The 144179-nt window shown below is 42.3% G+C and overlaps 2 protein-coding genes across 3 annotated transcripts in view; one reads left to right on the forward strand and one right to left on the reverse strand.

The window, feature by feature from the left end:
• Positions 1-40589: 40589 nt before the first annotated feature.
• Positions 40590-84096, forward strand: LOC111966182 (poly(rC)-binding protein 4-like). 2 transcript variants are annotated; one of them, XM_023990621.2, is made up of 14 exons: positions 40590-40956; positions 63070-63261; positions 63609-63632; positions 65224-65256; positions 66734-66850; positions 69059-69190; positions 69904-70032; positions 71723-71797; positions 72920-72991; positions 77699-77755; positions 78200-78281; positions 79346-79395; positions 82581-82750; positions 82996-84096. In XM_023990621.2, exons 2-14 carry the CDS (start codon positions 63154-63156, stop codon positions 83351-83353), a joined length of 1407 nt encoding a protein of 468 aa, XP_023846389.1. In that variant the 5' UTR covers positions 40590-40956; positions 63070-63153; the 3' UTR covers positions 83354-84096. The 2 variants fall into 2 exon arrangements, with proteins under 2 accessions (XP_023846389.1, XP_023846390.1); XM_023990622.1 differs by having other exon boundaries at positions 77714-77755.
• A 10809-nt stretch (positions 84097-94905) lies between these two features.
• The window catches only part of LOC111966184 (dedicator of cytokinesis protein 3), an 83521-nt gene continuing 34247 nt past the window's right edge, over positions 94906-144179 (reverse strand). Inside the window, exons 7-54 of the mRNA XM_023990623.1 lie at positions 130639-130723; positions 129311-129352; positions 128826-129004; positions 128227-128308; positions 127952-128012; positions 127686-127833; positions 125098-125186; positions 124102-124227; positions 120186-120310; positions 116915-117077; positions 116670-116776; positions 116392-116563; positions 116166-116263; positions 115938-116021; positions 115660-115760; positions 115366-115447; positions 114964-115134; positions 114024-114216; positions 113608-113735; positions 112876-113022; positions 112655-112753; positions 112483-112577; positions 112255-112330; positions 111791-111891; positions 111588-111646; positions 111332-111480; positions 111072-111157; positions 110921-110947; positions 110687-110782; positions 110504-110564; positions 108502-108595; positions 108211-108359; positions 107790-107876; positions 107375-107479; positions 107144-107285; positions 106904-107070; positions 106703-106789; positions 102286-102465; positions 102076-102159; positions 101854-101970; positions 101648-101769; positions 101421-101559; positions 101164-101245; positions 98890-99002; positions 98589-98673; positions 98341-98463; positions 98159-98241; positions 94906-98054 (exon numbers count right to left, since the gene is read on the reverse strand). Coding sequence (XP_023846391.1) covers positions 97425-98054; positions 98159-98241; positions 98341-98463; positions 98589-98673; positions 98890-99002; positions 101164-101245; positions 101421-101559; positions 101648-101769; positions 101854-101970; positions 102076-102159; positions 102286-102465; positions 106703-106789; positions 106904-107070; positions 107144-107285; positions 107375-107479; positions 107790-107876; positions 108211-108359; positions 108502-108595; positions 110504-110564; positions 110687-110782; positions 110921-110947; positions 111072-111157; positions 111332-111480; positions 111588-111646; positions 111791-111891; positions 112255-112330; positions 112483-112577; positions 112655-112753; positions 112876-113022; positions 113608-113735; positions 114024-114216; positions 114964-115134; positions 115366-115447; positions 115660-115760; positions 115938-116021; positions 116166-116263; positions 116392-116563; positions 116670-116776; positions 116915-117077; positions 120186-120310; positions 124102-124227; positions 125098-125186; positions 127686-127833; positions 127952-128012; positions 128227-128308; positions 128826-129004; positions 129311-129352; positions 130639-130723 — 5821 coding nt within the window. The 3' untranslated portion in view covers positions 94906-97424. The remainder of the gene's footprint in view (positions 98055-98158; positions 98242-98340; positions 98464-98588; positions 98674-98889; positions 99003-101163; positions 101246-101420; positions 101560-101647; positions 101770-101853; positions 101971-102075; positions 102160-102285; positions 102466-106702; positions 106790-106903; positions 107071-107143; positions 107286-107374; positions 107480-107789; positions 107877-108210; positions 108360-108501; positions 108596-110503; positions 110565-110686; positions 110783-110920; positions 110948-111071; positions 111158-111331; positions 111481-111587; positions 111647-111790; positions 111892-112254; positions 112331-112482; positions 112578-112654; positions 112754-112875; positions 113023-113607; positions 113736-114023; positions 114217-114963; positions 115135-115365; positions 115448-115659; positions 115761-115937; positions 116022-116165; positions 116264-116391; positions 116564-116669; positions 116777-116914; positions 117078-120185; positions 120311-124101; positions 124228-125097; positions 125187-127685; positions 127834-127951; positions 128013-128226; positions 128309-128825; positions 129005-129310; positions 129353-130638; positions 130724-144179) is intronic.

Below are 144179 nucleotides of genomic sequence, written 5' to 3' on the forward strand. Positions count from 1 at the left end.
ACGCTTGGTTCTCTCCTACTCTCCCCTGTTTTGCAGGCTGCTTCCCCCTTTTATCTCCAAACCCTCCCTGGCTTAACGAGTTACAGTCTTGCCTCGTTGGGGCAAGAAGTCCATATAAGGCCCGGGGATGGAGCCAACGGACTGCCAGATATCTCCCCTCAATCACCACTCCCTGCCGGCTGCCACAATATGTATATACTGTATCGTATACCATCTATTGCATCTTGCCTATGCCTCTCGGTCATCGCCCATCCATATATTTATATGTACATATTCTTATTCCATCCCTTTAGATTGGTGTGTATCAGGTAGTTGTTGTGGAATTGTTAGATTACTTGTTAGATATTACTGCACTGTCGGAACTAGAAGCACAAGCATTTTGCTACACTCGCATTAACTTCTGCTAACCATGTGTATGTGACCAATACAATTTGATTTGATTTATGATCCCAGTACTGACAAAAATCACAGTTNCCGGACCGTGGATCGTCGCCGGAGGAACCGGACCGTTGATCGTCGCGGATGCTCCGGACCGTGGATCGTCGCCAGAGGCTCCAGACCTTGGATTGTTGCCGGAGGACCCGGACCGTAGATCGTTTCCGGGGACTCCGGACCATAGATCGTCGCCGGAGGAACCGGACCGTGGATCGTCGGCGGAGAAACCGGACCGTGGATCGTCGGCGGAGGAACCGGACCGTGGATCGTCGCGGANGCTCCGGACCGTGGATCATCGCCGGAGGCTCCGGACCGTAGATCGTCGCCGGGGACTCCGGACTGTGGATCGTCGCCGGGGACTCCGGACCGTGGATTATCGCCGGAGGCTCCTGACCGTGGATCGTCCCAGAAGGCTCCGGACTGGGAACCGTCGCTGGAGGCTCCGGACAGGGAACCGTCGCTGCTGGCTCCGGACTGCCGACCGTCGCTGGAGACTCTGGACTGTAGACCGTCTAAAGGTGGAAAAATGSCTGCCTAAGTATGATCCCCAATCAGAGACAACGATAGACAGCTGCCTCTGATTGGGAACCATACCCGGCCAACAAAGAAATGGAAAAACTAGAATGCCCATCCAAATCACACCCTGACCTAACCAAATAGAGAAATAAAAAGGCTGTGACAGAGACAGAGCGAGAGAGAGAGAGAGAGAGAGAGAGAGAGAGAGAGAGAGAGAGCACAGTATCTGCTTAAATGGGAGCTAGAGAGTGTGTCTGTAAGAGAGAGAATATCTAACATTATAAAGCATTACATAACTATACTGTACTGTGCACAAATTATTAAACTGACATCATCCTTCTTTGAATGTGCATAAAGATCGGTGGTCTGTGGGTTCTTGTTCTTAATATAACAGTACCACATTCAGCTGTGCACATTACATAAGGTTACTATTTTTGTGTTTGATCTCATTGTGGGTTTTCTTAACTAATCAAAGTAATGCATGTTACTGAAATCATCTCGTCAGAAAACATGTGTCTTCCAGCCAACCTCCCTCAATACAGTGGACCAGTAAGTCACGAGTAAATTACTTCACCTGATTGCAATAAACGGATCTCCCCACACACACACGCAGACACACACACACACACACAAAACACACACACACTCCTCGCGCAGGTCTAACATAGCATGATTGCCCCACAGTCAAGGGGCTTCCATGTGATTGCACAGATCAATCTGACGCTTGATGTGTGAGCACAGAGCGAGAAGGGGAGCAGATTAGGAATCAGCTGACACCCCATGTCCTTCCAAGAGACTTAGTGGGAGGGCAAGAGAGAGTAGACTATTGGGCTAGGGGGAGTAGAAGYGGTGCTTGACTTGGACTGAAATAGGTGCCGGTACTCTTTTTGGGTGCCGGCACTGTTTATATTTAGGTGCAGGAACTCTGCAATAATGTTTATCTAGTATTCTATAAGAGGAACAGGTGCTCAAGCAGTGGAACATTTGAGGTGCCAGTACTCAGCTCCGGTGAGTTCCTGCCCAAGTCAAGCACTGAGTTGGGGTTATCTTTCACCTTTCTCTCTCTCGTTACATACACCAAAGAAACTACAAATATGTATTCAATGTTCTTTTTTATTTAAGCAACACTATAATTGTATATTGCATAAGATCTTTCAGGTTTGCATTTATTACACTAGTAGGTCATGCCAATATCTGCAAAGTTGGTTACTAGCAGTGACTATACATCGTTGTACATACTGTGACGGAATCTGCCTCCAGTTATTCATCTTAATGTGCTTGGATGTTTACTTTTCGTATCAAGACTGGACTTGGGTGAGCTGTTATTTGTTACAGGGGCGGCAGGTAGCCTAGTGGGTAGAGCGTTGGGCCAGTAACCGAAAGGTTGCTAGATTGAATCCCTGAACTGAWAAGGTGAAAATCTGTCGTTCTGCCCCTGAAMAAGGCAGTTAACCCACTGTTCCTAGGCCGCCATTGTAAATAAGAATTTGTTCTTAACTGACTTGCCTAGTTAAATGAAGGTAAAAAAAATACAGTATGTGATGCTGTAAAGGGAACAGGGGGATTTGTACTTATTATGGATCTCCTGGCAGCAGCTACTCTTCCTGGGGTCCAGCAAAAGTAAGGCAGTTTATACAATTCTAAAACATTACAATACATTCACAGATTTCACAACACACTGTGTGCCCTCAGGCCGCTACTCCATCTCTACCACATATCTACAGTACTAAATCATGCCTATGATAGTGTGTGTGTGGTGTTGTGTGTGTGTGTTGTGTGTGTGTGTGTGTGTGTGTGTGTGTGTGTGTGTGTGTGTGTGTGTTGTGTGTGGTGTGGGTGTGTGTTGTGTTGTGTGTGGTGTGTGTGTGTGTGTGTGTGTGTGTGTGTGTGTGTGTGTGTGTGGTGTGTTGCTTCACAGTCCCCGCTGTTCCATAAGATGTTTTTTTAATCTGCTTTTTAAATCAAATTTTACTGCTTGCGTCAGATACTTGATGTGGAATAGAGTTCCATGTAGTCATGGCTCTATGTAGTACTGTGTACCTCACATAGTCTGTTCTGGACTTGGGGACTGTGAAGAGACCTCTTGATGATAGTCTTGTGGGGTATGCATGGGTGTCCGAGCTGTGAGGCCAGTAGTTTAGACAGACAGCTCGGTGCATTCAACATGTCAATACCTCCCATAAATAAAAGCAGTGATGAAGTCAGATTGACATGCATATTATTAATATTAGCTCTCCGTGCTGCCCTGTTCTGAGCCAATTGCCGTTTCCATAAGTCCTTTTTTGTGGCACCTGACCCCACAACTGAACAGTAGTCAAGGTGCGACAAAACTAGGCCCTGAAGGACCTGCCTTGTTGATATTGTTGTTAAGAAGGCAGAGCATTGCTTTATTATAGACAGACTTCTCCCCATCTTAGCTACTACTGCATCAATATGTTTTGACCATGACAGTTTACAATCTAGTGTTACTCCAAGCAGTTTAGTCATCTCCACTTGCTCAATTTCCACATAATTTATTACAGGATTTAGTTGAGATTTTGGGTTTAGTGAGTGTTTTGTTCCAAATAAAATGCTTTTAGTTTTAGAAATATTTAGGGCTAACTTATTCCTTTCCACCCACTCTGAAACTAATTGCAGCACTTTGTTGAGTGTTGCATTAATTTCAGTCGCTGTAGTAGCTGACATGTATAGTGTTGAGATATCCACATACATAGAAACTCTGGCTTTACACAAAGTCAGTGGCATGTTGTTCGTAAAAATTGAAAAAAGCAAAGGGCCTAAACAGCCACCCTGGGGAATTCCTGATTCTAACTGGATTATATTTGATAGGCTTCCATTAAAGAACACACTCTGTGTTCTGTTAGATAAGTAACTCTTTATTCTTCATCCACATTTTAGCAGGGGGTGTAAAGCCATAACACATACATTTTCACATTCCAGCAGCAGACTATGATCAATAATGTCAAAAGCTGCACTGAAGTCTAATAAGGATTAGGGGGATTTCCTAGTCTCAGAGGGCCCAGAGACTGCTGTACCTGTTTGTACCTGCCCCAAGTTATTCTCTGCCTAAGTCTCTGCACAAAAATACAATTTCCCAAGAGGCACTATCATCAGTTCTTTGTGGACTTGAAAAACAGTGTGCTATTCAAACAAACCCTGAATCCGGTAAACAGCAGCAATGACATTTCCCCCCGGATCCTGGGTGTGTTTGAATAGCGTTCTAGGATACAATTTMTTTTCCTCCTATTAGCATATATTCCAGTGTAATTTAAACTCTAAATCCAAGTGCTGCTGACACAAGTTAGTGTTGCTGATTATTCGCAAATTACCATCAGAGACCCCAGAAGGCAATTACAAGAAATTGGTCATTAACAGTCCTGTGCATTGGACCAGAGGTAGAGGAGAAGGCCTCTCCATTACAGCGTAAACAACTTTCTCTCCAGGAGCCCTGTGCAATGCACATTTCCAATAACGTTAAATGGAGGTCAGTAGAAACCCCTCTAATGGGTTTTTGTGACTGAGGCAATAGTTTGTGTTATCAAAGACAAATGGGCCTTATGCTTCTAGAATCAAAAGGACATCAGCGAATGTACAGATCAGCTAAGGGGATGGCCACTGAGTGACCCCCATGAAAAACAGAGAAATCGAAGCCTTGACTAAAGCGGCAACTAAATGGGAGCTCTATAACCCCTGAATCAGCGTTGTAACTCTCTCATGGTTATATGGGAAAGACCCGTAAATGCACATAAAATCTCTCAAGACAGAGGATGATAAAGTGGATATTAAATGTGGGTATTCAACAGAGCTGAATACAGCCAACACTTCCCACAGAATGACAACTGTACTGCTCCTGTCAGCCTAGCTTCGGGGAATACTTGATGAATGCTTTATAAAGCGTTTATACGTTGTGGGTTATTTTAGTTGGACCATAATGTCTATTATTTTMCAATTATTTCTCTTGAGATCAACAGAAACAACAAATTAAGTAAATGACCTTTGCACCACTTCAAATGATTGCTCAGGTAGAAAACATKACATCATTATTCCCTTTAGTCTACTCTATTGTACAATCCTGGCATCAGGTTTTGATGCAAAGCTCGTCTCAATGGGCATACATACCTCGGAGTCCTAAATTCTGACGCTGTGTGATATACCTGTCAGGGGCAACATGAACCACTGTCCTCTCCTGTTACCTCCCAGATAGAGAGAGAAGCGGTGATCCAACCTYGTCTCTCTCTCTGTCTCTCTGTCCCTCTGTCTCTCTCTCATTCCCTCTGTCTCTCTGAATAGGGCAGGAGATGTATTAACCCCAGAGCCTGCGTAAGGTCTCAGGAATGTGCTCCAGTTTCAGCCAATGGAGTTGACTGTGAGTGGCACACACGCCTAACGTGGCAGGCAGCCCTGTCTCATTATGTCTGTGTGTGCTGACGTGTGTCCTACTATATGTATGTCTGTACACTGCCTGGGCTAGGGGATAGAGGATGGGAGCCCAGAGAGTGCACTGCCGGGTCCCTGGTGTGCATTTACCACTACCTATCAATTTCAGGCCGGGGTGAGAGAGGCTACAGCCAGATCAAATCATGACTCAGAGCTTCAGGATGCATTTCTGCCAGGCTGATTGCCTGTGCGTTCACATAGATCAAGGACAGAGTGAGATGGAATGAGTCACAGGCGAGCAGTACCCACTGCAACAAATTCATCCAGGTGATGTGTAGGAGGGAGGGAGAGTGGAAGAGGATCGAGAAGTTAGGGCACATCCCTCATTATCCCAGGTGACAATCATATTTATTGATAAAAGCTGAATAGAAAGATAGTAAAAAACAACCTTCAAGGAGAATGAATGACTGAGTCTGAAGTTCCTTCTTGGTCCAAGGCTGTCTGTCTGTGTTGCCTGGCTCCACTAGCTATAYGCTCTCAAACGGTGGTCTACACTGTAGGAGAGCAAAGAGCTCAATACATTACAGACAGAATCCATGCATTCCTGCCAAAGTCCGGGAGAGAGACCTTTGGAGACAAGTCCTTTCTTGTCGTTCTCTCACCATTCTCAACATTCCTGGAATGTGTACAGATATATGCAGACAAAGAAAGCCTTGAGGATATATTCTCATCTTCTCTCATGGCTTTATACCTTTAACCATAAAAATATTTTGATTCTAGTTTACTAATATGTAATGTGGTTATTTCATTATTTAACCTCTTCTATAATTTGTATTAGAAAGAGGCACAAGGGAATAGACCGTGAAAGAATGATCTCGTTTTCTTAGGGATTATTGGGGTGACTGTTTGCATCTGAGAATTTACAGGGAACGCTCAGTGTTCTTCTACAATGTACACAGCTGAAAAACTCCAGACTCCAATCACCATTAGTCTGGAGTTTTTCCTGAGCAAGAACAAATGCCCCTCTACTAATAGCCTATAACAGCCCTACAATTTYCCTGGTCACAAGGTCAGGAAAAGGACATCATATCATCTGTGTCACCTATGTCCACCATATGAAAAGCTACAGGGGTCACACACTTCATTCTCTTCCATTGGATGGCTTTTGTATAGGGTTTGACCCAACAATTTMTATTTGGTACCGAATGGTTTGTCTAAGATGAGCCATTGTGAAATGACTGGTTTCAGTGAACAAGGACTTCTGAAATGATGATGAATTTAGAAAATGTTATAATTACATATAACCTTCTCAAATCTCTGCATATTMAACTCAACTTTAATCCTGCTTCCTGGCTGTCTTTTCTTCTCCGCCAATGCACATCTCTGTCATGAGTACACAGGGTAGAACGACTGCCCCCTCTAATTGAAGCCACRGAAGTTCATGGCCAACCATGGTACTGCAGGCATTGTTAGCAGAAAACAGGATCCCCATTATCATGAATAGAAAAAAATTGCAATCTTTGTGTAAATAAAAAATTGGCATAGACAATCATAGTACCAATAATAGATTTTTAATACACTTAATGTATTTCCTTGAACCAATTATTTCTTTGCACACTGAAGAAGTTCTACAGATAATTGAGTTGCTAATGAGTACCCCGGTCGGCCTTCAACCTGAGTTACTCAATAACAGGGCGGAGGACTGAGCTAGCCTGCAACGTCACTTCCTGGATGGAGGAATGAATGGTGTCACGTGGTTGATGGCTTTGTTCATTCCTATATAGGCTACAGTCATTTTGAATACACCCCCTTTCCACWCTTTCCCCCTTTTATCTGATCTCATTCCTGCCTGCAGGGTATATCCAACCACAACAYAGCAACCCCCAGTCATAATGCTGCCCTGAATTGAATATGTGAGCACCTGTGGATGATAAAGCGTCTGCTGGTCTGCGCTAGACAGTCTGAAACACATAGCCTGYGGGAACACTTCCTCCCCCATCTGCCATGACCTCATCCTCTCTTATCAAAAACCGGATAAGCTGTGAAGGCCTCTGGCGCTGGACTGTGGTTTGAACCCTGTCTCAATGCTGTGGAGTTGGGATTTCTGGAGAGAGACTCAAATGTCACTTTAGCCATTTAGGGATGTATTTTGATACAAGTTGGTGTGATCTGTGTTGTTTGGGATACGATTGTTTAGGTGTAGGCCTATGTACATTATCTAACCCTTAACTTTAGTCTCTAAACTTTAGTCTGAATAAGACTTCAAGCCCTAAGTCTGACTAAACTCCATCTGTAGCTACATAGCCATGTAATAACCCAAGAACATGTCTTAGCTGACTTAGCAAGACCTCCTAAACAAATTCATGCCTTAGCCCAAACCTTAGCTTAAATGCCAGGCCTAATCCTAGCTAAACACACAGCTGGTGCCTTTGCTTTGCTGCCCGAGTTCTCTGCCAGTGACTCACACATTCATACTTAAAAATTGGTGGTTTCCTTAGATAATACATGTTTTATTCAAAGTCTCAGAGGAGCTCAATATCATGGAATGAAAGAGAACCCCAATAAAGTGCTGTATCTCTTATAACTGTAGTAGAATATACAGTAGCATTATAGAACTGGGAAGCAGCCTCCAGAAAGAGGAGAAATCTTCGTTTCCATCTCACTGTTTAAATCAAGGGGTCCTTGAGTGTTATGTGGTGTTTGGTGTCATATTGTAAATAATGGACAATATGAATGTGATTTATATGTTATGTCCCTGTACAGCAGATATCACAKGCGTTCTATTTCTGCCTTCACCATTCTACACCATCTACTTCTCACAGAACATTGGAAATCACAAAGCATTGTGGTCGATGGACACTTTTGTAACCAACTTTCAAATGTTTCTCTGTCAATGAACATAATGAACAGACGTTGGGTTGTTGTGTATTAAAGTAAACAGTTGCTGCTCAGGTTAGAGTTGTGTGTGTATTTAATATGAAAATGTTGTAGAAGTAAGACTCAATAGGGTCCAATACAACAACTGTTACAAATCGAAAATGGGAGGAAATGTATCATTTAGTCTGATGATTTGAAAGGGTATTGTTGATTTTTTTAAATCGTGAGTCACAGGAATTTGACTCATATAATAAATTAAACGAGATGATACAGCAGTTCAATTCTCTCTCTATCTCTGTACTAGTATAATTTAACTCTAGGGTCTACATGTGATTTTTCACACACTGTCCAAGCTCTTGCAGTACAGTAAATCATGATTCATTAAAAATATGATGTGAATAGATATGAAATKACTAAACCAGCAATTAGTATTCCGTCAACAATGTATTCTGTTGTTACACTGTCTTGATCCACTTCAATCATTCTCTTTCAAAAGCCAGCTTCAAAGCAGTACCTTACGTTATCAAAGAAAGACACATAATCCATATTTAAAATTCCTGTCCTCACTGTAATTATGCAGAGTTGTTGCATGTAAATAATGGCTACTAGTGCATTGTAGCCATCGAGGGGAACAGAAGCAGGACTTGTGGGTGTGTGTGTGTGTGTGTGTGTGTGTGTGTGTGTGTGTGTGGTGTGTGTGTGTGTGTGTGTGTGTGTGTGTGTGTGTGTGTGTGTGTGTGTGTGTGTGTGTGTGTGTGTGTGTGTGTGTGTGTGTGTGTGTGCTCTTGCATGCGTGTGCAGCCGTGTAAACTGGCATATAATGCATATGAGCCACAGTGGGTCACACAAACTCCAAAGTATATATATACGTTATATCTTTTTTTTACCTCTTCGTGATGCCACTGAAATACTCAGTCTGACTGTGTGGGCATGGGGATACACATTTGAACATATTTACATATACAGCTCTGATTGGCTGATAGAATCGAATATAGAGCCCATCCCCTTTACCACTTAAAAAAACAACAACAAAGGCACATGGTATTCAACCTGTCAATTGGAGCTGGACCCTGAAAGCGATGAACTTCCACAGGTGTGTAGGCTACTTTGTTTTGAAATCAAAACAAAAGGCACACATCACGCATCTTAATTTGCAATATTGTTGTTTTACTGTTTTCAAATCAAATCAAAGTTTATTTGTCACGTGCGCCGAATACRACAGGTGTAGACCTTACAGTGAAATGCTTACTTACAGGCCCGAAATAACAGTGCAATTTTTAAGAAAAAAAATGGTATTAGGTGAACAATAGATAAGTAAGGAAATAAAAAAAAAACTGTAAAAAGACCGTGAATAACAACAGTACCGAGGCTATATACAGTAAGGAGGCTATAAAAGTAGCGAGGCTATATACAGGCCTCGGTTAGTCAGGCTAATTGAGGTAGTATGTACATGTAGGTATGGTTAAAGTGACTATGCATATATGATAAACAGAGAGTAGCAGTAGCGTAAAAGAGRGGTTGGCAGGTGGTGGGTGGCGGGACACAATGCATATAGTCCAGKWAGCCAATGTGCGGRGGCACTAGTTAGATGGACTAATTGAGGTAGTATGTACATGAATGTATATTTAAAGTGACTATGCATATATGATAAACAGAGAGTAGCAGCAGCTTAAAAGAGGGGTTGGGACACACACACACACACACACACACACACACAATGCAAATAGTCCGGGTAGCCATTTGATTACCTGTTCAGAAGTCTTATGGCTTGGCGGAAAAAGCTGTTGAGAAGCCTTTAGGTCCTAGACTTGGCGCTATGCTACCGCTTGCCATGCAGTAGTAGAGAAAACAGTCTATGACTGGGGTGGGTGGGTCTTTGACAATTTTTAGGGCCTTCCTCTGACACCGCCTGGTGTAGAGGTCCTGGATGGCAGGCAGCTTAGCCCCAGTGATGTACTGGGCCGTACGCATTACCCTCTGTAGTGCCTTACGGACCTTACCTTATCATTTACTAAGGTAAGGTCCGTAAGGCACATTTATTATGAGATACGGACCTTCACAATTAACTATAAAGCTACGACCGGTCGTTACAGAATGGGCTTATATAATTAAATTCAGGCACTCCAGGTCCGTATCCCATAATAAGTTCAGCCAACGATTCTCATCTCCCCAAGATATCAAAATGAGTGGAAACAGATATAGGAACTAGCCTACCTTGTTTGTCGCCAGCTCTGCTCCACTGATCTGGACTATTTGGCTTGACTACAAATCGTGGTGAACTCCTGGCAAGCTTGCCATCTATTAGGTTCTTATTTTTCAGAGTAAATAACTCACGGACACTAGAGAAGTTTTAACCAAGTTTAATTCTGCTCAAAGGTTCTGTACAGCTGTAATCAGACAACCCAACATTTGTCCCATCCAGATATTTATATCCCACTTAAGACACTCCTCCTTCTCTCCAATCCTTACATGTTATGGCTCTACAGGAAGCTAATAAAGAGGGTAACAGGATACCAAACATTTATTACTCTCTTAAGAGAATCTGTCCTCACCTCCTGCCCTCAACCCGTCCTTCACCTAATCCACAGATATCCATCTGTCTTCCCTATATCAACACGTCGCTCTCCTCTCCTCCATCAAACACATTYCGACGCCTTCTGGCKTTCTACAGAGAACCCTTAACTTTCTCATTTGATTCTATGCTTCTTCTCTATTATTTATTTAATATCTCAATGTTCAAAATGTCGAACCCAACACTTAGGTGCTAAAGGGTCATCGCTGAGGAAGGCCTGCAGGATGAGGAGCACCATGATGTCATGAACTTCTTGGAGGAAGATTATTTTGATGAGGAGCTACTTGGTGAAGACGAGGACGAAGAGTATKAGACACACACAGGACMGACAGGTGAACATMGACTGRCAGAGAAGCAGCTGAACTGGTTCCCCTAACCCTCCTAGGTTGATGCTGGAGGRGGAGGCTGCTATACATACCAAGCTGGTGATGCAGGTCATAGAAATGCTGTAGCCTGGTCCCATATCTGTTCATGCTGTCTTGCTAACTCCTAATGTATGATAGCTGTCATGCCATGTTACCATAGGAGTTGGCTACATAGCACAAACAGATCGAAGCCCCTACTAGCATTTGGCTGAATGTCAGAACAGAAAGAGTGAGACTTCAATGTACTTGAGGMCTACTCTAGAAATTGTTGGCTTTGTAACAGGAAAGATGGAAAGTGGTTGTGTATGATGTTATGGTTACGAAAGGGATGTAACTTGCACTTGGTTTTCAGGTTTGAATGAGACAACGCATTCCCCTAACCTTATTCTTTCAATAAACGTAAGACTCAATGCTTTTTGTAATTTGCTTCGGTGAAGACGTGTTTCATTTAATATCCAGATAAGAAAGTGTCCAGATCAYGGAAAAATCCATAAAATGTTTGAAAATTACCATCAGTCACTAAAACAGGTGTTCCTTATTGTGTGATCATAATAGAAATACAGTACCTTTTACTGTGAACGAGTTATACCTTCCAGAGCTCAAGTTGTAAAACAATAACTTAAGATACTTACATGCCAGGATTTTGACTTTAATTATAACCTTGTKTAAGATCTGTTTATTATGTTATGTAAATAACTGGCAAGATAATTTATGAAGAATGACAACATTTCCTTTGCAGTCTGGTTTCTTTATTTACTTTCAACAACAGAAGACAGTCAAAAATGTATAATTCAAGAGTGTTTACTCATTACAAAAATTAAAATAAGTTATGAAATGATGAAATAGACTTTGTGATGATACTGAAGAGCCTCCAGCGACGGTCGGCGGTCCAGAGTCTTCAGCAGAGGTTCTCAGTCCAGAGCCTCCTGCGACGATCTACGGTCCGGTTCTCCGGCCACGATCCACGGTCTGGAGCCTCCGGCGACAATCCACGGTCCGGTGCCTCCGGTACTGTCACGCCCTGACCATAGTAAGCTGTTTATTCTCTGTGTTGGTTGGGGCATGATAGTGACTTGGGTGGGTCATCTAGGTGAATTTGTATGTCTATGGTGGCCTGATATGGTTCCCAATCAGAGGCAGCTGTTTATCGTTGTCTCTGATTGGGGATCATATTTAGGTAGCCATTTCCCCATGGTTATTCGTRGGATCTTGTCTACATTTAGTTGCCTGAGTGCACAACAGTAGCTGCACGTTTCGTTTTTGTGYTTGTTTGTTTTGTTTTGCTGAGTTTCGGTTKAWAAAAAATAGGTGGAAMTCTACTCACGCTGCGCCTTGGTCTAYTCATTACGACGAACGTGACACGAGTAATGTACTGGAGTAAATCACTAGACTCGGTGGCAAAGGGAAYGCCACCGTGCCTTAGGGCAGTACAGGCGAGAGAAATGGTGTTGCATAACACAGCGTCCATTACATTACAATGGGTAAAAAACAAAATAGATTTGTATGTTCCACACGCAATAGTAACCATAGTGGACAGCACGAAAGCACAACATGTTACTATTGCAAGATGGACAAACTGGGAGTTAACGTTAAATGGGGAAAATCTACAGTTTCATAAGATTGGTGCTTTGAATCCTGCGTTGTTAATTAATGGCGTCGCATGGGGAGGGTGAATCGCATACATGTGACCCAGATCAGATTACTCCAAAACCTAGGCCTGATTTTCAAGAAACAGCATTGGAATCAGGAAAAGTATTGTATCCAGATGGCTCAGGTTACATGAACACAGAAGGGAATAGAGTAACGGGGTACGCTGTGTGTGGTATGCGTTTGGAGTAATTCATGATTTCGSTACATTGTGGTCACCACCGGGCATGTTAGYAGCAACAGGAACACCAATAAAAATGGTCTGGAGGTAGATGTATTATTAGAATAATGTCAGTTAACCAGTAAATTAGCAGTGGTGAAATGTGAAGCTCATACCAGTCGTACAGATAAAATCGCCATAGGTAATTGTAAAGCAGATGAAATGGCTGCCTTGGTGAAAGAAAGTGTTATAGATCCACATGTAAATATTGCGAATTCCTTACGATGAGACATTGGCTAAATTGCCACCGGAAAAAGTAGATTAGATCTGTCTCATATTTCTGAGGATTGAAGGTTGAAGATTCTAGGCGAAATGCCAGGGGAATGGATTCTAAAGGTAACACATTTGAATTATATGACCGAACACTTATTGCAAATGCAGAAGGATTTGTTTATATCATTAGACATTTTATGTGGTTTTATTAGAAGACGCTCTCTCGTTCTAGCACAGGAGCGTACATATGCAAATACAAGATGAACGATCATTGGTCCATTCTAATCAGATCACCGAGTAAAGTTACGCAACAGGCCAAAAACTCCATCCTACCTGAACAGGCTGAAATTCCAGGTGTTTTTTTCCCACAGAATTGCTGCAGTGACTTACAGCGGCTATTGATGCAGAGATTTCTGCACATMATTTTTTWATGTAGCTGCTGCCCACTCTGCTGCCTACATAGCCTTTGCTCAGTGCCCCATGGCTCTGCTGCAGCTTCATGTTGTACATTAAAGATATGGTTGACATGTTCGAACTATGCATTCCATGCCCCAAGCTCAATTTCATGTTTTGTCATGATCATTGCAAACATTGGCTAGTTCTTTTTTCAGCAACTCTCGCTACATTATGGCAGCATAACTATGAAGGTTATCATCACAAATAGTGGGCAGTCAAAAGCATTTGGCTCGACAGAGGTTGAACAGCTAGGTAGCCTACATCTGAGGTACTTGCATGATCATTAAGTGTTTAGAAACACAGATCGTTTTTTGCCCCAATGCAAAACTCAAGTGGGGAGTTACAGGACTTTTTCAGGAACTCTGGCTAGTGGCTACGATATGGCAAAAACTATAAAGATTAGCCGACATCATCACACAAAACGCTGATTGTTTTTTCTCTAATGCAATGTGTAGGTACAGCCTCCTGCTTGTACAACTGMAATATCCGTTACAACAGACAGAGAAGGTAATATAGCCTTCAATAAATGTTTTGGGGAATGTTCGTTCAAATCGGYAAAGGTTTTTTCATGTTCAGAAATATGAGACAGAGATAGGCTACATAATCATGGTTCAGAAGAGGGCGAGTAAAGAGAGAAATGTGAAGGAAGATGGAGTTTGAGCAGTAGCTACAAAATGTGCAGAAAATAACACATGTGCAGAAGGTGATCCAGATCCTTAGATTTGAGGAAGAGGTTTCGGTAGGGCAGGAGGGGGCAGGGCGAAAACTCCGTATTCATAGCCACAGCCTTTTTCAAACAGCTCTTACACAAAAAGGGTATTATCATTTTCACAATATCAGTGCTATTTCGACCTCATGTAGTAGAAATATCCCGTTTTCAACTGCAGTGCCCATTTAAAGACTTCCTCCGGCAAACWTTTTWTTTTTTWAATCAATATTCCAAGCAGAAATAGAAGAAGTACACACACTAAAGGGTCAAAAAAAGTATGTTTTGAGCAGAATTGTGTTTTTTAGACACAACTACAAACTGCAAGGAGTAGGGCATTCAAGAAATTGGTCTGATAGGGATGCCATGTCATGCCATGTTCGTGAGGATAACTGGACCACCTATTGTCGTGTTCAGTGGATTATATTAAAACATGGACACTTACCACTCTGCGTCTTCAGACGAAGAGGAGGAAATCAGCCATTACAACATCAGAGCAGCATTCTAACATATTATCCATGCCTTCTGACTCCTATTCCTAAAAAGATGAGATTCAAAGCTAACCTATGAAAAAAATAACAATTGAGAAAAACCACAAGGATTCAGGCAAGTGAAGACCAAAAAATACTGAAATAYAATCTTAGTTCCCCCCATCACGTTGGTTCTGAGGCACAAATGTTTGTCAGGACCATGTTGAGAAACTCCAAACAATTCTATGCTGTTGTTAAACCATGTTTGTGCTTGTTTGTCTGTGAGAGTATTGGAAAGAAAAGGAGAGACATTCCATGGCTGAGTAATTGTAGTTGCTGCCCTTGTGTCATCTCGTTGTTTCAGTGCCGTTTAGTGTGAGAGGCATTTGTTAGGCCTGAACGCCTCTAGACAAAAATGGGTCACATACATTGTTCAGGCCAAAGTAAGTGGGGGTTGCCATTGTAACAGGGCTGATTTCCTTCCTAACACTAAAGAGAACAACTTCAACATCACAGACGAAAGAATGTAAGACGACAATACAGAGTTTACATTTTTGGATTGAAATCTCAGAGGATGTGAATGAATTGGTTTTACAGCACTTTCAAAACAACAGGTTGTTATCAGCTAGATAGTATGATGGTGATATATATATATATATATATATATATATATATATATATATATATAAATCAGTTTTTGCTTTGTCATTATGGGCTATTGTGTAGATTTATGAGGGGGAAAAAACGATTTAATCAATTTTAAAATATGGCTGTAATGTTACAAAATGTGGAAAAGGTCAAGGGGTCTGAATACCTTCTGAATTCACTGTACATTTGAGATTATTTATTTGAAATGCAATTGTTGGTTTGTTTTATTACCATGAGTACGTAGACCAGGGGTCTCCAACCTTTTCTAGAATGAGAGCTGTATGAAAGCTACATGCGAGCCACTCTTTTTCTAGCTTTCAATTTGGAACATTATTATCGTCTCCTCTCCACTGCAACTCTTCGCCAGGTMCTTAGTGTACAAGAGAAAGCAGTGTAATGTGTTTTCTGTCAATATACCTTGTGATTCTTTCCCCCAAATGTATATTATTTTCACTCTCAAAACTCCAATTGTTTATAGAGAAACAACGAAATTGTATGTTCTGAGTCCATGTCAATGTTTAAATCACATCATAAGACCCTTTTTCTTTAGGTCTGRAAGGAAATGAATCTAAGCCTAAAATGTCAGTCTGTTGTCGGGAGAATACTTGAGGTACTGCAGGATTACAGGTACATTATGTGTGAGTGGTTTAACTGTTATGCTTATCTGTCTGTGTTTGAGCTACAGACTTCTGAGTTGTACCATTGGATTCGTCTATTTCTTCTGCATCAGTTGGTACCAATAAATAACCACAGCCGAGGTTTGAATGGTGTTAGTGAGACTCGGGTGGATCCTGAATGGTATTTTTACAGAAACGTCTGTAGAGTCCAAGTGGTTTGAGCTACAAACTATGTAACATTTTGCTCTCACAAGCTACACAAATGTTGTTAGARGGTAAGGGGTTCTTCTACATAGAAAATCATAGGAAATCCAAGGACATAGTGTCTATAATACTGTAATGAGCTCACATAGTTGACTAAGGCAGCCCCCRGTACCTCTCTGATTCAGAGGGGTTGGGTTAAATGCGGAAGACACATTTTGGTTGAATGCATTCAGTMACAAATTCCAAACTTCACACCGTTGTCACTGATTARTTGGATATTAATTTCCCGTTGAGCATACAATTTCTGTACTTACACCATTCATGTAAATACATTTTTTTATCAGGTTTTTGTTTTGGTGGACCTTATCTTTTTTTTATTGACATTWGTCAATAAAACTCATGAATGCAAATTGTTTTGTATTGGTTGTCCTGAAAATAATWGTAAAATGCGTAATTGTTAGGCTAAATGTAAGTGCTACACATGCAAATAAATGAAACTCAGATCAATTAAAAGCCGTTTTTTGYTGGGGTCTCGACTGATAGGGTTAAACATTGACAATGGAAGGTGTGGACGTGTTTAATTAGAAGTCCCCACATCCGGGGGACTTCCGGGGGACTTCGACGGGCAGCKAGAGTGATGAGGTCGACAGTGTGTCATCCACAATTGAAGCTCGAGGTCCTACCCGGAAGCGAGGTGAAAAACATTACATTTTGACAGAATATGAAGGCTTTATTCTGGGTTAAACCCCTTCAGGTTTGACAATACTCGGTCCAGTCTATCCCGAGTATGGGAATTCCTCCACATAATGTCAGAGGGCAAGGCCGATGAAGGACTGTGTTCCACGGCTAATTACAGCCGTGTGTCTGAGTGGTATAGCCAATGTGAAGTGCGTGGTTTGGCACCATCCAACATAAAAAATGAATCAGATCGATGTTCAAAGTTTTCTGAAGTATCTTCTACAGTTCCGACTGAAGAGTCTGCGCACTAAAGCCTGTGGAATTAGGAAGGTGTTACTCTGCTTAGCAAAGATGGATCGGGATTTGTGGCAGACCCAGGCAACGCAGAGGGCACAATTTCGCAAGCGCTGTAGAGATAAGGTGCTCAGCGCTGAGTTAAGCCGGTTCATCAAGCTAAGTAATCAAGTTATTCCTTCGGTTCTCAATAGACTGGAAGTCCGAGCCACCTGCTCTGACAGGTGTAGGTTTGCAGCTCTCATAACCAGCTGGTTGGCAGTATTTAATGGCACTAGGTGATCCCCAGTCACCATGTTCAGTGAGAGGGATTTTATGGAGGTAACCCAGGCAAGTGGGGGTAACCGGCTGTGCGTTGCAAGTCACAAAATGAACTATATCTTCGGTGAATGTAGATTTGTGATGTCGGTGGAGGAGTACACTTGGCTTAAACACTTCCATCAAATCAGGCCTCATCTGAGTGGCTTCAGCTCAGACACGGAGCAGTTCTTTTTCACTTCCTGCGGCAAAACATACGATCATCTCGGGGAGTATGTGGCCCAGATATTTTCTGAGTTCGGCATTGGAAGTAAAGTGACGTTCGTTACACTTCGACRAAGTGTTGCTACAATGAACTTTAATCAAGAGTCGGTTACAGATTGCCGAGCTGTGGCCGACCATATGTCTCACTCTACCATCATTTGCCTCGTAATACCAGCCAGGCTCAGTCACTAATTGAGGCACAAATTAATCCATGATCCACTGTTGAATAAATAAAGTGTATTACTTTGAAATTCACCCGTGTATGTGTGYGTCCTTTGGTCACAGTTGAGTAGTTATGGAGAGCTGGTGGTCTGAAGGTCCAGGTAGCCTGTGGATCGATGAGTGAGAAGTGGGACTCATTGATTTGCATTGGGTTCCCAGGTGCAATTCCAGGACCAGCCACAAGTTGGCACCTGAGAACCCAATGTAAATCAATGAGAGAGCTTGGCTGAAAAACAACTAACTTTCGCCCCCAGAGACTAAGTCCAGCCGTGCACAGGGTGGCCGGATGGGTTACTAGGTGTTGATGGGGGAAATGTCTTCAGGGGCCCTCAGGCGTGGGGTAGGGCTCCATGGCCGGGTTGGGGGTAACCCCCTAACACCCCCTATACGGGACCAGACACAGGAGGGCACCACTTGTCGTTCTAGGCCGTTTTAACCATGGGCACCTGGGAACCTAATGTAAATCAATGAGAGAGCTTGGCTGAAAAACGATAGAGTCCCACTTCTCTCTCATCGCTGTCCAGCCGTGCACAGGGTGACTGAATGGGTTACCAGGTGTGACCTTACTCCCTGGAACTACAGACCTCCAGGCCTATAGGCCTCCAGGCCTACACTCCCAGTCTGCCCGCCTGCCATCTCCCTGGGTCTGAGAGTATTTAGCTTCCTGCCTTGACCATCCTGACCTCCAGGCCTATAGGCCTACACTCCCAGCCCGTCTGCCTGCCCTCTCCCTGGGCCTGAGAGTGGAGGAAAAACAACAGAGTCACACTTCTCATGACCTTCCTGACCTCCAGGCCTCCACACCTATTCTCCCTACCCGGGTCAACACCCCTCTCTCTGGGCATGCGTCCCGGCCGGGGCTCACCCACCTCCATAACCTCACCCACCAGGCGAACCGGGGAACCCACACTTAAGCACCCCTCCCCGGACACTAAGACACCTATAAACCTGTTTTCACGAATAACGTGCACCTGGTAACCTGAAACAGGCTTTGTGCACCTGGTTACCCGAAACTRCCTATGTGCACCTGGTGACCTGAAACAGGCTCTGTGCACCTGGTGACCTGATTGCTTTTCCACTCAGATAGTCCACACATATGGGTTACAAGGTGCTGGTGGAACTTTCAACCTGCGTCTCACCCTTTACTTGCCAGCCTGCCCTCTCACTCTGGCCCCTGGCCCCTGGCCCTTCTGCGTGCACCTGGTGACCTGAAACAGGCTCTGTGCACCTGGTGACCCGTCCGCTTTTCCGCTCAGAGACTAAGTCCACACCTGGGTTACCAGGTGCTGGTGGACCTTTCACCCCGCGTCTCCTCCTCTACACTTCTGCCTCCCTCTCACAGAATGGCCTCTGACCCATATAGTGTGTTCCTGGTAACCCATGTATTCTTTTAAAAAAAACATTGGTTTTAGTTGAAGTTAAGGCCCATTTCAGGTCATGTTTTAGTTTTATAGGGTGGCAGTAGGGCAGTTTGGAGCCCAAACCCAAGCGACGATAGAGAGGGAAGCGGGGGTGTGAGCCTACCCTACCCAGCCRACCGTTATTTTTCTGACACCTCATGAAAAAAAAAAACGCCTGCCTGCCCTCTCCCTGGGTCTGAGAGTGTTTAGCTTTCTCTGTTGACCTTCCTGACCTGTTTTTACGCAGAGGCTAGTGGCAAGGCGGAGTTTGGGAAGTTGTCCTCCATTCTCCAAAGCGAGAGGCCAAAATTCACGGAGCTAAAAGGTCATTTTTCTGACACCTTGTGAAAAACGAACACCGGACGCCCGGGGCTCACCTTCTCAATTTTTTAAATAAATAATAAAATTACCCCTTTTTCGTGGTATCCAATAGGTAGTTACAGTCTTGTCTCATCGCTGCAACTCCCGTACAGACTCAGGAGAGGCGAAGGTCGAGAGCCGTGCATCCTCCAAAACACAACTCCAACCAAYGTGTCGGAGGAAACACCGTACACCTGGCGACCGTTTCAGCGTGCACTGCACCCTGCCAGCCACAGGAGTCGCTTTTTGCGCAAAGGGACAAGGACATCCCTGCCGGCCAAACMCTCCCCTAACCTGGACGACGCTGGGYCAATTGTGCCCCGTCCCATGGGTCTCCCAGTTGTGGCTGGCTGCGACAGAGCCTGGACTCAAAACCAGAATCTCTAGTGGCACAGCTAGCACTGTGATGCAGTGACTTAGACCACTGCGCCACTCAGGAGGCCTTCACCTTCTCAATTCTAATCAGGTCGGCAGTTACACATGAGTTGACCAACAGCCCCCCAATCCCCTTCCACACAGCCATGAGGCCATGCATACTGGAGACATATGGGGACAGCCAGTCAGGAACAGCCCAGGTGATTGGTGAACAGTTGGGAACCAGGCTCGTGCGAGAACCGAAGCCCTATCCCGGCCTAGTCCCCACTGGGAATAAACAAGCATATGAAAGAAATACTATTTTTGTAAGAACCGCACAACGGAGCCAACAACAYGGTTTGAGAAACGTGTCTCTGGTGCCGGTGCATTGCAGGGTGGCCCCCGCCACAAGCATCACWACCTGGGGTGGAGCGGAACACCAACGTAGGGCCACTGGGACAGACGGGTCAACTGGGTCTTGCTCGGACGGGCCTCGGCTGGAGCGTATCTGAGAAACGAGGTGAACCATCTCCGTAAGCTGCTCCACCAATAGAGGCAAATCTGCATGGGGTGGGAGGAACCACACGTTCAAACACCGGCCAGAGACCGGGCAAAGGGGGCGCTCCCAGGTGGATAACGGATGTCAATCGGACAGTAGGAATGAACACATGTATCAGCCATGGTGGAACYATCACAGAACCCAAGGATTCAACCGAGCAATCAATTTGCACCAACCTAGGAGTGTCTGACCGTCCCAGGGGCTGAGATATCAACCATTAGGGGGGTCGGGCCCAAACCAGAATGAGAACCAGGAGTTGACTACCACATCAACTCTCGGGTGGCCGCCCACCACCCCCCCTAAGCGGTGACAAAAGGCGAGAATTCTATATCTGGTTCCGTTTCTGAGATATTCATGGTTCTGTATAGAAGWACCGGGTCGCCGGAGGGTTGGGRMCCAAACAGAAATTAGAACCAGGAGTTGCCTACCACATCAACTCTCGGRTGGCCGCCCACCACCTCCCCTAAGCGGGGACAAAAGACAAATCCCCCAACCCCCAAGTACGTCTGTAACCGTTAATAACTCGAAAACCTAAATACTTTTTTGCGTGCAAGGGCACACCTAGATGCGCATTTCCATGTAATAAAACACGTTTTTGGATCAAATTTAATGTAGGACAATCGTGTTAGAAGGTGATGAAAAAAAGTACAGGGAGTGAGGGGCTTCCGGGTGGGCTARGTCCGGYTCGACCACGGGTAACTGTAACYCATCACCAGAGAGGGTGCCAGTCCAAATTTGGGACCTCTAACCCCACGCTTTTTGTAAGTACCGGTTGCTGGAATTTAGTGATTGATTGGCAATATGACATTGTCCTACATCCCTTCTTGCAGTGCACATAATCATCATCAAATGAATAGGACGTCTGACTGAAATATGGGACAAATCAACCTTTTTTGTAAATTAGTGGTGTTTTAATTTGTTGATTAAATGTTGGACATGATTGTTTGGTTGCGGGAGGTGGGACAAAGGGTTCAAAATGTGGGACTGTCCTATATAATCTGTCCTATATAATCCGGGACATGTGATTACCCTAGTAATCAATGGCACTTCAAACAATGGCACTTCAAACAATGGCACTTCAAACAGACTGAGTTATTAGGGCTATTAATGCACAAGGAGACCAAATGTTGCTATGGTAACCAGGGAAGTGTTACCATAGAATTAGGAATTAGAAAACTTTAATTGAATGTAATTATTAATAATTTTATAGGATCTCAGTGAGTGTCACTAACGAAGTTACATGACAGTGGGAAGGAAGTTAGCTTAATTAATGAAAGTTGTTGATGTTACTAAAACAGTTCTACCTCTTGATTGGTAAAAGTTATTTATATTCTGACTTCATATTTAAATAGCAGAGGGGAAGGTAGGGGAAGGTTTCATAGCCTCTACGYTTTTGTCTAACTTGTTGTTTGGTGTTCAAAGTAGTTGATTTATGTGGATGTTGGAAATCATGGGATTTTTTAACAATGGGAGGTTAAGAATGTTGAATAAATCCCATTAAAGTGAGTGGAGGAMAAAAGAAGGAACAGTTTAATAGTTTAAAAAGTATTAAACCTATCAAAATGGTGTGTGCAAGCAACCTATTCCAGACCAGTCAGCACATTTTAAAGACCCATTACTAAACCTCACAATAAGGTTCAGAACATTCAACTTGCTGGGGTGCAAGCAGACTAGCCTGGATGACGCTACCCACATGACTCACAGCACAGRAAAGGAGGCCATTTGTTAATGCAATATTCGCTCAGGAATTGTGCGATGGGTTTGATTGGTTCTCTCAAATATATTTCTTTCCTCTGGGGTTGAGCCTCTCATTGTTTGCATTTGAAAATCCAACCATTGTAATGGAACTGGCAGCGTTGGGGGTCTGTGTGTGGCTGTGCGTATGGGTGTTTGAGTGAGAAAGACAGAGAGCCAACTAGTAAAACTATTAGCTTTAGAAAGGGGTATAAGACAGGGATGTCCTCTCTCCCCCATCCTGTTTGCACTGGTAATTAAACCGCTAGCAGAAAGAATTAGACAGGACGCAAACGTAGCAGGTATCAGTATTGGTAAACATGGATATAAGCTMAACTTATTTGCAGATGATCTCCTGATGTACAGTGCATTCGGAAAGTATTCAGACCTTTTTACACATTTTGTTATATTACAGCCTTGTTCTAAAATGGATAATATTCAAAAAGTTCCTCATCAATATACACACAATACCCCATAATGACAAAGCAAAAACAGAAATACCTTTTTTACATAAGTATTCAGAGACTCGAAATTGAGCTAAGGTGCATCCTGTTTCCATTGATCATTCTTGAGATGTTTCTAAAACTTGATAGGAGTCACCCTGTGGTAAATTCAATTGGTTGGACATGATTTGGAAAAGCACAACCCAGTCCATATAAGGTCCCACAGTTGACAGTGCATGTCAGAGCAAAAACCAAGCCATGAGGTAGAAGGAATTGTCCACAGAGCGCACAGGGGAAGGGTACCTGTGCAGCATTGAAGAACACAGTGGCTCCATCATTCTTAAATGAAAGAAATTGGAACCACCGAGACTTCCTATGGCAGGGCATCTGGCCAAACTCAGCAATTGGGGGAGAAGGACCTTGGTCAGGGATGTGACCAAGAACCCGATGGTCAATATGACAGAGCTCCAGAGTTCCTCTGTGGAGATGGGAGAATCTTCCAGAAGGACAACCATCTCTGCAGCACTCACCAATCAAGCCTTTATGGTAGAGTGCCGAGATGGAAGCCACCCCTAAGTAAAAGGAACATGACAGACCGCAGTTTTTGCTTTGTTAACAGTTTTTGCTTTGTTATTATGAGGTATTGTGTGTAGATTAGTGAGGGAAAAAAATACAATTTAAACCATTTTGGAATAAGGCTGTAATGTAACAAACGGTGAAAAGTCAAGGGGTCCGAATGCACTGTACCCTTATACATTCAATAACATGATAAGAATATTATTTGAAAATTTGGGTAGGTGCAAAAATGTTTTGTTTTACTTTTTATTTAACCTTTATTTAACTAGGCAAGTCGAACATATTACCAAGGTGTTAAGTCAGAGGTCTAACTGGTGTTTCTAAGTGGCCATACAGTGGCGCAGCAGAGCCAGAGGCTACCCTACAGACCCTGGTTCGATTCCAGGCTGTATCATAAATGGCCGGATTGGGAGTCGTAGGTGGGGCGGTGCACGATTGGCCAGCGTCGTTAGGGTTTGGCCGGGTAGGCCGTCATTGTAAATAGAATTTGCCTAGTTTAATAAGGTTAAGTAATAATAAATTCACCTCTCCAAAGTGTGCACAGTTCCTAAATAATTTCAATGCACTTTTATACCTCAAAGAAGAGTCTTCAACTATAAGATGCTTTTTTGAGCTCTCCTAGCTGTGCATTGAGGAACTAAAAGCAGGCACACTTGTAGTTGCTTTGTTTGGAACACAGCCCTGCATCTCGCAACAATTATATTGTGGTTTACGCAATCCAAAAACAATCCATTATAAATTGTAATCTGGGTGAGGTGCACTAATTTAACTTCTTGGGGTAGGGGCAGTATTTTCACGTCCAGATGAAAAGCATGCCCAGAGTAAACCGCCTGCTACTCAGCCATAAAAGCTAGAATTTGCATATTATTAGTAGATTTGGATAGAAAACACTCTCAAGTTTCTAAAACTGTTTGAATGATGTCTGTGAGTATAACAGAATCATATGGCAGGCAAAAACCTGAAAAAAAATCCAACCAGGAATTGGGAAATCTGAGGTTGGTCGATTTTCAACTCAGCTCCTATTGAAGACACAGTGGGATATTGGTAATGTTGCACTTCCCTAAGGCTTCCACTAGATGTCAAAAGTCTTTAGAACCTTGTCTGATGCTTCTACTGTGAGGTGGGGCCAAATGAGAGGGGATTGAGTAAGGTCTACCACGAGCTGAACATGCGCTGACCATGCGCGTTCATGTGAGAGTTAGCTGCGTTCCATCGCACTTCTGAAGACAAAGGAATTCTTCGGTTGGAACATTATTGAAGAATTAATGTAAAACATCCTAAAGATTGATTTAATACTTCGTTTGTCATGTTTTTTACGGACTGTAATATAACTTTTTTAACTTTTCGTACGTACTTTCCGCTGGACTTGCCTGCGCGTCGTGAGTTTGGAAAGTGTACTGAACACTAGAACAACAGGGAGGATTTTGGACAAAAATGATGGACATTATCGAACAAAACAAACATTTATTGTGGAACTGGGATTCCTGGGAGTGCATTCTGATGAGATCATCAAAGATAAGTGAATATTTATAATGTTATTTCTGACTTATGTTGACTGCACCATGTGGCGGATATATTGTTGTCTTGATTGGGCTTTGAGCGCCGACCTCAGATTATTGCATGGTTGCTTTTTTTGAAATCTGACACAGCGGTTGCATTAAGGAGAAGTGCATCTAAAATTCCATGCATAAAACTTGTATTTTTAACATTTATAATGAGTATTTCTGTAAATTGATGTGCCTCTCTGCAAAATTACCGGATGTTTTGGAACTACTGATCGCAAACCAAACATAAATCGTTTGGTTTGCTTTCGTCGTAAAGCCTTTTTGAAATCGGACACTGTGGCTAGATTTACAACAAGTGTATCTTTAAAATGGTGTAAAATACATGTATGTTAAAGGAACTTTAATTATGGGATTTCTGTTGTTTTGAATTTGGTGCCCTGCAGTTTCACTGGCTGTTGAAGAGGTAGGACGCTACCGTACCACGTACCATAGAGAGGTTAAAAGCTTGATCTATTGCCAACATGACTAGCAAAATGATAAAATATGATCTTACAGTGTTAGACTTTCCAAGACAATTCTGAGAAGCAGACCATCATTTTGGTCATGAGTGCATTCAGATGCGTGGTCCGTGGCAAGTGTTCTTCATGATAAAGCAAACTTAGGCTCATTCTGTTCAGGACAACCAGGGTATAACGTTATGCCATCTTGTAACTGTACATAAAAAATAGTGATACATGAGTTTTATGATTGCAATGTGAAGTGCATATTTGGCTTGCTTGTATGACATCAAATCGGTATTTTATATTTGCATGTTAGTGTACAGCCGCTGCGTTCCAATTTACGCACTTATCAGTGTCCAAATCTGCCATTTTCAACCTGTATACAGGTATTTAAAAAATAATAAGAAGAAGAATTTAAACTAGGCAAGTTGTTAAGAACAAATTATTACTTACAATGACAGCCTAGGAACAGTGGGTTACTGCCTTGTTCAGGGGCAGAACGACAGATTTTACCTTGCCAGCTCGGGGATTCGATCTAGCAACCTTTCGGTTACTAGCACAACGCTCTAACTACTAGGCTACCTGCTGGCCCCAAATGAGTGTAAAGGCACGTTTATGTCCTTCAAATGTTATGTAACCTAAAAACTTCACATTAGCTGATAGAACTGACTAAATTAAATTAATTATAGAGGTCGTATAACTTGTTCCATTCTACAGGTAAATGTTTTTGGCTCATGTCTCTTTCTATWCATATAGCCTARGGGCTATGTAGCTTCTTATTTGTCATGTTTGGAATTGTGTTGCTCTGTTATACGAAAACKTACATTTTTCTTAACAGTTGAGTTGCCCTGATCTTGTCAGTATACAGTAACTTTAAAGCTAACTAAAGACATGTTGCACCTCTACCTTGCAGATGAGCCAAGGAGGAGGACAGATGAGAACAGCAGGCCAGTGGAATACTTAGATCAGCAGCAGCCAGGGGCAACTGGTAGGGAAGTGGATGATTTAAGTGACCCAAAACAAGTTAAGCTTACCCAGTATGCCATTGTCGTGTCTGGACTATCATTAAATATGRAGACTGTTATTTTATCAAATCAATTCTCTATGTGTAATTATATTTACGTGATTAAACTAATCATGTCAACTTTAATTTACTAGGAAGTCGGGRCACCACGGAAAATGTTGATTGCGAAGTTATAATTTACCGAATACAACTCTTCAGATATTTTAATATCTGATCAATTAGTCTTCTATTAATGAATTATTAATCGTTACCTCATTAGTCTCATTCCAAACGTCGTAAAATTATTGGTTATCTGCACCAACCSTAGTTTCCATAATAAATCAGTCATATACAAATTGGCTTAATTATTTATTTACTAACTAACTAAATAATCACAGAATCACGATCTACCCCCAGAAAGGGCCACGTCATTTATTGAGGTTTACACAAGAGTTTGAGTTCCTCAAGTGCCTATGCACATCACAATGTTGGGACAGTTACTACTTTGCTATAATATTTAAACAATAATGTGCAACAATATTGAAGGACATTTTTAAATGTCAGTGTACAAACAAACATGATGAACAGGAATGATATTTACTCTCACGGGGGGCCTCCTGAAAATAACCTATGGATTATGTAAAAAATAAACAGGTGCTGGGTCAACCCAGCATGAAAACGATTAAAAGCCCAATTGATGGTTAAATTAACCCATGTTTGGGTAMTCTGGTTATTTTCAGGAGTCGACATCCTTGAGATGTCACTACAACTTGATTGGAGTACACCTGTGGCCAATTCAAAAGAAACACCTTCCTGTGTTGTGTTCTGAGAATATGAAATATACTTATTCATGTCACTGAGGGAGAGAGGGTAATGTATAACGTTTACATTATATCAGGTATCCTATTGAAATATTGAGTGCAGGGAGTGATCACATGTGGCAGGCATTGATAAGGGGAGAGAGCCAAGTGATGAACGGGGGTCGAGATCAGGTCAGGTCACGTTAAGGGAGAAATAAAAGTTTATGGCCCGTATCACTTAGTTTCCTGCCTAGCAGTCAGATGTGTAGGAGGAGATTCAGCCTAGGAGGAAGGGTTAAATATCAGTGCTTGTGTGAAAATGTTTTTGTCTAATGCAGCTGTATTGAATGCCTCTGGGAAGAATAAACTGTGGTTAAGCTTTCATAGTGTCCGTTGAGTTTTTTACTCTGGGTATTGAAGAACCTAACATTGTAAGGTCCCATAGTTCACATTCAGATGCCAGAGCAGAAAGTATACCATATGTCCAAGGAACTGTCCATAGATCTCTGAGAATGAAATGTGATGAGGCATACAGTGCAATCGGAAAGTATTCAGACCCCTTGACTTTTTCAACATTTTGTTAGATTACAGCCTTATTCTAAAATGATAAATTGTTTTCCCCTCATCAATCTCACACACAATCCCCATAATGAGAAAGCAAAAAACTGTGTTTTTAGAATGTCCACAAATAAACAGAAATATTTACATTTACATAAGTATTCAGACCATTTACCAGTACTTTGGTTAAGGCGACCATTGGCAGCCATTATAGCCTTAGTCATGGGTATCACGCTACAAGCTTGCACACCTCTATTTGGGAGTATCTCCCATTGTTCTCTGCAGATCCTCTCAAGTTCTGTCAGGTTGGATAGGGAGCGTTGCTGCATTGCTTTTTACATGTCCCGCCAGAGATGTTTGATCAGGTTCAAGTCCGGGCTCTGGCTGGGCCACTCAAGGACATTCAGAGACTTGTCCCAAAGCCACTCTTGCGTAGTCTTGTCTGTGTGCTTAGGGTCATTGTTCTGTTGGAAGGTGAACCTTCGACCTAGTCTGAAGTYCTGAGTGCTCTGGAGCAGGTTTTCAACAAGGATCTCGCTGTACTTTCCTCTGTTCATCTTTCCCTCAATAACGACTAGACTCCCAGTCCCTGACGATGAAAAATATCCCCACAGCATGATGCTGCCACCACCATGCTTCTCCGGTGGGATGGTGCCAGGTTTCCTCCAAATGGGACGCTTGGCATTCAGGCCAAAGAGTTCAATCTTGGTTTCATCAGACCAAAGAATCTTGTATCTCATGGTCTGAGAGTCCTTTGGGTGTCTTTTGGCTAACTCCAAGCGGTCTGTCATGTTCCTTTTACTTAGGGGTGGCGTCAATCTCGGCAGGCCTGATTGGTGGAGTGCTGYAGAGATGGTTGTCCTTCTGGAAGGTTCTCCCATCTCCACAGACGAAGTCTGGAGCTCTGTCAGAGTGACCATTGGGTTCTTGGTCACATCCTTGACCGAGGTCCTTCTCCCAATTGCTGATTTTGTCAGGGCGGCCAGCTCTAAGAGTCTTGTTGATTCCAAACTTCTTCCATTTAAGAATGATGGAGCCYATTGTGTCCTTGGGGACTGTCAATTATTTTATTTTTTTATTTTATACATTTGCAAAAATTTCTAAACCTGTTTTCGATTTGCATTATGGGATATTGTATGTAGATTAATGAGGATTTAAAAAATCTATTTCAGAAAAAAGGCTGTAACGTAACAAAATGAGGAAAAAGGGAAGGGGTTTGAATACTTTCAGAATGCACTGTATGTGGAAGGGTATATAACAATTGTTAGTGTTGACTGTTTCCAAGAGTGCAGAGTGGCCTCCATCATTGGGAAATTGAAAAAATATGGAACTACCCAGATTGCCTAAGGCTGGCTGTCCGACCAAACTAAGCAACCGGTTAGGAAGGAACTTGGTCAGGGAATTGACCAAGAACCTAATGACTACTCTGACAGAGCTACAGAGTTCCTTGGCTGAGATGAGTGAACCTGCCAGAAGTCTCTACAACACTTCACCTATCTTTATCGGAAAGTGGCCCTGCTAAAGCCCAGACTTGAATCCCATTGAAAATATGTGGAAAGCCTTGAAGATTGCTGTTCACCACCGCTCCCCATCTAATTTAGCAGAGCTTGAGAAAATCTGCAAGGAAGAATGMGAGAAAATCCCAAAATCCAGATGTGCAAAGCTACTACAGACATWCCCAAGAAGACTCAAAGCTATCATCCCCGTGAAAGGTGCTTCTACAAAGTATTGACTGAGGGGTGTGACACAACAAAATGTGGAATAAGTCAAGGGGTATGAATCATTTCTGAAGGCACTGTATTCTCCCAGCAGGCCCAGTTATTCAGGAAAGCTTAAAGGGTAGGTAGCATAAACGTAACCACAAGAAACATCAAAAGTCCCAATGCAAAGTTACACCTCACTTTTCTATTTTTCGAGTTGTTACATAAAACCGATCAGAATTCTGAAGGCTAAAGTCATGCCTGGAAATGTTTTTGCGGGCTGTGACGTAATATGGAGGACCGGCAAGCCAGCCTATTCCTTATAATGTAAACTCCAACAGAAATAACTTCAAATGTAMAACTTCAAATTAAACGAAATTTGAAGTTGGTTTCAATAAAAACTTCTGCAATATTACAAGCAAATAGTTTATGAACTTGTTGTTACAACTCAGCATGCAGGGTTGCTAGGCAACTAGCCTGCTGATGTTAGCCCTACTAGCCTTCTAACATTTGTACCATCCTGCTAGCACTGCATGAGTCAGCCAGTTGCTATCAACACCTACTGCTACACTACAGTAAACCAATGTTTTGGAAATACAGCCGACATCCATATAGCCATCTAACCAGTTATCAAATAATGTTACCGGTATGCAGTTGTTTTAGCCAGCAAGCCAGCCAGCAAAAATGAGTTATTTTAGCCTGCTAGCAAGCCTAGCCAACTAACTAGCCTAGCTAGCCAACTACCACTGTCGACATAGCTAAGTAGTAAGCCAGAGAACAACACCAACTAGTCTAGCACAGGCAGGAACCACAGAACACAGTGTGTAAAAAAGACAGCAGATATAAAATAGACAGCAGAGACTTACCAATTACAGGCTGCGTTAGCTACCATAGAAGAGCCAATGTGAGAGGTGCTTCAGAAGGAGAGGCCATWTCACCGGCCACGGCAGGGTGAGCTAATACAATAGCGATAAAGTAAGGTAAATCCAAAGTAGATAGATTTCAGAGGCAATAATCAAGAGGGGGCATTGGGCACAGGACACGAGGGGAAGAGTCAACAATAAGACGGTAATTGGAGGAAGGCTCCAGGCAGATGGAAATTATCACAACAGCACAGACAGTCAGCTACTATAGCATGCTAGTACTAAGCCAAGGTTGAAAAACTCTGGTAGCCTACTTCAGAGACCATGTGTGGGGGAATCTGATTGGTTGTTTACATCACACCAACTCRTAGTTGGTGGATTGTAGCTCACCACTGCCAACACTGGGCCTGCATGGCTGGTGGTTAATGTTAGCCAGCTCGCTAACACAGAATAGATTCTCGATATGACGTTGAGAAATAGTGCATTGTGGGTAGTTTAGAAGATATCCGGAAAGAGTTAGTAAATACAGTTGAAGTCRAAAGTTTACATACACCTTAACCAAATACAATAAAACTCAGTTTTTCACAATTCCTGACATTTAATCCTAGTAAAAATTCCCTATCTTTGGTCAGTTAGGATCACCACTTTATTTTAAGAATGTGAAATGTCAGAATAATAGTAAAGAGAATGATTTATTTCAGCTTTGATTTATTTCAGCACATTCCCAGTGGGTCAGAAGTTTACATACACTCAGTTAGCATTTGGTAGCATTGCCTTTAAATTGTTTAACTTGGGTCAAATGTTTCCGGTAGCCTTCTATTGCTTTTCACAATAAGTTGAGTGAATTTTGGCCCATACCTCCTGACAGAGGTGGTGTAACTGAGTCTGGTTTGTAGGCCAACTTGCTCGCACAAGCTTTTTCAGTTCTTCCCAAACATTTTCTATAGGATTGCGGTCAGGGCTTTGTGATGGCCACTCAAATACCTGGACTTTGTTGTCCTTAAGCCATTTTGACACAACTTTGGAAGTATGCTTGGTGTCATTGTCCATTTGGAAGACCCATTTGCGACCAAGCTTTAACTTCCTGATTGATGTCTTCAGATGTTGCTTCAATATATCCACATAATTTTCCTACCTCATGATGCCATCTATTTTGTGAGGTGCAGCAGTCCGTACTGCAGCAAAGGACCCCCACAACATGATGCTGCCACCCCCGTGCTTCACGGTTGGGATGGTGTTCTTCGGCTTGCAAGCCTACCCCTTTATCCTCCAAACATAACGATGGTCATTATGGCCAAACAGTTCTATTTTTGTTTCATCAGACAAGAGGACATTTCTCCAAAAACTACAATCTTTGTCCCCATGTGAAGTTGCAAACCGTAGTCTGGCTTTTTTATGTCAGTTTTGGAGCAGTGGCTTCTTCCTTGCTGAGCGGCCTTTCAGGTTATGTCGATATAGAACTTGTTTTACTGTGGATATAGATACTTTTGTACCTGTTTCCTCCAGCATCTTCACAAGGTCCTTTGCTGTTGTTCTGGGATTGATTTGCACTATTCGCACCAAAGTACGTTCATCTCTAGGAGACAGAACRCGTCTCCTTCCTGAGCGGTATGACGGCTGCGTGGTCCCATGGGGTTTATACTTGCRTACTATTGTTTGTACAGATGAACGTGGTACCTTCAGGCATTTGGAAATTGCTCCCAATGATGAACCAGACTTGTGGAGGTCTAAAAAAACATTTCTGAGGTCTTGGCTGATTTCTTTAGATTTACCCATGATGTCAAACAAAGAGGCACTGAATTTGAAGGTAGGCCTTGAAATACATCCACAGGTACACCTCCAATTGATTCAAATTATGTCAATTAGCCTATCAGAAGCTTCTAAAGTCATGACATCATTTTCGGGAATTTTCCAAGCTGTTTGAAGGCATAGTCAACTTAGTGTATGTAAACTTCTGACCCACTGGAATTGTGATAGGTAGAATTATAAGTGAAATGATCTGTCTGTAAACAATTGTTGGAAAAATTACTTGTGTCATGCACAAAGTAGATGTCCTAACCAACTTGCCAAAACTATAGTTTGTTAACTTGAAAATTGTGGAGTGGTTGAAAAACGAGTTCAAATGGCTCCAACCTAAGTGTATGTAAACTTCCGAATTCAACTGTATGTAAAACCCCCAAAAGATAACTATGTTTGTAGTTATAGGCAACCAGATCGTGACTACAACTAAGTTACTAACTCTTTGGCCACACTGTGTTGTTACTTTGGTGAGTAAAAACTCATGCTTTCTACCCTTTAACTGCGCTCTGCCTCCTCTCTGATTAAGGGGCTATTTCTCGCACACCTAGAATATAACGCTTTAATATAGCCTAAGTATTTGTCATTTAAATGTTTTAATATATTACTTATGTGTTGCATAAACACAACCACTCACAATGTTATAATATTATTTGGCTACTTCAAAAGTATACTATAGGATACCTGCGTACATTCGTTCAAAATATAATTCCAGCATCCAAACTGTGCAGCGGCAAACTGTTAGAAAACACCAAAAAGTGTAATGATATTCGAAGATTTCCAAGCTAAACCTTCGATACTGGGTAGGCCAACAAGTTAGGGAGGGATGTAGGCCTATTTTCTATTTGTAGAGATTTACATAGTTAATTTGATTGTGGTGTTGAAAACGCAAACCATGATGTGGAAGCGCCAGAAGTCGGTATGTGGTGGATTGGCACAGAAACCTGTTGGTAGAAAATATATCATCACAATGTTGAACTTAAGATTTCTACCTAGCTGATCATTGTCCCCCCCCAGACAAGGGCAGACTAGAGAGACAGCAACAGACGACACAGAGAAAGGGATGGAGATAGGCAGAGGGGTGAGCACACAGTAGACTGTATCACTTAAAGCTGCTCTGTGGATTCTAATTAGTGCAATGTGTGTGTGTGTGCTACGTAAGACCGAATTCAGGTGGTGAGTCACATTTCATGAAGTGCTCTGTCATGATCCAACAATGTCATCTTAGTCAAATATCATGTGTCAGTGTGTGTCAGCCTAACCAGCAGTCATGTTTCAGTACACTACAATTCCTCATCCTTATTGATGGCTGTCTCATTCCCAACTCCACACTTGAACTGTTGTGCAACCACATCTGTTTGAGTGATATATTGTATACAGCAGCTATCCAGCAATCCAAGCGCCATTGCTCCAGCAGTAGTAGCAACAGCACCCTCTGTTTTTCATATAGCAGAAGACCATCACTTTCTCGCTTTCCGCAAGAGAGATTAGAAATCACACAGCACCGCCTACTGCTAGGAAAGAATGACTATTCATTCTCTCTCCCCAAGAGAGGTGTTGACCGTAGCAAGCTATTCCATGCAGTGTAAGGCGACGTGGCTTACTATGGTTCTTGGCTTACTAAGGTTCTTGGCTTACTATGAACCATAAAATGTGATGTGAAGAGTCAAAAGAAACAGCCTACATGGAGTTGTGTATCTTCTAAAGAAGTCTGTATTGATGTGAAAGTATAGACCTCACAGTGGACCTCAGATTCATGAAACAAAACTCAAGAGATGCGATAGGCTGCTTTCGTCTAATGTCTTTTTGATGCTAAAGTACCCAAACTTCATTGTATTTCAAAGTGTTTTACTTTGAATTATTTTTCWAAATAACTTGCAGATTGAGATCCATCATCTATCAGTAGACTGCAGCATACAGTACAGAATATAATATATTAGAGGCCCTATTCGCTCATGCTGTTTGTTTGTCTACAGTTCTGAGTTGTTGTCATTGTATGCAGAGAGACAGACATCTCTTCCAATTCCCTTGATGCCAATGAATACAGAGAGGAGAAACAAGTCTTAAAGCGGCAATCTGCATTTCAACCATAATAACAAAGCGGCCTCTCCACCACCTTTTTGGGTAAACACCTTAGAGATGGGTCTGGAGAAATGTAGCCACTCTCAAATGTCTAGATGGGTCTATGGATGCAAGGACTGACCATCCATGAGATCAGAAATGATAGTTGTAGCCAATGTTCCCTCAAAAAAACTGAGCAAATTTCAGGTCTGCTGCGCGCAAACGTGAACATTGCGAAAATTCTGTGCAACTTCTGGCTCTCATTTACTGTGAACACTGTACCCGCTTTAAGTTACAGATTTAACAGTGGYCAAGTAGGCTACTGTGGCTATTTGATCATAATGTAGGCCTACCAGAGTGGCCTACCATCAAATACAATGGAGAAAATGCATCCCATAACATTTTAACATGGAAATACCTGTTCTATCGTTCAACCTACAGTAGCAGCCAATGTGTGGTGTTCAATATCTACATTCCATGAGACTTTTGAAAAAAAAACATGCAGGGCTTGACATTAAACTGTTTATCCACTTGTACTTCAGACAAGAAAATGTTGTGTTGTTTGATGCAAGAAACCACTTTACAAAATAAAATTCATTATTGTTACGATACCATTATTACAGAGAATCAGACAAATTATTGCTACCCTTCTGCCTATTGGCTAATTATTCAAAACTGCCTAAAAAAAAAGCTTTTTACCTGCTCATGCTGTCCAGTTCAAAGTGAATGGCACAGATCCATCGTATGGCAATGGCTATTTTGCATATAGGCCTACTGCAGCTCTGATTKGTTATGGAGCACCGGTCTGTGTAGCATATGGGCCTGAGTTGTGCATGTCAATGCAATAGAATCCTACTCCAATGCRCTCGGCCTACAAGAAAATCTMTTGCACAGTTAGTTTTGCATAGTTMATTTTGTTTCGGTATGTTACATTGAAAGTGGCTAATATAGCATTAATTTGAGAACAGTTCCRATGGCAGAGTGAAACGATGATAGCCGGCGCACAACTTTGGTTTTAGAACTGGGGGGGAAATAACATGGAGGAGGGTCTGGGGGTCCTCCCCAATAATTATTTTGGGCATCTAAAGCTAATTTCCTGCATTTTTAAACAATCCAATATGCTGTCTCTATTTAGAACAAAAAGTAAGCAAAAATTCCCACAGTCATCAAGCTAGGTAAGAGATCATTATTACATATGTTTAAGTGATTAATAAGACTGAACTAGATCAAAACTAATTCCTCAYACTCAGGCACSAAAACAAGCCATACAGATACCCGCCGTGTTGTGGAGWCAACAGAAGTCAGAAATAGCATTATAAATATTCACTTACCTTTGATGATCTTCATCGGAATGCACTCCCAGGAATCCCAGTTCCACAATAAATGTTTGTTTTGATCGATAAAGTCCATCATTTATGTCCAAATGCCTCCTTTTTGTTTGCGCGTTTAGTTCACAAATCCAAATTCACGAGGCGCWGGCACTTAGTCCAGACRAAAAGTCAAAAAGTTCCATTACAGTTCGTAGAAACATGTCAAACGATGTATAGAATCACTCTTTAGGATGTTTTGTATCATAAATCTTCAATAATATTCCAACCGGACAATTTTCTTGTCTTTAGAAATGAAAAGGAACGCAGCTCACTCTCACAACCGCGCACATGACTTAGCTCATTGCATTCTGCCAGACCTCTTAGCCAAACAGCTTTTATTTGCTCCCCCTTCACAGTAGAAGCCTGAAACAAGGTTCWRAAGACTGTTGACATCTAGTGGAAGCCTTAGGAGGTGCAATCGGACCAAATTTACACTGTATCTTGGATAGGCAAAGACTTGAAAACCTACAAACCTCAGMTTTCCCACTTCCTGGTTGGATTTTTTCTCAGGTTTTTGCCTGCCATATGAGTTCTGTTATACTCACAGACATCATTCAAACAGTTTTAAAAACTTCAGAGTGKTTCATATCCAAATCTACTAATCATATGCATATCTTAGCTTCTGGGCCTGAGTAGCAGGTAGTTTACTCTGGGCACCTTATTCATCCAAGCTACTCAATACTGCCCCCCAGCCATAAGAAGTTAATGGTGCTCCGTAGGATGTTCAAAGTTTCGGATATTTTTTTATAACTCAACCCTGATCTGTACTTCTCCACAACTTTGTCCCCGATCTGTTTGGAGAGCTCCTTGGTCTTCATGGTGCCACTTGCTTGGTGGTGCACCTTGCTTAGTGGTGTTGGAGACTCTGGGGCCTTTCAGAACAGGTGTATATATACTGAGATCATGTGACACTTAAATAAAGTCCACCTGTGTGCGCACCATATCTTATTTAGGGGCTTCATAGCAAAAGGGGTGAATACATATGCATGCACCACTTTTCAGTTTTTTATTTTTTAGAATTATTTGAAGCAACAAAAAAAAAATCATTTCACTTCACCAATTTGGACTATTTTGTGTATGTCCATTACATGAAATACAAATAAAAATATATTTAAATTACAGGTTGTAATGCAACAAGATAGAAAAAACACCAAAGGGGATGAATACTTTTGCAAGGCACTGTATATAAACACACATACAGGATAGCTTACACATGGATTATTACACAATGCAATGAAATGTCCCTAGTGGACTAACCTAATATGATGTCTTGGTAGACAATAGAAAGGGGTTGGGGACAGATAAAGAGCCGGAAAGAGAGTGGGAGAGACAGAGTGGGCTTATTGTACATACGTTTGGAAAATACGCCCATCATAAATATGGATATTCAGCACCCTAACAACCGCTCATTCGGATTTAGAAATGCAACACATATTTAGCCTTGTATGTCTTTGTTGTCTCTCTGTTGAAATCGCCGGTCCGTCTGTGGAGAGTAGTTCATCAGAAGTCTTCACTCGAGAGTTTCCGAGTGTCTTACCATTTTCGGGTCTWGTAGTTTTAAAACCATTTGTAACATATTCAGCTGGAACAACTTCACACACCGGCAGCAACCAGGCGTGATTTGGTCTAATATGTTAATTCTTCAGCAAGTTATTTTTTAAGCACTTGGGGAAAAATGGCGTTCAATTACGTTTGGCATAATGTTTGTGCTCACGTGGGCATGGTTACTGATTGGATCAACTTTACATGAAAAAACATTTTCTCATTTAGAAGGCCAAGATCACATTTCATCTTCTCACAAATAGTTTCATATTTAATCCTATAAATTCCCCAACATTTGGATGTAAACCTGACTACTGGGAAAAGTACACATTCAGAGATACAGTTATGTTGTTATACCGTCCTTAAATGAGATCCCAAAACAACAACTGATCTGACATAATTGTTCTTTAAGTACCCACGGACCCTTCCAACTGTTTGGATTACAGAAATATTGTTTCATTATCCAATCTTGGATGTCACAGTACTACAAAATCTCTCCCTGTTGTAACGAAGGGATTTTAACTTCCCTTTCATTGTGTAGGAGAGAGAGAGGTCCTGCTGGYATTTACGACCATCATAAAACGGCCAACTTCACCCCTGTCCCCCTCTGCGGGAGAGAGAGGGCGCTGTAGAGCAGACCCACTGTAACCTGATCCTTCAGATCTTCACAGGAGAGTCATGACACAGGCTAGGGTTGGGTTATAAATTACATCCTATCCCTTTGTTCTGTGGAGAATCACTGARGACAGGGAAGAAGGAACAGCTGTCATCTACTTCCCAGCATAACAACTACGATTTGTTCTCTTTGAATAAACCTATTTTTCTCCCCCTGATTTACTTTGGGGTCTGTGTCATTGAAGAATAATATCAACTGCTAACAAAAGGTAGGCTATATCATATAGGACTATGCAAGACATAGCAAGTGTCACTCTTATTATTCTTGCTGCTTCCAGTTCAGTAGCCATACCTGCTAGATTAGGTACACGTGTGGTCTCAATTAAATAGAGTAGGCTATAACCTATACATGGGCGGAGAAGCACAGGGAAGTTATCTTTCCAAGGAAATGTATCTCCTAAATAGGCCTATGATTAGGCTATAGTTTACTACATTGCCAAGAAATAGGCCTAAATATTGATCACCCATATTACTCTGTCTGAAAATCTTCCCACTCCTAAAAGTTAGGCTATAAAAATAGCTTAATAGAAAGTGCAAGTCTCTCCAACTCTGCTCTCTTCAAACTACATCTAGCATAGTGGCTGATATAGCCCCGTTATACAATATAAGGGCCATGTGAGAATCTCTGGTAATTTAACCTATTTCTTAAGTTATTTTTGAGCACTTGATATTGCCTATTGGGTCGCAAAATTGCTAGGACCATGGCTGGCAAGTGAGCTGTGTCACATACGCCTAAAATAACATTGCGGGACTGTCCTACAGCAAGCAACCTAGGTGTCTTCTTAGACCCTGACCTAAACCTCAAGTTGTATTTATAGAAGGTTGTCACTGTATGTAACGATTGTCGTCCTCGTCTGATGAGGAATATGAAGGATCRGACCAAAATGCAGCGTTGTAAGTGTCCATGATAATTTATTATATCCGAACACAAAAAATACAAAATAACAAAGTGAATGAAAAGAAATGAAAATTGAAACAGTTCTGTATGGTGAAACCACAGACACAGAAAACAACCACCCACAAACAAAAGTGGGAAAACAGGCTACCTAAGTATGGTTCTCAATCAGAGACAACGATAGACAGCTGCCTCTGATTGGGAACCATACCAGGCCAAACACAGAAATACAAAACATAGAACAAAACATAGAAATGCCCACCCCAACTCACGCCCTGACCAAACCAAAATAAAGACATAAAAAAGGAACTAAGGTCAGAACGTGACACTGTATCTCTTTGGATAGGCCTACAGAAATCACTCCATCTTCCACAGTTAGTTCAAAATGCTGCAACTCGACTTTTAACWGGAACCAGAAACATTTTACCATATCACACCTATTTTAGCTTCTCTACACTGGCTACAAGTCACTTTTAGAATATATTTAAAAATTGTATTCATCACTTTTAAGGCTAGGATTGGTTTAGCCCCATCCTATACCTCTGATCTTTTATCTCCCTACGAACCAGGACGCAGCCTGAGATCCTCTGGCAAGACACTGTTGAACATTGCAAAGTCTATATGTTGAAAACGAAAGGCGATTGGGCATTTGCCACTAGGGCATGTAGACTTCGGAATGATATGCCAGAGGAGATCAACATTGCTAACTTGTTACAATAGTATTACTAGTTTTGATAACACTTATTTTGTTTATTCAAAATGTCACTAACTGTATGCATTCAATTATATACTCAACCATTTTTCAGTCAGTCAGTAAGCACTGATGTTCTGCACCTGTCTCTCTGTAATCAGTGAAATAAATGAAGCTGTTATCTTCCAATTACCCCGATATTCCCCTGTCTGACGAGGACCAAAGGACAGAGAGGATGTTATCTGATGTCATGCTTCACAGTCAGGATTAGGGTTGCAAAATTCTGGGAACTTTGAATACATTTCCTGTTATTCCAGAAATCCTATTTGGAGGTTTCCAGATGTCCTACTTATTCCCTCCTGATTCCGTGAATCCTACAACCGGGATAACCAGGGAATTTATTGAAAGTTAGGTAGGCCGTCATTGTAAATAAGAATTTGTTCTTAACTGACTTGCCTAGTTCAATAAAAGTTMAATAAAATACATGTGGAATTTTGCAACCCTAGTCAGGATATTACTAACCCATTACAGACTGGACTGAGAATATATGACTGCCTCAGTGCATGTTGGGGAAACGGAAACTATTGAGATTTTTTTTAATAGGTTGCTACAGACCTGTCTATAAATAACCTCACATAGTTAAATATCATTAACCATAATTGAAGTAAACAAAATACAGTATAGCCTAACTCTCGTGATGAAAAATGAAAATGTTGCAGCAATAGAAAAAGTTACAGTTCAATATGACTAACTGAGGTCTTCACTAGATGGCAGTATGAGAGCAAGTAGTAGGATAGCATGTTTCTGGACCGCCCACAGCAGACCTGGGCATTAGACAACCCTTTTACACTTTTAACTTCGCCAACGCTCTGATATATTGACAGAATAAAAGCCATCAAGTATTGTGTGAATTGATGGGCACTGGTCCCAATTCCCAAGACTTGAACATATTAATTATTCGGCTATTAATTATTTCCATAACCTACATTAAGCTATTCAAATGCGACAATTATTGTCATTTATGACCAAGCACATTTTCCGTAATTGTAATCCTCTTCAACATGAGAGAAAGACAAATAGGGCTCCCATCAATCGAACTAACCGATTGGTCATGCGACGCGCAGCGGGGAGCGTGAGATGTGCCCAAATTCATTCAGGGATCCCATGAGATAGCCATCACACTCGCCCGAGAGACAGAGCACCAGCGGAAACAGGAGTGGTTGGATAGTTGGGCAGACTGTTTTACCCAGAGTGCACTGTAGGCTACACACTGAAAACTTCACCTTCGTTCGCGTAGCGATCTGAAAGGGTGGTCTGTCACATTCGTTGAGCCGCATGCATCTCGCTCCATCGAGACGCCCGGTCCCCACGCACAGGCGGCTTGCACTCACATCGGTTMGATTCTTTCAACGGGATACAGGGAGGAGAATCCGTACAAGCTCACAGTGGACTTTAATGTGTACAAAACCTGCTTTATAACGTTTCATGGGGATACTTTAGAGGAAATCTTGACGACCCTGCATATTAACAGGTAAGATACGAGTTTTGAGTTATCAATTCAAACGGCCACTTCTTATTATCTGGTGATTTCTCCAACTTCAAAMACCTCTCCTGTATCTTGCTGTGTCTTCCTATTCTCAAATGCCGAACTATTTCAAATAATGAAAGAAAACTCCCTTAAGGTGTACATGTATGGCTATTCAAAAATAATATATGAAATAAATTGGATGGGCAATATTCGTTCTCACTTTGACAGCTCACCTAAATTGCTCATCATTGTATTTTCTAATGTGGTCGTTGAATTGAAAAATAAATTAGGCTACACATCCATGTAATTTTTCTGCATAGACACAGTAGGCCTATTCAAAGAAACCTGAAATGGATGCCATATAAAGACACTTATTTTGAGCTGAACTCCACGACAAATAGTACAATCCCGACATATGCACTCAAAGAACAACAGCAGTAGTTTATTGGGATTGAGGACAGACGTCCTCAAAAAGACGTCTTTATGATAACGAAAGACGACCCGACTGCCTATAGGCCAGTTCTAGATGCACAAAGATCACGCTCAACAAGAATGGCAGTGTGGGCGCCTGCATAGTGCTGAGGCGCGCGTGTGTGTTCGTGTGTGCGCGCGCGTGCGCGTGTGACAGGCGCATCACTCACTGGCATGCCGGCTGGACGGAAAGACTAATGAATTGACCAAAATGTACGTGCGCCAAGGAAAATTCTACTTGCAGATTCCACTATAATAATTTCATTTTGCCTTATACTGTATGTATTTATGTATTTTTTTCAACACTCGTATGCTGCAAATTGTCAAACAGCTTGGTGATAATATTTTTTAAAACACTAACTTTGTTTAAGTGATTTAAAAAAAAATATCCTTACTAGATACAACTCTAGTAACAAACAATGTTATTAAAGAACAAGTTACTAAAATACTTACCATTTGCCATTTTTTAATACCAAGTATTTATTTTAATCAACAATTCTTATATAGTGGATTCTCTGAAATGCAAAGGACTGTATTGTTATGTGTGTGTGTCAACCATCATTTGTTTCATTGGCACTGGAGGYTTGCTGTTTCTCAACCTCCTTCAACCTCTTGCCATTTAGGAGAATTTTAATTCAGCAAAAGCTTTACTGTGAACAAAGGGTACACAGACAGTCAGGTATGTAAATAAAATCACTAATCAGATAGGAATATGTTCTAGTGAAAATTGAACATTCACCTACACTTATGATCTTCCTCAAAACACTGCAATGCTGCTACCAATATCAAAAATCAGCTTGATGTTGGCAGTAGAGCTTTGGATCTCCAGTTTACTGAATCTGCGCACAAACAGGATATGGTCAAAGTCCTGTTCAAAGTCCTCTGAAATGTTTATGGTTTATATTTATTTGAAATGATGTGTTCACCAGACTTATCAAGGCATAATAAGTTAGACCAATTATAACACAAAAGGCACCATTGAATTTTAGTGGGTTGATCATTATAGACTTTCCATAACAATAAGGTCAATGAAATAGCATCCGCATGTGGATGGTCTGATTGATTAGAGAAAGCTTTGTACCAACTGCAATTAAAGATGGAGAGCTTCCTATATTCTGCTTTAGTGTCTATTTTAAGCCTGGTCAATCCTACTGCACTCCTGGAAACCGATATGACGAGAGACRTAAGTCATGCATATCAATGATCCTGTACGAGTCATCTTGTCTTATGTCATCTTTCTGTAAACAGAGTTTTCGATATTATTTTATTCTACGAGGAGATCTCGAGGTTAAGAACCTCATTTCCGAGAGAGACCTGGCATTAGTGCATGCTTACATACAGTGTTCCTACACAGAGAATCAMAATATTAGCTCCTATTTCAAATAATTCTCTCTCTGGGATGATTGTTTGTTCATTGAGGAAATATAAGGATGGGATAGAATACCCCCATAGAAAGGTGATCTCTCCCCGGCAGATAGTGAGGATCAATATCAAATCAAATCAAATSAGGACAGAATGSTGTGTGTGTGTGTATATGTGCCTGTGTGCGTGCATATGCGTTTGTTTRTTTGTGARTGGAAGAGAGAGACAGAGAGAGGKGTAATGTTTTCCATGTCTGTCCATCTATACGTTTATTTCTGAAAGAGAGATAGAGAGTCACTACTCACTCAGAGACAGGGAGAGAGGGARAGAGACCATCAGGCATGGCTGATGCTGACTCTCAGCCTAAATGTAATTCCTTAATGCACTCCAAGAATCAAAGATCTAATAAGGAGTGGAAGGGCCTCTTCAATAATAAAACTGAATCAGCATCTCTGCAGCAGCAAGGGCTGAGGGCTCAGAGGACTCATAAATAACAGACTCTAGGACTGACACATGCTGCTCCAATGGCTGGAAACTGCCAATACCCTTCCCTAATTTACAACCAGGCCTGCCTGCTCAGTCAGAGGTAAATAAGCAATGTTCTAGTCAATGAGGAGGGAGTCATCAAGATCTTGGTAAGGCTGTGGAGTGTAGACAGTAGCTCTGCCTAATTGGTGTAAGCTGCAGACCATGACCATCTATCTGGGTAATAGTGTTTCAGAAGAGGAGGTAAAGAGAAGTGGGGATCTTGAGGGGATTTGTTAAAGGATGCAGGCTTATTAGGTGAGAGTCATACGAGCTTAACTGAGTCATACAGATTATATTCAAAGATTCAATTCAACCAATTGTAGTGTGCTATACCTTATTATGTCCTGACTGTTGATTTGTATTCAAATTGAAAGGCTCGTCAATAATATAAAAGCAGAACAATATTATTCAGTCAGCTATGTTCTTAGTAATGTCTTGCATTTGTTGTCACAGTGGTTTTCATATTACACATATACATTTTTTTCTTTGTGTATTCYAGAGAAATCTCTCCTGTATTTGAGTCCATAACCTGTGTTTGTCAGTGTGTAATGAATATAGACTCTGTAGGGAACAACCAATGCCTCCCACATCATCGATTGAAATAGATGTTGTGTTGCAAGTACTGCTTTCTTAATAATGATGGTTTGACAAGATGTTGTAGAACAGCTCCACTATGAAATATTAGCAATTTACAATGCATTGATCTGTGAACAGTTCCTCCCCACAGACCTTAACACCCCAGTGTTAATCTGTTAAATTGTAATTATTCGCTCCTATGGCCTATTTATTGCCTACCTCCTCATGCCTTTKGCACACATTGTATATAGATTCTCTTTTTTTTCTTTTTTTCCTCTACTATGTTATTGACTTGTTTATTGTTTACTCCATGTGTAACTCTGTGTTGTTGTCTGTTCACACTGCTATGCTTTATCTTGGCCAGGTCGCAGTTGCAAATGAGAACTTGTTCTCAACTAGCCTACCTGGTTAAATAAAGGTGAAATAAAAATAAAAATAAAAAAGGCTTGAAGAGTGCACAATACATGTAGCAAAAAAAAAATCACCATCTTGTTTAGCTATGAAGAGTTTCTCTTGACGAAATGCAACATGATAGTCTTGCTCCCTTTCCTATCTCAGGTTTGAACCCAAATAACTGACAGCCGAGGGGAGATTCCCCTTAAATAAAATACTTTACTGTATTTATTGTGGCTCCCTAACCCGCTCTGCAATATTTACTTTTGTCAAATACTCTGGAGTAGTTCTTTGGTCAAGTAATCAGATTGTTTTACTACTGATACTACTGCTACTACTGCTGCTACTACTACTTCTTCGTCTACTRCTACTTCTTCTACTAATACTACTAGGAATAATACTACTACTGCTACCACTAACAGGTGGAATCCTGGTAGTGAATTTCAGTCCCGTGAGGATGGCTTATACAGCCCAGTATTTTACACTTTAATCAGTCAGCAGACACTATTATGCAGACTTACAAGCTGTGCATAGGCCCACAACGAAGAAGCTGAACTGCTGCAATATACACCACAGCACTTCAAAAGTAAGTGGTGTGAAGTAGTGTATATATATGAAGAAAATGAGCTAGTGACTGTCTTAGTGACAGTAATCCGCTTTGCGTTGTGGAGCCAATCTATAAGGCAGTGCATTAAATGAAGGTTTCTCTTTCAACCGGCCCTCTGCATCAGTGTGTTTTCGCAACCGCGTCTGGAGGGAGAAGTCCCCCCCCCCCTCAGCTGCTGAGTGCCTGAAATATTTAACAAGGACTGCACTATTTTTGGATTTGTACTCCGTTTGTTTTGGAGCTTATGTAATAACCTGTTGTGTTTCAACCCACCACACATGGTAGTGTTTGGCGTAAGTATGCCATTCTCAGACAAAGGCTCTGTTGGTTAACTGAGGCAAAGTGTGTTTTACCAATCAGGAGTGTGCTGCCGTTTTCAATATGATGCAAGGTTACTTTGAATGACGGCAGGGGTTGGGAATGTACGGGATGTGGCGCCAAATGCCATTCCATTATATTTAACATTAAGGTATTTTAGTATTGTTTGTTCTTTTATGCAGTAATTTGGTCTCTCGCAGGCTGTTTTGGGCCTCTCTGRGCAAATTTCTGTGTTAGATTTAATAACAACATACACAGTGAAAGCACTGAAAGCTACAAGCTTCTCATATCCTTAGATTATTTTGTTCTAGAAGCTATTGATCTCCCTCTCTGTCTGTCTCTGTGTGTCTCTGTCTTTCTCTCGCTCTCTCCCTCTGTCTCTTTTTTTAATCTTTCTCTCACCCCCCCTTCTCTCTCAAATCTCTCTCTCTCCTCTCCTGACTGCTCTCCAGTGAGGTGTCAGATTCTCTGACTCATGCTCTGGGTTGGAGTATGGAAGCAGGGGTGTCATGCACCCCAAAAATCTGAGGGGGCACAAAGTACGTCAGGATGACTGGGGTTGGTCGGGAGGCGGTCTCTGCCCCCCATTCGCATGCAGTCCTGCAATTCTAGAGCCATAATCCTTATGCTTAATTCTATGTAAAAAAATATATGTCTAAAGCCAACTTCATAAAATGGCTAGTAGTATTTCTGAGAAAACAAAACAAAAATACTTGTATTTTATTTTAAACAGGACAAATCTGAGGGGGCAAGCTCCYCTATTGTGCATGACTCCTCTGGATAGGAGGAAAGTGGGAGGACGTAATGAAAAAGCAGATGAAGAGGGGAAAGTAATTCTGCAGATAGAAGGATTGACCTTCATCCTGGACTGGGATAAAAGCTTGAGTTAATACCATGCCAAAGTGTATTCAGTTCGATGCCAAAAAGTATTTCGAATTATGTATGGTGCAAATGCAAGCTCTCTAATAATAGGATATGTGCAATTGGAAGTGAAAACAAGGCAAATTAACCAAAGAAATACTAGCTTTGTTTTTGGGTCCTGATTTCCAAAAATATAATCCAATTGCTATCTATAGCCAGTGATTTTTTAAACCATTTAAGGACTACCCTATTTTTTTTTACATTCTCCCAAAATAAGTTTGCATTATAGCAGTACCCGAAGCATGCTAGATAATCATCTAACATAGTACATTTAAATCCGGGACACTCAAATGAGTATGATATGTTACGTTTGGCATGGTTACATAAGACAGAATGTTACTTAAGGCAAAAACAAAAGGAGGGTGGGTGGGAACGGTGGCGTATAACGGAAATGTCTGGCAACCCAAAGTTTGCGTGTTCGAATCTCATCATGGACAAGTACTTACTGATTTTTATCTACTCTGCAACTACTTAACATGTTAGTTAACCTTTCGCTTAACCCTAACCTTAACCCTTTAAGCTAACTCTTCCCCTAAACCTAACCTTAACCCTTTAACCTAACTCCTAACCTTAACCCTAACCCCTAGCCTAGCTAACGTTAGCCAGCTAGCTAAATTTAGCATTAGCATTAGCCCTTCTAGCCAAAACAAATTGTAATTTGTAACATATCATACTTATTGTAATTTGTAACATATCATATGGAATGGATGATGTACATTTACAAATTAATTAATACATACCATACGAAACGTAAGATATCATACTAAATTAAGTGTGCCAGATGTAAGTACCGAATAATACGAACTGCTCTGAGACCAGATTGGGAACCAGCAGCCACTTGGAGCTAAGGGCTGACATCACAGAAACATGGTCTCTGTAATGATCATTAGCTATCTGAATGTTTGCCTTGTACTGTTCTATTCTCTCATGCTCTACTGAGAGGAACTATAGTTTCGTTAATGATGACTTCACACATGCCATGAAAGCAAATACCTTACGAGTTGCAACATCAACTGATCAAATCAAATCAAATCAAATCAAATTGTATTAGTCACATGTGCCGAATACAACAGTGAAATGCTTTCTTAAAAGTAACAAGTAATTAAAGAGCAGCAGTAAAATAACAATAGCAAAACTATATTCAGGGGGGTACTGGTACAGAGTCAATGTGCGGGGGCACCGGTTAGTTGAGGTAATATGTACATGTAGGTAGAGTTATTAAAGTGACTATGCATAGATGATAACAACAGAGAGTAGCAGCGGTGTAATAGTCTGGGTAGCCATTTGATTAGGTGTTCAGGAGTCTTATGGCTTGGGTGTAGAAGCTGTTTAGAAGCCTCTTGGACCTAGACTTGGCACTATGGTACCGCTACCGCTTGTCGTGCGGTAGCAGAGAGAACAGTCTATGACTAGGGTGGCTGGAGTCTTTGATAATGTTTAGGGCCTTCCTCTGACACCGCCTGGTATAGAGGTCCTGGATGGCAGGAAGCTTGGCCCCAGTGATGTACTGGGACGTTCGCACTACCCTCTGTAGTGCCTTGCGGTCGGAGGCCGAGCAGTTGCCATACCAGGCAGTGATGCAACCAGTCAGGATGCTCTCGATGGTGCAGCTGTAGAACCTTTTGAGGATCTGGGGACCCATGACAAATCTTTCCAGTGAGGGGGAATAGGTTTTGTTGTGCCCTCTTCATGAATGTCTTGGTGTGCTTGGACCATGTTAGTTTGTTGGTGATGTGGACACTGAGGAACTTAAAGCTCTCAACCTGCTCCACTGCAGCCCCAGGGAATACAGGAGGGGACTGAGCACGCACCCCTGAGCGGCCCCTGTGTTGAGGATTGGCATGGCTGGTGTGGTTACCTACCCTTAGTACCTGGGGGCGGCCCGTCAGGAAGTGCAGGATCCAGTTGCAGAGGGAGGGGTTTAGTCCCAGGGTCCTTAGCTTATTGATGATATTTGAGGGCACTATGGTGTTGAACGCTGAGCTGTAGTCAATTAATATTATTCTCACATAGGTTTTCCTTTTGTCCAGGTGGGAAAGGGCAGTGTGGAGTGCAATAGAGATTGCATCATCTGTGGATCTGTTGGGGCGGTATGCAAATTGGAGTGGGTCTTGGGTTTCTGGGATAATGGTGTTGATGTGAGCCATGACCAGCCTTTCGAAGCACTTCATGACTACAGACATAAGCTTCCGGGTTAGAGTCCCGCTCCTTGAAAGCGGTAGCTCTAGCCTTTACCTCAGTGCGGATGTTGCCTGTAATCCATGGCTTCTGGTTGGAGTATGGACGTACGGTCACTGTGGGGACGACGTCATCGATACACTTATTGATGAAGCCAATTACTAATGTGGTGTACTCCTCAATGCCATCGGAGCAATCCCGGAACATAATCCAGTCTTTGCTAGCAAACAGTCCTGTAGCTTAGCATCTGCTTCATCTGACCACTTTTTTATAGACCGAGTCACTGGTGCTTCCTGCTTTAATTGTTGCTTGTAAGCAGGAATCAGGAGGATAGAATTATGGTCAGATTTGCCAAATGGAGGGCGAGGGAGAACTTTGTATACGTCTCTATGTGTGGAGTAAATGTGGTCCAGAGTTTCTTTTCCCTCTGGTTGCATATTTAACATGCTGATAGAAATTTGGTAAAACGGATTTAAGTTTCCCTGCTACTAGGAATGCCGCCTCTGGGTGAGCGTTTTCTTGTTTGCTTACGGCGGAATACAGCTCATTCAATGCTGTCAGTGCCAGCCTCTGAATATGGTGGTATGTAGTAAACAGCTACGAAAAATACAGATGAAAACTCTCTAGGTAGGTAGTGTAGTCTACAGTTTATCATGAGATACTCTACCTCAGGCAAGCAATAGCTCGGGACTTCCTTAGATATCGTGCACCAGCTGTTATTTACAAAAATACATAGTCTGCCGCCCCTTGTCTTACCAGATGGCGCTGTTCTATCCTGCCGGTGCAGCATATTACCAGCCAGCTGTATGTTGATAGTGCCGTCGTTCAGCCACGTCTCCGTGAAGCATAAGATATTACTGTTTGGAATGTCCCGTTGGTAGTTTAATCTTCCACGTAGGTCATCTATTTTATTGTCCAAGATTGCACGTTTGCTAGCAGAATGGAAGGAAGTGGCGTTTTTTTGGATCGCCGACGAATTCTCCGAATGCAGCCTGCCCTCTGGCCCCTTTTTCTCCGCCTCCTCTTCACGCAAATCACAGGGATCTGGGGGCCTCCCGGGTGGCGCAGTGGTCTAGGGCACTGCATCGCAGCGCTAGCTGCGCCACCAGAGACTCTGGGTTCGCGCCCAGGCTCTGTCGCAGCCGGCCGCGACCGGGAGGTCCGTGGGGCGACGCATAATTGGCCTAGCGTCGTCCGGGTTAGGGAGGGTTTGGCCGGTAGGGATATCCTTGTCTCATCGCCCACCATGCAGCCTGCCCTCCGGCCCCTTTTTCTCCGCCTCCTCTTCACGCAAATCACAGGGATCTGGGGGCCTCCCGGGTGGCGCAGTGGTCTAGGGCACTGCATCGCAGCGCTAGCTGCGCCACCAGAGACTCTGGGTTCGCGCCCAGGCTCTGTCGCGACCGGGAGGTCTGTGGGGCGACGCATAATTGGCTTAGCGTCGTCCGGGTTAGGGAGGGTTTGGCCGGTAGGGATATCCTTGTCTCATCGCGCACCAGCGACTCCTGCGCAGTGCGCGCTAATCAGGGGAGCCAGGTGCACGGTGTTTCCTCCGACACATTGGTGCGGCTGGCTTCCGGKTTGGAGGCGCGCTGTGTTAAGAAGCAGTGCGGCTTGGTTGGGTGGTGTTTCGGAGGACGCATGGCTTTCGACCTTCGTCTCTCCCGAGCCCGTACGGGAGTTGTAGTGATGAGACAAGATAGTAATTACTAACAATTGGATATCACGAAATTGGGGAGAAAAGGGGAGAAAGAATCACAGGGATCTGGGCCTGTTCCCGAGAAAGCAGTATATAGATGGCGTCGGCCTCGTCAGACTCATTAAAGGAAAAAAAGGATTCTGCCAGTCCGTGGACCAGTCTGTTTCACTTGGGTCTTGTTGTTCATTGCTAGCAAATTGTGAGTCCTTTTCACAGTGCATGAGCTAGTATGGATTGAGGTGACAGGACTGACTGACAGGACAACCAGAGACAACGGGCATTTTATGTAGTAACAGAGTGTCATACGGACTTTATGGTATCAGTTGTCAACCCTACCCACTAATAATACAAATCAAGCTCACAAACACACGTCTCATGATAGTGTCAGAGAGGGCTGTCACTCTCTTCTTCCCATCATGATGTGTTTCTACAAGTTGCCATGACACAATGCATCCCATACTATTGATTCCCTGTATAATTCTGTGAGATTTGGGTGCTGTTCAATTACATATCCCATATGCTATGTTTACTCCGCAACATGAAAACTTGTGCTCTGACTGTATTTGCCTGAGAATAAACTCAAATTACATGTGAAATATATTTCTCTTAGAAAACCACATCAGTGGGAGCACAAAGTGAGCTAAGGCTCAGATGACCAGCCAGCAGAGTACCAGGGAAGGACAGGGCTGTCCTAATACTGGATCTGATACAGAGGAAAGGATAGAAGAGGGAAGCCCCACCCTGTGCAGAGGTTTGACCCCTCCCATTAGAAGTAACAGAGAAGGAGACAGAGACACTGATAGATAAAACACTGGTCTTTCATTTCAAGCCTTTCTTGTTTCTTTGCAGTTTCCATCCAAGCCTCCCTCTCTCTCTCTCTCTCTCTCTCTCTGAGGAGGGAAAGTGAAAAGCAGCCATAATCAAGGTACTGTTACATCCTCGAGTGGAACGTCTTTAAGTTTAGAACTCGCCAAATTCTTTATTTCTAGAGTATAGACTTATTTTCCATTTCACTTAGAGCTAAAACCTGTGTTGTGCCTCGATTGACACTAAGTTATGTCAAATAAATGTACATTACTTTCAGTATGGTACCCAATAGTACCTATGAGAATTCTGCCAAAGGCAACATCAAATCATCACCATCCTCACTCTGTTCCAAAGTCATCCCTGTCTAAATGAACCCTTCCCCTTTATCTTTGGGATTTTGATTATCCTATCTTTCCTTCATAATTATGTTTGGAGCCTACTGCAACACAAAGACAGGCCGGGTGTTTCGATGGGTATTGAGAAAATGTGAAAAATGGAGGAAGCGTGCTCCCTCATTACGGTATGGAGTGGACAAGTGGTGCCATTAGAACCCAAGTGTCTGACCACTCTTGTTTACTGAAAAGGAGCTGGTGGGGCTAGAATCTGCTGTCTCCCTCTAAAACAGGGAAGCGTATACTTTTCTGCTGGTTAATGTGGTGGCGAGATCTCTCTGACTCTCTGTAGTACATAGTTGAATACATGCATTATGAATACCTTTGTTGCTATAACAATGTTTTTTTTTTATTAACTCACTGGTTGCGATATTATTCAGTTTTATTTGAACAGACAGATATAGAGGGGCAGTCAAACAAGTAGTTCAGCTGAGTCCAATGAGCGCTGATGCACGTAATGATGGTGACAGGTGGGCGTAATGACGGGCAGCCTGGCGCCCTCGAGTGCCATGGATGGGAAACGGGAGCAGACGTGACAGTATCCCCCCTCTAGGGGCGCCACCCGGTGTTCCACGTAGGCGAGCCTGACGGGCCGGCCGAGACATGGCTGTCAGACGAGCCGGCTGAGGCATGGAAGCCCGACGAGCCGGCGGAGGAGTGGGAGCCTGGCGAACCGGCTGAGGCATGACATGGGGTGGGAGCCTGCCAAGCCAACCAGGGCAAGAAAACCTCTCGAGCCAGCTACGGCGTGGAAGCCCGACGAGCCAGCTGAGGTACCCCCGGTTCCTTCGCCAGCGGCACCCTTACCCGACGTCACCAACAAAAACAAAAAACATAAACTCCCTGATGCTTCAAGTTGTGGTGTCAGCATTCTGTAAGGACCGATGCTGGGAGACAAGAAGCAAGTACAGGGAGTGAACATTTAATGGATAACAGACAGGAAACAAACAAGGACAGAGCATCTGAACAGGGGAAAACATAATGACATCAATGCTGACACGGGGAACAAACTGAAGAACAGACAGATATAGAGGGGCAATCAATCAAGTGAAGGAGTCCAGGTGAGTCCAATGAGCGCTGATGCACGTAATGATGGTGACAGGTGTGCATAATGATGGGCAGCCTGGTGCCCTCGAGTGTCTGGGAGGGGGAGCAGGTGCGGGAGCAGGCGTGACAAAAACATGAAACATAACATAATAAAGAACATTAATAGACAGGAACAGCTCAAGGATAGAACCAGTGGTGTAAAGTACTTAARTAAAAATATTTAAGTCGTTTTTGGGGGTATCTGTACTTGAGGTCGACCGATTATGATTTTTCAACGCCGACACCGATACAGATTATTGGAGGACCAAAAAAAGCCGATACCGATTAATCAACGGATTTTTTTATATATGTTTGTAATAATGACAATTACAACAATACTGAATGAACAATAAACACTTTTATTTTAACTTAATATAATACATAAACACATTCAATTTAGTCTCAAATAAATAATGAAACGTTCAATTTGGTTTAAATAATGCAAAAACACAGTGTTGGTAAAGAAAGTAAAAGTGTAATATGCTCCATGTAAAAAAGCTAACATTTAAGTTCCTTGCTCAGAACATGAGAACATATGAAAGCTGGTGGTTCCTTTTAACATGAGTCTTCAATATTCCCAGTTAAGAAGTTTTAGGTTGTAGCTATTATAGAAATTATGACGCGTTGACTATTTCTCTCTATACCATTTGTATTTCATATACATTTGACTATTGGATGTTCTAATAGGTACTTTAGTATTGCCAGCCTAATCTCGGGAGTTGATAGGCTTGAAGTCATAAACAGCGCTGTGCTTCAAGCATTGCTAAGAGTTGCTGGCAAATGCTGTAAAGTGCTGTTTGAATGAATGCTTACGAGCATGCTGCTGCCTACCACTGCTCAGTCAGACTGCTCTATCAAATATCAAATCATAGACTTAATTATAATAAACACACAAAAATACGAGCCTTTTGTCATTAATATGGTCAAATCAGGAAACTATAATTTAGAAATCAAAAAGTTTATTCTTTCAGTGAAATACGGAACTTTTACATATTTTATCGAATGGTTGGCAACCCTAAGTCTAAATATTGCTGTGACATTGCACAACCTTCATTGTTATGTCAAAATTATGTAAAATTCTGGCAAATTAATTACGGTCTTTGTTAAGAGTTTGAGTTTATTTTATTTTTACAGGGACAGTGCACATTAATCAACGTTTCAGTAAAAGTGCCAGTTTTAGCCAGCCGACTAATTTTCAACCGCAGTCCCTGGGCAGGTTATTAAAAACAATTACAATATAGACAATCATTGAGCAGTGAGCACACGCAGAGCAACATAGGACAAGCAAGACGTAGCATACAGACAGAGCAACATAGAACAAAAAGCAGTAAGACAAAATTCATAAAAGCAACAAAGTGTTTCCACACCTCACGAGCTACAGACAACAGACAACATGTAAAGCGGCAATACACAGCTAGGGATTATGTTCAAAAATCTGATTGACCTTTAGCCATGTCTTCATGCATTTTGTGAAAGTGTGATATGTGGTGCAGTTATGTGTGTTTGATGGCAGGGTATTCCAGACATGGGAAGCTCTCACAGAGAAAGCAGATTTACTAAAGGTGATTTTCCTTAAGGGAACTATACAGTCACCTCTCATGGCAGACCTTGTGGATCTGCTGCATTATGTTTGGGTTTTCTGTTTAACAAAAATACTGAGTGGAGGGGGAGCCAGGCCATTTAGGATCTTGAATACAAGACATGCGTCGGTGTATTGCACGAGATTTTCCCAACTCAGGAGCTCATGCTTTCTGAGGATGTAACAGTGATGATGGCTATTGGGCTTCCTATCAAGCACTTTGAGAGCCTGTTTGTAGACAGACTGAATAGGTTTTAATGTTGTACAGCAAGCTTGGGCCCAACTAGTCAAGCAGTATGTTAAGTGAGGGAGTATCATAGATTTGAAGCACAGTTTTGCTACCTCTGTAGTCAAACAATTTCGTATAAATCGGAAATTAGCTAGGTTGTATTTGGTTATCTGAATTACCTTTTTCACATGCTTTTTAAAAGAGAGGTTGGAATCAAATATGATGCCAAGGTACTGAAAATCAGATACCACCTGGAGCTTCTCCCCTGACACATAGACATCTGGCTCAGTAGCATCTGTTGCCCTCTTTGTGAAGAACATGCAAACAGTTTTTTTCACATTGAGATGCAAACATGAGTCACTGAGCCACTTTGTAACCTGGACCATTACAGTAGTGAGTTCTTGTGCAGCTTGTTGTTTGCTCTTTGCTTGCACATATATCACTGTATCATCTGCGTACATTTGAACTTCAGAATCAGTACAGACAGAAGGCAGATCATTAATGTACAGGCTGAACAGGAGGGGTCCCAGTATTGACCCTTGGGGCACGCCCACATCATAGCTAAGAGTGGGTGACAGCTCATTGCTCATTCTGACACACTGAGTTCTGCCTTCAAGGTATGATTTCATCCATCTCAAGGCATCGGGGGAAAAGTTGAACTTGGACAATTTTGTGATGAGAATCTCATGGTTAACAGTATCAAAAGCCTTCCTTAGGTCCAGAAACACAGCCCCAACAACGCCCCCTTTGTCCATTTTGGACTTCACATTTTCCAGAAGAAAGCAGTTGGCCGTTTCTGTGGAGTGTTTCGCTCTGAAGCCAAACTGCATGGAGTGTAATGTGAAGRGGCTGTTGTTGAGGTGGGCAATCAGTTGTTCTGCTACACACTTTTCAACAACCTTTGACACCACAGGTAGTATACTAATGGGCCTGTAGTTACTCACGTCAGCAGGGTCGCCCGATTTAAAGATGGCCGTTATTATGGCCGACTTCCATACCCTTGGAAACACCCCGAGACCAATAGATGTGTTGGTGACCTTAGTAATGGGGCCCAAACTGTGTGTGAAGAAATGGTTTTCACACAGTTCGCAACGAGCCAGGCGGCCCAAACTGCTGCATGTACCCTGACTCTGCTTGCACTGAATGCAAGAGAAGTGACACAATTTCCCTAGTTAATATTGCCTGCTAACATGCATTTATATTAAGTAAATAAGCAGGTTTAAAAAAAAAAATACTTCTGTGTATTGATTTTAAGAAAGGCATTGATGTTTATGGTTCGGTACATTTGTGCAATGATTGCGCTTTATTCACGAATGTGCTTTTCATCACCCAATTGGCGAAGTTGAAGTAAGCTGTGATTCGATATAAATTAACAGTCACCACTTTGATTATATGCAACGCAGGACAAGCTAGTTAACTTCTTATGGATAGAGGGCAGCATTTTCACGTTTGGATGAAAAGGTGCCCAGAGTAAATGGCCTGCTACTCAGTCCCAGTTGCTAATATATGCATATGATTAGTAGATCTGGATAGAAAACACTCTGAAGTTTCTAAAACTGTTTGAATGATGTCTGTGAGTATAACAGAACTCATATGGCAGGCAAAAACCTGAGAAAAGATCCAACCAGGAAGTGGGAAATCTGAGGTTGGTCGTTTTTCAACTCAGCCCCTATTGAAGATACAGTGGGATATGGGTCATGTTGCACTCCCTAAGGCTTCCACTAGATGTCAACAGTCTTTAGAACCTTGTCTGATGCTTCTACTGTGAATTGGGGCCGAATGAGAGGGGAATGAGTCAGAGATCTGCCAGCAGCAAGGGGCTGGTCACGCGCATTCACACCTATCTAATCTCTACTTTACTTTACTATTTCTATTTTTGCCAACTTTTACTTTTACTTCACTACATTCCTAAAGAAAATTATATACTTTTTATTCCTTACATTTTGCCTGACACCCAAAAGTGCTCGTTACATTTTGACAGGAAAATGGTCCAATTCACACACTTATCAAGAGAACATCCCTGGKCATCCCTACTGCCTATGATCTGGCGGACTCACTAAAAACAAATGCTTTGTTTGTAAATTATGTCTGAGTGTTGGAGTGTGACCCTGAAATTTGAAATGGTTTATACTTTCACTTTTGATACTTAAGTACATTTTAACAATTCTGTTTACTTTTGATACTTAAGTATATTTAAAACCAAATATTTTAGACTTTTACTCAAGTAGTATTTTACTGGGTGACTTTCACTTTTACTTGAGTCATTTTCCATGAAGGTATCTTTACTTATACTCAAGTATGACAATTGAATACTTTTTCCACCACTGGATAGAACTACATCAATTTTAAAAAGGCACACGTAGCCTACATATCAATATACACACACAAACTATCTAGGTCAAATAAGAGAGAGACATTTTTGCTGTGAGCTGTTGCTTTATCTGTTTTTTTAAACCAGGTGTGCTGTTCATTTGATCAATATGAGATGAAACAGAGTTCAATGCAATAATGGCTTTATATAATACTGTACACTTTCTTGAATTTGTTCTGGATTTGGGGACTGTGAAAAGACTGCTGGTGACATGTCTGGTGGGGTACAGTAAGTGTGTGTGTCAGAGCTGTGTGTAAATTGACTATGCAAACAATTTTGGATTTTCAACACATTAATGATTCTTATAAAAAGAAGAAGTGATGCTGTCAGTCTCTCCGCAACTCTTAGCAAAGAGAGACTGGCATGCATAGTATCTATTTTAGCCCTCTGATTACAATGAAAAGCAAGACATGCTGCTCTGTTCTGRGCCAGCTGCAGCTTAACTAGGTCTTTCTTTGCAGCACTCGACCACATGACTGGACAATGATCACGATAAGACAAAACTAGAGCCTGCAGGACTTGCTTTTTGGAGTGTGGTGTCAAAAAAGCAGAACATCTCTTTATTACAGACAGACCTCTCCCCATCTTTACAACCATTGAATATACATGTTTTGACCATGACAGTTTACAATCTAAGGTAACACCAAGTAATTTAGTCTCCTCACCCTGTTCAACAGCCACACCATTCATTACCACGTTCAGCTGGGATCTAGAACTTTGCGAATGATTTGTACCAAACACAATGCTCATAGTTTTAGAGATGTTCAGGACCAGTTTATTACTGGCCACCCATTCCAAAACAGTGCATCTCTTTATTAAGGGTTTCAGTGACTTCATTAGCTGTGATTGCTGATGCATATATGGTTGAATCATCAGCATACATGGACACACATGCTTTGTTTAATGCCAGTGGCAGGTCATTGGTAAAAATAGAAAAGAGTAGAGGGCCTAGAGAGATGCCCTGTGGTACACCACACTTGTTTGACATTAGAGAAGCTTCCATTAAAGAAAACACTCTGAGTTCTGTTAGATAGATAGCTCTTAATCCATTAGGTTGAAAAGCCTTAACACATAAGTTTCTCAACAACAGGTTATGGTTAATAATATAAAAAGCTGCACAGTACAGCTCCCACAATCTTCTTATTATCTTTCAACCAATCATCAGTCATTTGTGTCAGTGTTAAGCATGCTGATTCTGTTGTTCATTTGTTTACAGAGAAATAGCATTGTATTTGGTTAAACACCATTTTTTCCAACAGTTTGCTGGCTGGCAGCAAGCTTATAGGTCTGCTGTTAGAACCAGTAAAGTTTGCTTTACCACTCTTGGGTAGCAGAATGATTTTTGGCTTCTCTCCAGGCCTCAGGACAAAGACTTTCCTCTAGGCTAAGATTAAATATATGACAGATAGGAGTGACTATAGAGTCAGCTACCATCCTCAGTAGCTTTCCATCTAAGTTGTCAATGCCAGGAGGTTTGTCATTATTGATCAACAACAATTTTTCCATCACATCCACACTAACAAAATTTTAACTTGCAATGCTTTTCTTTCTACGATGGCTCACTGTTCATTGTTGGCATTTTATGCCTTAGTTTTCCCACTTTGCCAATGAAGTAATCATACAAATAATTGGCAACATCAAATGGTTTTGTGATGAATATACCATCTGATTCGATGAAAGATAGAGTTGAATTTGTCTTTCTGACCATAATTTCATTTTAAGTACTCAAGTTTTTTTCCCATCATTCTTTATATCATTGATCTTGACTTCATAATACCGTTTCATCTTCTTCTTGTTGAGTTTAGCCACATCATTTCTACGTTTGCTGTAAGGTAGCCAGTCAGATGTGCAGCCAGACTTATTTGCCACTCCTTTTGSCCCATCTCTTTCAAACATACAGTTTTTCAAATCCTCATCAATCCATGGATCCTAAAAAGTTATAACAGTCAATTTCTTAACAGGTCCATGTTTATCAATAATTGGAAGAAGCAATTTCATAAATTCATCAAATGCAGCGTCTGGATGCTCCTTATTAATCAGACCAACTCTTTTTTTAAACATCATCCACATAAGAGTCACAGCAAAATATTTTGTATGATCTCTTATATGCTATTTTAGGTCCAGCTTTTGGAACTTTGGATTTCCTGGAAATACTGTAGCCACTATATTGTGATCAGTGCATCCAATGAGTATGGATACTGCTTTAGAACAAAGGTCTACAGTACTAGTAAAAATGTGATCGATACATGTGGAGATCTTGTTCCCGTAGTGTTTGTAAACACCCTGGTAGGTTGATTAATAACCTGATCGAGATTACAGGCACTGGTTACAGTGAGAAGCTTCCTCTTGAGCAGACAGCTTCATGAAAACCAGTCAATATTCAGGTCCCCAAGAAAGTAGACCTCTCTGTTAACATCACATACAGTACACTATCAAGCATTTCACACATATTATTTAGATTCTGAATGTTAGCACTTGGTGGCTTGTGAAGAGTGTGAACTGTGAAGTGGTCTCCCTTTCCACTTACACTGCTCGTGTACGCAAGTTGACACCCTTAACTTTTTTTCAAATAAGAAGTCTTGACTTTTTGTTGAAGGAGCCTCAAAATGAGTAGTTATTCTTATTTTAMWTTTTTTATTTCACCTTTATTTAACCAGGTAGGCCAGTTGAGAACAAGTTTTCATTTACAACTGCGACCTGGCCAAGATAAAGCAAAGCAGTGTGACAAAAACAACAACACAGAGTTACACATGGGATAAACAAACGTACAGTCAATAACACAACAGAAAAATCTGTATACAGTGTGTGCAAATTAAGTAAGGAGGTAAGGCAATAAATAGGCCAATAGTGGTGAAGTAATTACAATTTATCAATTTACACTGGAGTGATATACAGTTGAAGTCGGAAGTTTACATACACTTAGGTTGGAGTCATTAACTTCACTAGGGTAGGGGGCAGCATTCGGAATTTTGGATGAAAAGCGTGCCCAAATTAAACTGCCTGCTACTCAGGCCCAGAAGATAGGATATGCATATAATTAGTTGATTTGGATAGAAAACACTCTAAAGTTTCCAAAACTGTTAAAATAATGTCTGTGAGTATAACAGAACTGATATGGCAGGCGAAAACCTGAGGAAAATCCAACCAGGAAGTACTATTATTTTGAAAGGCTGTTTTTCCATTGAAARCCTATCCACCATACAAAGACTTAGGACCCAGTTGACGAGCTCTGTGGCTTCCTCTAYATGTGGCCAGTCTTTAGGMATTGTTTCAGGCCTTTACTCTGAAAAAATTAGGGAGATACAGCACTTTCAATCAGTGGCCAGTGGAAATTTCCATTCATCAGCCATGCGCCTTTCTTGTTTCTCCTTTCCTATTGACGAAGCTTTTGTCTGGTTGAAATATTATTTATTATTTATGACAAAAACAACCGGAGGATTGATTTTAAACAACGTTTGGCATGTTTCTACTAACTTTTATTGTACTTTTAAAAAACTTTTCGTCTGGACTTAGTGCACATGCCTTAAGCATTCGGATTACTGGATAAAACGAGAAAACAAAAATAAGGTTTTTGGTCATAAAGAAGGACATTATCGAACAAAACAAACATTTATTGCTTGGGTCACACCTGGGGATGGAGAAAACCAGGGAGCGGATCGGGAACCGGTTCCACTGGCCCGGAGTCAAGCGTTAAAACGACCATACAGGATACCAGAAGCCCGGAGGGTGGTGGTCCAGCGGGAAGTGGCGACAATGCTAGAAATGGGGGTACTGGAGGAGTCACACAGTGAGTGGTCTAGCCCCATAGTGCTGGTTCCGAAACCGGACAGAACCGTCCGCTTCTGTAATGACTTCCGGGGCCTGAACAAGGTCAGTAAGTTTGATGCCTACCCCATGCCCCAGGTGGACGAACTGATCGACCGCTTGGGGATGGCGAGATACGTCAGCACCTTGGACCTGACGAAGGGGTACTGGCAGGTGCCACTGGCAGCGGCCTCCCGGGAGAAGACTGCCTTCTCCACCCCGGGGGGGCTATACCATTAACGGGTTCTGCCTTTCGGGCTCCACGGGGCACCAGCGACCTTTCAGCGCCTCATGRACCGCGTCCTGCGGCTACCAGTGAATACGCCGCTGCTTATCTGGACGACATAATTGTGGACTGTGACAGTTGGGAGTCACATCTATGTAGGTTACAGGCCGTGGTGGATGCGCTAAGGGATGCAGGTCTGACCGCGAAGCCCCACAAGTGCAAGCTGGGCTACGCCGAGGTGGAGTACCTGGGCTATCAGATCGGGAGGGGAAATGTGAACCCCAAGAAAAAAAAATCGCTGCCATCAAGGGATGGCCTGTCCCCCGAACCAAGAGGCAGGTGAAGTCATTCCTGGGGTTAGCAGGGTACTACAGAAGATTTGTACCTAAATTTGCCGCAATAGCTTCTCCCCTCACAGACTTAACGAAGGCACGACTACCCCAGACAGTGCGATGGACGGAGGACACAGAGGCGGCGTTCCAGGCCCTGAAGGATGCGCTATGTTCGCACCCGGTACTTGTCACCCCGGACTTCTCAAAAAAACTCCTGATCCAGACAGACACGTCTGACACAGGGGTAGGGGCCGTTTTGTCCCAAGAGCAGGAGGCCGAGGAGCACCCCAWCATGTATGTCAGCAGGAAACTCCTCCCGGGGGAGAAGAAATACGAGAAGGAGTGCCTCACCCTGAAGTGGGCAGTGGACACCCTCAAGTATTACCTAATAATAGGGGAGGTACGTGAGGYGTTGTTGGCTCCCTCTGCTGGGAATACGGGARCTTGGCACCCCGACACGGACAGCCCTAAGTGGAGGTAATTGGAAAGAGGAAAGTGCCAACCAGCCGTGGAGGCCAAATAAAAGGAGCACTGTGGCACACCGCGAGGGAGAATGGGGAGAGACAGACACCAAGCCACAGTAGAGAAGAAGGACCGAGCCAAACCTAAGTGATTTTCTTTGTTATGTTTATTTTCTGTCTTAGTAAAGTTGTTTTTGCGGACTGAAACCTCCCTGTCTCTGTGTTAATCTCTGCACRCTCAACCCAACACCCCATGGTTTACCACGTAGCCTGTATAATTTTATCAAGTCAGTCAATCAAATGTATTTATAAAGCCTTTTTCACATCAGCAGTTGTCACGAAGTGCTTATACAGAAACCCAGCCTAAAACCCCAAAGTCAATCTGTCTCTTTAAAGCAGAAGTTGTTTCTAGACCTTATCACCGCCACCCTACTTTGCTCTCTGGCCGATTCTGACAGACCAGCATTGCAATGCCGTGGTCATGAACAGGACACCACAGGCTTAGGCAAGCAATAGCCAAGCTACCATATGATAGTCAGAGAGGGATGGCATGTTAGGTTTAAGCCTCTGCATGCATAGAGTACATAAATAAACAGATAGCTAGCAGCCCTGGCTGTTGAGTGAAGACAATAAACCTGCCTAGAATGGATGTCTCAGGAATAGCACCTCATCAAAAAGCAGACTCCCTTTGATTAAACATGACCTCCACACATATGACATACCCCAACGTGCCTGGACAAAAACAACATGAACACATTTACATCCACATGCCGCCCTAACACAGTTTGACGAATTTATAAAGGGATATGAAGATGCTGGCTAATAAATAAGGAGGCACCTGCTGGAAGTCGGAGGGAGCGATCATGTTTCTCAGTGATGGCTCCAACACTAGGACAGCAGCATACTGGGGTATTGTAGGCTAGGTGGAATGCACTTGGCGGACGGTCAGCAGCGTTCCTATTAAAACAAGTGGCCTTGACCAGACAGGGAGGATGGGACACGTGAGTCACTCTACAGGGGACAAGTGCAGAACACAATCCACATGTAAGGACTCCATCGTCAGCTGGACTGCTCTGAGTGTCTCAAAGAGCATCATGCAAATTAGACGTATCATTATTAGTGTTGGTGTAGAGGGCTGGGACTAATGTGTGTGTCTGTGAGTTATTATGTGGACTGCAGTGCATATAATGTGACAGTTGTGGTCGATTCCAATTCATTTCAGGAAATGAATGCAATTTAATACATCACTTGAAAATACCCATGGTAAAAACATTGGCAATTTTCCATTTACAATTGTAATTTTTTTACTACTTCCTGAATTGGCTGGGGCTGGAATGGCATTGAGTGAATGACTCTGGAGAATAACTCGATAAACAGTGATTTATCAAAATCACCAGCATGTGATTTCACAGTCCTTCATTTGTTCTTTGGGACTGTGCACTTAGTTTGCTACTGGTGTAGCAGCCAGCTATATATATTATAACCAACCCTGTACTTCCCTAACCCTGTACTTGAATTTAGATWATTTTTCAAGCATCCTGTATTATGAGATTGAGATGTGATGGTGGCTCTGCCTTGGGAATGCCTTGTCATGCAAACCGGATATTTTCTCCATTGACTTCCTATTCCAAAGTGACATTCTAATTCATATCACATCATTAAAATGTTGAGGTAAAACAACACATCAAACCAGTAAGAGTGTTTGTATCGATATCTAGTTGTATTGATACCAAACAGGTATCAAATCTGACATATTGCATTTTCTTGACTTTGTAGGACTGGGGAGGGACAGAGAAGAGAGAGAGGAAGAGGGAGCAGCAGCCTTCGTCTGACAACGTGACCATTGGATGAGCCCCGTTCATGCGTCTCCCTGTGTGCAACTCCCACATCACTATGAACTGTGAGCAGGACTTTGGAGACGGGGGCCTGGGTGTGACCCTCACACTCCGACTGCTCATGCACGGCAAGGTACGTATGAGGTGACGGTTTAAGTGAATGGGAATATCYGGGAATATATAAGAATCGTTGTTGGAAGAACTGTAGCCATACAGGAATTATCTGTAAGGGATTAGTTAAAGTTTGAGGATGTAATTACAGTATGTAATATGATTTTCCTATTGACTCATGTCCCTGCTCTGCTTAGTCTGTCAAATTTCAATAATACAAGTGAGACATTTGATTAAGATATTTATGTTGATTTAGCACACAAAGAGGTCATTATGGTATGTTTAAAGAAGTCTATGTTTATATATTTCAATAAATCTTGTATTTCTTTAATTKATGAATTTTGTATTTTTTTCTCCTGGGCTTTTTAGGAGGTTGGCAGTATCATAGGCAAGGTGAGAAGGCTTATCTTTTTATTCTATCATTTATGTTATTTCTAACTATTTTCTGAAGAGATACAGTATTCAGAAGGGCTTTTTGATCCTTGAGATATGCTGTTATCACAAGGGATGACTATTTTCAGATCAATGAAGACTATTTCTAGAGTTGTATTAATATTGTACTATACATTGTACTATAACAAAAGATATGGGAATTATCCTGTATTTAAAATAGACACTTGAAACCATGCCATTTTGTAAGTATTCATAAGCCAATCTATGTGGATTGATTTTCCCAATCAGTCAATATCTAGAAGAAGCAAAACAAACATAAGGCCTCCTGACACACTTTGCTAACTGTATTTCCCCGTTGCAAATGTAATTGCTTTAAACCAACCCACTTAAAACCTTCTCCATTCCCTAATGCAGTACGGTAATCCATCAAATGGAAACATTAGTGCATTGACTGCAAACCTCCGGTTGAAACTGAGCTCCAAAAGGCATATTACTGTCAGACCCTTGTGATCAGTTTAGTGTCTTCTAGGAGGGCGTGTAGGGTGCTCTCTACCCCTCCGCTGGCTCCCACTAGCCCTGCAGCCTTGTAATAGAACACAGGCGAAGAGAAAGAGGGAGAGGGATAAAGAAATATGGGGAAAGAGAGAGTGAAGGAACGAGGGAGAAACCAACACAGAGGGGATGAGAGATTGAGAAAAAGAGGGGATGAGAAAGAGAGAGGGAGAGAGAAAAGAGAGAAAAAAAGGGGATAAATAGATGTGGAGAAGAAGTGGGAGGGTGAGAAATGCTGTGTGTGGCGGTAACCAGGCTCTCCATCCAAAACACGTGTGTTAATAACTCCGTTCCCCCTCCTCATCTCTATCTCTCGGCTAGGCTTCAGCCCAACATCCTCCACAGTATCCCAAATGACACACTAGCATTCTATTTAGTAGGAAATAACAGTGTGGCTGAGTACACAAAATGGTATGGGTGCGTTTGTATTTGAAAACATCCGGTTGTCAATGTCATGGGTGTAGTTGGTAGAATCGTTTAGAAGCAGGAAGAGAGAATGATGGGCTGAGGCCAATATAAAAGTGACAGATGGAGTGGCAATCTAAAGCTGGCAGAGGAGGTATGACAGAGGTGTGACTTAATTTCACTCCTGAGCCTGGGTGGAGTGACTGACTGGCTGGCTGGCTGGCTGGCTAGCTGGCCGCTGGCCACACAGAAAGGATCTCACAAGGACAGGACAGACATTAGTCGATAACAGAAGAGTAGATATAGATGTGAACAAAAAGGGGCAGATTTAAGTTTTTACTGTATYTACTATATTTTATACATTTAGGATGTGATGAGAATACTGTATGTCAGTGGCTTTGTGCTAAACGTCTCAGACTGAAAAAGGACTCTACTTTTCTATTCCCATGACAGCTTAGGTTACTTTTCAATGGAGGGGAAATATAGTCAACGTGAAGAAAGGTATCAGTTTAATAGGGATTGGAAGTGCAGGCAGATTTCCATCTGCAAGTTGAGGACACACTGAGAGGCCAGTACTTTTTAAACAAACCACACACCTCACTTCAAAGTTGTCTTTCATMTTCCTCTTTCCCAGAAAGGTGAGACGGTGAAAAGAATACGGGAGGAGGTATGTTACCAGCTTCCTATCTATTAATACTGKCCATCATATGTGTACGAGTACTCGACATTACCATATTGCATCCAAAGTAAAGCCTGTCATTGATTGATTAAATAAATGTATATCATCTAGCTCCAAAGCTATCAATATCACATCTGGTATCTGCGTCAATATGCATTATTTGTCTGAAATCTTTATTTTCCAGTTATTGTGTAGTACAGAAGTGTACCATCACAAAAAAAAAGGTTATAGTTCAAGGCAAAACATAATCAAACGGGAGACAGTGTCTAATATTGTTTGCAATGTGTGGTGTAGAGTTCCATTAATATTAAACCCAAACCCTCTCTGGATGTTTGAGAAGGTTGACTGGGATAGCATACAGAACAGCCTTATAGTCTGACCTGCCCATTGGCCACTCTTCTCTTTCAATAAAAAATCTCTCCCTTTTTCACACTCTCTCCTYCCATATCTTCTTCTCCATTTYTGGGGTGGCAGGTAGCCTAACGGTTAGAGCGTTGGGCCAGTAACCGAAAGGTTGCWGGATCAAATCCCAGAGCTGCCAAGGAAAAAGTCTGTCTTTCTGCCCCTGAACAAGGCAGTTAACCCACTGTTCCCCAGTAGGCTGTCATTGTAAATAAGAATTTGTTCTTAACTGACTTGCCTAGTTAAATAAATAAAAATCAGCCTCAGTATCAAGCTCTCTTTCTCCCTGTCTCTTTTTTTATTCTAGGTCTCTTTCCCTCTCTCCAATTTTCAGTCCAGTTTTTTTTATCTCTGCCTACCCCTCTCTCTCCCTTTATGTCTCTCTCTTATTTCTCCCTCATAAACCTCAAGGGTGCAGTTGATCCGATGGCGCTTGATTAATTCTGTACAAAAAGTAATTAGATTGCCATTGTGTTGGTTCAAATTACTCTGACTCCTGATGCAAAGCTATTATATTTTACTTTATGAAGCAGAATKATAAACATAGGCAGATAGACTGAGGGAGCTATACAGCCACTGGATTTGTCTGCCAGTGAACCAGTCATCCATGCTAGTCATCYGTCCACCCAGTCCGTCAGTCAGACAAACAGGCCTTTAATTAGTTCCCCCTATGTGAGGCTCTTTGGCTTCCTCCCCRGGCCCTCTCTGTCTCCACATTGTCAGAATGACTCAGTGGGATGACTGTAATAAACATCATAGAGGTTAAAGTACCATCATACCTCTACTACACACRTGTCCACTCCATTCCCCAGGGCTCTGGAGATAAATTAAATGACATTGGATGGAGGGATCAGAGTACCAGCCTGGGGTTAAATTACAGCGAGGTCAATTCCCTGTATGATGATCCAGCTATCTATTGTTAGGTATCTGTAGGACAGGGTGTATTTACTGGTCTGGAGTTTGCTAAATTTGACCTTTTATTTTTGTCCTTCATCCCTATGACTCTTTTCCCCTTACCCATATCACTTCCATTTACTTTACTTCTTGGTCTGTCTCCCTACAGAGCAGTGCACGAGTCAACATTTCAGAGGGATCATGTCCAGAGAGGATCATCACCATCACCGGCTCTACAGACTGTGTCTTCAGGGCATTCACCATGATCACATGCAAACTGGAAGAGGTAAGACAACACAATCACTGTTTCCCTAAGAGATTTTCTTAAGCGGGGCAAAGCTGCCCCTCGGCTTCAATTGATTTGATGTACAGTACCAGTCAAAAGTTTGGACACACCTACTCAACTCGAGGGTTTTTCTTTGTTTTGAATATTTTCTACATTGCAGAATAACAGTGAAGACATCAAAACTATGAAACAGTACATATGGAATAATGTAGTAACCAAAAAAGTGTTAAACAAATCTAAATATATTTGAGATTTGAGATTCTTCAAAGTAGCCACCCTTTGCCTTGATGACAGCTTTGCACACTCTTGGCATTCTCTTACTGCATGATTCCATATGTGTTATTTCATAGTTTTGACGTCTTCACTATTATTCGACAATGTAGAAAATGTTCCAAATAAAGAAAAACCCTTGAATGAGTAGGTGTGTCCAAACGTTTGACTGGTGCTATATAATTTCCTGGTTTCCAATTTGGTCAAATGTTTTTATTTATACTGTACAGTTCATCATGCAAATTGAAGATATCGTGGAGAATCATTAGTCACATTTAATAGCAAGGTTTCCTCCCAGGTTGGCTTCTACTGGTGATTAATTTGACGTTGGATACCAGTTAGACTTTTGCTGCTCTTGGTGCAAGAGCCTTTTAGTTTCTCATTATAATACTGCAGGGGGAAGTTTAACTAGCATTGTGCATTTTATGCAGCATAGTGACTTATTCAATAGAGCCTCACATTGGAACATCTCAGACAACAGGAGAGGAACAGACAATGAAATGATGATGAAAGAACAGACAATAACATGTTAACGTGCTACTGAATTAAACAGATGAGGTTTGTGTTTAAAACCGTCATGTTTATATTTATCCACCAGCAAACTAATTAACATGGTAGATTCAGGAACATTTCGGTTGGTCTACCTGCAGTTACTCCCCGCATAGTCGGGCCAACCGTGCCTTAACAAATGCTGGCTGGGAGCGCGCGGAACTGCATTCATTAAAGATTTTAAGCTCTCACCTCTCTCCAACCCTATTGTCAGCCGAAACTCCCGAGTTGTCATGGCAACCTGTTGGCCTGACCTACAGCGGCATGTCTCTCAGCATGCCTGAGCGTTATGTGTCTGACATCTTTAATAAAAAWWAAAAAAATAACATCTCAGCTCTTTGGCCAATGGGTAAAGAAGTTATATTGTTCTCTACTATCTACTCTCATCGTTAACTTGATCATGATGATTTAATCATTAAGGCGGTCAATTAAATACATTTTATCCAGTCATTATATGAGCACAAGTAAAGAGATAGGCCTACTTGAGTCTGGGCAGAACGGCTCTCTAATCACAAAGGACCACAGTTCAGCTCCTAAGAAAGGAAATAGAGCATTTATTTGCAGCAGGTTAGTCATTCTCCATTGATGTCTTATTGTCCTAACCACAGCATACACGGGGGATTAAGCGTGTTTGTGTGACTGCAGCTTCTTGTAACCCCCGGACTTATTTCCACCAATTTGCTTTTGAAATGTCGCTCACTGAGTTTGAGTGAGTGCGGAAGGATCGGGCCGTTCACAGTTGTTATAATATGATGCATATTTTTAGATCAAATCTGGGAGATGACGCCCAGAGCTCTAATGAGACAACGACACACCAGCATTGCTGCGTTATCCATCCGCCTCTCTTAATATAGACAATGAGAGAAAACCAAGTGTCATAGCCGCATTAGATAGATACATGGGTTTTAAATTGAAAAAGTAGGCCCACAAGAACTGTTGGCGAAATACATGTTTTTTTTCTCAAATCCCCTCGAGGGCACCTCTGTAAAGTATGGGAAATTAATATTATTATTGCACACCGACTAGCTAATGCATTCTGTTTGAAATACATGTGGTGTGTTTTCCATTTCTGTCAGGAAGAGAGAGAGAGAGAGAGAGAGAGAGAGAGAGAGAGAGAGAGAGAGAGAGAGAGAGAGAGAGAGAGAGAGAGAGAGAGAGAGAGAGAGAGAGAAATTACCACACTGGATTGAAGGAGAGGCTATTTACTACCTGGTCAAATGAAGGAAAATAGGAAATGGCGATGACTGAGGCCGAGGCTTTACCATTCAATCAAAGTCATAAGTGGGGTTTTTGGAGATTATGCCATCAGTGATTTATCATTCATCTTTCTCTCTCCCTCTTCCTCCGTCCCTCCCTATCTTTTCCCCCTCTTTCACTCCCTCTCCCCAGGACCTCACCACACTGGTGGCCAACGGCACCATCAGCAACAAGCCCCCAGTGACCCTACGACTGGTCATTCCAGCCAGCCAGTGTGGCTCCCTCATCGGCAAGGGAGGGGCAAAGATCAAGGAGATCAGAGAGGTGATAGACTAGTACAGAACAGCTGCAGAAGTAGGATCTTCATTTGAGCCAGTTTGCTGCAGCAGGAAAATAATCCTGCAACAACAGGAAATGTGAATTATTATGTGGATTATAATTAATGGACATTTTTGTGGAGATTTATACCTTTTTCGTAAGGGAAAATCAAGTCTGAAATGTCAGTGGAAATTTCAAACTTCAGAAGCCTCTTTAAACCTAAAATACACTACAAGTAAAACATTTCCTGCATTGCAACAGGGCGATCAAGGCAAGAAACAAGACCCTTAACAGTTAGAAAAAGGCAGCCATTTCACTTGACTGTAGATTGGGGAGTTAGCTAGTTCCTTCCCTGATCAGCCCTCGAGGCCACTATATGCCAGTCTGTTTCATGTCTGGTTTGTGTTTATTTCAAGGGCACCAAGCTTCTATCGCAATCTTACACGATATCCTGTGGTCAGGATGCATTATGTCCCCTGATTGTTCTCAGAGTTGCTCTGTTATTTGATTTACTGCAAGCTGATTTTCTTTGCAGATCACTACAATTTGTATGCAGGTCATTCCACCCATCCATCCATGACCACCCAATGTTTAGTGCTAAGCTTTCATGTTGATTAGGTCAACAAACCACAGAGGTGGACCCATGTCAGTGTGATTATTAGAATGCCATGTCTTTCTGAATCGGTGTAATCCTTTCTTTAAACTGCTATCATTGGCAGAGCACGCGAGCACAGATACAAGTGGCAGGAGATTTGCTGCCCAACTCTACTGAGCGAGGGGTGACGATATTGGGGAGTCAAGACTCGGTAATCCAGTGTGTCAAGCTGATCTGCACAGTAATCCTGGAGGTAGGGTGACATTTCTCTCCTTCTCCCTTTCCTATCCCCCTCACACACATCCATAACCAAGAGTGGAATTCAATCAAACCCACACTCCACTGCCACTGGAGTAACAATAACAATGTTTCTGTGTTTTCGTAGCACGAGAGCAATGTTATATTCCATAGTGTTGATTGGATTGAATTACTGCCCTACCAAGAATACAATTAGGAGGGGATAATAGAATTGTATATGCTGTTATACTAACCTGAGCCTTAGGGAAATGTGGTATCCTTCCTGAAGAGCCAGCTATAGTTAACTTCTCCTAGGCTTAGTAGACATTAGTCAGGTTCCTCTTGTTTTGACCCTCTTTGACCCTGAGACAACTTATTATGGAGCAGAGGAAAGAACCCTGGCTCAAAAAAACAAACTGACCTGCAGCAAAGTGTGTTTTCCTTCAAACAGCCGCTCCTTTAAGAAACAGGAGTGGTGGAAAGGGAAAAAACAACCCAAAGGATTATTTCCCTCCAATGCGTACATGCCGTCCTTTTTGTTTTTGCATTGCAGTTGGACCGGACTGCCTAATTGCTAGTTTGATCCAGTTTTCCAGGGCTTTCTTCAAAGGCTTGCAACTTTCATTTGGATTCTCTTCCAGTGGGGCCTTCAGGATTTAAATTATGCAAAGTTATACAAAGAATCGGCTTTGACTGCTCCCACAGAAAAGATGCTCCACATTTCCGGAAAACCCTGCATCCTTATGATAAATTATACAACTTCCTGTGTGTTGTTTTAACCATTTTCTGTTTCCTTTTGTAATTGGCGAGTTCATGAGTTTTCTCTGAAGGGGAGTAGGTTTTTGTCAGAGAGAGAGAGAGAGAGGAGAGGTGTTGGTGGTGTGTGTGTGTGTGTGTGTGTGTGTGTGTGTGTGTGTGTGTGGTGTGTGTGTGTGTGTGTGTGTGTGTGTGGTGTGTGTGTGTGTGTGTGTGTGTGTGTGTGTGTGTGTGTGTGTGTGTGTGTTGTGTGTGTGTGTGTGTGTGTGTGTGTGTGTGTGTGTGTGTGTGTGTGTGTGTGTGTGTGTGTGTGTGTGTGTGTGTGTGTGTGGTGTGTGTGTGTGTGTGTGTGTGTGTGTGTGTGTGTGTGTGTGTGTGTGTGTGTGTGGTGTGTGTTGTGTGTGTGTGTGTGTGTGTGTGTGTGTGTGTGTGTGTGTGTGTGTGTGTGTGTGTGTGTGTGTGTGTGGTGTGTGTGTGTGTGTGTGTGTGTGTGTGTGTGTGGTGTGTGTGGTGTGTGTGTGTTGTGTGTGTGTACAGTGCATGCACCCGTTATGAAATATCCAAAGGAATGTTGAACAACTTGAGCCAAAGGCTGAGATTACAAACTCAAGAACAATCCAATCATCCCTAAAGAGCTGCCATTTCAATTGTTGAACTGTTAAATGAATGACTAATGTCACCAGAAGAAAAACAAAGGAACAAATATCATGTAACTGTCATTAGCAGTTTAATACACCATTAATTGTCCTTGTGTTTTATGTGCTTAATAGTTCAATGCCATTTATTCCATTTCTTTCCCTCCTACACAACAGAAGTGACACAATAGCCAGACTTAAAATTAAACATCCTTCATACATGTTTTGACTTGCATCTGTCATATTTATTTTGGTGATAAAGGTGTATCGATATCTCACAACACCAGACCCCTTGACCTATGTTTGACTCCCCAGTCTCCCCCGAAGGGTGCTACCATTCCCTACCGGCCCAGCCCCTCCCCAGGAGCCCTCCTCATCTCTGGCAACCAAGTGAGAAAGCCACAAACCCATCTACACCCTGTATAGACGTGTCATGTGAAATATATAGTCCAGTGTAATTATTGAGGGACTTTAGAGCACTATTCTGTGTAAGATCCTTAGTTATGGTTCATGACGCACCTCAATGCCACCCCATGACTCAACCCATGAAGATATGAGGTAGTTTTGCTACTTGGGGGTTGTACTATATGTACAGTATGTGTGGGGAGGATGAGATTGTGGGTGGCGGTGATGTTAGGATGCATGGAGTGAAACATTTTAGCCACTCAGTCTAGAGACCTTTAGCGTTCGGCTCGACTGCGGTGGATCCTGGCTTCTATGCGCTGGTGATCCAAACCCAGTTACAGCATATGAGCTGTCTGAGCATTACTCTCAAATGTTTGATATGGTGTTGTGTTAGTGCTCATAATAGCATATCAAATTAAAGTGCAGGGTGAATCTTGCTTCTACACCTTCTACACCTGCATTGCTTGCTGTTTGGGGTTTTAGGCTGGGTTTCTGTACAGCACTTTGAGATGTCAGCTGATGTAAGAAGGGCTATATAAATACATTTGATTTGATCTATGGTCAGAGGGAAGATGAGGCACTTTAATGAATCCAGAGCAGTGATAAGGAGTGTTTGTGTAATTTGTCAGAGGATAAACAGGAATGGGAAAACACTCGGCTGGATGGTGACTCATACCATAAGCCATTTAGGTGTGCGTGAGAGAGTTTGACATGGAGCTCCAAGGACCACTCGGGACCTATTTGATCTAAGGAAGGAAGAAAACAGGAATATATGTTATTGAATATATGAATATATGTTATATATTCAGTGGAACCGAAGGGGTTTTCAGTGATACATTTCAGTTGGAAAATGAATGTAGTCCGTGGGAATTTCTCATATTTGTATGGTATATGATGTTGAAAGTGCTCTGGGAGGACACTTTAAAAGGCTAGTTCTTGTTGATTAATTACATGATTTTAGCTTTTATGTTTTACTATTAGTATGTCTGCTTAGCTTATCCTAGATAAACTGTGTTTACAGTATGTAATGAATGAGCTAACTAACATTATCTGGTGAAATAAAGATAAATAATAGTAATAATGTATGTTCCCTGTGTGTGTGTTTAGGTGTTTGAGGCGTCAGACTTTTCCCCCCACCCTCTGTACTCTCTCTCCCAGGGCGGTCTTGACCTGCATCAGGTGAGTGTCAGATGATCTGATGTCACCAACACCTTTAATGGTGAATAGTTTTCAAACATGTTCATACCTCAAAAGTGGTCTTAGAGGGCAATTTCATTATCTCCAGCACAATACCAGTGTAAATGTGAAAACGGTGCGTTTCTATGTTTTGTAGATAAAAATATAAAGTTAAAAWGTTCTATCCGAAAACATCATCAACAGTTAAAACATTTTACAAACAGTGTTTTCACTATAAGATTCATGTGTACATGGGAAGAAAGAAAATACACTCCCTCTGGCTAGAAACTCATTGCAGGTTTTGAAAATCACAAATTTTCTTACTTTTAATCCTGTTCTGTGATGTCACAGAAGCCTTGTTTAGGACCTTTCTTTATAACGACAGACGACACATACAGTGCCTTCAGAAAGTATTCATACCCCTTGACTTATTCTACAGCCTGAATTCAAAATGGATTAAATAGATTTTTTTCTCTTACCCATTTACACACAATACCCCATAAGGACAAAGTGAAAACATGTTTTTGGAATTTTTTGCAAATGTATTGAAAATGAAATACAGAAATAGGTCATTCACATGAATATGCACACCCCTGAGTCAATACTTTGTATAAGCACATTTGTGACTCGTTTCAGGAAACTAGGCGTATGTTGCAGGTCACTACATCACAGGAGAGGCATTTGAACGTAAACTTTTTTTTAAAATAAAATGTTGTTTATTGGCAGAAATGCCTTCTGGAAATTGTAAACTTTCATGTGCCTTAATAACAGACTTGTATGCCATCTGTGAATACGAATAAAATTGTTAAAATTGCAAGCCTAGTTGGTTTGGCCACAGAAAAAGTTGCCAACCTGATTGGCTGAGATAATGAGTGGGCTGGGTATGCCGAGAGATGAATTCGGATTGGTCTGCCATATAGCAGCTTCTGTCTATTTGGGCTGGTCAGTATGTGTAGGTAATCCTGTCTAAAGCGACTTAAAAAATTGTTTTATCATGTAGTAGAACTGCATAAGTGTTGCTCACTTTCTGGAGGACAGAGTTTTGAAATCAGTGCAATTAGAGTATGATAGCTAAGAGACAGAGAAAACACCTGCGTGCGGATTACATCTTCAAACTAAGGGCAACCATGGCATCCGCGACACGGAGAAGAATCCAACCATGATTTGCACGGGTAAATTACATTGTTGTGGCTGCTATGTGTGATGTATTGTTGTCTTCTTGCCCTTTGTGCTGTTGTCTGTGCCCAATAATGTTTGTACCATGTTTTGTGCCTCTACCATGTTGTGTTGCTACCACGTTGTTGTTATGTTGTGTTGCTACCATGCTGTGTTGTCATGTGTTGCTGCCTTGCAATATTGTTGTCTTAGGTCTCTCTTTATGTAGTGCTGTGTTGTCTCTCTTGTCGTGATGTGTGATTTGTACTATATTTATATWTTTTTTTTTTATCCCATCCCCGCAGGAGGCCTTTTACCTTTTGGTAGGCTGTTATTGTAAATAAGAATGTGTTCTTAACTGACTTGCCTAGTTAAATAAAGTAAAAAAAATATTTAAAAAATAATTGCATGTTTCTAGTTTTGACAGAAAGTCATTTTCATTTTAAGGTAAATTGTACTGTTAGCTAGCTAGCTACACTAGCTGTATGGTCGTATTATTCCTTTCTCAGAGCCATTTGCTCTGCTAGTTATAGCCTAAAGTTAGCTAGCTAACATTGATCCTGGTTGGTTAGCTACCTGCAGATTCATGCAGGGTAGTAATGTCATGAGTTGGTATTATGGTTCATTGTTTTACCTAGCTGGCTTAGCTACATGTCTTAACAAAAGACTCCACTATGCAAGTAACCATTTCAATAGAATATCATTCCGACAGCTGTTGATATTCATAGCTGGTAAATTCACTCTGGCTATCTACAGAAAGCCAGATTCCAGAGCACTCTCGTCTGCGTGTGCCAGAGCACAGAATAAATGACGAATTTACGAACGCTCAACACCCATTGAATATGGCCGGTGTCAGCGTAAATTGTTTCCAGCAGCACAGTTGTGTTCACCAGCGCTCTGGATAACATAACAACAGCCTAACCAGCTCTGCTAGGGCGAGTAAAATGGTCAGTGAGCTGTTCTCTCATTTGTGTCTGGAAGAAGCTAGCCAACGTTAGCCAATTAGCTTGGATGCTTGCCTGTTGTTGTTAGGACAGAATGCTCGGATCAACCCATAAAGAGATGGGTGGGGCTAAAGCTTAAGAGTGTGTGAACGATGAGGTTACAATTGATCAACTTTCAAAGAAGAATTACTTTCCCATTGTTCCTCAAATCCTGTGTATGATATACCATGTTGTGTCTCTGTGTCTCTGCTTTTATCCAATGTGTCTTTCTGGGTAAGTCTCTAAGAGTTTTCCACACCTGGATTGTTTAACTTTTTCACATAATTATAATTCTTTTTGAATTCTTCAAGCTCTTTCAAATTGGTTGTTGTTCATTGCTAGACAATCATTTTCAGGTCTTGCCATAGATTTTCAAGTAGATCTAAATCAAAACTGTAACTCTGCCACTCAGGAACATTCACTGTCTTCTTGGTAAGCAACTCCAGTGTAGAATTGTTCTTCTGTTTTGGGTTATTGTCCTGCTGGCAGGTGAATTCCTCCCCCGGTGTCTGGTGGAAAGCAGACTGAACCAGGTTTTCCTCTAGGATTTTGTCTGTGCTTAACTTCAGTCCGTTTCTTTTTTATCCTGAAAAACTCCCCAGTCCTTAACGATTACAAGCATGCCCATAACATGATGCAGCCACTAATATGCTTGAAAATATGGAGAGTGGTACTCAGTAATGTGTTGTCACACCCTGATCTGTTTCACCTGTCTTTGTGATTGTCTCCACCCCCCTCCAGGTGTCGCCCATCTTCCCCATTGTCCCCTGTGTATTTATACCTGTGTTCTCTGTTTGTCCGTTGCCAGTTCGTCAAGCCGTACCAGCGTTTTTTTCTCTGCTCCTGTCTCTCGATTGTTCCTGTTTTCTTGTTTTCCTGGTGTTGACCTCACTGCCTGCCCTGACCTTGAGCTTGCCTGCCATCCTGTACCTTTGCCCAACCTATCTGGATTACTGACCTCTGCCTACCCTGACCCTGAGCCTGCATGCCATCCTGTACCTTTTCCCCACCTATCTGGATTACTGACCCCTGACTGCCCTTGACCTGTCTTTTGCCTGCCCCTGTTGGATTAATAAACTGTTGTTACTTCAACTTTGTCTGCATCTGGGTCTTACCTGAAACGTGAAAGTTGTATTGGATTTGCCCCAAATATAACATTGTATTCAGGACAAAAAGTTAATTCCTTGCCCCATTTTTTGCACAATTACTTTAGTGACTTGTTGCAAACATTGTATGTACAGGCTTCCTTCTTTCACTCTGTCAATTAGGTTAGTATTGTGACGTAACTACGATGTTGTTGATCCATCCTCAGTTTTCTCCTATCACAGCCATTAAACTGTATAATTGTTTTAAAGTCACCATTGACCTCAAGGTGAAATCCCAAGCGATTTCCTTCCTCTCTGGCAACTGAGTTAGGAAGGACACCTATATCTTTGTAGTGACTGGGTGTAATTAATAACTTCACCATGCTCAAAGGGATATTCAATGTCAGCTTCTTTTTTTTACCCATCTACCAATAGGTGCCCTTCTTTGCGAGGCATTGGAAAACCTCTCTGGTCTTTGTGATCCATGCAACTTATTATGTGTCTTCTAAAGCTCGTTTTTACTCATCAACCTATTTAGGCTTGCTATAAGAAAGGGGTTGAATACTTATTGACTTTTCAGCTTTTCATTTTCCCTTAAGTCGATCATGGTTATTGATCCTGCTGTATCTCTTCTAGTGATACAAATATGACAGTATTACCAATGATTTGACATTGTTTCCTGTGCTTAGAGTTGATTGTGTCATTTTGGTGCATAATAGGGAATTGCGTCTAACGTCTCCATGGAGTGGTAATACTAGCCAGACTGCTGCCGTCGGTCAGAATTGAGTTTAGCTAAGTGCTGTCTGGCCTGACAATGGGGATACATGGACACCACCCTGACTTATGAGAGATGAGGAGGAGCGAGAGAGAGGATGGGTGGGTGGAAGAGAGAGAGAGAGAGAGAGAGAGAGAGAGAGAGAGAGAGAGAGAGAGAGAGAGAAGAGAGAGAGAGAGAGAGAGAGAGAGAGAGAGAGAGAGAGAGAGAGAAGAGAGAGAGAGAGAGAGAGAGAGAGAGAGAGGGAGGAGAGAGAGAGAGAGAGAGAAGAGGAGAGAGAGAGAGAGAGAGAGAGAGAGAGAGATTTACAGGAGGCACGTTACAGAGTATGAAGGTTGGTTAAATGGCACTCTGCTGTGAAGATTGCAGACCCCTGATGATGTCCAATCTGGACTGAAGTGCAATCACATTAAAGATGCTGGAAACACTTTCTATGTGCAACATGTGTTGTGCAATACATTATGGATGCATTTTATGGGTTTATATAGCCTGTTATAGAGCCACAAGCTGTACATTCCCATAGCAAGTGTATAATACTCGATAACCACTTTGCAATACACAACAAATGCATTTATGTATTTGCTTCCACATACTTAGCCATTGTAGTATACTGTATAAATATTATATATGTCAGTGATGCACTTATATACACTGTCTGGTAAGTGGTTATTGGCATAACAATGTGTTTTTTACTGTCATTTGCCTAATGCAGAGTGATCTCTTCCAGGCCTACACTGTACAAAACCAAYATGGCATTCCACATACAGAGGTAAGTAAAGTATATACAGCAGTTATATATAGTAACCTAACTATCACACTCWAATTTTTTTATGTAGCCCTTTCATGCAGTCAAATGACCTAGTGGCCTTATGGGTGGGATATTATTAATATTTTTCATAATTTCTTTCTTTCTTTTTTTTAACAGACGAAAATCCTGTGTTTCTATGTCAAACAGTTTTGTTATATTTCAGTTTTCTGTAATATACAGTATATAAAGTGTAATATTGGGATGCGAATTCAAAATGGAATACATTTCAACTCTATAACTGACATGGTACATGTGTTTTATTTTTTGTAACCCCATAACTATGTGTGTGAGGTGTATACTTTTGTTTCAAAGAATACCAAAGAAACAGTCTGTGTGACCCTGATTTAGCCCACTGCAGTAAAAGTTTAACATATATTTTGGATGCTCTTTCTTCCTGTATCTCAGTTGGCCAAGCTACATCAGCTATCCATGCAGCAGAACATGCAGCAGAGTCCCATGTGCCAGCAGACTACAACCGTTCTTCCTGGTATGAGTTCACTTCATTTAGCCCAAATGGCAGTCAAATACATTTAACTCTGAGTAACAATAGTCATAAAAGCTGTAGGAGATGTAGGGCTCAGAAAGCATGCAACGAAACTGAACCTGATGGCTGATGTTTGTCCAAAGCGAACATGTTACACTAACTACACTACAGCTAGATTTTGGCTTGGCACTTACTGTAATGGTACTGTAACACTTACTGCAGCGGCAGGTAGCCTAGTGGTTAGAGCCAGTAACCGAAATGTTGCTGGATCAAATCCCCGAGCTGACAAGGTCAAAATCTGTTGCTCTGCCCCTGAACAAGGCAGTGTTCCCCGGGTAGGCTGTCATTGTAAATAAGAATTTGTTCTTAACTGACTTGCCTAGATAAATAAAGGTACAATTAAAGACAAAAAATGGTCTTATATTCTGTTAGTCATATTTTAATATCATCTGCCAAGTATCAGTAACATCAACAGTTTGTCGGGGAAGGATGAGCTGCAGAAATAGAACATATTCTGTTACAACAATGCTAAGTGAAGGGATCCGTGTCATAAGCCCAACTGATTATGTGCTTGTGGCAGTGAAGATGAGAGGAAGCTCCCTACAGCTCTTCGTATTTGGCAGTGAAAAGGGAAAATATTATAAGAAAGGATGTGTTCCGCCACAGTATCAGAGAGCCTGGAGAAAGGTGGCATGTTAAACATAAGTCTATTAAAATGGAAATTAGCTGCTTAGCTAAATCTAGCCGTTATACCACCAAAAATATTGATCACGTAGCATGTCAATTATGCTGGTTTCAGTGGAGGCTGCTTTGCGGAGGACGGCTCATAATAATGGCTGGAACGGTGTGAATGGCATGGCGTCAAACACAAGGAAACCCTGTGTTTGATGTTGTTGATATCTTTCCACTTATTCCTCTTCAGCAGTTACCACGTGCCCATCCTCCCCAATTAAGGTGCCACCAATCTCATGTGGCTGGTTTGCTTGACCTGCAAGCCACACGTAATGTATGAATATATGAATGAATGTATGAAAGGGATTGTTAAGTTGCATATTTTCTCTCACTAGGAATGGACTCAAACTCCCAGACATCGCAGGAGCTCCTTATTCAAAACGACGTGAGCAGTTAATTGAACATAATATTACATTCTACATTTACATTTTTATTTTTTTCAGATATCCTCTGGGTTAAGTCTATTCAGAAGGTGAATTGAACTTCCAATTAAATTCGAGGAAATTTGAAAAATACTAATTGAAAATAATTGCCGCTTTTCAATCATTGAATGTCAATTCAAATGAATCTCCTAAATTGACTGAATTTAAATGGAATTTACCCCCAACCTGAAATGCTGTTATTCAGAACAATCTACTCTAGGCTTCATTGCAAACAACACATCAGACAGCAGCATAAGCAGAAATATCACATTGCACGTAAACAACTCATAGAAGCAGGTGACACCAGCTAGACAGATGCTCACGGGTTGAAAGCGGTCGAGAGACTGTAGTCTTGGGTAACTTCAAAGGAGAGAAGGGGACACATCTTGGCAAACATACTAATTATCCAAGTCATTATAACCCCAGACTAACCCAAGGTCGTGGGGATTTTGAGCCGATATGGATCCCCTGGTGTTATTGTCTGGGTTCCAGTTGCAGTGTCTCGGAGGGACTCCCATGAGTACCCAGTAAATCCTCTCATGTTCCCTGACCTACTTAGACACTCTCTCTCTCTGCTGTCAAAACAGCCAATAAAAAACAGCCAGCAAGTCTCTCCCTCTCACTCAGACGCCGCATGTGATGCCTCTCCAATCAGAGCAAAAGACAGAGATGCTGGAATGCATTCGGAAAGGAAGACTACTCGGATTGCCCTCTGTGATGATCTAGCACTGGCTGTCCAACTATTTGAATGGATCAGAGACTTCATGTACTCTACAGTCTTGAAATGAATCACACCATGACAGAATGCAATAAGCTCTCCTATTCAAGATGACACGCCAACCAGACATAACTGTTGGACAACGTTTTCCCCCCCAGCAAACCCTTAAATACCACACCTTCCAATCCGTCAGTGGAATGGCTGGTGCTGTAGAGTGGGGTGCATGACTGGGACAGCTGAGTCTAAGCTCCAGCCATTGTTACAGAGAGGACATAGCATTGGCTGAGCTCTCTCTCTCTCTCTCTCTCTCTCTCTCTCTCTCTCTCTCTCTCTCTCTCTCTCTCTCTCTCTCTCTCTCTCTCTCTCTCTCTCTCTCTCGCTCTCTCTCGCTCATATATATAGCAGAATCTGTAGGATTGAAGATCCATTCTTAGAGGTGCAGTGGGAGATTTAGGCTGGGTCCATCTCAATAGTCTGAAACAGCTTCCTCTCCTCATCAGCTCATCTTGATCTGCGCTGATCTGAATACATAGCAGAGGTAAAAGCAATCTGTGAACATACGAGGCATTTGCTTTCCCCTGTCCTGCCCTTCCATAGGACTGCAGCTGAAGTAAAGGAGATGAGGTAAATAGGCCACATATACTATTGAGATGCACCCTTAGGGTACAGAGAGAGAGGCATTGAGGAAGAGCTTAGACATGGTCAGCAATATACTGTACTTCTGCCTAGGGAAGATGTAGCCTGGATAAAAATGGTGACTCTCCCACCACATCCTTCTTCCTCTGTCATTTTCCAAATTACTACTTCAGCAGGAATTCTAAGATTATATAGGCCAGTTACACAGTAGCAGCTGAGGTGATACAGTTGAGGTGAGGCATGCAGTGTTATTGTACTGTGTATGCCCTGCTTAGCACTGGTAATCACTAGCGTACACAATGTTCTATTTGCTGCATGGTATGTCCAGAATTTGCTGCATGGTATTTCCCTTTCTCTACACTAAATCAGGAAGCCTCTAGAGCTCCTACACATACCTCTGAAATTGGCCCTTCAGACATTCAAAATGAGCCTTCTACTCCACATTGTTTTTTGGATGACAATGGTCGAAACAGAACTTTGTTTTTAACAATCAATTGAATATAAGCATCGGGATGAATTGGTTCAGTTTGCTGAGAATGAATAGATTGTTCTGAGGTACTGGATTCTCCCTCCCAGCAGGGGAGAGTACTGGTCAAATCCCTGATCCCAGGTCTGTGCTAGTGGTGCTCATTGTCTCTCAGGGCTGCTCTTTAGCCTGGCTGGGCCGTGCCAGTGCCTTGATAGCTGCTCCCAGAATATTCTGCCGTGCCAAGAATAGCCAGAGACCAACCAGGATGCTGTGTGACCAATCAGAAGCTGCGAAACAGGACTATGACTTCTCAGGAAAGGAATGTGAAATACAGAGAGAAGGACAGAAGCAGGAGAACTAACTGTGTGTGTGTCGCAGGGGCCACTATCAGTCATCCATCATTAAACTGCCAACACACACATAGTGGGGATACTCCATCACTGTCAAGGCCTCTCACCGTATATCTGACAGCATAACCCTGCCTCTGTGGCCTGACACCCTGCACTCACGCTTAGACCCTTGGAATAGACTCTGATCCTTAGGCCTAGCATGATCCTCCGGCCTTGGCCATTGTTCTCTAGAAACAGAAGCTGATAGAAAGAGGATAACATCTTCTAAGACCCCAATATAAACTCATGTCATCATCTTATGAACTAATGTAGGCAAAAAGACCACACAAACCGTCCGGATTATAGCTCATGTTTTGAATTATTTTCCTACTCCGTTTTCCATTAGCCAAGAGATGCTTCTCTTTTGGGTCGTGTTTGGGAAGTTATTTGTTTGGGGAAGTTGCCACGGCGACGGAAATCAATAACCTTTTAGCTACTCAGATTAATAAGAGGCAAATATGCCGACTCTCTCTACCCTGTCTCTTTTACCGGGGCACGGTGCACTGCAATTAAGGAAGAGGTTGGAAAAACAGTGTATTTCACATGCGTGATAGAGGACAGGGCCATAACATACAAACAATGTGATCACAATGTTTAGAGAGGAGTGCATTTCATACACAGACCGTAGAAGACCAACAATAGCATGTACGCACATTCTCAACACAAGCGTTTTGCAATTATTGTTAGCATTTGTAATCATTATTAATAGTTAGCATCATCATCATCAACCCCACTTTCATATAGCCTACAGTAGCTTTGTTTGATGTATTGCAATATTAAGACTCTCGACACAACTGTCAAAACAATGTCAATGTAATAAATAACTCTGAGGCAATCTGAACACAATCAAGTGATTCAAATCTCTGCGTAAATAGATATCCACTGGATATAGTTGTCCATCCATCATCCATCCATCTATTGTTCTATGTCTTGCAGCTGATAGGCTCGATCATCGGCCGGCAGGGCACTAAGATCAATGAGATCAGGCAGGTGTCGGGGGCTCAGATAAAGATCGGCAGCCAGCTGGACGGAACCAATGACCGACACGTCACCATCACTGGCACACCAGTCAGCATCAACCTGGCCCAGTACCTCATCACCTCCTGGTAAGGCCATTGGCCAATGCGATCCAGGCTAACCAATCAGTAGGAGAGGGGATTTGGCAGGTAGAGGGAATTCTGTTTCCATAACAGTCCAGGTTAAAGGTTAAATAACTTGGGGATAAGCAGTAATGAGGTCATTGTGCTCTTGTTCTGGGAATAACCCCTTAGATAATTCATACACCTGTATTGCATTGCATTGTACTGTATTCTATTATATTGTATTGTAAGCCACTCTTCTCTCTCCATAGTTTAGAGACAGCTAAATCCACGGCCCAGGCAGCCTCCATGGCCACCCACAACATGTCTGACCTCAATATGGTCTTCACACATCCCGCTTCCCCGGCCTCCTCCCCCCACACCGCCTCCACCCTGGCAGCCATGGGTACCCTCTCCCCCGCCCCCGTCATGGGCCACCCCTACGGCGCCCTGCCCTTCTCCAGTCTGTTAGGGGTCAAGTCTGTCCCCTTCCTGACTCTCTCCAGCCCCGCCCCCCAGGTCGCTGTCACCGCAGCCCCTTCCCACACCTCCCTGGCAGCCTACACTACCAAAATCTCCTCTGCCAACTGCATCAAGAAACCCGACAGGCAGAAGTTTGCACCCTACTGATGCTACATGCTACACCTCGCTAGCCTTCTTCTGAAGGCTGGAATTAAGGACAACTGTCTATTATGGCCACATCTCAAATGACACCCTATTTCCTACATAGTGCACTATATGGTGAATAGGGTGCCATGTGAGACTTGCCCTATGTTCTTCCAATCACGCCCTGATGTAGCCATATCTGCTGCCAGAGATTAACTTGGCTGTACTTTATAATTCACCACAATGAAGAGACCAACAGAGATTTGGACGAAAGCTATCATAAGGTATACTATACATTACATATATAGATGATTTGTGAGTTCCCCATGAATTTATGGACTTCTTTCACCCCCACCTCATTCTACTGTTATTTATCACTCGTATAGAGCAAAGTCCTAACTTGGGAAATGCACTAACTTGGAGTTTCATGTAAATCATGCACTGATGTAATGGTAAGTGTGCATCTCTCGAGTTAGGAATAGGCCCAAAAGTATTTATCCTTCAGTAAATTTGTAAATTATAATCTGATACGGATGGCTGCTCAACTGTATGATGCTTTTATACAACATCTGTGATTGCTTCTTGAAGTTTTTAAGAAAATCTGTAAATGTTTGGGAAGAAAAATATTGTTTTTTTATGCCTTTGTGCTATAGCTAGTACTGTACTGTTCAGTGTTATGTTTGTTTTGTTGGGTTTTGTTTGAAATGTGCAACTAGTTTTATTCTGTTTCTTTGTATTGTTTTGTTTATTAAAAGTATTTGTCTCTTGCGGTGGCTGCAGGTATGCGTCTCCCTTTAAATTGTACCTTTTCCCATTAAAGGTGGAGTCTGCAACTTCTTGGTTCCCTGTGGCCAAAGGAAATGCTCAAACAGTCAATGTGCAAACGAAACGCACTCAAAAACAAAAGCCAATCAGTGTGCTTCAAACATACTGCAAAATACATGAAACACCCAAGTAGTGGTCCTGCTTTTCTTTTTTCTTTCAGAGATAATCAATATTTTTGAAACCACAGTGAAGAAGGCGCTTGTCAAGCCCTTTTACACACCATATAAAAATGACATAACACCAATTCTCCTCCAGCCAGGTTATTTTTATTTCCCCCCCGAACTGTCATGAGCCAGTGGGTGGCACGTAATTCCAAATGCCAGGTTTTCGGAGGGATGCTCTTCGCATCGTTGTGCTCTTGTCCTCGAACAATAACTGCAGTGAGACAGACAGGCTCCTCAACCCCGCTGGAGCAGAGGGCTCCGCCTGCATTCACAAATATCCGGCACACACAGACAGGGTTACTTACGTAAACACACACTGCACACACACTCGGACGGTGAACTAACACGCATGCATGCCACGCACACATATTTACGTTTTAGTCATTTAGCAGAAGCTCTTATCCATAGCAATTCACAGTTTGTGCATATAGTAAGCCAGCTTGGTGAGACAACCACGTATAACAGTCATAGTAAGTCAAATTTTTCCTCAATGAAGTAGCTATCAGCAAAGTCAGTGCTAGTAAGAAAAGACCAGGGCTAGTGTCAGCTCAAGAAAAGTGGTGATCATTTGAGAGCTAGGACAGAGAAGAGCTTTGACTGGGCTGACCGGGTGGGAGGCCCAAGAGACCAAAGGTGGCAGAATGGAGTACTCGGGTTKGGGTGTAGGGTTAGAAAGTAGGGAGGGGCAGTTCCCCTTGATGCTCTGTATGCACACACACACACACACTCAGATACTGTGTGCACGCACGCACGCACGCACGCACGCACGCACGCACGCACGCACGCACACGCACACACACACACACACGCACACGCACACACATCCAGATCAACTGAAGTACAGAGACGAGGGTACAGGTGGAGTGAGTAAGGAAGATAAGGGCACATGCAGTGACAGCTGGAAGGCAAAATACTGTAAAAGGAAATTCAGCAACAGCATCAACATTCACCACAGCAAAATCATCCTCTGGAGAGAAAACCAGCCTTGTTTCATTCCACTCTTAGAATACTTCTCAGTGGGATTGACAGGAGGCCTTGACAGCGATGTGTCATTACTGTTGCCATAGATATTCACTTACACTGGTCTCAGGAGGCATGCAACAATATTACCCTTTCACCAGGCTGTGACGTCCCTTTATGTAAATTCAGCTGAGGGCCGTGAAAGTATTCAAATTATCCAGTTTCTTTACACTGCTGATATGGAAGAGCTATTGTTAGTGTTGGCTGATTTGCCTACTGTAGAATTGGATCTCCCTCCCTCACTTTCTCTGTCTCTCTCTCCTTCTCTCTACAGCATAATTCTGCTCACTGAGCATTGAGCCAAAGGTCATAAAATATCCATGCCCTCAATGGTCTGTCTCTACCTCCCGCATCCCTCTCCATCTTTCTACTCCCCCCTCTCTCTCTCTCTTTCTTGCTCCTTCTCACTCACACCCTATTTATCTTCCTCTCTCATCTTCTTACTAAGATCTCTCACTGCACACAATAAAAATAAAAAAATTGATTCATGCATACACTGAAAGCAAAACATCATTATCTTGCATTATCTACAAATCAGAAACTACTATCTTTGATTGTGTTTACGTCCCAACACTACATACATCATTAACAAATATTGTGCTCTGTACAAATGCCCATACTGTATATATGAATGAGAATGCACAGGAGCACTTGTGCCACCTGCAGGAACAAGTATACATAGCACTATTGAATGCACGGCTGCCTAGGTCTGCTACCTAGTCTAATGCATTTTGACAGCTAACTGATGGAGTGAATTGAACAGCCGTTGACCTTTACCACACAATCTATCCATCTCACTCTCTCCCCCTTAATACGCACAACACCCTGTACAGGCCTCCTGTTTTCTATGTACGTTACATGGAAAGGCTTTGGAATGAGAATCGAATAGAGAATAAATGAGCTGTGATGTCAGACCACAGTAGCTATCCTACCTTTATTATTCAGGTTCTTTGTCCTAATCCATTCGCAGAGTTTTTAATTATTTGCTGCCTGAAGCACAGGAGGAGGGAATTGTGTAGGCTAAAGCATCTTCTAGGGTCTGCCATGGACCCAGGGGCCCGAAGTGAACCCTTTTCATAACACACACACACACACACATGCACACACACTTTCATGTACGCACACTTTCTTACTTGGTTACACTGTAAAAAGAAAAGGTTCCTGGAGTATCCTTTAGGGGTTCTTCAAATTGAAACTGTGGGGGAACCCCTGTAAGTTCTTCGAAGATACACCCAAGTCCAATGGGTATATCCTCCGACGTGTTGATGTTACTGTGTTAATGTTCTCCGTATCCATAGCCAGAATGATTTTGCAGTGCGTGGTGATCGAACAGATTTCCTGTTATATTCATCAGAGGTGCAGGGGAAGTGAAGTCTGAATTCAAAAATAGTAATTATACAGATGATTAACACAACATGCACACAACAGTATTCATACATTGGTTTTTGTGGTAAATGTGAATGAAAAAACTGTTTTGTTAATGGTTTTCATTCACATACATTGTCCATAATGTAGAGGCCTATGGGATATATTCATTGAACAGTTAAGGGAGGAGGATGTTAAATGTGATCTGCATAACATACCAATACCAATTTGTATACCTTTGTATGCCTCCTCCTCTGTATACCTGCAGACACAGACACAAAATACAGCTAGCCTTCAACATATTCATTTTAAATGTTTTATTTAAACTTAATTTAACCAGGCAAGTCAGTTAGGAACACATTCTTACTTACAATGACAACTTACCCCGGTCAAACACGGACGACGCTGGGCAAATTGTGCGCCGCACTATGGAACTCCCAATCACGGCCGGATGTGATACATCCTACATATTCTTAACTCTTTGTTGATTTAATATTCATTAAATTGTCAATTTTCTGTTTTAGAAAGATTTGCACAAATATGAAAAGATAGATGCTATCATCATCAAACAATATACATTTAGATCATACAAGGGACAAACCTTACCTTAAATTGAGGAGATCTGCAAATGTTTCAGTTAATTGCGTGCACCTGCTGTCCTTTCAAATTCGAATTAAAATCCAAATGTTTCAGTTGGGCAGTTAGGTTACTGCAAGAACACTCACCAACTAAGGAGGTTCCTTCGATGAACCCCGCCTCCTATGGGGTTATTGGAAGAACCTTTTGGCGGCAATTTTCAGTGCCAAGAACCCTAAGGTTCTTCTAAGAGCTTTGAGGATCTTAGAAGAACCCTTGTTGAACCCCTTATTTTTTTAGAGTGTATGGCGGCACAATGCACACACACACACACACACACAGTGTGGGTGACTATAACTGTGGTGTAGGCAACACAATGCAGTTACTGGAATCATCATGACCACAGCATCAAAGACCTGACAGATTCTCTACTTTTTCTTCAAACACAAAGCATAGCAAATGGATGGAGTTGAGTAGTTAACAACATTTCCACTGATGTCTGGCTTTAAACAAATAAAGCATATTGTGTGCATGTCCTGAAGGAAAGTTTCCATGTTGTTTTAAATAGGTTACTAGTCAACTTGAACTTGAGACCGAGAGTGCCTTTTCTAGATCATCATCGGATATAACACATTCATATATCACACTTTTGTAACGGTCTTTGATCTGTCAGGCCTTAAATGAAAGATAACAATTGGCCATTTCTGTTCATTAATAGTCAATAAAAAAGGTGTTCACAAAAATGAAAATGGATAGCATCTTTTTTTAAAGTTGCTGATTGAAGCATGTCACATGATGGAAGTTTGTCCCAAAAGACCCATCAAAGCCTCATGTACATATACATTAGTCTATAAAACAGTTTTTCCCTATCTGTAACTTGTGGACCCCTAGGTTTGCACATCTTTGTTTTTCAAATCAAATCAAAATGTATTTGTTACATACGCCAAATACAACAGGTGTAGACTTTACCGTGAAAGGCTTAATTATGAGCCCTGCAGAGTTAAAAATAAGTAAAAAACGAATAAATAACACATCGGATTAAAATACACAAGAACTTAGCTATATACGAGAAATAAATACACAGTGAGTAACGATAACTTGTCTATCTATATACACAGGGTACCAGTACCATATCAATGTGCAGGGGTACAATGTATTTGAGGTAGATATGTACATAAAGTCAGGGGTAAAGTGCCTAGGCATCAGAATAGATTATAATAATAATAATAGTAAAATAAAGAACAGAGTACCAGCAGCATATGATGAGGTGCTGTGTGTGTGTGTGTGTGTGTGTGTGTGTGTGTGTGTGTGTGTGTGTGTGTGTGTGTGTGTGTGTGTGTGTGTGTGTGTGTGTTGTCAGTATGTGTCTGTGTGCGTATGTATGTAGTGTATGGGTTTGTGTGAGTGTCAGTGTAGAGTGTGAGTGAGTGAGTGTGAGTGAGTGAGTGAGTGAGTGAGTGAGTGAGTGAGTGAAGTGAGTGAGGATGATGTGAGTACGTGGATGAGTGAGTGAGTGAGTGAGTGAGTGAGTGAGTGAGTGAGTGAGTGAGTGAGTGTGCATAGAGTTAGTGTAAGATAAGGTCAATGCAGATACTCCGGGTAAACATTTGAGTAACTATTTAGCAGTCTTATGGCTTGGGGGTAGAAGCTGTCACAGAGCCTGTTGGTGCGAGAGCCAATGCTCTATTACAATTTGCCGGACAGCAGAGCAGCAGAGCCGGTAGCAGAGTGAAGTCTAAGTCTTTAGCAATTTTTCGGGCCTTCCTCTGACACAGCCTGATATAGAAGTCCTGGATGGCAGGAAGCTCAGCCCAAGTGAAATCCGCACCACCCTCTGTAGCTTTGCGGTCGAGGGTAGTGCAGTGGCCATACCATTCAAGATGCTCTCAATGGTGCAGCTGTAGAACCTTTTGAGGATCTGAGGGCCAATGCCAAATCTTTTCAGCCTCCTGTTCTAGCCCAGCATTTGCATACCTGTTTTAAAAAATTATGAAGCGTTTAACTGGTTAAATCAGGTGCGCTAGTGCTGTGACATTGAGTAGAGATGTTACTACATCTGAAGGGAGATGGGGAAGAAGAGGGATATACACAATATCCTTAGCAGATGGAAAAGCTTTGGATCTGGAACCTCAGCCATTCCCTTTGTAGGTAAGAACTATTCTCTTTGATTTAAAAAGACTGGTATGCCATCTTGACTTGGTTGTTTAAAGGTATTCCAAAGAAACCTGACATATTAATGAATCAAACTTTGAAAACAATCATAATCATAATGACAAATACTGTAAAAAATAAATATCATGTCATTGTCACTGGCACTATCTTAGAATGTAACTACGGAAATGTGAACGTTCAATGTTGAAAAGGGAGGAATTATATGATGTGTTACGTAATGGACAAAGGAGTTTSACCATCGTTACTATTATTCCTTGTTTTACAACTAACTCTATTACAGATACGGAGGGGAGGACACTTCTCGTCTTGCTCCTCTCCGGTCAGTGGCACTGTTGTTTTTGTCTGTCTGTCTGTCTGTTCATCCGTCCGTCTGTCAGTCAGTGTCTGTAAATTTGTGAAGCCCAGAATTACTGCAGAGTACACTGACCTGGCCACCATAGACAGCATGGAGGACTCTGTAGGCAGTGGTTATAGAGGATCAGTCTGGATAGGGCTGCAGAAGGAGGATTCTGTCAGGTGGTATTGGTTACATTCAGGGGAATGTCTAGACGGGATCTTGGGTGATGACAACCCACCACCATTGTGCACAAACGCACTGGACGACTGGAAGATGGTAAGGTACAGATTATAAAAACTGCATAATAGTGCGATTAACATTTTAAGGTATTATCCGATTGAACCGACGTATGCAGAGGTTACTGTGAATGCATTCTCAGCATTCAAATCTTCCACGATACGGATTTCATCTCGGCCATAACATATTTTTGTTTTTATCAATAGATGTCTTTACTTCCCCAACCACTTAAACACTAACCCACATATATATATATATATATCTCTCTAGTCACCCCCAAACCAAATCTTCCTTTGGACGCCTCTCCTTCCAGTTCTCTGCTGCCAATGACTGGAAACGAACTACAAAAATCTCTGAAACTGAAACACCTATCTCCTCACTAGCTTAAGCCACCAGCTGTCAGAGCAGCTCTAGATTACTGCACCTGGTACATAACCCATCTACAATTTAGCCCAAAACAACTACCTCTTACTACTGTATTTATTTATTAATTTATTTTGCTCCTTGCACCCCATTATTTTCTGTCTCTACTTTGCACTTTCTTCCACTGCAAACCACCATTCCAGTGTTTTTTTAGTTTTTATTTTTACTTGCTGGTTGTACTCACTTCGCTCCATGGCCTTTTATATTTTTATTTATTATTACATATATTTGTTTGCCTCACCTCCCTTATCTCACCTCACTTGCTCACATGTATAGAACTTTTTTTTTTTTCACTGTATTATTGACTATATGTTGTTTTAACTCCATGTGTAACTATGTGTTGTTGTATGTGTCGAACTGCTTTGCTTTATCTTGGCCAGGTCGCAATTGTAAATGAGAACGTGTTCTCAATTTGCCTACTTGGTTAAATAAAGGTTAAATAAAAAATAAAAAATAAAAAAATAAAAAATATCCCTTGACAGTAGTCCTTGTATTTACAGTAACTATTGGTTTTATGAAATCTGCCTATTTATCTAATTTCAGAGATAAATTCCCTATATGTTGCTGTGGACTTAGCATTTATCTGGGAAGATTATCAGAAGTACTGTCGACAGCACTACACAGACCTAGCCAGTGCCCTGAACCAGAATGAGAACCAGAAGATCCAGACGACTACAACGTGGGAGTATTATACGTGGATCGGCCTGCACAGGGACTCCTTCAAGTGGTCAGACCAGAGTGCCTACTCATTCAAAAACTGGAAGCAAGGACAACCTCAATACAATGTGACCCACGAATGTGTGGTGTCTTCTACACACAAATGGGAATATGAAGTTGAGCGATATGCAACGACGTACCCTTTCTTCTGCCATGGTGCCCTTCATGTATGAAAAGATAAGCAGTCAGAGTGAAGCTGATAGCAGACTCGTATGTGACCATGACTGATCCGGCTGTGCTGGAGGCCACCTTGACGGCAGATACAGGTATAAAATGATGGAGAAGGGAGATGTCTCAAGCTGCCAAACTGAGTTGGAAAAGGCAGCCAGGCGGAGAAGACTTCAAGGAGGAGAAGGAGATGGAGAGATGTGAGAAGAAAAGGGGGAAGGAAAAAAATGAAGGGAAAAAGAGAATTATAACTTTGTGAAATATCATCTGATCGACAGTTAWTGTTAATCTCCTATATTCTGATGGGATATTTAGTAGCCTATGTATATTGCCACATTTTTTGTCAATAATTTTATTGTGAAATGTGTACCTTAACTAATACAAAAACATTTTCTTCATGCTAATAAAAAAAATGTGTTCAAAGTTTTTATTGGTGGAGATTGTGGAGAAGCACATAGTGCTCCTCCACTCCTCTGTTCTAGTAAGWGGTAGCCGTTGTACAGGCCGGTTAACGCCATGTGGACATTTTGTTTGTTTGCAGTAAATTATGACATACTGTACATGTAGCCTGCGCAGCTCAACTCTAAATATGTATTACTGTTTAAAATACATTTGTTTTTATCGTATAACATTACCATTAACTTGCACCACTGTCTTTGACTGAGTTTGGTAGAGCAGGTACAAGCAAGTATCAGGCACTAGGGGTCAAAGTGTGTTCCCGAAAGAATGCGCATACTTGCTTGAGCACCTTTACACTACGCAGGCGCTACCTCTGTTCTTGAAGAAGGGGTGGTATCATTTTGGTTCATAAATTATTGCTCCACTCAGCAGCCTGATGGCTCATAATAATGTCTGGAACGGAGCAAATGGAATAGCATCAAACACATGGAAACCATGTGTTTAGTGTATGTGACACCATTCCATATTTTCCGCTCCTAGCCATTACTACAAGCCCAAACTCCCCAATTAAGTTGCCACCAACCTCCTGTGATTCACGTGCTTTGAACTTGTTGAGAAACGCTGATTGGCTAATGGCCAACAAGCTACATAAACCGTCAACTAAAATTAGGATTACAGCTATCATCCTTGTAAACAAATTATCGTGTTCAAAAACCATGTTAATTGAGAGCTTTTTATAAATCATGTTTTGCTGCATTTAAGTGCAGAAAATGCGGTAATCAAGGTAATTTCTTTAGGAGAAGTGGGAGCTCTGGATAATAGGCGAGTTTCCAYTAGTAAATACCAGTTGGAGGGCCGTTCAAGTAGATTATTCACAGTCGTATGTAGTAAATGTCCACTTCCCACTTGGTTACGAATGCAGCATTACATACCTGCCCTTGCTGTCTTCCAGATATGTGGCAGGTAATGCTACGATCCTAACCAAGTACCACTGGGAAAAATCCACTTGAACGTCCCTCCAACTGGTAATTACAAGTGGGAAACTCGTCTATCATTCCTGAGCTCCAATTTACCCACATGCTGCCTCTGGCCAAGGCAGCAGCTACTCTTCCTGGGGTCCAGCAAAATTAAGGTAGCTCATACAATTTCAAAAACACAATACATTCACAGATTTCACAACACACTGTGTGCCCTCAGGACCCTACTCCACCACATATCTACAGTACAAAATCCATGTGTACGTGTGTGTATAGTGCGCATGTTTTATCGTGTGTGTGTGTATGCATGTGTCTGTGCCTATGCCCGTGTTGCTTCACAGTCCCCGCTGTTCCAGGTGTATTTGTAATCTGTTTTTTAAATCTAATATTACTGCTTGCATCAGTTACTTGATGTGGAATAGAGTTCCATGTAGCCATGGCTCTATGTAGTACTGTGCAGCTCCCATAGTCTGGACTTGGGGACTGTGAAGAGACCTCGTGGCATGTCTTGTGGGGTATGCATAGGTGTCTGAGCTGTGTGCCAGCAGTTCAAACAGACAGCTCGGTGCATTCAACATGTCAATGCCTCTCATATATATAARCAGTGATGAAGTCAGTCTCTCCTCCACTTTGAGCCAGGAGAGATTGACATTAGCTCTCCGTGTACATCCAAGAGCCAGCCGTGCTGCCCTGTTCTGAGCCAATTGCACTTTTTTTGTTGCACCTGACTGAACAGTAGCCCAGGTGTGACAAAACTAGGGCCTGTAGGACCTGCCTTGTCGATAGCACTGTCAAGAAGGTAGAGCAGCGCCATGGACTTACTTCTCCCCATCTTAGCTACTGTTGTATCAGTATGTTTTGACCATGACAGTTCACAATCCGGGGTTACTCCAAGCAGTTGTCACCTCAACTTGCTCAATTTCCACATGATTAGTTCATGGTTGACGCAGCTTGTTGGCCATTAGCCAATTGCCGTTTCTCAACGAGTTCAAAGCATGTGAATGCATCAGACTGGTATTTACGACTTTGCAACTGGTAATTACCACCTTCCCACTTGCTTATGAACTCAGCATTAGGGTCGAGTGCCTGCTGGCCAACTGCATCACAGACGCATGCCAGATCTCGCAATGCCTAGATATGTATTAAACTATCAGCTAACCACAKCATATGGTATATGTTGTGATACCCTGCTTAGACGTTGCATGCATCAACCAATGGTTGTGTGACATATCAGACTGTTAGGTCGAGCGCCAGATTGCTATAACATGTGGTTAGCTGATACGTAAAACACCCATCCAAGCTTAGCAAGATCTGGCATGAGTCAGCAACATCTGAGTAGGAGAACAGGACTTAGCCATCGGATGCCCGACTGAACAGTCGATGACGTGGCACGCAACCAGTGATGTAAAGTGCTTACAGTAAGTAAAAATACTTGAAAGTACTACTTAAGTCGTTTTTTGGGGTATCTGTACTTTACGATTTATATTTTTGACAACTTTTACTGCCACATTCCTAAAGAAAATAATGTACTTTTTATTCCATACATTTTCCCTGACACCCAAAAGTACTTGTTACACTTTGAATTCTTATCAATAGAACATCCATACTGCCTCTGATCTGGTGGACTCACTAAACAAATGCTTCATTTGTAAATTATGTCTGAGTGTTRAAGTGTGCCCCTGGCTATCTGCATAAAATAAAAAATAAATKAAAATGGTGCAGTCTGGTTTGCTTAATATAAGGATTGTGAAACTGTTTATACTTTTACTTTTGATACTTAAGTATATTTTAGCAATTACATGTACTTGTGATACTTAAGTATATTTAAAAGTAGTATTTTCATTATTTAACAGCTGTCAATTTAGCTTTGCTTTTGGTGAATCAACTTTACTTCATTTTCTTTTWAAAACTTTCTATACAAAGTTCCTACAAGATGTTATGCCTTTTGCTCCTTTGAACCTTACAAGAAAAGGGGAAAAAACATACTTCACAACTAAAAGTCTTTCTTAATAGCTAAATATGTGTGTTAAACTGATACATCTGTCTGCAACCAAATGTCCTTCTGCTAAAAAATAAAGATTGACTGATAGTGAAAGTAGCAGAGTAACCTACTGTCAATTTCCATTYCCAGTCAAACATACCGCCAATCATTGGTTCTATTTTCCACAGAGCAGCAAGCAATGRAAATGACAGAGACAGATAAAAGATTGTCTTTAATGTTTGGCATCGTGAATGAATCCATAACACAGCAGTTATGAGAGTAGGAAAACCACCTTTACAACCAAACACTGTTTGATCATGCTAACACCATCTGTACAAGAAAGCACATTGAAAAGTGTACAAAGTATTTATATTTGAAGACTTGAAGTCAAGAACAGCGCAGACAACCACAGTCTAATGGATTTGTCTCCTTTAAAACATTGATTATAGATATTCATCAATTACGTCGATTTCTGGAGTAGATGTATTTACACAAAACGATACAATTATTTTAGGGGGGGGGGGGTCTGCAATAATTTTCAAAAATATTTCACAATACCGCTGTATGTACAGTAACAGAATTTACATTGAAAAATTCTATTGTACCCATGTTTGATCGGAGTATCGCACCTCTTCTCACAAACATCAGCTTCCCCATACATCTGACTTTCATCTTATATCTGATCCATAGTTCTGTACTTCCATACCAACTCCACAGTCTGCAAAACATACCCTACATCCTTCCATGATACATTGGTGAAATATGTCCTTACAACAGATGTACCTGCATACAAAAATAGATGTCTGATCAGTGGACAACCTAATGTGCAAGAACACAACGCAAAGCATTCACCTGCAAAAAACTACTTGGGGAAACAAAGACCTGTATTTTGTTTAACAGTAACCTCCACCTTCCAACCCACTGGTTGGTTATCACATTACATCTCAGCAAACACTGTCTGGTGTACTTCCATTGCCCAAGGAGATCAACCTCATGGTCCTGTCTGAGCTTCTCATACTCATCCCCTGTGCACACAAACATCTCTCTATTGCAGATCAGAGGGAAGAGAAACTGCAGGCGAAACTAAGTATACTGTAGTGCTACAAACCCAAACAGCAACCTTCAACCGAGGCAGGACAAAACAGATGTCACACATAGATGTCATGAGGTTTGTTCGGAAAGCGTAGAGAACGTGATGACAAACGAGAGCCGTCGTTTCATGAGCTTCACAGAAACAGTCAAGTGAGGTGTCAGAATGAGAGACTGATACTGAATTTCAGTGCACTTAAGGCAGGTAGTTGTTTAGAACTCTGTTTGAGGGAGTTTGGATTTGCCATTCGGTGGGCAGAGGGGGGTGAAGGTGAGTAGAACAGGTAACAGACAGGAGCAATGTCATTGCCATTAGTCCTTTTACACACAGTCCATATGTATTACTTGTTAATTGACATCATCTTGAAACATATAGTGGCAGAGATAGGGTGTGATAATTGTTTTTATGAGTATAGTTAGTCCAATAGGTGGTTGAGGTACTGTTGAGCCATTATTCTTCGCTACTTCTCATCTTACTCCTAGTTGAGTGTTAAGGATTTTCTCCATCACTATCTCCTTTCAAGGAACAATCCAGTCTTATTGAGTCCAACTGACATTGGGAACTCACTGTTGTTCCAGAGCGCTCTGTGGCACCTGACAATTCCACCCCTTTCTTTGTAGCCCTCCCACGGATTTATCAGCTCTTTCAGTCTGGGTAACATTCACGCTCCTCTCGTGAGATATTTCGGTCTGTTACACAAAAGACAAGAAGACTGTAATAAAGACAACTTCACTTGAACAGAAAAGAAGAGCTGCCACTTGTGTAATACAAACAGCACATCTTGTCTGAATACATTCACATTGTTTTCCATACGTACTGTATGGAGGGATAATCCTAAACTGAGGTTTATATGTCCCTAGAGGCTTTGGTCAAGAAGAGTGACCCAGGTCCAAATAACAGACCTGCTTTCAATGAGAAGCAGGTCGCAGAATAGAACAGAAGATTGGAGAACGTCATATGGCGAAGCACTATACAGCGTTTTGTAAAACAGAAGATGGGAAATTCTATTTGAAAACCCCATGCATACTGTAGCAAGTGTATCAAAATAATAGGATAGATATATGGAGCATTAAAAGCAGAAAAGTCATCATGACTTTACTAAGAGTAGTATAACTTCTGTAGTTGCCTTTCGTTGTGGAAAAGGGAGGGGGATTCTATTTGGGGCTCGTATGGGTTGATCATGTTGATGAGGATCGTCATGTTTCACAAAACGGCTGTATGTTGTTCTCAAATGAAAATAAACTAAACATGCTCACAGACCAGTTGTACAACAGTGTACAGTCAATATCAATTTAAACAAAGTCATTATTACCGGTCACATTGTCCAACAGATAATATTCCCTTATTAATTCCTATGATGCTGCTTCATCCATTCAGAATCAGACAATACACTGAGGAGAGTGAGGGTGCAACTCAATAGTCTAAAGTGGCTTCCTCTCCCCTTCATCTGCTCTGATATAAAAACATGGGATAGATGAACGCAATATTGTTAATGCCTACAATGTATCCGCGTGATTCACCAGCCCATGTTCTTTCACATCAATACAGATGAAGGCAAGGAGACAACGGGAAGGGAGCCACTTTAGACTAGTAAGATGCACCGAGGTGAGTAAAATCTCCAAGAGGCCCAGCCCTGTCGTCTCCTCATGGTGTCTCCTCGTGCTCCTCGCTAATGCACTGCTCCCAGGCAGCCTTGGCTAGCTCCTCTCTGTGGCTGTGGGGGGAGTGGAAGATCCTCCGAGGAAGGGGGACGGGCTGGGGCACCAGGGAGCTCAGGTCCTCCTCAGGGATGCACCCTTCCCTCAGGTAGGGCTTGGGGGGCACAGCTGGGGGCTGAGGGCGCCGGTAAGGAATGTGGTGTGCGCCGTGGAGGGGTATCTGGTGGTGGGTGGGCCCGTGGGGATGAGGGTGGCCGTCGAGGCTGGCTGGTTGGTGGTGAGAGTGGGGGTGGAAGTGAGTTTGGGATTGGGGGAGTTGTGAGACAGGGTTACGGTAGTGAAAGGGTCGGACATGGTCGAGGGACTCTGGTTCTGGCCCACTGTAGTGGATGTGCAGATAGGGAGAGGCCAGGTACTCATCAGGGGTCCACAGGTGGCTGGGTAAGGGCTCCATGGCGTCATTCCGCACAGTTTGGGCATCGGGGTACTGGGCCCCAAAGTTACTCTCACTCAGAGAGGAGACCCCGCTGCTGGCGCTGCCCGAGAGGGTGGAATTACTGCCCCCCAGGGCTGACTGAGGACTAGTGGGGGAGCCGGGTATGGGGTGGAGAGGAGACTGGAGGGATGGAGAGAGAGAAAGAGGAAGATAAGAAATGGGTTGGCATCTGTTTGACCAAGTAAAGAAGATGTACCGGTACAGGATGTTGAACTGTCTTTTACCTTTCTGAGAGAGCGAACAGGCAGTGCCGGGGGCGGGTCACTGTTCTGGTGGTGGAACGCATCAAAGTGCATCAGGAAGTGACCTAAAGAGGAGGTGAAAACAATCATATCAGAATAAACTTCCAAAACATGACAGCCAAGGGACTCTTACCCATAGATAAGGTGTATATAATTGGTGTTACCTGGTGGGAAGGACCTGGGTGGGACAGGGGGCATGATGACACCCCCTGTAGGTCCCTGGATGTAGGGCACTGTCTCCCTGCCCTCGCCATCTAGACTCCAGCTGCTCGGGGCACTAGGGAACACTGGGGGAACACCAGCAAACGACAGGCTCACTACTGTAAGTTCTGTCCTACTTAGCTCATTTCTCATGAACACTAAGAGAACACCAGCATTTACCAATTTTAAGACAGGCATACAGTATACTCACCTTTCTCTGGCAAGCTCACGGGAGGGTCAACGCAAGGCTTACAGGGGTTCACTTGCTGGAGCAAGGCACGTTGCAGATGGTTGCTCTGCAAACAGAGAGACAACAGAGTCTAAAGATAACTGAAAAGGACAAGAACAAACGGTGTGTTCTGGGGGCTCAGTACCAGTCTATTTCTGCTTTGGCCAGCCTATTCTTACGCTCAGTGAACTAGCTGCCGTCGTCTCCTTAATTAACTAATGCAGCAATGTCATCAGTTCCCTTCAGTGCTATTTTAACATAGTTTGGTCTGTAACGTCAGCACCTGTCYGTTCTCAGTCATGGTGTAGTACATGGTGTTGTTGACTCTCTGGTGAGGCGGCAGCAGCATCATCACCTCCCGGTTGTGTTTGGCTTTATCCGGCAGGGACGGGGAGCCTGGGGGAGGAAGGGGGGAGAGGACAGGTCAGACAGACATCAGAGACCCATTGGGAGAATCTCAATTGGATTTGCTGAATTCTTCATGTCCTCTTCTCCATCCTCTCCTTCCCTCCTTTTAAAAAAAGGTCAAAGGTAATTGATGTGAGGAGGCAAGGAGAGGAAGCCTGGAAACAAATRMTCTTGTATGAAATGAAACTCTCCTTCTCCACTAACCCATCATCAGGCAAATTACGTTTACAGATGAGGAATCGCAAAACATGTGTAAAGTGGTAAAAATTAAAATTAAATTTGCTAGTTGTGCCAGACATTTTATAGTAGATAAAAATATGAGTAGCATTTTGTTTTTTAACGTGTGAATGCTTTTCTCCTCTGATAAAACAACAGAGGATTCAAAATGGGGTTTGGCAGATTTCACATCTCTTTCGAATAGGATACATTTGAGTATCCAAGGCCAAAGGAGGCTTTCGAGGAGAGGAGCAAACTCCTCAGTTCGCCTATTAACAAATTGACACACCTAMATATGGCGACCATTTATCGGTTCCCAGCTGACGGAGGAGAGGGGGACGGAGGAGTCGAGGAGAGGACAGACTTTTCCCCTATTGATACATTGGAAGTACACTGACTAACAGTAAAATAGGCTCATATCACTCCCTCAAGTCACAACCATGAACATAAGTTTAAAATAGATGCTTACAGGTCTGTTAGGGATCCCTGTTTGCCAGAAATAATTAAAGCAAAGCATGAAAACCATTATCAGAGATCTGTGATCTGATGTTCTACAGTATCTAAGCTTGAAACTGTTGTTTCTCAGCACAACATGTCAGGTAAAATATACAGTACCAGTCAAAAGTTTGGACACACCTCATTGCAGGGTTTTTCTTTATTTTTTACTATTTTCTACATTGTAGAATAATAGTGAAGACATCAAAACTATGAAATAACACACATGGAATCATGCAGTTACCAAAAAMGTGTTAAACAAAACAAAATATATGTTATATTTGAGACTTGTCAAAGTAGCCACCCTTTGCCTTGATGACAGCTTTGCACACTCTTGGCATTCTCTCAACCAGCTTCATGAGGTAGTCACCTGGAACGCATTTCAATGAACATATCCTTCTTAATGCGTTTGAGCCAATCAGTTGTGTTGTGACAAAGTAGGGGTGGTATACAGAAGATAGCCCTATTTGGTAAAAGAYCAAGTCCATATTATGGTAAAAACGGCTCAAATAAGCAAAGAGAAACGACAGTCCATCATTACTTTAAGACATGAACTTCTAAAGTTTTTTCAAGTGCAATCGCAAAAACCATCAAGCTCTATGATGAAACTGGCTCTCATGAGGACCGCCACAGGAAAGGAAGACAGAGTTACCTCTGCTGCAGAGGATAAGTTCATTAAAGATAACTGCAGCTCAGATTGCAGCCCAAATAAATGCTTCACAGAGTTCAAGTAACAGACACATCTCAACATCAACAGTTCAGAGGAGACTACATGAACCATGAATCATACCTTCATGGTCGAACTGCTGCAAAGAAACCACTACTAAAGGACACCAATAATAAGAAGAGACTTGCTTGGGCCAAGAAATACGAGTAATGGATATCAGACTGGTTGAAATCTGTCTTTTGGTTGTCCAAATTTGAGATTTCTGTCTTTATGAGACGCAAAGTAGGTGAACTGATGATCTCTGCATGTGTGGTTCCCACCGTGAAGCATGGAGGGGTTGTTGTGATGGTGCTTTGCTGGTGGCACTGTGATTTATTTAGAATTCAAGGCACACTTAACCAGTATGGCTACCATGGTATTCTGCAGCGATACACCATCCAATCAGGTTTGCGCTTAGTGGGACTATCATTTGTTTTTCAACAGGCAAAGGGTACTTTGAAGAACCTAAAATCAAAAATATATTTTGATTTGTTTAAAACACTTTTTTGGTTACTACATGATTCCATGTTTGCTATTTCATAGCTGTAATGTCTTCACGTCTATTCTACAATGTAGAAAATAGTAAAAATAAAGAAAAACCCTTGAATGAGTAGGTGTGTCCAAACTTTTGACTGATACTGTACATTGTTGAGAATGTTAAATGTACAACTGCCCAAGAACATGATAATGATGAGTTGGAGGTATTTACTGCCTGGTGCAGGTGACACTCACCTCTGGCACTAGATGGGGCAGAGTTAATAACCTGGGAGGAGGTGGACCGAATGGAGCTCAGACTGGAGGAGGAGGGGCTTGGCTGTAAAATAATATATCTGTTTATTCACATATCTTCAAAACATACAAAACCTGCATGTGTGTGTGTGTGTGTGTGTGTGTGTGTGTGTGTGTGTGTGTGTGTGTGTGTGTGTTGTGTGTGTGTGTGTGTGTGGTGTGTGTGTGTGTGTGTGTGTGTGTGTATTCATTCCACCCACCTCCATGTGAGCCGTGTCCTCAGGGTGCTCTCCCAATAGGCCGTCTGTCAGGATGACCATGTTACCTCCCGCCTCGCTGGAGGTGTGAGAAGAGAGGGAGGAGGAGGACTGGCGGATAGAACCCTGCAGGTTCATAGGGCTGCAGAGAGAGAATCATATTCTAATCTCACAGATTACTGTAGCGTCTCTTCTTTCCCAAGTTAAATCTCGTACAAGACGTGACTGACCTGTGTCTGTGAATCAGACGGACACTTTCTGGGCTCATGTGGCTGTGAGTGGTCAGGATGCCTCTGGGATTGTTGACTCCAGTGCAGGCTGCTGGCAACCCCTGCTGAGTGACATGTAAACACTGCTCTGAATAATCACTCTGACTGCACACACACACACCAACTCATTAGGACACACAAACAGAAGAGTATGTAAAACCACTCACCTGATGTAAACCGGTCCTCATCATGTGGAACTGATCGATCAGCTTTTTGTGCAGAGGACGCATTTCTGGGTGCACCAACTTCTCATGGACGGCCAGCCCCACTCCAAGGATGTGAACCTGTGACAATGAAACAACACGTAGGAAAGATATGGTTTCTATCTTCTGTACCCATATACACTGTGTGGACCACTGGCCAGTGACGAGTTAAGAGCTTTGCCTGACCTGTTCCTGCATTACGTCTTTGAGCTGGGTGATCTTCTCTGTGTCCTCTGCATGGCTGTTCATGTAGTCCTTTTCAAAGAACGCCTGTTGAGGAGGAATATAGGATATGAATGCGTTACAAGGCATGGCAGATAACAATATATGTCCTGGAAGAAAACCACCAAAGTATCCATTCAAATCCACCCACATCTCCCTCCCTTCCCTTAGTACCTCCTGGTATTTGGCAATGCCCCCATTGACGGCAGCGTCTATGACCCCGTTGAGCAGCATGCTGAGGGGGTTAATGTTGCCATGGTGCTGTCTGTGCTGGTACTGGCTAATCAGAGTCCGCAGCTCCTGGGTCTTATTTTCCACCACGTAGATGGCATTCTCCAGAGGGCTCACCTCCAACTGCACACACACACACACATACAGTATTCAGACCCCTTCACTTCTTCCACATTGTTACGTTACAGCCTTATTCTAAAATTGATTAAATAAAACATTTTCTTCATCAATCGACGCACAACACCGCATAATGACGGAGACAAAACAGGTTAATTTTTTGGGGGAAATGTATTAAAAATAAAAACAGAAATACCTTATTTACATAATTATTCAGAGACTCGAAATTGAGCTCAGGTGCATCCTGTTTCCATTGATAACCCTTGAGGAATTGTCTGTAGAGCTCCGAGACAGGATTGTGTCGAGGCACAGATCTGGGGAAGGGTAACAAAAWATGTCTGCAGCATTGAAGGTGCCCAAGAACACAGTGGCCTCCATCATTCTTAAATGGAAGAAGTTTGGAAGCGCCAAAACTCTTCCTAGAGCTGGCCGCCCGGCTAAACTGAGCAATCAGGGGAGAAGGGTCTTGGTCAGGGAGGTGACCAAGAACCCGATGGTCACTCTGACAGAGCTCCAGAGTTCCTCTGTGGAGATGGGGGAACGTTCCAGAAGGACAACCACCTCTGCAGCACTCCACCAATCAGGCCTTTATGGTAGAGTGGCCAGACGGAAGCCACTCCTCAGTAAAAGGCACAACAGCCTGCAAGGAGTTTTCCAAAAGGCACCTAAAGGACAATGAAAAACAACATTCTCTGGTTGGCCTGAATGCCAAGAATCACGTCTGGAGGAAACCTGGCAACATCTCTACGGTGAAGCATGGTGATGGCAGCATCATGCWGTGGGGATGGTTTTCAGCGGCAGGGACTGGAAGATTAGTTAGGATCAAGGGAAAGATGAACGGAGCAAAGTACAGAGAGATCCTTGATGAAAACCTGCTCCAGAGCGCTCAGGACCTCAGACTGTGGCGAAGGTTTATCTTCCATCAGGACAACAACCCTAAGCACACAGCCAAGACAACGCAGGAGTTGCTTTGGGACAAGTCTCTAAATGTCCTTGAGTGGCCCAGCCACAGCCCGGACTTGAAACTCTTCAAACGTCYCTGGAGAGAGCTGAAAACATCTGTGGAGCAACATTCTCCCCATCCAACCTGACAGAGCTTGAGAGGATCTGCAGAGAAGAATGGGAGAAACTACCCAAATATAGGTGAGTCAAGCTTGTAGCATCGAGGCTGTAATCACTGCCAAAGGTGCTTCAACAAAGTACTGAGTAAAGGGTCTGAAAACTTATGTAAATGTGATATTTTTATATTTTTTATAATTTAGCAAAAATGTTTAAAAACCTGTTTTTGCTTTGTCATTATGGGGTATTTTGTGTAGATTGATGAGGGTTAAAAACAATTTAATACATTTTAGAATAAGGCTGTAAATAAGAATTTGTTCTTAACTGACTTGTCTAGTTAAATAAAGGTTAAATAAAAAATGATGGGGGTTCTATGTGTTGAGAAGCTTGGTGAGTTGGTTACATTTGGATAGAGATTTAGTGAAGAGTGATAGTTGAGCATTTTTWGAATATTATTAAATTCAAATTAGTTTCTAGGAGGAGGTAGATTTTATGTAGTGTTCTCGGTTTTCAAACTTTATTTTTGTGTGGAGTTAGTCCAATTTATTTCAATTTGCCATGCTAACTTTAGTAGCCAGTGCTAATGTTAGCTAGCTACCAGAGTGCAGTTTTCTCCACCAGAACTGCTAGATAATGCAAACAACAATATAGTTGATTTTTTGTTTCATTGCCCACATCAGATTCAAGCTTCTTGGAAAAAGCTGCATCGATCATGTAAATGGACAAACGTCTGCGTATTCAAACTATGCGACACAATGAGAAGTAAAGAAGAAACAGGATCACAAGCAGATTAAGGGTTGGCTTTTACTTAGGGGCACGATGGGAAGGATCGTTCAGCTAACTGAACTATAAGGAGCTTGCAGAGGTAATTTTTTATTTTATTTCACCTTTATTTAATTGTCAAGTCAGTTAAGAACAAATTCTGATTTACAATGACGGCCTACTTGTAAAACCCCCACGGCCAAACCCTCGCCTAACCCGGACGAAGCTGGGCCAATTGTGCGCAGTCCTATGGGACTCCCGATCATGGCCGGTTATGATACAGCCCGGGATCGAACCCAGATCAATAGTGACACCTCTAGCACTGAGAAGCAGTGCCTTAAGACCACTTGCCACTTGGGAGGCCCAAGKTATGATGCTTTACTTGCTGAGCATATGGAAGTTTCTACTGTCTTCTCCGGGATGTCAAAATYAATTCAGAATGATTTGATTGCTTCCATTGCATCATCCATTAATAGTAAGGCACTGCATCTCAGTGCTTTACTCGCAGGTGGGGCAGAGCCCCAATTGTTTTGAGCCCCCACCTGTTCAGCTAAAAAAATATTCGAATAATACTTTTTTGCATGTTATTTCGACATTAATACATGTTACATATCGGTTTGCAAACAAAATTGACTGAGTTAATAAATCTGCATACAAACATGGTCTCTTTTTTGCTTTCTTGAGTAAGGCAGCTCCAAAATGTTGGTGTTTCAGCTTAGCTCAGTGCTCTCTGTGGTGGAGGGGCAGCCAGCGTAAAATACAGAGCGTAGGGGTTGGTAATCTTCTCTAGTTGCGGCGTGATTGGCTCAGCGTTCTGTCACTCATGGTGACACTACGTCACCGCAAAATCTACAGGGAGAACTAGAAACTTCAAGCCCCCTTGGGTGTTGCCATAGAGTTTCATTAGAAGTGCCCATCCAAGAAAGGTCATTAGCCACAGATAAAATGACGTCAAATCAATTATATCTACCGTAGCTTTGATTGGACAGATCATGTCAACATCATACTTTCAAAATCTTAGCTAGCAAGCTAGACAAGCAGTCATCATCAYGAATCACGTCTACAATGTACTGGCAAATCCTTTTCATCGACCATTGGACATAAACATCACACAACAAGTTGGAAATCGCTAATTACACAATGAGTGGTTTGGAAGGAATCAGCGGCTAACTGCAGGCGTTGCAAAGAAATCACTATTTTGCTTCCCCTGCCTGCTATTTGGTGAAGAGTGTGTGTGGTCCAAGTCTGGGTTTAAGGGTCTCTTTTCCAAGCTTAAAAGGATAAACATTCACACGCAACACCATGTGCCAGAAAAGGTTGAATATATAGGCCATGCTGTCAATCCAGCATGACTTCTGCCACAACTGGGTCTCTGAAAAATACAAGCTCCGACTGAGAAAATACGTCCAACTCGGAATTCCAAGTCGGGAACTTGGGCCTCTTTCTATAGCGCTGACCTGAAGATCACTAACGTTATGATTCAACCTTTTTTTTTTACATTCCAAAAATGTATTTTTATGCTGCTGCATAAATTACGTAATATGCCAGGGAGAAAGCAAAGAAAGTAATGCTAAGTATATGTTGATTCTGACTTGAGATGTTTCTAAGTAGACCCATGTGGGACATGTGTATTACCAGATAAGGAAAAACTCCAGGCCCCAGTGGTAAAAAATTGCCACACCACAGTTTGCTCGCAGTTGTCAGTTATCGTCAGGTATGTGGATGACCAGGGCTTGATTCATCCRCTGACACATTCATTGTTTCCTCTCCAAGCATTGTGAGCAAACCTGACAATTGTCTCTCATCACTGTACACAAACACTATCACATTATTACACATGTCAATGATTTTACTCCTTGCTTGGACTAACTCATTCTTAGCTCTATTGTCTGATTGTGTAGTGTGTCGTGTTATTGTTTTTTGTCTTCCCAGTCAAGTCCTGTCCTGCCCTCAGTGGAAGAGTTGAGCTCTTCTTCAACACCATCCATCCATGATGAGCCTGTCCTGCACTGAAGCCTATGAACATCTCAACCCATGTYCTGCACTGGTCAAGCCTCTGAACACCTCAACTCATGCCTCATTCAATCACTGCTCTGATCCCTTMCCAACACTATAAGTAGCCCTCTCATTCCCATTCCCCATAATATTGTACTATAAATTACTTTATTAAATGCTTTAGTTAAAAATAATTAGTCTTTGACGATTTTTTAAACACACTTTGTCGACTCCGTGCGGTMCGCTCCTATACCGTGGGTCTCCCATCCTCCTCRATTTTTWWAAAAGTCACCAACCTCCACTGCTGTACGCGACCAATAAACTTCGATTTTGATTTGACACAAATTACGAACTCGCTTGCATCATCTGCCTGAGGCATCTGATGTCACAGTGTGAGATGCCAGTTTATGATGCCAGTGCTCCTCACCAGTTCTCTCCTCTCCACCTCAGCCCAGCGGGAGATGCCAGGGAGAGGACGAGACAGAATCAGGGTGGTTCTCTCAATCCACAGGCTCTGAAAACACACACACAAAACACTGAGTCACCTTCTGTATAGTAATTATACACCGCTTGTATCAACGGACAATTTCAGTTACATTCTATTCTAATTCCTTCCACACACACATACCCTGAACTCATTCTCCCTGTCCTTGGGTCCCTTGTGGAAGGGTCTGTCATAGTGAAAGCGAGTGACATTGTTAATGCGGTAGAAGCTCTTGATCCTCTCGGGTACGCGCTCCAGCTGAGGCACGTCAGTGATGTCTGACACTGGGGTAACCGCATAGATCTGCAGGTCTGAGGCCAGGCGTTAAGCCAAATATACTGACAGTTGAGTTGACAGACAACACATTGACCATGGTTAGGATACACTGAACATCACTTTGTAGGAGGGCGTCATCTGGTTGGTTGGGGTGCTGCATGGCAATGGCATGTGGGAATTCTCCCAGCATCCTTTGCTGAAAGTCCTCCAGTCGTTCATAGTTATAACCCCGGCACACAAACTCCTTATTCTGGAGAGAGAAGGGTTGTCATCCAACGGATACGTAAAACCAATTCAACATAATTTAGATAAAAGATCATGTGTGTGTGTTCATCTCACCCTGAGGAAAAAAGGAAACTTCCTGCCATAGAAGCCCATCCTAAAGAACTCTGGTTCAATCCTCTGCTGTTCTATGATGTTGTCATAGTACGCAGCCTCCATTTTCTGTAAAATACAAAAATACTTGATTCAACTCTAAGAGAGCATCTTGAGCTTTTATCAGCAACTCACATCAAATGAGGTTCCCTTGATCATAGGGGTCATAATGTTTTTGGTATTTCGTCAGTCTATTGCAATGTGAATAAATGTCCACATTGTGAGGACAAGAATTTATATTCAATTCCATTCCTTTCTACTTACTTTCCATCTTCGTGATGATGAGTAGTCACTGGGGGATAAAGTCATGGCTGTGAGAGAGCGAGAGAGAGAGAAAGAGCGAGGAGGCATACAGTGCTGGGTTGTCAGACAGACTCACCCGTATCCAGCTCAGGCTCTGGTAGTCATACAAGGTTTCATACTGGAAAGCCAGTTCCCGGCAGAGTGATATTCCATATTCCCAACACTGGAAAGAGATAAAGAGACCGAGATCTCACACATATGGAATGTCTCAATACATGTTTACAATATCCTGTCTATGGAACATCATTCTCAGGAGGATTTGAAGGGGGAAAATGTTGGATTTCCAGAATGAAACAGCCATCAACGACATCATGAACATAGAGAAGTGTTTCGACTTGAGATTCTGACTTGAGATGTAGACCCGTGTGGGACTTATGTAAAATAATATGTTTGATTTGAGTATCTCACATGAAACACTACCCAAAGTGACTGGACATAGCCCGACTTKCATTCCCCATGTTGTTTAACTTAGCTTGACTTGATTTAGCTTGGCTTGCCTTTCCCTTGTTAAAGTAGTGGAGCACTTTGCGGCTGAGGCCCTCTTTGCGTTGCCACTCGCTCTGTGTGGGATAGTGGAGGAACTCTCTGAGGGGTCGGTCCTCCCAGTGCAGCAGCTCCCAGTACAGCAGCAAAGTAAATGCTGCCTCTGGTGGTGGGGAGGACACAGAGGTCAAAGGTCACCACGATTAACCATCATTGACTTTACATGGTAGTCCTGGCTGTCACAGGGTTCTAATACTATACAGTGTGAGCACGTTGAAAGTGTTATATACATCCCAACCAGTTACCTGTGTAGTCCTCTGCATGCAGGTGCAGGTCACACAGCTTGTGGATGTAGCGGATGTACATGTCCTCCTTGTTGATCTCCGACTTGTAGAAGTTCTGGGGAGGACAGATAAATGGAAGCAACACACCACTACATGGATATACAGTAAGCACACACGGGTATTATTATCTGGCCTAAATGAGGTACAGTAACGGTTAAAATCTGACAAAAAATCTGACAATTAATCTTGATGGTTGTAAAGTCGTCTCAAATAAAACTGTGAAGGACCTCGGCGTTACTCTGGACCCTGATCTCTCTTTTGACGAACATATCAAGACTGTTTCAAGGACAGCKTTTTTCCATCTACGTAACATTGCAAAAATCAGAAACTTTCTGTCCAAAAATGATGCAGAATAATGTATCCATGCTTTTGTTACTTCTAGGTTAGACTACTGCAATGCTCTACTTTCCGGCTACCTGGATAAAGCATAAATAAACTTCAGTTAGTGCTAAAATGGCTGCTAGAATCTGACTAGAACCAAAAAAATGTATCATATTACTCCAGTGCTAGCCTCCCTACACTGGCTTCCTGTTAAGGCAAGGCTGATTCAAGGTTTTACTGCTACCTAACTACAAAGCATTACATGGGCTTGCTCCTACCTATCTTTCCGATTTGGTCCTGCCGTACATACCTACACGCGTACGGGTCACAAGACGCAGGCTCCTAATTGTCCCTAGAATTTCTAAGCAAACAGCTGAGGCAGGGCTTTCTCCTATAGAGCTCCATTTTTATGGAATGGTCTGCCTACCCATGTGAGAGACGCAGACTCGGTCTCATCCTTTAAGACTTAACTGAAGACTCATCTCTTCATGGGTCATATGATGAGTGTAGTCTGGCCCAGGAGTGTGAAGTGAACGGAAAGGCTCTGGAGCAACGAACGCCCTTGCTGTCCTCTGCCTGGCCGGTTCCCTCTCTCCACTGGGATTCTCTGCCTCTAACCCTATTACAGGGCTGAGTCACTGGCTTACTGGTGCTCTTTCATGCCATCCCTGGAGGTGCGTCACTTGAGTGGGTTGAGTACTGACGTGATCTTCCTGTCTGTTGGCGCCCCCCCTTGGGTTGTGCCGTGGCGGAGATCTTTGTGGCTATACTCAGCCTTGTCTCAGGATGGTAAGTTGGTGGTTGAAGATATCCCTCTAGTGTGCGGGGGCTGTGCTTTGGCAAAGTGGGTGGGTTATATCCTTCCTGTTTGGCCTGTCTGGGGGTATCATCGGATGGGGCCACAGTGTCTCCTGACCCCTCCTGTCTCAGCCTCCAGTATTTATGCTGCAGTAGTTTATGTGTCGGGGGGCTAGGGTCAGTTTGTTATGTCTGGAGTACTTCTCCTGTCTTATCCGGTGTCCTTGTGTGAATTTAAGTATGCTCTCTCTAATTCTCTCTTCTCTCTTTTCTTTCTCTCCTCGGAGGACCTGAGCCCTAGGACCATGCCTCAGGACTACCTGGCATGATGACTCCTTGCTGTCCCCAGTCCACCTGGTCGTGCTTTGCTGCTCCAGTTTCAACTGTTCTGCCTGCGGCTATGGAACCCTGACCTGTTCACCGGTCGTGCTACCTGTCCCAGACCTGCTGTTTTCAACTCTCTAGAGACAGCAGGAGCGGTAGAGATACTCTTAATGATCGACTAAGAAAAGCCAACTGACATTTACTCCTGAGGTGCTGACTTGCTGCACCCTCGACAACTACTGTGATTATTATTCTTTGACAATGCTGGTCATTTATGAACATCTTGTCCATGTTCTGTTATAATCTCCACCCGGCACAGCCAGAAGAGGACTGGCCACCCCTCATAGCCTGGTTCCTCTCTAGGTTTCTTCCTAGGTTTAGGCCTTTCTAGAGAGTTTTTCCTAGCMACCGTGCTTCTACACCTSCATTGCTTGCTGTTTGGGGTTTTAGGCTGGGTTTCTGTACAGCACTTTGAGATATCAGCTGATGTAAGAAGGGCTATAAATATAAAATGCCTCACCATGAGGTTGGAAGAACCACCTATTTTCTTGTTCTCCATCTCATCTCCTTTCATACAGTCCCTAAAAGCAGAGCAGGCTTGTCATGTCCCATCTCTACAGTACATCCCTTTATCAATAGTCAATGTTAGGATATTAACATGTTGTTTATGATCTGTAATCCAATCAATCAGTAGTAACAATACCTGTAGTCTAGCAAGCGCTCCATCAGTCTCGTGACGGAGGTGACAAACGAAATGCCTGTCTCTCTCCATGTTTCCTGCTCAATTTTTTCCAGTAGGCTAAAGACAGAGACAGACAAGCTCTATGTTACTGGTGCACAGTAACATTGGACATGGAACTGTAAGCACTGATATGTTTGAAAGGACCATGATAGTGGTAGAGCTAAGGCTTGGGCTGTTGAGAAACGGATAACTTACCTGGGGTAAGGCCCAAACAACTGGGTCCTGAATGACACAGCAGAAAGACCCAAGAGAAGTCAGAAGCATAGAAAACGACAGTAGTACAGCACACTCAAGTAACAATTTGGCATTGAGTATGAATAGAAGACTGAGGTTTGTTGGTGCTTACAGCAGGCCAAAGAGCTCTCTGTGATTGCCGTCCCCTTTCCCATCAGCCACCATACTCTCCAGCTTGTCCATCAACTCTGCTTCCACCTACACAACACAGAGGTTAGTGTATCAAGCAATCAATGACCACAACATTTTCCTAGACACGTATAGCAGTAAAATCATAGATCCATAACATAGTTATGATATTGGGTGATAACCTGTAGTAATACAAAGCCTACAAAGGATGAGTGGTGTCACGCAGCAGGGGACAGTACTGACCAGCTTAAAGTTGCCGTTCTTCCTCTGCTCCCAGTCCATCATGTCATGGAAKATGGGGATCATGATATTCCGGACTTCGCTCTGAGGCACCAGCGTCACTCCCAGGAACGGACCCATCATTCCAGGGATAAAGTGGGGCTTATTCTCACCTGGAGCACACAGAGGAGGCATAATACAGATGTTATAAACACACATGACATTATCCTTGAAGGCTAGAATGACAAGACAGTTGTATATGAAKGTAGTGTTATCTTACCAAGCTTCTGCCACATGCTGAAGAGCTCATAGGCCATCATCACCCTCATATCTCCATACCTGCAGAGAAGGTACATGGGGAGAATGTAGAGAATACTAGCTACTGAGTGACCACACGTAGGTAGATGTGTGAAATGTCTTTAAACTATATATTTCCTGAGTGTTTCAGGATATAATTGATGGACATTGAACAGCGGTCCTTACTTGTCCAGGACTTTCTTCCTCTTGGACTGGGTCAGGGGCTCCAACTGCAGACTGGGCTGGTTGATGTACAGGACCGTCAGGCTGAAGAAGGAATTCCACACCTGGTACAGAGAACACACACACACAAACATCAACCCGTATTTTGATTCCAATAAAGTTCTATCTACTGTATACACCTTTTTATTGGCCCCTTAGTTCACCATCAGGTTTTGCAGTTCCCCTCTAGGCATAAATCCAGGTTGGACAAAATCAGCCACATTGGACTGGAGACAGATCAGAGAATAACAACATACTGTAGTTAGGAAACCATGTACAGAAATAAAAGACAGTCCTTCGTAAACAGAGAAAGACATGGATAGAACAGCAGGTTCGGGGTTGACTCCTCCGGGATATTGAAGGCTCTCGTTTACTTGCTTACTGCTCTTGTTCAACATGACACTTCTCGTCTCTCTACAGAGGCACACCTTGAAGTCAAAATCCGCCTCTGAGAAGTTCTTGTGTAACGCCGGAGACAGGTACTGTGTTGTCGCCACGATGACACTGCAGAAGGAGACAGCAAAACGTTATGATAAAAATAGATGTCACATGGGATCAGAGTCAGGAGAGTGTCATCTCGTGGTTGGATATGTTCCCTTRTCTCATATAGGAGGCAATATGAAGGCAGTGTTATAGGTCATCTAAGTCAGACTTACTGACTGGTCAGTAGCCTCATGACACTCCAGTCTCGGGGGAAGATGGTGAGCTTCATCAGGTTCCGGAACACRCWGAAGATCTTCAACAGGAACTCCTGGAAGACAAATGAATTAGCTGGTGTTGGATTAGCAAGTTCCTCTGTCAGACTGAGACTGACACAGCAGCACTCGCCTTGAGTTCCTCTTTGCTGTGGAAGTTGTTGAGCAGGTGGTGGAAGTGGATCTCTGTCATCTGTCTGAGTAGAGACAGCAGAGTGGACACATACTCCCCCTGGATAGGCAGAAACCCACCCATATTAGAGAGGTTACATGCATTACAAAATATATACAGTATCTGTTCCATGTAGTGAATAAAGATCCAGCCAGACAGTGTAGGAGAGGAGAATCGCTGACCGTGATCTCAGCGGTGCACTGGGGACAGCGCTGCCCCCTAGCTGTCTCCAGAGACTGAGACTTGGACATGATGGACAACAGAGTCTGGAGCAGAACATCCAACAGGCTCTCCACCATCATCTCTACCTCCTCCTGCACAGAAGACTCCTAGGAATAGAGGGAGAGAGAAACAGAGAGGGAGAGAGAAACAGAGAGAAGGAGAGAAGTCATGGAGGAGACAGGTGAAGACCGAGATAGAAGGGGAGACAAAATAGGGGGAGCGATGAGCAGTGGTAGAGAAGAAGAGAGACAGGGAATTTAATTAATGTATTTGCATAAGCTGCTTGACAGACCATTTAAAAGATAAAATCATCCCTCAACATGAAGTGCCCTACATAATAATGGATTCACAATAATGTCTAAACAATGACATGGTGTTATGCTTGCCTTAACAAGCCTTGGCAGTGTATAACGTTTTACCAACTACTCAGTCGTCTCATATATAATTCCATTTAAAACAGGAAATGTGAAAAAATGTTTAGCTAGGATTACTAGGTACAGCAGATGTACTAGTAACCAGTTATGGTACAGAAAAGTAGCCGCTAACCACTGATACAGGGTCAGATATAATTTAATCCCCCTAATGATTATGATTAGGCCTGGGGGTAGCGTAATCTGATCCTTGATCTGTAGTTAAGGGCATATTCTTCCAACCCTTACAGCTACAGTAGATTCAGTGGTGATGTGATGTACCATAGAGCTGGTCTTGATGATGGAGAAGATGCTGGTGAGGATTCCTGAGCAGATCAGCAGCTCCCTCTGCTGGCGCAGGTGCAGGTGGATGTGATGCAGGACCACCGGCAGCAAGATACTACGAGACTCTGAGAGGGGGAGAGAGAAGGAAGGAGAGGGGGAGAGAGAAGGAAGGAGAGGGGGAGAGAGAAGGAAGGAGAGGGGGAGAGAGTGGGAGGGGGTATGGAGAGCGAGTGAGATGGGGAGAAAGTGAAGGATCAAATGTAGAAAGATATTTAACCAGCTTTAACCCTTGACTTTTAGATTTTTTTGTCCTGACAAAGACCCAGTTACACCACCTATTAAATTCCCACTTTGGGAGCATCAAAGTGTTCACAGACTCATTTTGTGTAAGTTATGTTGTCCTGTAGTCTTACCAGGGAAGAAGAAGAGCCTGCTYTCGACGGTGCGGGCGATGGACTGCAGTTTGACCACATCCATAGACTGGCCGATGTCCACCGTACTGGGCATGCTCCCTAACGTGCCCCGGACGTACTCAGCCACCTCCTGCACTGTGAACATCTGCAGCAGCTCATCAAAAATGTCTGGGAAACTGTTCAACAACGCCGCCTGACAGGGTCAAGTAGAAGAGAGAAGAAGGGAGGGAGATAGAGGAACCGACAGAGAGGGAGACAGAGCGACAAAGAGAGAAGGGCAGAGAGAGAGGAGCAGGCCTTTAGATCATTCGTATTCCTCCTTTCTATAAATGACACTATGCCATCGGTAAGGTAGTTATAGTAACATCCATACAGGGCGCGTAAAGAGACTTAAATCTTAAAATGTCCTATAAAAAGAAGAAACATAAACAGGGCGGGTCCATACTCGCAAACTMTTGCTTAAACCGGAGGTAGCCGTTTTAAACAAAAGGTCTAAACCTCCGGTTTAAGCAAGAGTTCGCAAGTATGGACCTGGCAGTGTGACGCATGTCTGATTGAGGGAGGTTTACAAGCTGACAGAGAGCAACTGCTGCACTGGGTCACCAACACAAGGTGGCACTGTGACTTACTGAGACAGGAGAGACCCCTGGAGCATGACTACCATAGAAAGGCATGCAGTTGATCACACCCCTAAACTGTCCAAGAGCAAGCCAAGGATGGGACAACAGTAAAAGGAGGAATCAGAGCAAAAAATAMAATTATACAAATGACAAATGCATTACATGCAAGCAACAGATAGACAAATCAGTGCATTTTGACTGGTCTTCTATGTAGAAGAGGAGGACAATACCCAAGGTCAAGAACTATAACACTTCAGCCTTCTGGCATAAAGACAAGCTACATTATATACAAGACAGACATGACGTTTTGATGTTCTGACCTGTGTGAAGACGAGGGTCTCAGAGCTGCGGCTGTCCAGACTCAACACAAAGCGGATGGACTGGAAGAGCTCCTGGATGCTGGCTCTGAACTGATCCTCCTCCATACCACAGGTTGCCCGCGAGTACAGGATCCGAGACTGGACGATGAACTTAAACAGGTACTCCAGAGCCTGCAGGGTGGACAGAGGACGGAACAACATTCAATTACATGTAAAATACCATTATTTTATAGTATGTGTTCTGTTGTGTTATGTTATGTCATGTCCTATTTCCTTTCATCTATAGGCGTGAAGTCTAAATGTTGCATGTTTGGTAAAGAAAAGCATGTTGGGAGTGTCTAACAGTGTGAAGGTTCACTCCGTTTGTCCAGACCTCCTCTCATGTCCTGATGTGAGCTTTACCTTCATGGCCTCTTGGATGTGGTCCTGTCTGACAACCTCAGCAGAGCGGTCCATGTACCATTTCAGACAGCGGATTAGCTCTCTACAAAAACACASAGTAAAGTGTGTAAGACAAAGAAAATGCACATTAGCATCATACTATAATTCTGTATTATTGCAGAGAGCAAGACAAATCTTGTATAATACGTTATGAGCAAAACAAAAACTGCTATGGCATCCACTCAGGAACATAATACTGACATCAAGACCTCTCAACCAATAGAAGCAGTTTAAATGGTATACGTGGCACATTACTTGTAGGCCAGAGCTCCTGCAAAGTGGTTCTGTATGTAGGCCTCCATAACAGGCCGGAAGTGGTAGAAACGACTGTCCCTGAGAAGGTTGATGATAAACACCTGAGGGCAAAAAGACAGACAGAGAGGAAAACAAAAGATAGGTTTTAGCCATAATTGAGAAAATGAGATTATGATGTAGTTACACACATGCACACATTCTCACACATGTAGTAACACATACACATGCACTATATTCCATTACATTGAATGAGGTTGATMTCTCCATCTTTGACCTACCAATGACTGGAAAACCAGCGGTCCGTATTTATCGGTGTTGTCATCCAGGAGACAAAACAGTGTATCCAGGACATCTCGTAGGAACTGCAGGAGAGAGGAGCCAGCTCAATCATTTCATCATCATAGTTCCCCAAAAACATGTCTAGTCACAGATCTGTTAGTGTTTGGCCAAACAGTCAAGACGGCGTTTTCCTAGATGTATGTATTGATTGACTAAAAGAGTGTTGCCTTGACAATCTCCTCTCCGTTGATGTGGCGTAGTCTGCCCAGGATGTCCAACACCCTGTCAGTGTGGGCTTTCCAGTTCAGTAGGGCCAGGAGGTCCACTGGAAACAGAGAAGAATAGAATAAACAGAAATAGATGTAAAGCTCTGGCTAAAGACGGAGGCTAGGACAGTCAAAGCTCTGTTACAGCGCTGTGTGAGTGTGGTGAGATGCACAGTGTTGGCCGTACCGTTCTGGGTGAGCTTGGTGGAGCAAAGCTGTGTGGAGACCCAGAAGGTCTCCTTGGGGTTCCTCTGGAAGGGCAGGGTAGAGGGCAGGTTGGGGCAGCTGTTGAAGTCCTCCTTACAGCAGGGCATGCTCAGGTACAGGCCCTGGTTACTGAATGTTGCATTCTCATCACACTGGGGAACAGAGGCACAACATAGACATGTGTTAGATAGAAACGACAGAGAATAATGTGGAATAGCTGCCATATGCAAGCATTGGTACATGTCTGTGTGGCCCCACCTTATAGACATAGAGCTCATGGCTCTCGTCTGATAGCGTGGTCCCATCCTCCCTCATCAGAGGAGTGAAGGCAAAACCAAACAGCTTCTTCTCCCCTTTGTCTTTAGCTGAGGAGAGACACAAWWKGCGTTACCGAATAGTTTATACCATCTACACAGCATAGGCAATACCATACACAATTCTGTATTGCTATCAAGTTCATAACAGCAATATGTTGTAAGTCATGTCTAGAGCTGTTGACCTACTGGAGCAGTGTCTAAACTCGAAGCGCAGGTGTGATCCTCTGAAGCGGTCTATGGGGATGGGTAGTTTGATCATCTCACTCCAGCGAGGGCTGTTGTTGTGGTAGAGGACAAAGGACCGGTGCTCACTTGTGTTGGGCTCCCCACTACCCAGACTGATACAGTCCTGATGGTGGGAACAGAGAGAGGAAGAGTACTCTTAATTTGATCACTCTTTTGTGGCGGCAAATGTTCCTGCGTATCAGCAAATTTAAACGAGCCCTGTGATTTAGATGCAGTATGTTCACTGATTTAGATAAGGTCTTTTTCTCACCAGGGGCAGTCAATAATTCAGACCAGTGCCAGCTGTCAAGTGTATCCAAAATGCAGCCATACAGTAGACTACACCTAAACTATAGCCTATCAAAACTAATCACACACAGGCCTATAATACCAGATGTAAAGAAAATATGAAATTGACTTTAAAAAAAAACAGCCCATGATATTTTAGATCTACAGTATACCCTGAGTGTACAAAACATTATGAACACCTTCCTAATATTGAGTTGCACCCCCTTTTGCCCTCARAACATTCTCAAATCTTTGGGGAATGGATTCTACAAGGTGTCCAAAGCTTTCCACAGGGATGCTGGCCCATGTTGACTCCAATGCTTATAAACTCAGCAAACAAAAGAAATGTCCCTTTTTCAGGACCCTGTCTTTCGAAGATAATTCGTAAAARTCCAAATAACTTCACAGATCTTCATTGTAAAGGTTTTAAACACTGTTTTCCATGCTTGTTCAACGAACCATAAACAATGAATGAACATGCACCTGTGGAACGGTCGTTGTAAAGGGTTTAAACACTGTTTCCCAGACACTAACAGCTTACAGACGGTAGGCAATTAAGGTGACAGTTATGAAAACTTAGGACASTAAAGAGGCCTTTCTACTGACTCTGAAAAACACCAAAAGAAAGATGCCCAGGGTCCCTGTTCATCTGTGTGAACGTGCCTTAGGTATGCTGCAAGGAGGCATGAGGACTGCAGATGTGGCCAGGGCAATAAATTGCAATGTTCGTACTGTGAGACGCCTAAGACAGAGCTACAGGGAGACAGGACGGACAGCTGATTGTCCTCGCAGTGGCAGACCACATGTAACAACACCTGCACAGGATCGGTACATCCGAACATCACACCTGCGGGACAGGTACAGGATGGCAACAACAACTGCCCTAGTTACACCAGGAACGCACAATCCCTCCATCAGTGCTCAGACTGTCCGCAATAGGCTGAGAGAGGCTGGACTGAGGCCTTGTAGGCCTTTTGAAAGTCATGTCCTCATCAGACATCACCGGCAACAACATCGCCTATGGACACAAACCCACCGTCGCTGGACCAGACAGGACTGGCAAAAAGTGCTCTTCACTGACGAGTCGCGGTTTTGTCTCAACAGGGGTGATGGTTGGATCCGTGTTTATCGTCGAAGGAATGAGCGTTACACCGAGGCCTGTACTCTGAAGCGGGATCGATTTGGAGGTGGAGGGTCCGTCATGGTCTAGGGTGGAGTGTCACAGCATCATCAGACTGAGCTTGTTGTCGTTGCAGGCAATCTCAATGCTGTGCGTCACAGGGAAGACATCATCCTCCCTCATGTGGTACTCTTCCTGCAGTCTCATCCTGACATGACCCTCCAGCATGACAATGCCACCAGCCATACTGCTCGTTCTGTGCRTGATATCCTGCAAGACAGGAATGTCAGTGTTCTGCCATCGCCAGCGAAGAGCCCGGATCTCAATCCCATTGAGTACGTCTGGGACCTGTTGGATCAGAGGGTGAGGGCTAGGGCCATTCCCCCCAGAAATGTCCGGGAACTTGCAGGTGCCTTGGTGGAAGAGTGKGGTAACATCTCACAGCAAGAACAGACAAATCTGGTGCAGTCCATGAGGAGGAGATGCACTGCAGTACTTAATGCAGCTGGTGGCCACACCAGATACTGACTGTTACTTTTGATTTTGACCACCCCCCTTTGTCCAGGGATACACTATTCAAAATCTGTTAGTCACATGTCTGTGGAACGTGTCATGTTCATACAAATATTTACACGTTAAGTTTGCTGAAAATAAACGCAGTTGACAGTGAGAGGACGTTTCTTTTTTTCTCTGAGTTTACAATGAGTGAGAAAGTTAGACGCACAAATATCATACCCCCCCCCCAAAAAAATTATTGGGGGTATGATATTTGTGCGTCTAACTTTCTCATTCATTATTATTCATGGTTCATTCAGGACTATCTGTAATCATAATAGCATCCACATGAATGTAGAAGTGTTTAGAAACATACTCTATTCTTATTTCTAATAAAAGCGACTCCAAAATGACACAAAACATTATTTACCAATTATTTATATTGGGCACAAAACAATCTGAAACATGCATCCAACAAATGTGTATAGTCACAAGTTTGATGTAGTCATTGTGTGCTATGAATATGGGACCAAATACTTACATTTGTACTACTTTAATACACAGAAGTGAATTGGTCCCAATACTTTTGGTCGCCTAAAATGGCTGGACTATGTTTTAAAGGTGCTGTAATTTCGAAAACAATTCACCCAATATGGATGAAAATATTCAAAAAATTCAGCTGACAGTCAGCACTTTAATAGTCGYCGTATCATTTCAAATCCAAAGTGCTGGAGTACAGAGCCAAAACAACAAAAAATGTGTCACTGTCCCAATACTTTTGGAGCTCACTTTATGACCATTTATTATMATCCACATGAAATGTGCTGTAGTGGCGCCCAGTGGACCTGCAGTTAAGGCTCGCACACATGCACAGAATTTGCACAGTCACAGTCGTTCAGCGCGCTGTGTTTTAGGTACCACCCGCTGTAGGTGCCTGACTACCGCCATTTTTCTTGCGGTTCCACATGTAAATTCAGTGTGCACTCTGTTCGCAAATTACATTCAGAGGTGCTAAGTACTCTTGACCAGCAAACACTATTGGTGTGTCTGAACCCTAATGTACAATGTTGGTACGGTAGTSCATTGTATACAAACACTGCTTCCAGCTGCCCCCTGGCAGCGATTCTACATATTTCTTCAGATTATCAATTCCTCATGCTGTAGGACTATTTTCCTCCTGCCACGAAATGGGTCAAATAAAGATTCAACATCTGTAGATGGATGGATAAATAAATGAATGGATGTATAATGGTGTTATAGTCTATCAAATWATTGAAATAAAAAATCCCCAAACAATTACGACAAACCAACAGAAATGTTCTCTCTTACCTTGAGTGTGTCCCCATCAGCGTAAAGCACATAGACAGTGACCTCAATGTTTTTCTGGACACTCTTGCCCCCCCTCTCAAAGTCCCCACGCTCCAGGGTCAGGTACAGGTCATTACGAGTGTCACCTAGGATACGGACACARTCAAACCATGATGTTAGGCACTAACACAGTGTTCAGTCTGAGACTATTCTCTCAGGTCTTCCCAGATACAATGTCACTACAGTTCAGAGGAATAGGCCTTCCAAGCCTAGTACAAAACCTGTCCCCCGTGTGSTGCGAATGGAAGTTTCATGAGCGCGGAATTGTTCGTTTCTCTTTAATTATACTCTGTTTTTGTCTTCTTCTATAATTTACCTGAGCCCCATGTGATCCTGGGGTGGCACAGATGAGTGTGAACATTATGAATAAGGATGCAGCGATGACACCAAACATTATTGTTCTTGTCAACAACAAAAAAATTGCCCTCCTGAGCTGTAATGTACACACTAGYGTATAACTGTCTCAGCACCCCTTGTGAGGTCAGTGCTTAATGGAAAATATATAAATGACTACAGTGAAAGAARATATTGCAGTTATTTATAAAATCAGATTACTGTTATTTACAGTACCAGTCAAAGGTTTGGACACCTACTCATTCAAGGTTTTTTCTTTATTTGTACTATTTTCTACATTGTAGAATAATAGTGACGACATCGAAACTATGAAATAACACGTGGAATCATGGAGTAACCCAAAAAAGTGTTAAACAAATCTAAATATATTTTAGATTTTAGAATCTTCAGTAGCCACCCTTTGCCTTGATGACAGCTTTGCACACTCTTGGCATTCTCTCAACCGGTTAAAAAATATGGTTATAAAATCTATTTTGATTTATTACTATTTCTTCACTACTATTATTCTACAACGTAGAATAATTAGGTGAATGAGTAAGTGTGTCCAAACTTTTGACTGGTACGTGTGTGTGTGTGTGTGTGTGTGTGTGTGTGTGTGTGTGTGTGTGTGTGTGTGTGTGTGTGTGTGTGTGTGTGTGTGTGTGTGTGTGCGCGTGCGTACACTGTAGTATTAATCTCAATTGAGGCCTAGAAGAGGGATGCCGAATGATGAAACAAGTTGAAATAAACATGTGAGAGAAATGCACACATCTCACAAAAGCGCACACACACACACAACTTGCATTATTGTCCTTTAACTCCTTTATTCTTTGAAGACCTCAGTTATTTGTTTACAAATGGTCATGGTTTTAGCTTCTGACCAAAATGTTGTCAGAAGTATAGAACAACTGCCTACATTCTCCCCAGTACAGACCTAACTGAAATGTGTTTATTTCAAGTGAAACATCTGGTTGTGAGCATTTTGGTGTCTGGTGTCCAACTGGTGTCCTTCTGAACATTAGGTTCGCTCACCTAATTATTCACTTCCCTTGAACGAAACACTAGCCATAGTTTCTGGAACCCCTCCCTACCAGCTACTCCGGTCGACAGCCACAAAGTCATAAACCCCGCCTATTTCTACTATTTCTATCATCTTAAAATCTGATTTTAAATCTAACCATAGCCTTAACCACACTGCTAACCCTAACAGTAAATTAAGACCAAAAAGCAMATTTTTGTTTTCATACATTTTTACGATATAGCCAATTTTGACTTTGTGGCTAGATGATGTCAGGGATACCCAGTTTGCATGTGATGGCCCTGCTGAAAACCTGGTTCTGTCATCCTACCCCCTAACACCCTATCCCCTACCTCAGGGTTCCCCAACTACTGGCCCGTGGGTGATTTTATTTGCCTTCCCTACCAATTTCTGAGCCCCCAAAAAACATTACTATTGGACAATTATTTTTTGACATAAAAGACTGTAAAAACACCAGCAAATCAGCTCCAAGTCATTTTAATTTTGGAAATCTTTTCCAAAGTATTCCCGCGCATATAGTTGAAGTTTACATACACTTTAGCCAAATACATTTAAACTCAGTTTTTCACAATTCCTGATATTTATTCTGAGTAAAAATTCCCTGTCATAGGTCAGTTAGGATCACCACTTTATTTTAAGAATGCGAAATGTCATAGTAGAGAGTAGAGAGAATGATTTATTTCAGCTTTAATTTCTTTCATCACATTCCCAGTGGGTCAGAAGTTTACATACACTCAATTAGTATTTGGTGGCATTGCCTTTAAATTGTTTAACCTGGGTCAAACGTTTCGGGTAGCCTTCCACAAGCTTCCCACAATAAGTTGGGTGAATTTTGGCCCATTCCTCCTGACAGAGCTGGTGTAACAGTCAGGTTTGTAGGCCTCCTTGCTTGCACACGCTTTTTCAGTTCTGCCCACAAATTTGCTATAGGATTGAGGTCAGGGCTTTGTGATGGACACTCCAATACCTTGACTTTGTTGTCCTTAAGCCATTTTGCCACAACTTTGGAAGTATTCTCTGGGTCATTGTCCATTTGGAAGCTTTAACTTCCTGACTGATGTCTTGAGATGTTTCTTCAATATATCCACATAATGTTCTTCCTCATGATGTATCTATTTTGTGAAGTGCACCAGTCCCTCCTGCAGCAAAGCAACCCCACAACATGATGCTGCTTGCTTCACGGTTGGGATGGTGTTCTTTGGCTTGCAAACCTCCCCCATTTGTTCTCCCAACATAACGATGGTCATTATAGCCAAAAATATATATTTTTGTTTCATCAGACAAGAGGACATTTCTCTAAAAAGTACGATCTTCGTCCCCATGTTCAGTTGCAAACTTTAGTCTGTCTTTATGGCGGTTTTGGAGCAGTGGCTTCTTCCTTGCTGAGCGGCCTTTCAGGTCATGTCGATATAGGACTCGTTTTACTGTGGATATAGATACTTTTGTACCTGTTTCCTCCAACATCTTCACAAGGTCCTTTGCTGTTGTTCTGGGATTGATTTTCACTTTTCGCACCAAAGTACGTTAATCTCTAGGAGACTGAACGCGTCTCCTTCCTGAGAGGTGTGACGGCTGCGTGGTCCCATGGTGTTTATACTTGCGTACTATTGTTTGTACAGATGAACGTGGTACCTTCAGGCGTTTGGAAATTGCTCCCAAAGATGAACCAGACTTGTGGTGGTCTACAATTTTTGATTTTCCCATGATGTCAAGCAAAGAGGCACTGAGTTTCAAGGTAGGCCTTGAAATACATCCACAGGTACACCTCCAATTGACTCAAATGATGTCAATTAGCAAATCAATTAGCTTCTAAAGCAATGACATTTTCTGGAATTTTCCAAGCTGTTTAAAAGGCACAGTCAACTTCGTGTATGTAAACGTCTGACCCACTGGAATTGTGATACAATGAATTATAAGTGAAATAATCTGTCTGTTAACAATTGTTAGAAAAATGACTTGTGTCATACACAAAGTAAATGTCCTAACTGACTTGCCAAAACTATAGTTTGTTAACAAGAAATTTGTGGAGTGGTTGAAAAACGAGTTTTAATAACTCCAACCTAAGTGTATGTAAATTTCCGACTTAACTGTATGTGATCAAATCAAAGTTATTTATCACATGCTTTGTAGACAACAGGTGTAGACTAAGAGTGAAATGCTTACGGGTCATTTTACAACAATGCAGAGTTAAAGTTAAGTAACAAAATCAAATTGATCGTATACAAATTTTTACATGATTATGTTTTAGTCCAATATTATATCTGTTTGGGCATTTTKCGGTCAATTTGCAGTCTTCAAATTATTTGTTCATATTTTCCGGCCCCCTGATCATCCGCTCAAGAACAAATCGCACCATGACTGAATCTAGTTAATGACCCCTGCCCTACTCCCTATCCCCTACCCCTGACCTGGCACAATGACGTCAGGGAAGCCCAGTTTGTGTGTAAATGGCCAGGGCCCTGCTGAACAAGGCCTGGTTCTATCATCCTACCCCCTACCCTTCACCTGGCATGATGACATCAGAGAAGCCGAGTTTGCGCATGATGCCCAGGGACCTGCTGAACACAGCCTGGTTCTCCCTCCTGATCTGATCCAGTTCCCCCCGCAGCAGCTGTAGAGAGATGATGAGGCCTGGGGAGGGAAGGCGGGAGGGAGGGAAGGAGGGAGCACGCGAGCAAAAGGAGGGGAAAGAGGAAGAGGACGATAGAGGGAGGGAGGAGAAGGAAAAAGGAGAGAAAGAGAAGAGAGAGAACGAAAGAGAGAGAGAGAGGGTGAGGGAAGAAAAGAGGGGTATTTAAGGGACGTTAATCAGAGTGCGGGGGAGGTAGAGACAGGAGCATGGATGGAGAGATGGGAGTCAGAGCAAGGAATAGGAGAGAGAAAAAGTGGTTGGGTGGTATTAGGAATAGAAAAACAGAGAAGGGTTTTGGAGCAAGACAAGATGACTGAAGTCAGTGACTCACATGATGCTGCAGAAACATACCAGTGAGAGACGCAGAAAAAAAACACAGAGGGACATAAAGATGTTTGTAGTGCAGACATTCTATCAGTCAAACTAAAACGTACGTTTGTTTGAACTGACATACCTAACCACAGATAATACAGTATATCCTCTATCTCCTGTACATACGCAGTTAAACATCAATAATAACAGCCCTTTCCTTCCGCTTAACCTTAATGCTGATTGTCACGGTCATGGTGATCAATACTCAATCTTCGAGGASAGAAGATGTTATGCATCTCATAACACATGTCTAAAACGTTCTTTACACCTTACCTTCTTTCTTAGTTGGTAATTCACACCCTTTAACAACATAATGTCCTAGAATTCCATTTCAATTTAGTCCATTTAGGAGATTGTCATTTAAATTCAAGAATTGAAAACTGCCATTTATCTTCGATGAGGATGACTCATTTCCAATTTTTACTTCCTGAATTGACTGAATTGAAATGGAACTGACCCCACAGATGTACAGTCCTGAATGATGTCATCATATGTACCATAGTTGGTGCTAGGAGCTGAGTACTTGGTACTGGACTTGCGGATGATGTTCTCGTGGATCTGAAACCACTCATTCTCATTATTACATCTGGAGAAAAAGAGAAGATGGAGCGAAGCATTAACGACACACACATTAGAGGGGGACAGATGGAGAGATTTGGACGGTTGCCGGGGGACTAACTGAACAGCATGTCCCAGAAGCGTTTTCCTCCTGGACAAAAGGTACCAGCTGGGGGACACGCTATCAAGCAGCATATTACCACAAATTCACAGGCCACTAAGCTGAGGTGACAGAAAGTTCTCCTCTCCACTAGGAGAGGAGGCCCAAGGGCCCCTGGGAGAGGCATGGGGGGAAACGCACATGCTGGAGCCTTATCGGAGCGGACAGTTTAGGAGGCAGCTCTGTGCTCACTCTGCTTGCTTTTTCTGAGACATGTGCAAAGGGCTAATTATAATCATCATCACAAAAATAGTTCATTTTATAATGCACAATATCTTTAGTGTACGGTATCAAGCCTTTTCAAGGTAAGATACACTATATATACAAAAGTATGTGGACACCCCCTCAAATTAGTGGATTCGGCTATTTCAGCCACACCCGTTGCTGACAGGTGTATAAAATTGAGCACACAGCCGTGCAATCTTTATAGACAAACATTGGCAGTAGATTGGCCTTACTGAAGAGGTCAGTGACTTTCAACGTGGCACCGTCATAGGATACCACCTTCCCAACAAGTCAGTTCGTCACATTTCTGCCCTGCTAGAGCTGCCCAGTCAAATGTAAGTGCTGTTATGTGAAGTGGAAACATCTAGGAGCAATAACGGCTCTACCGCGAAGTGGTAGACCACACAAGCTCACAGCACGGGACCACCTAGTGCTGRAGCACGCATTGCGTAAAAATTGTCTGTCCTCGGTTGCAACATACACTACCGAGATTCAAACTGCCTCTGGAAGCAACGTCAGAACAAGAACTGTTCGTTGGGAGCTTCATGAAATGGGTTTCCGTGGCCGAGCAGCCGTACACAAGCYTAAGATCCCCATGCGCAATGCCAAGTGTTTGCTGGAGTGGTGTAAAGCTCGCCACCATTGGACTCTGGAGCAGTGGAAACGCGTTCTCTGGAGTGATGAATCACGCTCACCATCTGGCAGTCCGACTTACGAATCTGGGTTTGGCGGATGCCAGGAGAACACTACCTGCCCCAATGCATAGTGCCAACTGTAAAGTTTGATGAAGGAGGAATAATGGTCTGGGGCTGTTTTTCATGGTTCCTGGCTAGACCCCTTAGTTGCAGTGAAGGGAAATCTTAACGCTACAGTGACATTGTAGATAATACTGTGCTTCCAACTTTGTGGCAACAGTTTGGGGAAGGCCYTTTCCTGTTTCAKCATGACAATGCCCCCGTGCACAAARCGAGGACCATACAGAAATTGTATGTCGAGATTGGTGTGGAAGAACTTGACTGGCCTGCACAGAGCCCTGACCTCAACCCATCGAACACCTTTGGGATGAATTGGAACGCCGACTGCGAGCCATGCTTAATCGCCCAACATCAGTGCCCGACCTCACTAATGCTCTTGTGGCTGAACGGAAGCAAGTCCCCTCCGCAAAGTTCCAACATCTAGTGAAAAGAAGAGTCTAGGCTGTTATAGCAGCAAAGTGAGGACCAACTCCATATTAATGCCCGTGATTTTGGAATGAGATGTTTGACGAGCAGGTGTCCACATACATTTGGCCCTGTAGTGTATGTTGGGGGAAAGGGCATTGAAAAGAGCATGTGCCACAGTAGGAATCAGTAGTGTCGGGCTAGGCCACATCCAACACACATGATACAGACCCCTGAAAATGACAGAGATGGAGGAAGAAAGAAGGAGGACATACAGTGAGAGATGTGCTATAGCTATCTGTTGATTCGCTGAGTCAGAATGCTTCGTTCTGTGTTATTTTCCCCTTCTACTCCTCCTCAAACTTTGCCCTCCAACTTTGTTCATTTGTCTAAGTGTCATCTCCATCATGCTCTCATACACACACACATTCTCTCTCTTTCTCTCTGCCTTTCAGTCTTCCTGTCTCTCTGCCTCTCTAATCTCTTCATTGCTTGGCGGGGGTACAGGAGTGTCTCTTGAGTGGTGCCTAACAGAGGGAGCCAGATTCACATCACACCAGGAGCACAATCTTAGGCCCTGGTTGAGCAGATATCGATTTTCCAAAGGACACTTCATTATCATTCTGGTCCAAGTGCACAACACATCAAAACAGTCAAGCGCTTGGTAGGGGACATTCACACAACATTGGTAGAACATTCATGCCTCGGTAAAAACAGCAGAATGACAGCCAATGGCATTGTCTCCAGAGATCMTTTTTCTGTGATATCTTTGTGAAAGGCTGATGACACACTACAGTGTTCAGTTATAGTGTGCGGTATCAGCAAAAGAGCAGTTTAGTATTTTGAAAAACTTTAGTTTGAATGTTAGTTCATGTGCGTTGCCCCTGTCGAATAAATAAATAGATTGTAAGTCGCTGTGGATCAGATCATCTGTTAAATGACTGAAATGTAGAAGGCGAGTCAGGATCAGACAGTGACTCACGTGTAGACTTTGAGCACAAAGTCCTTCTCCTCTTTGAGGTCAGTGATAGTGTGGAACACGTCACTCATGGCCAGAGCAGCACAGCCGTACGGTCTCCTGTACTGCACGTGGGGCGGACCCTTCTTTGAGTCATTCAACAACATACGACCTGGAGACAACAACATCAAAAACAAAGCATTAGCTCTATATGAGGGGATGCTTACTTTCCAAGGTTTCCTGGAATGAACATTGTGATATTTCTGTTTCTCCATCTCACATAAGCGTACCAGTTCGTATGACATGTGCTACAATGTACAGGTCTCTCTTCAGGTCTTTACTGCTCAGATCCTAAAAATAAAACATAAACCCACTATTAACAAGACAATACTGTAGCATATTCAAAGTACATTGATGTGAGGCATGTGTTTACGTACACAACACWTTATTTACTTACATTTGTTGCTGTTTTACCGTGGTTGCTGTTGAATAACATATCTAAGAATAGCTCATCTAAGGTAAAACCCTATGAGCCATCATCTAAGGGTGGAGAGCGGAGAGTTACCGTGAAGAGAGCACACAGACGGTCCACCTTCTCTGGGTTCTTTGGCCCTCCATTTTTGTTCAGTCTCACCATAAACTTCTCACTGAGGAGGAAGACATATTTTACAGTACATGAATCAAGGCACATTGTTTTTCATTTAATCCTCATTTAACCAAGTAGTCCCATTGAGATCATTCTATTTTGCAAGTGTAAGAAACCTTGAGCTTTACAATGCGGTGCTGTCTGGGGTGTAAATGGGTCACATGAGGGAAAGGCCTTGCGCTGAGTAAGGGTGACATGTTGTGGGTGTGGTGTGTGTCTACTATGCCCTCTAGCACCTGCTCTACTTGGGTTGTTTGAGTGTGTGTGTGTGTTCTGCATGTGCATGCCCTGTGTGTGTATGAGTTCTGTGTGTCCCCGTCCTGTATGTTTGCTGTGTGTGTCCTGCAGCCCTCCCTCCAGCACCTGTTCTGCTCATTGTCACATGTACCGTAGAAGTAAAATAAGATGTCCTGTGGCTCTCTCTCAAGTAACTGCCCTGCTTGCTTTTGCACATGTGCCTGTAGAGTTTGTGTTCATGTGTCCTGTGTGTGCTTATTTAGTGCTGCCTGTGCATATACCTGATCTGTTTGTTGTCACGGGTGTCGTAGAGGGAGAAGAAGACGTCTGCCTCCTCGCTGATGGCGTTGTAGGTGAAACTCTTAAGGTTGATGAAGAGGTGGTGYTGCACCGGAACACGRCAACCGTCTCCATGGCGCTGACGCACGCTGTCGCCCTGAGAACGATCGGACGACGAACACTAACAAGACAGGTCCTTACTGAGGGGCAAAGCTCTGACTGCACCGCACACATGCTACGTCTATCTACCCTTTGAAGGTTGTCACGGTGTGGTGGACATGTTCGTGGATGCGTTTTGTCAGCTAGGTGATCGTTCACATGGAAWGGATTTGTGTTGGGTTTGTGATAGGGTTGATGGTTATTGTGATCATTCAAAATGGTGGCATGGGTTTTGTCAGTAAAGTGCCGTGTCAAATTAGTTCTCATGCATATAGTGTATCTCCACCATTATCTAGCTACTGCATAGCGGATTATATTGAGTTCATACCTGGTTTGTGCTTGGCTGGCCACAGTGTCTGCTGGATGCATGCTGTGGGGTACATAGAGAAGAGTGATTTTAGTTTAGTCAACCATTCTATTATATTCTTACTCATGATCAATACACTAATTCCTCACAAAGAATCCACACCTGTTGTATAGTACCGTGCAATAGAGGCATGAATTCTGATAAAAAGGCGCCCACCAATTTTGCCTAGAGGTTGCTTCAGTGAGCAGTATCCCTTAAAATAAGCCCACATGAGGCAAAACATGAGCCCATGGTAGAGGAGAGRACAAAGCACATATCTCCCACACACACACAAACCTCTCTGCTCTGCAAACTAAGAGATCTCTTTTACTCCTACCTGAAGAGGTGCCAAGGCCTGTGTGCCCTGCCAAAAACAAGCTCACTTTCATCTACCTAGTGAGGAGGCTTTTGGCAGGGACGAACCACACTGTTGTTTCTGGACCGAGCACTTAATGCACTAACAATCTGCCTGCAAAGCCGATAAAAATGGCACAGGAATAAAAGGCGACTGCGGGGCAGTTGGAGACGGTATTAGACCAGCATATTGACCCTCCACTATTGGTCAAGACTGTGTCTCCTGTTTCCAAGACGGCCTCCCCCAAAACATGACATCTACGTCTGAGCAGTGATTACACTTTCCTAATTCTGGATCTGGCAGAGWAATTCTAATCGCCTTTTACTGGGGGTGTACACTTAGCTTACAACTCCCTAATACGTTACTACAGCTTATTCCAAATTCCAAGAGCACATTTGGGATATATCTTATTTATAGAATTGTGGTTAGTTTACATAACCCAGACTGTAGTATGTAAATTACAATAACCAAAACGATTGTTTTTTCAAAGCCTCTCACAGGGTTGTCACAGTGCATCTAGTTAACATTCACATTTTGGTCATGTGTGCGCTTGTAGAGGGACACTCAATATGGCAGAAATGTGGGCTTAAAGAGTAGGGGGGATGAACTGGCTTGATCCACAAAARCAGAGTTGTGCCACACGCACCAACGCACAAAAACCCTTACTAAGAAAATGCATACAAGACACATACATTCACAAGTGCACAAGGCAGACAAACACAAATCATACAGCACACATGCACACACACAGATTATGGAAGTACCCTGTGCCTGTATAATAATATTAAATTAATAAACACATTATAATAATGCACATCTTGAGGGTCACTGTTCTCTTATTTCCCAGGGGTTTGATAGAGGAAATGATGTGTATAGATTTGCATTCACACATAACACCCATATAGAATGGCCATGTAAAGAATGCAACATTAATACCTCCCCATGTTGACCATACCATTTTGTAGAGTTCAGATGCACTGATATGATCCGGATCCACCATTTCAAACTCCTTTCTAGGAACAAGGTCCAAGCCAAGGTGCCTATTGAGAGAGAGATGGGGAGAGAGAGAGAAAGAAAGAAAGAAAGAGTGAGAGAGCGAGAGGTGGGAGGCAACAAATCATAACATTAACCATCCAAGAACACACAAAAAGCATTTCCTCTCATCTAAAAAAAATATTTAAAAAAATACCCCTTATATATCTTAAATACTCTTCTAAGCAAGCATAGAAGGCATTTAGGTCTTGTTCAGACAGCTATTATTATTAAGCCCTTTATCTATGAGATGAACTCATTGATACTATTGTGATGTCTCTGCGTGCAGTTTGAAGGAAGTTGCTAACTAGCGTTAGTGCAATTGCTAACTTGCGTTAGTGCACCTCCAGTCATTGCATCAACTCAAGTTACCATTGGCTGGCGAAACTACATCTAACGTCCTTCATACTGGATGCAGAGACTTAATGGTATCCATGAGTTCWTCGGGCTCTCGTTCATCTGGCTCTCGTGCTTCATTGCCAAAATTCCAAAATAGCCCTTTTGTAAGCAGGGGTTGAACAAGAGCTAATTGCCTTTTATACTTGCGAGAGCATGAGCGCCTGGCTTTGTCTGAAAGTGGGGGGTGCATTTTTTTGCAATTATTTTGTTGATAAAATTATTTGTTCATATTTTTAGGAATTGCAGAAAAACTTTTTCCTGCAATTTTACACTGTTTCTTCACAGGGGAATCCAATTTATGAACAGTACACAACTATTTGAACTTCTTGAAGAAAAATCTRSCCTTAATGGCAATGTGTATAATCTCCACCCGGCACAGCTAGAAGAAGACTGGCCACCACTCAGAGCCTGGTTCCTCTCTAGGTTCCTGCCTTTCAAAGTGCTTCTACATCTGCATTGCTTGCTGTTTGGGGTTTTAGGCTGGGTTTCTGTATTGCACTTTGTGACATCTGCTGATGAAAAAAGGGCTTTATAAATACGTTAGATTGAAATTCGATTGATATAGGATTTGCCACAACATATTACATTGAAAATATGTTTAATGACTARATTACTAATCTACTCCCTTCCCTGAAAGTCCCACCCCCAATTAAATCCACCACATACCCCCATACCCCTAAATCCTTAAGAGTCCATAATCTAATTAACATAATAAAAAGTATCCCCGTCAAAATCTTTATTTTTTTGTTGCATGGGCCGCATCTCAATCCATTACATCTGCGGTGGAAAGTGACAGAGCTACAGCGCTGTTTGTAAGACAAGGAGACATCCTGAAATCTGTCTTCTCAAGAAAACGTCTGTAGTATCTGAATGGTTTGGCCTACTGACTAATATGGCCACTCTATTGAAAGACGAGACTATCAAGAGCACGATGGTGTTCTCCGTTTTGCTCTTCAACCCCCACAAGCCCCTCGGGACTTGTCTGCCAACTTCTGTCTGTAGCATCTGAACTGTTTGGGCTACAAAACTAATTTAACCCCACTGTGGAAAGGGGAGACTCACAAACACGATGGTGTCCTCCATTTTGCTCTACAACCCGATTTGCGGGCTGTTTCCTGGTCTGACAAACAGCGCTGTAACTCTGCCACTTTCCACTGCAGACGCGACAGGCTGACATAGGGGTATGTGGTGGATTGAGTTGCTGCCCATGCAAAAAATATATATATATATCTCAAGCTTAAAAACTGAAGGATTTTCATGGGGATTTGAATATTATGTTAATTAGATTGATGCACGGGGGCGTCAATAGACTTAAGGATTAACCGATTGATGTTGGGAAAATATATGGCAACAATGCACAGTGCTGTTAAATGCCTGCAGGTGCCTTTGGATTTTAAAACACCAGTGGTGCAACTAGTGCTTTCTAACTGAACCAAAAAAAATGGCATGCAGGAGGGAGACAAAAAAAAATTCAAGTGGGAAAAACCATTAATCTTGAGGGGGTGCAAAATGCAATCTGTTAATGATATAATAAATAAAGTTGACATATCCATCTTAATACAGACTAGCTCAAAACATTACTAMTCATTGAAAATGACAAATTTYCCAATGGATCATGACACTTTTCTGGTAAAAATGTGGGGATGCAGCTGCTCCATTTTCTCCATTGCTCAGGTGCCAACTGTATGACCTCGCTCTCCGTAGGCGATGTGAGTAAAACCTTTAAACAGGTTAACATYCGCAAGGCCAGACGGAAWACTATGAYACATACTGAGAGCATGCACTGAACAGCTGGCACATGTATTCTCCTATGCCTGACCCGGTCTGTAATATCAACTTGTTTCAAGCCTGTAGCACTCACATCTATAGCCCTGAAATGCTTATCATTCTGGCTCATACCAACACCATTATCGCCCCACTCCAATTCGCATACCGCCCCAACAGAGCCACAGATGACGCAATCTCTGTTGCACTCCACACTGCCCTCACCCACCTGGACAAAAGGAATAGAGTTAAAGTCGGAAGTTTATATACACCTTAGCCAAATACATTTAAACTCAGTTTTTCACAATTCCTGACATTTAATCCTAGTAAAAATGTGTCTTAGGTCAGTTAGGATCACCACTACTAATAATAGTAGAGAGAATGATTTAGTTCCACTTTTATTTCTTTCATCACATTCCCAGTAGGTCAGAAGTTTACATACACTCAATTAGTATTTGGAAGCATTGTCTTTAAATTATTTAACATGGGGCAAATGCTTCGGATAGCCTCCCACAGGCTTCCCACAATAAGTTGGGTGGATTTTGGCCCATTCCTCCTGACAGAGCTGGTGTAACTGAGTCAGGTTGTAGGCCTCCTGGCTCCCACACGCTTTTTCAGTTCTGCACACACATTTTCTATAGGATTGAGGTCGGAGCATTGTGATGGCCACTCCAATACCTTGACTTTGTTGTCCTTAAGCCATTTTGCCACAACTTTGGAAGTATGCTTGGGGTCATTGTCCATTTGGAAGACCCATTTGCGACCAAGCTTTAACTTCCTGACTGATGTCTTGAGATGTTGCTTCAATATATCCACATAATTTCCCTACCTTATGATGCCATCTATTTTGTGAAGTGCACCAGTCCCTCCTGCAGCAAAGCACCCCCACAACATGATGCTGCCACCTCTGTGCTTCATGGTTGGGATGGTGTTCTTCAGCTTGCAAGCCTCCCCCTTTTTGCTCTTAACATAACGATGGTTATTATGGCCAAACAGTTACATTTTTGTTTCATCAGACAAGAGGACAGTTCTCCAAAAAGTACAATCTTTGTCCCCATGTGCAGTTGCAAACTGTAGTCTGGCTTTTTTATGGCAGTTTTGGAGCAGTGGCTACGTCAATGCCTGTCTCTTATACACATCTAGATGTGTATAAGAGACAGCTTGTGTCATGCACAAAGTAGATATCCTAACCTACTTGCCAAAACTATAGTTTGTCTACAAGAAATTTGTGGAGTGGTTGAAAAACGAGTTAATGACTCCAACCTAAGTGCATGTAAACTTCCGACTTCAACTGTACCTGTGAAATAATGCTCTTCATTGACTACAGCTCAGCATTCAACACACAGTCCCTTCCAGGCTCATCACAAAGTTCAGGACCCTGGGACTGAAGACCTTACTCTGCAACTGGATCTTGGACTTCCTGAATGGCCGCCCCCTGGCGGTGAGGATAGGCAACCACAAGCTTTAGGTAAATGTTGTGCTTTTTCAGCCATTCCTGAGCCTGCAACCAAAAACAAGCTACATGCAGTATGTGCAGTACCAAAACAAGTGATCTAATGATTCCACCTCTTCGCAGCTAAATCCGCAGAACAGGGATGGTTGCACTCGGTTTCCATTGAACATCCTTGAGATGTTTCTTCAAATTGATTGAACATGATTTGGAAAGGCACAAACCTGTCTGTATTTGGTCATACAGTTGAGTGCATACCAGAGCAAAAACCAAGCTATGAGATCGAAGGAATTCTCAGTAAAGCGCCGAGACAGGATTGTGTCGAGGCACAGATCTGGGGAAGGGCACCAAAACATTTCTTCAGCAATGAAGGTCCCYAAGAACACAGTGGCCGYCATCATTCTTAAATGGAAKAAGTTTGGAACCACCAAGACTCTTCCTAGAGCTGGCCGCCCAGCCAAACTGAGCAATCRGGGGAGAAGGACCTTRGTCAGGGAGGWGCCCAAGAACCCWATGGTCACTCTGACAGAGCTCCAGAGTTCCTCTGTGGAGATGGGAGAACGTTCCAGAAGRACAACCATCTCTGCAACACTCCAATCAGGCCTTTATGGTAGAGTGGCYAGACGAAAGCCACTCCTCAGTAAAAGGCACATAACAGCCCGCTTGGACCTAAAGGACTCTYAGCCTATGAAAAACAAGATACTCTGGTCTGATGAAACCAAGATTGTACTCTTTGACCTGAATGCAAAGTGTCACGTCTGGWGGAAACCTTGCGCCATCCCTATGGTGGAGCATGGTGGTGGCAGCATCATGCTATGGGGATGTTTTTCAGTGGCAGGGACTGGGAAACTAGTCAGGATCTAGGGRAAGATGAACGGAGCAAAGTACGGAGAGATTCTTGATGAAAATCTGCTCCAGAGCGCTCAGGACTTCAGACTGGGGCAAAGGTTCAGCTTCCAACAGGACAACGACACTAAGCACACAGCCAAGACAACGCAGGAGTGGCTTCGGGACAAGTCTCAATGTCCTTGTGTTGCCCAGCCAGAGCCTGGACTTGAACCCTTTCGAACATCTCTGAAGATACCTGAAAATAGCTGTGCAGCGACACTCCCCATCCAACCTGACAAAGCTTGATGATCTGCAGAGAAGAATGGGAGAAACTCCACAAATACATCTGTGCCAAACTTGTAGTGTTATACCCAAAAAGACTCGAGGCTGCCAACTTTTTTATTTATCAAACATTTTTCAACCAATTTTGGTCTATAATAAAAGGGCCGACAGATACGTTCCTTAGCTTCTTCGCCTTCCACTTTCCTCCTCCATTTGTGGTGTAATGCCTCAATCGGTTGGTTGTAATTTTGGATAGAGCAGACGTTTCCATATACTTTTGTTAGCTGCATGTGTGACATGAACAAAGAATATTATTATAATGTTCGTTTATTATCAATTAGTATATTTGAGTTTAACCAGAATATTTGTTGTAATATTGTTATTTTCTGGTGGATTAAACTGAAATTCTAGCCAGATTTCTATCTCTTGTTTTAAAATAGCAATATTTTGGAGATTATATAATTTTCAAATAACCGAAAGTGAGAGTTTATAATCTGAATAAAAGGAGAGAGGCATTTTTTTTTTTTCATGGGCTGAGCCATTCTTAATAATGTGTTGGAGAACGAGTTTGGATTTAAATAAAAGTTTTGTACGAATGAAGCCTTTAGTGAGAGGTTCAATGCTTTAATGTTTAATAATTGTAGCCCTCCAAATTCATATTCATTATCTAAATAGGCCCGTTTAAATTTTGTCTGGCTTTCCATTCCAAACGAAGTGGAATCTTCTTTGCCCATATAATACTTTTTTTTCCCCGGTTTAGGCATGGCCATCATTAAATAGGTAAACAGGAATATGACTAAATAATTAAAATCAGGGTGATTTTTCTACAAATAGACAGGTATTTTGTTTTCCATGGTAGCAAGATGTTATCTATTTTTGCTAACTTTCTATTAAAATGTATTGTAGTGAGAATTTATTTATTTCGGGACATGAATAACGAGTATGTACACTTCACCGTCAGACCGATTTATTGGTAAACTACATTGTAATGTAAAAGTTATTTTTTTGCAATCCAATATGTAATACGTGACTCGGGTCACTACTTCAAGGGAGTGCCATTTGATCGTGAACATTTTTTATCTAAATGCCTTCTGGAACATGTGACCTTTCATGTGCGTTAATAACAGACTTGTATGCCATCTGTAAATACAAATAAAACATTTAAAATTACGAGCCCAGTTGRTTTAGCCATGGAAAAAGTCAGCAACCTTCCTACTAGCCATGATTGGCTGAGATAATGACTGGGCTGGACTTGCCGAGAGTTCGGATTGGTCTGCCATGTAGCAAGCTTCTGTCTATAATGAGCTGGTCAGTATGTGTAGGTAATCCTTTCTAACACTGCTTTTTTTTTTAAAGATATCTCATAGTAGAACTGCACAAGTTTTGCTCTCCACTTTCTGGAGGACCCGAGTTTTGAATTCAGTGGAACTAGAGTATGATAGCTAAGGAGATGAAGAAAATTCTGGCGTTTGATTGCAAATATGCAGAAGGAGTTGAAAAGAGAAGGCTGTTGTATAAAAAACCTGTCTCTGGATTATATCTTCAAACTAAGGGCAACCATGGCATCCGTGAAAGAGGGAAAAGCGTCCATCCATGTATAGAGGTAAGAGTCTAGCTAGCTACATTTTCAGATATTACACATTTCTAATTTGATCAGAAAGTCGTTTTCCTTTCAAGTTAAAGTGGCTGGCTAGCTAGATAATGGTACATGTATGATCTGGGTAGTAATATTATTCGTATCTCAGAGCTATTTGCATTGCTAGTTATAGCCTAATGTTAGCTAGCTAACATTGAACCTGGTTGGTTAGCTGGGATTATGGTTAATTGTTAAGCTAGCTCGCTACATGTCTAAACAAAAGACTGGTAAATTCACTCTGGCTATCTACTCAGATTTCAGAGCACCCTCGTCTCAATGTGTCAGAGTGCAGAATAACTGACAAATTTACAAACGCTCAGCATCTGTTGAAAATGACCGGTGTCAGTAAACGTTGGCAAAAAAATGTAATTCAATTGTTGCCAGCAGCACAGTTGCAGTCACCAACGCTCTGGATAACATAAAAACAGCCTAACCAGCTCTGCTAGGTCATGTAAAATGGTCAAGGGGAGTTTCTCATTTGTGTCTGAAATTAGATAGCCAACGTTAGCCGGTAAGCAATCAAGCACCCAAGCTCGGATCAACCCTATTTTTCGGCCAGAGCATCCCGTGTGCGTGCGCTCTGAAAGCAAAACGCTCTGAATTTGGCCATTTTTAATCTGACAACGCTCTGAGTTTACGAACTTCCAGAGCACACTCTGGCACTTACGAACACACCCACAGTATAAACCAGCCCTTTAGTCTTGAAATCTTTGGTTGTTTAGTACATAGCCTCACATGTGAATCCTTAAAGAGATGGGTGGGGCTAAAGCTTAAAAGTGTGTGAACAATGCTGAATGAGTGTAGACAACTGTAGCGTATGATATTCCATTTTCTAGCTCTGAGTCTCTACTTTTAGCCAATGTAAAAAACAATGTATGTAACGTGTACACTGGGAGTCGGGAAGCAAGTACAGGGAGTGAATCATTGAATAAAAAAATAAAACATGGTACAAAACAAGAAAACATGAAAAGCGTACAGACATGAAATCAAAACAGAGTCAATAACACCTGAGGAAAGAACCAAGGGGAGAGACAGATATAGGGGAGGTAATCAAGAAAGTGATGGAGTCCAGGTGAATGCCATGAGGCGCAGGTGCACGTAACGATGGTGGCAGGTGTGCGTCATGATTAGACAACAGCCGACAACGAGTGCCAGACAGGAGGAGCGGGAGTAGACATGACAATTTCAAATTTTGCTACATAAGACCGAATCGAGCCGGTCGGTCACATATGGWACACGGTTGTAATTAAGAGAGGTTAGAAAAAGTATCTATATCCTCTGAGGCTGTGCAGGGATCCAAATTGTGGATTCAAAACAAGAGTCGTCAGTTTACAACGACAACTTTATTTTTAAGCCCTGGATTTCTAGCCACTTGAGATTGTTGGATCTGATTTTAATATTCCGATGGCTAAAATAAATAGATATGCCGATAGTGGACAACCCTGTTTTTCTCTTTACAGTTTAATAATTTCTGAGAAGTAGMCATTATTTACAATTTTAAACTTGGGGTTACTATACAWAACTTTGACCAACTGTATAAGATMTTCTTTAAAATTARAATAGTCCAAGCATTTATATATAAATTTGTCATACTTTATCAAAAGGCCTTTTCAAAATCAGCTATGAATACCAGACCTGGTTTCCMARRTTTTTCAAMGACTTCTATTGTTTCCAGTAMTTAAATTATCTCCAATGTATTAAYGTAAAAAACCTGTCTGATTAGGATGAATAATAACAACAATAACGTTTTAATTCTATGTGCTATGAATTTTGCTAGAATTTTAGCTAAAGTGCAAGGGTCCTCMAWTTTTTWTAGGTGGGCTYGATCTTTATATTTACCACCTGGGTCCYGTTTCAGTAATAGTGAAATCAGACCTTCTCGCTTAGTATCTGAGTCTACCATTTTTATAGGAGTGGCTACAACATGCTAATAAGGGACATCTGAGTACATTGAAAAGGGCTWTATATACCTCAACTGGTATGCCATCCACACCAGGACGTAAAGGCTTTAATTACATTAAGAAGTTCCTCCTCTGTAATTTGTCCTTCACATAAGTCTCTGTACAGCTGTTAATTTTACATTACTAAAAAAAACTATTATAATTACAATTAACTTCAGTTAGTGGAGATGGAGGAGACTGAAATGAAAACATATGCTTAAAGTACTTTGGTTCCTCTTTCAAAATATAGTTTGGTGAATCAAGGATAACTCCATCATTTGTAACAAGTTTTTGTAAATCATTTTTGATAGCATTGCAAAAAAAAATTGGGGGGCATTTATTTCCCCATATTTCATCCAGTTCACTTTATTTTTAGAATATATTACACTAGATCTTTCTTGAATAAGTTCCTCCAGTTCTTTCTGTTTTTCCTTATTCTGTGGAACAGTTTTTATTACTTCCATCTGTACTGTTAGTTTCTCTAGTTCCTTTGATAACTCTTTTTACCTACATTTTTTGTTTTAAAGAAGTGTTGGATGGCCTCTAAAAGACACGTTTGAAAGAGTCCCAGACAATAAGGGGATCATCTGTACTTATTTTACATAGGGAAAAAGTCAGTTATAAATGATTATGTCATACAGTAGGCTTTGATCATATTTCCAATATCCTCGCCCACGTGGAAATTCCGTAAGAGTAATATGTATGCCAATTATTTGATGGTCCGGCCACATTCTGTCCCCTATCAACACTTTTAAACTTTTGGTGCAAGCAAGAATAACATAAGTAGTCAAGATGACTAACTTGATTGAGCCTCCACCATGTATATATCTCACTAGGTCAGGGTATTTAAGCCTCCAAAAATCTACTAGTTCCAATTTAGCCATATTATAATCTCCCACATACTAAAAGTTGTGTATTGCAAGAAAACTCGATAAAAGTATACATATATATATTTATTATCATTATTTGGACCGTATAGATTAATGAGCCAAATCTGTTCTTGGTCCAATAGCACATTTAAAAGGATGCACCTTCCTTGCGGATTATTGTTAATTAATATCATCAACCCTTTTGAGCTTTTTTTTGCCCATGGGACAAGTATATTTTACCCCCCCCCCAGTCCTTTTTCCACACAAATTAATCTAAAAATGTAGAATGACTTTCTTGTAAACATTAGATATTACACTGAGTGTACAAAAGATTAAGGACACCATCCTAATATTGAGATGCACTTCGTTATTCACTTCCATGTCTCAATTGTCAYAAGGCTTAAAAATCCTTCTTTAACCTGTTTCCTCCCCTTCATCTACACYAATTTAAGTGGATTTAACAAGTGACATCAATAAAGGATCATACTGTAGCTTTCACCTGGACTCACCTGGTCAGTCTGTCATGGAAAGAGCAGCTGTCCTTAATATTTAGAACACTCAGTGTATATTCCTCTTTTAGCAAGGTAAAGACTGYTCGTCTTTTGTTATTGTCTGCTAARCCATTACAATTATAACTAGCTAAACTTATTTCACCACTGACCATAATGAGAAGAGTTTGAGTTATACTTACGATATACGTTTGTAAACTTAACATTTAAAAGTACCATGATGATTGAGTGTCCACATAGCTGTACCATGACATTTGAAATGTTATGCATACTGTYGCTGCRACTGAGTAAACCTCCAATTGTCCTCCAATATTCCACCCGCTWAAACCTTCCCCCATCCMAAGTTGGGTTGTTGTCCCTGTGACAGACAGATCACCCCTGTACACATGGATCCCATTCCTAGGGCCTTTGAGAGATTGCTCTTTTCAAAGGATGGGTCCCAAAGTGCCACCTACAGAACAGAACCAGATTAGCAGCTAACAGCATTTCTACGCTTTTCAACACTTTTGCCTCAGTTGTACTGTACANGCCCAGCCAGAGCCTGGACTTGAACCCTTTCGAACATCTCTGAAGATACCTGAAAATAGCTGTGCAGCGACACTCCCCATCCAACCTGACAAAGCTTGATGATCTGCAGAGAAGAATGGGAGAAACTCCACAAATACATCTGTGCCAAACTTGTAGTGTTATACCCAAAAAGACTCGAGGCTGCCAACTTTTTTATTTATCAAACATTTTTCAACCAATTTTGGTCTATAATAAAAGGGCCGACAGATACGTTCCTTAGCTTCTTCGCCTTCCACTTTCCTCCTCCATTTGTGGTGTAATGCCTCAATCGGTTGGTTGTAATTTTGGATAGAGCAGACGTTTCCATATACTTTTGTTAGCTGCATGTGTGACATGAACAAAGAATATTATTATAATGTTCGTTTATTATCAATTAGTATATTTGAGTTTAACCAGAATATTTGTTGTAATATTGTTATTTTCTGGTGGATTAAACTGAAATTCTAGCCAGATTTCTATCTCTTGTTTTAAAATAGCAATATTTTGGAGATTATATAATTTTCAAATAACCGAAAGTGAGAGTTTATAATCTGAATAAAAGGAGAGAGGCATTTTTTTTTTTTCATGGGCTGAGCCATTCTTAATAATGTGTTGGAGAACGAGTTTGGATTTAAATAAAAGTTTTGTACGAATGAAGCCTTTAGTGAGAGGTTCAATGCTTTAATGTTTAATAATTGTAGCCCTCCAAATTCATATTCATTATCTAAATAGGCCCGTTTAAATTTTGTCTGGCTTTCCATTCCAAACGAAGTGGAATCTTCTTTGCCCATATAATACTTTTTTTTCCCCGGTTTAGGCATGGCCATCATTAAATAGGTAAACAGGAATATGACTAAATAATTAAAATCAGGGTGATTTTTCTACAAATAGACAGGTATTTTGTTTTCCATGGTAGCAAGATGTTATCTATTTTTGCTAACTTTCTATTAAAATGTATTGTAGTGAGAATTTATTTATTTCGGGACATGAATAACGAGTATGTACACTTCACCGTCAGACCGATTTATTGGTAAACTACATTGTAATGTAAAAGTTATTTTTTTGCAATCCAATATGTAATACGTGACTCGGGTCACTACTTCAAGGGAGTGCCATTTGATCGTGAACATTTTTTATCTAAATGCCTTCTGGAACATGTGACCTTTCATGTGCGTTAATAACAGACTTGTATGCCATCTGTAAATACAAATAAAACATTTAAAATTACGAGCCCAGTTGRTTTAGCCATGGAAAAAGTCAGCAACCTTCCTACTAGCCATGATTGGCTGAGATAATGACTGGGCTGGACTTGCCGAGAGTTCGGATTGGTCTGCCATGTAGCAAGCTTCTGTCTATAATGAGCTGGTCAGTATGTGTAGGTAATCCTTTCTAACACTGCTTTTTTTTTTAAAGATATCTCATAGTAGAACTGCACAAGTTTTGCTCTCCACTTTCTGGAGGACCCGAGTTTTGAATTCAGTGGAACTAGAGTATGATAGCTAAGGAGATGAAGAAAATTCTGGCGTTTGATTGCAAATATGCAGAAGGAGTTGAAAAGAGAAGGCTGTTGTATAAAAAACCTGTCTCTGGATTATATCTTCAAACTAAGGGCAACCATGGCATCCGTGAAAGAGGGAAAAGCGTCCATCCATGTATAGAGGTAAGAGTCTAGCTAGCTACATTTTCAGATATTACACATTTCTAATTTGATCAGAAAGTCGTTTTCCTTTCAAGTTAAAGTGGCTGGCTAGCTAGATAATGGTACATGTATGATCTGGGTAGTAATATTATTCGTATCTCAGAGCTATTTGCATTGCTAGTTATAGCCTAATGTTAGCTAGCTAACATTGAACCTGGTTGGTTAGCTGGGATTATGGTTAATTGTTAAGCTAGCTCGCTACATGTCTAAACAAAAGACTGGTAAATTCACTCTGGCTATCTACTCAGATTTCAGAGCACCCTCGTCTCAATGTGTCAGAGTGCAGAATAACTGACAAATTTACAAACGCTCAGCATCTGTTGAAAATGACCGGTGTCAGTAAACGTTGGCAAAAAAATGTAATTCAATTGTTGCCAGCAGCACAGTTGCAGTCACCAACGCTCTGGATAACATAAAAACAGCCTAACCAGCTCTGCTAGGTCATGTAAAATGGTCAAGGGGAGTTTCTCATTTGTGTCTGAAATTAGATAGCCAACGTTAGCCGGTAAGCAATCAAGCACCCAAGCTCGGATCAACCCTATTTTTCGGCCAGAGCATCCCGTGTGCGTGCGCTCTGAAAGCAAAACGCTCTGAATTTGGCCATTTTTAATCTGACAACGCTCTGAGTTTACGAACTTCCAGAGCACACTCTGGCACTTACGAACACACCCACAGTATAAACCAGCCCTTTAGTCTTGAAATCTTTGGTTGTTTAGTACATAGCCTCACATGTGAATCCTTAAAGAGATGGGTGGGGCTAAAGCTTAAAAGTGTGTGAACAATGCTGAATGAGTGTAGACAACTGTAGCGTATGATATTCCATTTTCTAGCTCTGAGTCTCTACTTTTAGCCAATGTAAAAAACAATGTATGTAACGTGTACACTGGGAGTCGGGAAGCAAGTACAGGGAGTGAATCATTGAATAAAAAAATAAAACATGGTACAAAACAAGAAAACATGAAAAGCGTACAGACATGAAATCAAAACAGAGTCAATAACACCTGAGGAAAGAACCAAGGGGAGAGACAGATATAGGGGAGGTAATCAAGAAAGTGATGGAGTCCAGGTGAATGCCATGAGGCGCAGGTGCACGTAACGATGGTGGCAGGTGTGCGTCATGATTAGACAACAGCCGACAACGAGTGCCAGACAGGAGGAGCGGGAGTAGACATGACAATTTCAAATTTTGCTACATAAGACCGAATCGAGCCGGTCGGTCACATATGGAACACGGTTGTAATTAAGAGAGGTTAGAAAAAGTATCTATATCCTCTGAGGCTGTGCAGGGATCCAAATTGTGGATTTAAAACAAGAGTTGTCAGTTTACAATGACACCTTTATTTTTAAGCCCTGGATTTCTAGCCACTTGAGATTGTTGGATCTGATTTTAATATTCCGATGGCTAAAATAAATAGATATGCCGATAGTGGACAACCCTGTTTTTCTCTTTACAGTTTAATAATTTCTGAGAAGTAGCCATTATTTACAATTTTAAACTTGGGGTTACTATACAWAACTTTGACCAACTGTATAAGATMTTCT

This window comes from Salvelinus sp. IW2-2015, linkage group LG7 (assembly GCF_002910315.2).
Source record: "Salvelinus sp. IW2-2015 linkage group LG7, ASM291031v2, whole genome shotgun sequence".
NCBI lineage: Eukaryota > Metazoa > Chordata > Actinopteri > Salmoniformes > Salmonidae > Salvelinus > Salvelinus sp. IW2-2015.